This window comes from Barbatula barbatula, assembly GCF_947034865.1.
Source record: "Barbatula barbatula genome assembly, chromosome: 8".
NCBI classification, from domain to species: Eukaryota; Metazoa; Chordata; class Actinopteri; order Cypriniformes; family Nemacheilidae; genus Barbatula; species Barbatula barbatula.
In genome coordinates this window covers 15,386,497-15,511,174 of record NC_136771.1, presented here as the reverse complement: position 1 = coordinate 15,511,174, position 124,678 = coordinate 15,386,497, and the positions used below count along the sequence as shown (strand labels likewise).

General features: G+C 40.7%; 2 protein-coding genes across 2 annotated transcripts; one reads left to right on the top strand and one right to left on the bottom strand.

Moving 5' to 3' along the window:
* Positions 1–15,866: 15,866 nt before the first annotated feature.
* Positions 15,867–94,307, bottom strand: pcca (propionyl-CoA carboxylase subunit alpha). Its single transcript, XM_079461503.1, has 23 exons — positions 94,226–94,307; positions 86,197–86,265; positions 85,706–85,753; positions 84,268–84,336; positions 78,154–78,267; positions 77,731–77,784; positions 69,946–70,077; positions 68,651–68,687; positions 68,495–68,573; positions 58,330–58,432; positions 51,678–51,772; positions 48,671–48,821; positions 47,073–47,216; positions 39,217–39,291; positions 37,609–37,677; positions 37,447–37,522; positions 37,161–37,374; positions 27,996–28,098; positions 25,132–25,230; positions 23,839–23,892; positions 23,306–23,446; positions 18,442–18,519; positions 15,867–18,096 (listed from the first exon to the last, which is right to left on the bottom strand). The coding sequence occupies exons 1-23, from the start codon at positions 94,277–94,279 to the stop codon at positions 18,028–18,030; spliced, it is 2,127 nt and encodes a 708-aa protein (XP_079317629.1). The 5' UTR covers positions 94,280–94,307; the 3' UTR covers positions 15,867–18,027.
* A 16,829-nt stretch (positions 94,308–111,136) lies between these two features.
* ednrba (endothelin receptor Ba) lies at positions 111,137–117,070 on the top strand. Its single transcript, XM_079462244.1, has 7 exons — positions 111,137–111,910; positions 112,714–112,826; positions 113,250–113,454; positions 113,607–113,756; positions 113,892–114,025; positions 114,201–114,309; positions 114,713–117,070. The coding sequence occupies exons 1-7, from the start codon at positions 111,461–111,463 to the stop codon at positions 114,809–114,811; spliced, it is 1,260 nt and encodes a 419-aa protein (XP_079318370.1). The 5' UTR covers positions 111,137–111,460; the 3' UTR covers positions 114,812–117,070.
* The last annotated feature ends 7,608 nt before the right edge of the window (positions 117,071–124,678 follow it).

Below are 124,678 nucleotides of genomic sequence, written 5' to 3'. Positions count from 1 at the left end.
GAGATGTGAGGAGGCAAACATATCGCCAACGGTTTTACAATAAAAATGATAAATGGTACAATTTCAGAGATACAAACTAATTATATGTTTCATATTCTGCTGTTTTAATTAAAAGCTTAAGTGATTTGTCACATAATTTAAGTCTTAACGTGTATTCGACTTAAGGGGTGGGTGGGATCTTAATGATGCTGGTGGCCTTGCTAGATCAACATGAAAGGAAAATGTCCTGGATGGAGGGGACAGGGACACCAATGATCTTTCAAGACGTGTTTAGTGTATGTTGTAGGGTCATGCGGTCTACCGCGCTTCAGTTCCTGTCCCAGACGGTGATGCAGCTGGTCAGCACACTCTCAGTGGAGCCCCTGTAGAATGTGGTGAGAATTGGTGGAGGAAGTGAAGTCACTGTCAGGGCTTCTTTGAGAGTGACATGGTGGTGGTTGTCCAGGTTGTCCGTGATGTGCACTCCCAGGTATTTAGTGCTACCGACTCCCTCCAAAGTCCATAACTTATTTTGATGACAGCAAATGAGACTATGATTCATATTTAGAATTGTAATACTGTTAGTTTCATGTGGTAATCTATTAAAAATTATTTGGAAACTGATGAGCAACACCTACTGTTCGTGACTGCACTTAACCAGGCAAAGCTTATTTCATGTCTGGCGGTTCGGATGGAACGAAGCAAAGGTCCGGACCGCGGTCCGCCTATATCATCTTAGGAAATGCTTCGAGTTTAGTTAATTGCATTGTAAACACAAAACTCTGCAGGTTCACTTTAGTTTGAAATGGTCTATTATTCTAAATAAGTTGTGTAGGCTACATTGACATTGGGACTTACCTCCCAGCAAACAATTGGACATTTTATGACCGTTGAAAAGACGTCAGTCCGACACGTCAGGGTTTAAAACTAGATCCAAAATAAATGAAAATTGAATGGACGTCATTGACATCAACTCGCCTCGATTTCCCTGTCTTTTCTGCTCCTCCCTGGACGTCCAAATTTGTCATCTTCTGGACGTTTATTATAAGATATGTTGCTGCCTCATTGAAGCATATATATAAGCCTGCGTTAATATAATCGCATACCCATTGTATAACATTGTGTAAAGGCAAGCAATTATGTCTAAAATTGACGTTATAAAAAGGTCCAAAATCTGTCCAGTCTGACCTGAACGTCTAGAAAATGTTTTAGTCACGTGTAAATCACAATAACACATTATTTGTGGACATAGGCAAAAAGAAGTGTTCTAATTTAGCACAGCATATTTTATAGTGAACATTACATCGTTGATTTTCCATTTGTTAAACAGCTACTATTCAAACAAGAAAATAAAAATAGTAGAATGTTAAGCAGCCATTGATTAGGTATGATGACAAAATTTCTAAACAGCCCTAAACTCATAATGGATCACATTTCTAGACAGAGCTGAAAATTCCCTTTACGACGACACCTGAATTGTGAAAATCAGTTGAGGATTGCGAAAGTTATGATATTTATAATAACTGGGAATATTTTAAAATAGTAAACATTAACTACAATAGAAGTCATGTGATCGAAAATGCTAATAATTAAATATAGAGGATGTTTTTTTTAGAACGACGCCTGCAGTACACTCGCTAATCACCTGCCACAAATGTGACTACCCAATTTCCCCGATTTAGTAAAATACTTTCTCCTCTATGGATTTCGATGAAATTTCGTCAGTACCAAGATAAAAGATATGTATTTATGTCCACATAATATTTTTCAGCAGTGTCCAAAGCTTAGATGAAGCCCGGCGATCCGTTGAAAGCCACGCAAATCTTCCGAAAGATGCAGTGATCTGAAATCACCTTAGAAATGAATTGCTGAAGTTTCCAACGCTGCAGGGGTTTGCACTCGATGTAGTTACCATCGTTTTCAGGAAAAACATACTTCCACCAGGCGACCAGAAGTAAATATTAAAAGACACGCACATTTCAGTACTACGCAGTTTGGAACACATTTTTGAGACAGAATGTTCGCCGGGATTGGTTGCCATGTCGTCATGCCTACATTGATCAAAAAAGAAAACAACAAAAGTTAAAAAGGATGTAATTACATTAGTTTACTCTCATTTTCTTGGTATCCGACCACCAGCTCTTCCAGGAGTTTGATCAATGTGTTCCACCATTGATGCATGGAAGTCAGAGCACTACCAATAGGCCCTTTTCACATGACGTCACGCATCTTGAGTTCTGCAGCGAAGCAGTGTATCGTAACTTCTACTAGCCTCGGAATGGAGTTTACAAAGTACCTAGCAAAGCTGCCACAAATATGGCTAGACGATGCACAACGTTTTGCAGACAAATGTTTGCTAAAGACAAGATTAAAGTTAGATAAATGATACAAATTATTCGTTGAACAGTACGTGCTTGTTTATGAAGGTAAATGTTTTGTTTTGTTCTTGCGTTAGCGGAGATGCTAGGATAAGTACTTGAGTAAGTGTTCTGTCAGTCAGTAACGTTACAAAATATGAACTTGCCTGATACTAAGACAAAAATAATCTTACTGATGTCTTGACCGCTCGTATTTTCAGCCACTGTGGTTAAATTCGAGAGCGACGGCAAAATTGAAGTAGTTCTTCTTCTTTGTTGCAAAACGGAAGTTATGAAACACTACTTTGCGAAAAGACTGAAGTTGAATGGCGTCATTGTTATAAGGGAATATTATAATGTCATTTATGTTTTTTGATAAGTTATAGCCTCGAAAAGCAAGAAAACTGGTTAAATGAAAAGTATCTTCAGAAAAAAACACTCTATGACTATTCAGTCAGATGCTGATTTGCTTGAGCTTTACCCAGCGAACACAATTTTTTTTTCAACTTTTAACAACGTTGCATTTTGGGTACAATTAGCTTATGTTACAGTACAACGTTTTTAAAATAAGACCCTGTATTAAAAAAAATGCAACCAAAATATAAAAAATGTAAACATACAAAAATACCAAAGTATATGTGTTTTGTAGTATAAAAACTTAAATATCACGTGTGTGTAAAACAAAAAAAAACAGACCAAACTGTAACGTTTGTAACACGTGTTATTTAGGTGTTATAATAACATTATCACCACTTTGCAATAAGACGTTCAAAAATCGTTGTGATAGTACCAAAATATAAATATAACTTGATTCCTTTAATTATAATTATTTATTATGATTACTGTATTATTATTGTTCAATGTTGAATATTGTGTTGAATATCCTTTGCAATACTTCTGTTATAGACGGTTTCATCTTAACAACATAAAAAAACTTTACTGCGCATGAGAACCGAGAAAACTTGGCTAAACTTTAGACCGACACCAAACTCAACCGCTAGATGTCATTGTACCATACGGTGTGTTTAAATGCATCAAAACTACAGGACCCATTCAACAAATTGTTAAAACTATATATATTTTAATATTTTTATACAATAAAACAATAATATAAAATTAATATTTACATAAATCAAATTAAATATAAATAGTTAAACATACAGTATATAGTTATTAGACACAGACCAAACATATGTATTTTTTAAGTAGTTTAACTTAAATATAAATAAAACAATAGTAGTAAAAAAGATAGTACAAAAATATCACCAGGCTAAATTCCAACGTTTGAGTTAATTCATTTAACGTTTAGTTTTAAATTAATGCATTCATCTATTTAAAAGAAACGCATAAGAATAATAACACATCAGCATAAGGCTTAGTTGAGTTAACCTGCACACACTGATAATATCAATAAAACCAAATCAATCACTCCTGTTTTTTATAAGGAGATATAGTTAACATTTAAATTAATATGATATAATATATATATATATATATTATATCAAAGATAGACCTAGTTAACATTACTATGTAAAGATTTTTTGTTAAATGTCTGTTGGACAGCTATGTTGCTGTTCGACCAGACATTGTCATTTTGGAAAAGCCTTTTTTGTCAATATTATAGACGTGGATAGTTCTCAAAGGAATCATGATGAGAATAAGCTGGTAGGTTTATGTCAAAACATAAAACTTTGCCTTATTGAATATACTGTACATGGATTGTGTGCCCAGTCAAACCTCAAAGGTGTCGATCTCTGCAGGGCTTGTATATGTTATGTTATGACTCAAAAAGTATCATGTGATCAGAAGGTTGCTGGTTCGAATCTCAGCAGGTCATGACTGAAGGGCCCTTGAGCAAGGGACCTTACCCCTGATTACTCTGCAGTAATGTGCCACTGCAAAAAACTACGTGTAAGTCGCTTTGGATAAAAGTGTCTGCCAAATGAATAAATGTAGACACAAATGTGCACGCAAACATACTAAATAATAATAGAATAATTTAATAAAAACTATTTTTTATTTCGGGTAAACTGAAAATACAGTGAAATTAAAATGCTAAAATATTAAATTTATTAATATTAAAAAATCAATATATAATGACAAAAAACAACCAATCAGCGCCACGTTTTTGTATCCATTAAAACATATATACTTTTTATTTACTTACTTTTCTAGGCTATAACTTATCAAAAAACATCAATGACATTATAGAAAGCAACCTCATTATGTTACTAGTTTGTTTTCTCCTTTGGAGAGATTGGTAAGTACACAAGTGAGGAAATGGCTTGGAGAGATGGCAAGATGCCTTAGCTCGATTCCCCTACAGCCCTATGTTGCTATCTCTCTTCCCATTTCAAGTCTATTGGAGGAATATAAATTCATCATACCAAGGTAAGAGATGACGCTCAAAGAATCCTGTAATCCCATGAGCACAACGCCCCACCCAATCTCCTCCCCTAATGAAATAAATGTAAATATGGTAATGAGTCCACTTTGGCAAAAGATAGCAGTAAAAAATGGCTAAAGCAAGCGGAAAGAAACAAAACTTTATGGAAAGTGAATTGGAGGTGCTACGGTGCTATCGGAGGTAGAAACTAGAAAAATGATTTCATTTGGAACTTTGTGCTCCGTAATTAATGTGGGAGAGTTTGGCTGGAGCCGTCAATGCAGTGGGATCTGAAAGTCTGTAAATGCACTGTAAATGACCTTAAAAAGGTCATTTACAGTGGTAAAGGGGTCGATGAACTTACACCCTTTGAGCAGAGAGTTGCCTCAATTATGGGTGACACTTTACTCTCTGGAGTAGTATCTGCTGCTGTGGGAGACTCTGATTTACTACAGGACTGCCACGAAGGTAACCAATTTCTCATTTGTTTTTACTTTGGTACATATAGCGTACCTATTTCATTGTCAAATGCATGCAATGTATTTGACCAAAAGTACACCAGAGATTTTACGTATCCATTGCATTTATGGCAAAGCGTGTGCCCCTTAAAAATGGAACAGACTCAAATAACAGTTAAAATGTGCCTGTGTTTATGGTGCAACAGGAGTTTATTACTCCTATGGTGCAACAGCCGAAACATCCACCAGTGCTGACGCCGTCCGTCTGGCCGCGTCTTGACGCATGCTGTTTTGGAGTCACAACAGCAAATCGTTATGGCCATCGGAGAAATTAATAGTCACCTGAAAAATATCACTGACGCATTCATTAAAGGAATTGGTCAAAAAATTATCTTTGTCTCTGATTACCATTTATATTGTTGCAATCACATGTTGACGGGCCTGAATTACTTGTTGGTTGGGCTACACATACATTGGTCCTGGGTCAGGGTTAGGTTAGGGTTAACCAAGTGGTATGCCATGCCTGTGCGCGACATTGTACAGCACACCACAGGCCAGCACAATGCGGCACACCTTGTCAGGGCGGTAGAACAGCATCCCCCCAGTCCTGTCAAGGCAGCGCCATCGACATTTCAGGTGCCTAATCGCCCACACTACAACTGACCAAGTGCAAGAATGGGCATCATTGTATCTGCGCTCTCGTCAGTTTGTGGGTTGGTGAGGGGGGTTAAAAGCCACGTCTTTAGTGGATAACCGCGGTCTCCTGAAGGGTTATTCAATAATTAAATGCAAAATATATATATATATAATACAATTAGATAAAGCATAACTTTAAATACATCACTTACCAAGAATCCACCCATCACGCACCCTGTCACCTTGGATTCTCATCCCAACCATGCTGTTTGTAAGGATGTATGAATCATGAGTTGAACCAGGCCACCTTGCTACAATATTTGTTAGGCGCATTTGTGAATCACGTATTATATGCACATTTATTGAATGAAAATGTTTACGATTCACATATGCAAATTCTTCTTCAGATGGCGCCTTTATAGCAATGTGTGTGCAGTCGATCGCTCCGATTACATTGCATGGCTCCTCGATGTCTCTCTCTCTAAGAGTAAGAGTCGCCAACGGACAAAAACAATGAGAACTGTACGTACGCCAGACATGAAATTGGCTTGGAGGAACGCACATTCTCGCGTTCATTTCACCGTTAGTACATCGGTGAGCGTGAAAGCTGGCGTACGCAAAGTTTTGTGCGTACGCAATGTTGATACATGAGGCCCCATGACTTTACCATTGAAAATTTTAACGGCACCTTCTCAAAAACGCTAGACACAGTTGCTCCTCTGTGCTTAAAGAAGATCAAAAATGACAGCCCAACACCATCGTATAATGAACAAAGTCAGGCTCTAAAGAAAGCGGCATGGAAAATTACTTTATGAAATACCTCTAATTTAGTTTTCTTAAAGTTTATTAAAGCATGGAAGGATAGTATTAGAAAATACTGGAAAGCCCTAAAAACGTCTAGATCCGCATAACTTTCATCACTAACAGCAGAAAACCAGCACAACCCAACACAGTGGCTAAATTAACCAAAAATAAATCCTGTGCCTAAAGCATATAAGGTGGCTGTTCTTCTTTGTCAAAAAACCAACCCGACCCTAGAGAACTAGTTAATTACAGACCTATATCGAATCTACCTCTTATATCTAAAGTTCTGGAAAAAGTCTCAACTCAATTATGTTCCTTCCTCCAAAGGAATGACATCAATGAATATTTCCAGTCTGGATTTAGAGCACATCACAGTGCAGAGTTACAAATGATCTACTTTTGGCGTCTGACCAAGGTTGTATCTCCTTATTGGTGCTGCTAGACCTTAGGGCTGCATTCGACACCATTGACCACAGCACACTCCAACATCGATTCAAAAATAACATCAGCATTAAGGGAATAGCTTTGAAATGGATTACAGAAAGTTTTCAATATGCAGCAATAAACAATGAGGTGTCACGCAAATCACAAGTCCAGTACACTGTACCACAGGGCTCAGCCTTAGGGCCTTATGCTTTACATTTATTCATTTGGCAGACGCTTTTATCCAAAGCTTTATGCATTATACATGCTACCTCTAGGTCCAGGAGATATAATAAAGCGAATAGGGATTAAATAACATTTATCATAATGAACATTTTCAAATTATAACCTGCAAGTTGAAGGATGTACTGTTACTCCAACAAACACAGTAAAAGATCTAGGAGTTATATTAGACAGCAACCTGCCATTTCGAAATCACATCTCAAATGTCACAAAAACCTTTTTCCACCTTAAAAATGTTGCCAATTTACAAAATATTCTATGTGTTGCTGATGCAGAGAAGCTTATAAAGTGAAAGTGACCTGTTTGTCAGTTATGGTGAACCATACCTGAAATGTGACCTCTGCATTTAACCCATCCAGAGAGTAGTGAACACACGCACAGCAAGTCGTGAACACACGTACACCCAGAGCAGTGGGCAGCTATCACTGCAGCGCCCGGGGAGCAAGTAGGGGTAAGGTGCCTTGCTCAAGGGCACCTCAGTCGTTACCTGCCAGCCCTGAGAATCGAACTGGCAACTTTCTGGTCACGAGTCCGACTCTCTAACCAGTAGGCCACGACTGCCTAATGTGCACATGCATTTGTGACCTCAAGACTTGACTATTGTAATGTACTTCGTAGTGGTTGTCCTGCATCATCAGTAAACTACTGTTAGTTCAGAATCCAGCTGCCAGAGTTCTAACCAGGTCCAGAAAATACGATCACATAACCCCAATGTTATCAACCCTTCACTTGCCCCGTATGATATGATGATACCTGTATCGTATTGACTTTAAAGTTATTTTAATCACTTATAAACCCTTAAAGTGTTTAGCCCTTACCTACCTAACAGAGCTTCTATCACACTACAACCCATCACGCTCTCTAAGATCTCAAAACTCAGGACTTTTGATAATACCTAGAATAACAAAATCCACCAAAGTGGGTCGAGCTTTCTCATATGTAGCACCTAAACTCTGGAATAGCCTTCACAATACTATTCGAGGATCAGACACACTCGCCCAATTTAAATCTAGATTAAAGACACATCTTTTCAGCCAACCATTCACTTAATGCAAAATATGCAAAATAAACCACCGGGAGACTGCATTTATTCGATATTATTTACTAGAATAATTTAACTTGTTATATAAACACCATGTACTGTGCTGTGTTTGACCTTTTTTGTGTTTTTCGTTTCTTTTCCTTATTTTCCCCGTAAAGCTGCTTTGGAACAATGCACATTGTGAAAAGCGCTATATAAATAAAATGTAATTGAATGCTAGAGATTTGAGACAATTCAGGCAGATTATAAAGAAACACACCTTTTGTAGTTGAAGTTATTGTTCTACCATATTTGCAACATTAATTTGCAGCCATAGGCCAGTGAAGCAAACATAATACCAAATAATGATCCGAAATATCTTCACTCTGAAGGATTTTGAAGAGGATTTTGAGAGATTATTTTATGTTTGCTAATCTGGGGGACAGACACGGCCTCTATTTTAAGATGTTTGGGAGAAGGGATTATCGCATGTTGTGCATTCTGTGTATTCTGCGACGTGAGATGGCAAGCAGACCGTTGGTTATGCCATTCTGTCTGCTCCCTGACCTGGGCCCCAGTGAGTCAAGTTTTACAATTAAGACTATGTGCCATATTTCTAGACAGTAGAAAAGCACCAGCCCAGGAGGGGTGGAGACCATTACTTTCAACAGGTCAGGTCTGCCCTCAAAACTCTTCCAGTTATTTATAAAAACTATATCATTCTGCAGGCACCACTCAGACAACCAGCCATTTAGATATGATAATCTGCTATGTATCTCATCCATCCTGCCTTGTAAACAGGGAGGGGGCAAGAGAATATTACAGTGTCTGACATTGTGCTTACGAGCTCACACACATCTTTACTATTATCTTTTGTCATCTCCGATCGACGGAGTCGAACATCATTTGTGCCGACGTGAATAACAATCTAATTGAATTTACGATTAGCCTTAGCCAGCACATTTAAATTTAACTCTATGTCACTCCGGCTCCCGGTAAACATTTGACTATGGTGGCTGCTGCCTCTGTTAACGTTCCGAACAATAGAATTGTTGGTGCTAGAGGTCAGAGGAGAATGGGCCGACTGATTCAAGCTGATAGAAGAGCAACTTTGACTGAAATATCCACTCGTTACAACCGAGGTATGCAGCAAAGCATTTGTGAAGCCACAACACGCACAACCTTGAGGCGGATGGGCTACAACAGCAGAAGACCCCACCGGGTACCACTCATCTCCACTACAAATAGGAAAAAGAGGCTACAATTTGCACGAGCTCACCAAATATGGACAGTTGAAGACTGGAAAAATGTTGCCTGGTCTGATGAGTCTCGATGTCTGTTGAGACATTCAGATGGTAGAGTCAGAATTTGGCGTATACAGAATGAGAACATGGATCCATCCTGCCTTGTTACCACTGTGCAGGCTGGTTGTGGTGTAATGGTGTGGGGGATGTTTTGTTGGCACACTTAAGGCCCCTTAGTGCCAATTGGGCATTGTTTAAATGCCACGGCCTACCTGAGCATTGTTTCTGACCATGTCCATCCCTTTATGACCACCATGTACTCATCCTCTGATGGCTACTTCCAGCAGGATAATGCACCATATCACAAAGCTCGAATCATTTCAAATTGGTTTCATGAACATGACAATGAGTTCACTGTACTAAATTGGCCCCCACAGTCACCAGATCTCAACCCAATAGAGCATCTTTGGGACGTGGTGGAATGGGAGCTTTGTGCCCTGGATGTGCATCCCACAAATCTCCATCAACTGCAAGATGCTTTCCTATCAATATGGGCCAACATTTGTAAAGAATGCTTTCAGCACCTTGTTGAATTAATGCCACATAGAAATAAGGCAGTTCTGAAGGTGAAAGGGGATCAAACACAGTATTAGTATGGTGTTCCCAATAATCCTTTAGGTGAGTGTATAGCAGTGTCGTTTCTTAAATGGATGTGACCAAATTACCCGAAAAGCTGATTGTCCTTATATGTACTCAAGTCAAGTCAAGTCAGCTTTATTTATATAGCGCGTTTTACAATTTTCATTGTTTCAAAGCAGCTGTACAAGTAAACATTGACTATAAGTAAAACATAAAAGGTTATGGAAGTCAAAACACAGGTCAAATATCAGACACACAATAAATTCCTATATGCAGTGTTAATTAAATAAGACTATCAAATTCTAGCAGCCCCCCAGCCAGGCAAACAGTGCCAAACAGGATGCAAACGGTGGCGAGGAACCCAAAACTCCATTGGAAGAGAATAAAAAACCTCAGAGGGAAACCAGGCCTAGCCAGGGGATTCCAGTTCCCCTCTGGCAAAAGCTGCAGCCTCTGCACAACCTCGACAATGCTTGCACAACAAGGCAAAATGAAAAAATAATTAGATTTAAGATTATCATTAATAATTTTGTAGAGTCGCCACGTCCTTTGTCCAGCTCTATCATCACAGCATTTGTCAGGTCTGGGTATGAACTGCATCCTGCCCGCTCTAGTAACCTTGGAACAATGAGTCAAGACTGGCTGAGAGTAGAGTACTGTTCTACACTCTTTGATGCAACAAATGCATCAGTTGTTATTGGAAGTGTTCCTGGTTCCGGTTGATCTAAATAGTGCAGCCTAAACCTTCGGAACTGACAGAGGTAGAGTGTGTCTACCTCCCGGACAGTGCGTGTTAGACTGTTCCAAAGTTTAGGCGCTAGATAGGAAAAGGATCTGCCGCCTGCACTTGATTTTGAAATTCTAGGTATTACCAACTGACTTGACGCCTGAGAGTGTAGTGCACGTGATGGACTGTAATACGTGAGAAGTTCTCTCAAGAAGTGAGGAGCTAAACCATCAGAGCTTTATAGGTAATAAGCAAGATTTTAAAGTTAATGCGATGCTGTATAGGTAACCAGTGCAAGGTTGACAGAACCTTTATCTTTTGTGATCTCCGATTGACAGAGTCGAACATCATTTGTGCCGACGTGAATAACAATCTTATATGTACTATATGTGCAAATGTGTCTAAGCATGCATAGTATGTATGAATGGTTACTGACCATATCTGTCATTTTCTGGGCATGGGGAGTATCGTCCATCGTCGTGTTAGGGTGCGAGTTCTAAGCCTACTTGACGAAGGCAAAGGTGCCTTATAGCAGTGATTTTCAACCAGTGGGCCGCGGCCCTTTGGTGGGCCTCGGAGCGCCACCTATGTGGACCGTATAGGCAGTGGTAGAGTACCGCCAAATTAATTTGCATTTCTTTTTAAATTGACACATTTTGTTGTTTTGTAATGATTTAATAAGTCTTATGAATTTATGAACTTATGAAGTCGAGTCAAGATGGATTAACTAAATGTCAATTTATATTTGAATTTCGCAACACCAAACACGTCACAACGTCAAATGTCACGTTACAACGTCAGATTGAACTAACACATTACGACGATGTTACTGTAATATGTCACGTTTTCTGAAAAGAAAATCAGATGTCAGAGACAGTCCCGTGCAAGCAAAAGCGTCGAAGTGTGCGATGAGAATTAAGGCTGTGACGGTGCCCATGACAACCATACCACCGAAGAGGTAAAGTCCCATGACGGTGGTGAGCTGCCACCAGGGGCGTTTCGTGCGTTGAAGGACATCCGGGGCTTAGCAATGATGTATACGTGCGTCTGATGTATGCGACATCGATGGGTGGTCGGCTATCAGTGCCAAATTCGCTTATAAAAACAAACCGGGATTCTGATTAGCACGAGCGATCGCATCAGACCTAATCAAGGCAACTTCGCGCCCTCCTTAAGCATCCACTTCATCAGAGAAAACACCCTCTCCACGAAGAGGAGTTTTTTTGTTTGTTTTCCCACTCGATCTAGCCTACAACCAATTATAACGGCTGCGCTGCGCATGTTCAGTGTTTTCTTATTAAATTTTAAAGGATGATTAAATAAATTGATGCAGACAAAATAAAAATGTGGCACACTGCTTATGACTTGCATGAAAACAAAGCTTCACATTTCAAATCAAAAGCTTCAAATTTGAAAGCTTCCCGCAAAATGTGAGAAGTGGTCCCCTTTAGTATTAAGCGGGTTTTTGATTTACACACTGTTTAATGTTTGATGATGATCACGTTATTTTATATTTGAGTGAGCAATCTTCTATCACTTGTTTCAGCTTCTTCTGTGTTTTTATCCGGAGAAGATTTGGTACTAGAAGATGCCAGTACAAGTGCTAACGTATAACGTTAGCCTTGGTAGTAATAACTAGCTAGTTAAACAAATAGGACTACAGTGAAAGCCAGCCAGATGATGATCTTCAGACTTTAAGGATAAAAAACTGAATTCTTACCCACTGACTTTCCGAAAAATCCCCAAAGTATTGTTTGCTTCATTTTTCTTCATTTTTTTCTTTCCTGCTCGCTGACTGTCTCAGTTGTTAACTCGCACTCTTGCGGTTGACTGTGCTTTCTGCTGTATATTCAACAGAGAGGAAGAAACAGAGTAGCCCATAGGCTACCGACAGCAAATAAATGTATTCTATAGGCTAGATTATTTTCTAGGTCTATTTTTACAGGCTGTAGGCAGTATATGCAAAGCCAAAGCGCAATGGAATAAAGCAATTTATGACATGTTTATATAACAAGTTAAATTATTCTAGTAAATAAAATCGAATAAATGCAGTCTCCCGGTGGTTTATTTTGCATATTTTGCATTAAGTGAATGCTTGGCTGAAAAGATGTGTCTTTAATCTAGATTTAAATTGGGCGAGTGTGTCTGATCCTCGAATAGTATTGTGAAGGCTATTCCAGAGTTTAGGTGCTACATATGAGAAAGCTCGACCCACTTTGGTGGATTTTGTTATTCTAGGTATTATCAAAAGTCCTGAGTTTTGAGATCTAAGAGAGTGTAGTGGGTTGTTGTGTGATAGAAGCTCTGTTAGGTAGGTAAGGCCTAAACCTATTAAGACTTTATAAGTGATTAAAATAACTTTAAAGTCAATACGATACAGGTATCATCGTATCATACGGGGAAGCAAGTGAAGGGTTGATAACATTGGGGTTATGTGATCGTATTTTCTGGACCTGGTTAGAACTCTGGCAGCTGCGTTCTGAACTAACTGTAGTTTGTTTATTGATGATGCAGGACAACAAACTAAGTAGCGCATTACAGTAGTCAAGTCTTGAGGTCACAAATGCATGAATAAGCTTCTCCGCGTCAGCAACACACAGAATATTTTGTAAATTGGCAACATTTCTTAGGTGGAAAAAGGTTTTTGTGACATTTGAGATGTGATTTCGAAATGACAGGTTGCTGTCTAATATAACTCCTAGATCTTTTACTGTATTTGTTGGAGTAACAGTACATCCTTCAACCTGCAGGTTATAATTCGAAAATGTTCATTATGATAAATGTTATTTAATCCCTATTCGCTTAATTATATCTTTCTTTCATCATTTAAGTTCTCATTATTTACTGATGTTTATGCTGTTGTGTGCCGTTTCACAGATAGATTTGCGCATTGTATGGACGGATGTTTCATCCTCATTTATATCAGATATCATATTTCAAGTATTTAACTATTTCAAGTATTTAAATAGTGTCCATATTTCTTGTCCACTCGTCATGTGGATGCTACATGCAAATATAATAATATTATACTAGGCACTGAGACTAAGCCGAAGACACATGTGTTTTATGTGTAGAAATTTTGTCGATCGATGCGCTAAAACCATAAAATGTACAGAGACATTTGAACACAAAACACCTGGGCTGGTCTGTTATTGTTCCAGGAATAAATGGTTACTGAGTAGACCTGCCAAGTCTTTTCTATGATTATACAACAGTTTTCATCTATATAGCTTACTTGACTCTGCTGTTTATCTTTTATGTCACAGTAGCAGACGAGTATATGTACTCTTTGAATATTCTGTGTTCATAGTATCATATTTGGAAAGGTGGTCCTCAGAAATCTTTTAAACAGTCCTTGGTGGGCCATAAGTTGCAAAAGGTCTTTGAATCTGTATGTTTGTAATATTTTTCTATATATATAAATTATCAGACTTTCTTGGAATTTTACTTATGACAATTTCGGTTCACCTGAGATAATTGAATCCAGCTGATTGTCTTTAATTGCTGACCTACTTAAAAAAGGTAAAATTTGTTTGCTATGTGAACACTGAAGATAGCCACTGAAACGTTTGCTTGCCTGCTTGTTCACGTTCACATTCACAGGTTATCAGCTAACTAACACTTAAACTCACCCGTGTATCCAAATAACCAGCTTTCTGGCCCTGGCTTGGGCCCTAATAATAATTATAATAATAAACAAACAAACGAAAAAGAACAGGACTCTGAACTAGCGATGCGAGGCCTACGGCCTAATAACCCTTGAGGGAACGAGAGGGCCCTGCGCCGTTCTGGCTTGGGACTGAATTAGACATTGGTAAAAGCTCATAAATGGGTGTGGAGCATTTTTCTTAGTCACCAAATTTGGTACAGATATTCTTTTCATCACATCGGACAACTTTCTAATTTACAGTCTTTAGCTACTACCAACAGGAAGTCAGCTATTTTGCTGCGAAGGTGGATTAAAAAAAAACAAGCCCTGGATGAAGGCATAGTTCTCCGAGGGGAATGATGCTATTCACAACAAGCTTTGTCAACGTGATGCAAAAATACTGAAAATATTACTCAAAAGGATTTGAGATATCTTTAATTTTGTTGCCATGGTGAAGTTACATTAAAAAATACTAAGGTTTCTGTTTATCTCGTTTTCCCAGTGTATTGAACCCCTTGTGTTTCATTTGTTGAGTGACAGTCGTTATTTCATGCTGCTTTTTGTCTATGGATTATCTAGTTTCATTTTTGTTTTGTTTTGAATCTGCATGTGGATCCGCTTCCTGCCTGGTTACTTTGCCCCATTGTAACAGCTGTGGACCTCTGTATTAAGTATTTTGATATGATTTTAATGATCTATAAGCATTTGTGAAATAAGAACATGCATCTATACTACCAGTACAGTACAAGTTAACTCATTCTATGTATTTGTTTGTCAATCTAACTATTTCAAACAGCAGAAATAGGATTAGGAAATTATGAAATGTAGTATGGATAACACATGGGGCAACGATCAACACAGAACCAATGAACAAAAAGAACTACAAAATCAAACAGGAACAAATAAGGTCCATAAACTGGGGAAAAACAGAACGGATCATGACAACAGCCCTTTGTGCTTCATATAATGGGTGTACACAGGGTCCAGATCTCTATGAGTTCTAAATGCACATATATCCAACACAACCGTGATACTGCACCTTGTGATGGTATATCGCAGTCTTGTGAAGCAAATTTATCAATAAACTAAACCTCATTTATAAATATGGAGCGGTAATCTACAGCTTCTGCCATTAAAAATACAAAATTGGCCTAATTCAAGTAGGATCATGGTGAATTGACTGCTTTTGTTTACTTCTGTTAACTTGTTAAAAAATGTGACTTGTGAAGGTTTCATTTTATAGGTTTTTCTCTTATAAAGAAAGAGAGAGAGATAAAGAATTAATATTCTGACACAAATTGTATTAAATAAAATTAAGGTTTTAATACCATTATTTTTCACAGAAACTAATACAGACAGAAGATCTAAGATCTTTTCTGAAATGGGAAACGGCAACTGAGGTTCTTCTGCTTGATCTTCTGACACACGGCCATCTTTAATTTGCAATATATTTATCAGACATTACTAATATTTAAAAAAATACATTCTAAGTTTTACTAAGAAAGAATTCTGAACAATATTAAACAGATTTTTAAGTACGCAAACAGAAAACAAACTCTGCGCCAGAACTGGGATCAATTACGTGACATCTGCTTGTGTATTTCATAAAGAATCGTAATACATTTGCAGAAAGAAAAACATGATTAGTTCGATAAAGAATAACTGCATTTTGAGACTAGATGTTTGTTTACAGATAGAAAATGTATATTTTAATAAATACAGATAAATCATTTTATACTAAACAAATTATTATTAAACAAAAATACACTTTAAAACCCCAAATAAACGTTGGAAGAGCAAAAATATCTCAGTTGAACTAATATTCTTGGTTGGACTTAGTTGAGAAAACGTGGATATTAAAGAATTGTTCACTTTCAACACACATTTTCATGATCATTTACTCACCCCTGTTGTCATCCAAGATGATTATGCATTTTATTCTTTAGTAAAAAAGAAATTAAGTTTTTTGATGAAAACATTCCAGGATTATTCCCCATATAGTTGACTTCAATGGACTCCAAACAGTTGAAGGTCAAAATTACAGTTTCAGTGCGGCTTTAAAGGGCTTTAAACGATACCAGACAATGAATAAGGGTCTTATCTTGCGAAACGATCGATCATTTTCTAAAAAAAAAAATCGCTCTGTTCTGCGAAGCGCATTTCACAACTTAATCCACTATATGGAGATAATCCTGGAATGTTTTCATCAAAAACAAAAATTTAGTTTCGACTAATAAACCCATATCCAGCCAATATATGATAATACAGCATTATGGAAGCAAAAGGGAAGTGGTTCCCACAACAAATACATTTCAATTAACAATTATTTCGAAAATAAATAATAAAATATAAACTTAACCTGAATGCAGGATGTCCTAATTTTAGGAAATAAAATAAGAGCATAAGAGAATCTCACATTTTTCAAACAGTTTGTTCATTTTAAATACCATGATTCCATACGTGGAAGGATCTGGATTACCGACCATTTATTGGATGCAATGCGATGTGCCTGCACAAGTGACTTCGTTGGGTTGCGGGAGGCAGCAGAATTGTGTTCATGAATTTTATAACCAAAAAACTGTACAATGTATTTAATGTTTTGTGGTGTTAAGAAGTGATAAGTAGCAAGCATCTCGAGGGAAGGAGCTCAAACAAATCAAAGGTACCTTGACTATTTCACCTTGTTTAATTCATAAAACATGTTATTTTATTACAGTGTGTTTTAGGTTCAATTTTGGTGTCATTCTCACTTCATGCTATATGTGCTAATTCTGAGACTTAATTTTAAAACCACTTGAAATCTATCAAGCATGATTTTTTTTAAACACAGTAAATGCATTGTTGGAACAAGCGCCTTGAATGCGTGATGTGTGTACAAATGTAATAACGCATGATTTTATCATAGATGGGTGTTTTGAAATGGGATAGTTTCAAATGGCACTTTTTCGGGAATGGTTGAGTATTTCACTCCTGTGTTTGTTACAATGTGGAGTAAAACAATTGATTGCAACAATTAACAAACATTTTAAATTATTTTAAAAGCCTTTCGAGCTAAATTGCTAAACAGTTTAAGCTATCTAAATATGTACTCTAAAAGAGCTAAAAAGTGGAATGAGAGGAATAGAGGAGAGATTTGATTAGAAATGATGGAGAGACGAGTTAAAAATCACCAGCTCATCAATGCATTTAAAGTTGACTCATTTTATGATTCATAAAACAAGAGCAGCTGTTATGACTTTATTGTTATTATCAAATTATGTTTTGTTCCAAGTTTTGTTAAAAAATCCAATAATCAGGGCAAAGGCGCTTGTTTTAAAGATAGTGTTATTATATATTTCTTATGAAATCCTGCAACATCTCAAGACAATTTTACTAATATGTGTAGAAAACAATCAAAAATAATGACACAAACAAAGAGGATCTTCATAAAATTCACAAGCAGGATGTTTTGACATGTATGTTTACTCCAGTTCCACGAGTATATCTCCCTCTCCTACGGTATCTCCTGGTTTACAATGCACACTTTTCACCTAAACAACAAACAAAATCAGACAACAGTTCAAAAACAAGGTGTGTTCACTAATTCAGGGAAACCCTATTAAACACACATCTGACAGAAGAAACTTTACAGGAACTGTGGATTTACAGAGCAATTAATGATTTCCTTATCAAGCAAAATGGATAATTTAAACAAAAAAATCTAAAGCCTTCCTCATATCAAGTGTCAAAAATAAGAAGTTTCACATGCCGTATAAGAGGCAACAAAGCAGGTTCTTACACTACCTTGTACGATTAATATACTATTATTTACACCAAATTTCAATGCCTCCAAAACCCTATCCATATCAACTCCCCCTATGTGACATGGAACTCACCTTGGCAGTTTTAGCCACAGTCATGCTATTCTGCATCTTCATGGCTTCAATCACACAGATCTCCTGCCCCTCTGCAACCTAAGAAAAAGAAAAGCCCAAACTTTTTGTCAGGATTGTTTAGATGTGACAAATCAGATTATGTGATCGGACAAATGCTCTAGAGGCATTCAAAAAAATATTATTTTAGAAAGTTTTTATAACAGAAAACATTGTCATAGGATGCATTCAAATCGATTCGAGCCACAGACATTGTGGGACAAGTCCTATATGGCAGAGGGGTCCTTGGTTTGAGATAAACAACTCCCACATGGCTGAAAGCTACACCAAAGATAAAAGTATCACTTGATGGTGGAGGAGGTCCGATGTTAAAAGGAAATAGATACAAGTAGATAGCTCAGTGAAGCCCAGCAAGGCTGCTGAATGGGGTGGGAACGGATTGAACAGTGCAAAATCATTTGGAGCAGGCTGTCAGGACCTCATTTCAAATAAAAGGGTAAGACATCTTCCAACATGGCTGCTCATGCGAGTATAATTTAAGCATTTATTTTAAGGATTTAATAAGGATCTAACAACTATTTATAAGATAGAATTGGGATAAGGCCTAAAAGAGTGACAGCAATGCCATCCGCCAAAATGACCAGACTAACTTACTAAAAAGGCAGTCCTTTATTCGGGGGGGGCAGAAAAAGCAGACCAAGTCCTTATACACAGACTTAGGCATGCTAAATATAGTCAGGGATTGGGAAATGCAAATTGATTTAAACCACAGACTTACTTTCCCAATGGAAATTGTAGCGATCAATCTGCAGCTGGACATGGTTCTTTGGTCCAATAGTTGATTGTACATTGGGAAGACGCCATTAAAAAAGCAGCATCTCACCAAAGGGCATCTTTAACCCAGGATAATGGGTGTGATGAAGGTGGGATTGGACACACAATTCACCAGGGGCCTCATTTATAAAGCTTGCGTACGCACAAAACGGGGCTGAAAACATGCGTACGCCAGTTCCTGCGCAAAAGGTGGGATTTATAAAGAAAAACTTGACGTGAAAATATACGCACATCCACGCAAACTGTGACCCATGCGTACGCACATTTTGAAGACTAAGCAGTTTGGCGACACTGATGGTGAGCTGAGGGATTGACGGTAGATTAATGAAATTAAACACATTGAACTTGAAAAGTTGCGCATATAGACCTATCCATATAACCATAAACATACTAATCACTTTCAACCCTCATTATGCGTCCTAATCATAAAACATGCATGTCCACAATTCCAATTTATATAAATAAATGGTAATAATCTATCAAATAAAAGTGCATCAATTTAATTTATTTTACTTTCATTTGCTAATGATCTAAGGGTGGGCGTATGGGTTTACCACTCATTGTCTGATTGCTATGACAGGTGTAAAGGCTTGAATGTGATCGCTGTAAACATAAATACTACGGTGAAACCCCATCTACGACATGATGGATGCGCTGGCATTGCTGGAGGACTATGCCAATGGCAGATTTAGGAGGGAAAGGGTGTTTAGAGACCGCGAAGATTTTCCAGCCCACGATGATGACTGACTAATAAGCCGATTTAGATTCCCTAGAGCCATGTTTTTGGATCTGTGTGCTGAATTGGGGCCAACATTACAAAGGCAAACTACACGAAACCGCGCCATCCCGGTACCATCACAAGTCCTGTCAGTTTTAGGATTTTTGGCAACCGGGATTTTTTTCATGCGCAAAGCTTGATTTGGAAACTTATAATTCTGTTAATTTGACATAAGTCTGGGATTTCACAGCCATCACTGAGCTCCTTATGCCTGTTGTTTTGAAAGGGATTATTAAAATGACAAATCGATACATAAAGTTTCCTTACACTATTCGGGAACAGGCCAATATCAAAAGGCCATTTGCAGCAATGTCCGGATTCCCAGATGTAATCGGTGCAATTGACTGCACTCATATTGCTATAAGATCTCCACATGAGAACGAGTACATTTATGTGAATCGAAACGTGCATTACATAAATGTGCAAGTTGTTCGTGACGCCAATACTATGGCTACCAAACAAAATAAATTTCCTTTCCTCCACCTCAGTCACAAGAACCTCTCTGTTTCTGTGTCTGTGAAATTTCTCTTTTTCCCCTTAGTTTCCATTGCTGCTATTATCACGCATACAGAACCTCTTGCTCATTAAGATGCACGGCCATTCATGAGGTGATTTGCATGTGCTATATATGGTTGAAAAGGGGCGGGTTGAGGGTGGGATGTCGATTTTTTTCACGTGCGCAAATTATCAGGTAGACTGTGATTTATAAAGTGAAAATTGCGTGCAGTTGTGCGTACGCACAGTTTTATAAATCTGTTTTTTTTTTTGCGTACGCTATTTTTGGCTTTTGTGCGTACGTACACTTTTAGTAAGGTTCCTACGCACAGTTTTATAAATGAGGCCCCAGGTGTCTCAAACTTATTTGAACCAATAGCAAACTATTAGGGCCCCCTAGTGATGACCTAAACATCGTGAAAAATGATATTTAAAAAACTACTATTTTAAATACTATGAAAAATAATACTATTTTCAAAAAAACTCAGCATATTTTCCCTATTATATATGTATTTTTGACTTCCTGGATCAATGCGGATAATCCACGTGAGATTTCCAAGTCTCACAAGAGTAATTCAAGATCACAGAGCAGTCGCAGTATCTGAAACCTTTATATTAAAACAACCCGCAATATACTGCATAATTAACTGTAATAACAATGCACTTTTACAGTAGCATACATATCAGTAGGTAAAGGGGAACAATATGCAAAGTTTGGGGAATAAAGGGGTATACATAAAAAAATTATAGCTACAATACACACAGTCAATGATACCATAGTAATTGTCATGTCAAATATTTTGTCTGATGTCAAATAAAATAGTAGTTTTTGGATGTTCTGCAATATACAGAAAACAAATAGAGTTATGAGTTATCAGCATAAAAAACCTCAGCGGAAAAGAACAGCAAAATTAAAAAGCCAAGCAATAAAAAACAAGGAAAATACAAACGTGCTTTTTTGTTGTCAACAATGTTATTCAAAATTATATAACGATTAGTTCCAGTCCTTTACTCATAAAACACAGCTGCACCCAAGGATATGGGGATATATGCTGATAATGCAACGATATTATAGAGCACATTCGGTTTAAAGCTAAAGGAAATAAAGCTAAACCATGTTGGGTTTTGCCATTTTCTATGAATGACACACATCTCAATACACACGAGCAAACATGCAGAGAGTTTTGCACAGGCACTCTGATCTCACTCGCTGTATTTCTCAATTTGCACAAAACACAGAGTGAATATAAACATTAAAGCTCTCTGTATGTAACCCAGCAATAAACAAAACACTTATTATATATTGAAAAAGATTCAAACCGAATAAAGCATTGATTGAATGCATAGAGCTCATTTTTACCCTTGTTAAATGAAATGATGTATTTATGACTAGTATTTAATATAATTATTAGTGTCTGTGGATTTAAGTTCTTGTTACTTTTATATTGTAGACAGTGTTTGTCTTTTACGCCTAAACCTCTTAACTCTTGCCCGTCTGCTGAGTGAGGCAATGAGCTTGACCAGTCAACTCGCGCTGAGTAAAGATCTGTGAATAGACTGTCACTCAGTGGTTAACAATAGTTGACACACATTGAAGTACCACCGCTTCGCCTGCGGAAGGATCATTCTGATGTGTGTATAGAGCCAAGCCTTATTACTGTTGATGGTGTAGCGTGGATAAGTCACTCTTACTGAACTCCTTAAATCCTGATTTAACTGCAACATTGTATTACAAAATCACCATACATGAAAGAGTGGCTGTAATTTTGGCATTTTTACAGATGGACAGTGTTCATGTTTGTGTTCCGAATCAGTTAGTAACAGATATTTGAAAACACAGTTCAGTGTTTCAGTCACTGCACAGAATAGATGCAAGACCACACATGTTGGCAGTACAGATGACTTTTTCCTTATACTTGACAGCCCACTTAACTTAAACTACTGATGTCCTTTCTTCCCTTACACTGAACAATGTGTGTAGCATAGGTGAGATAAATAGGGAAAGCAACAGTGGACCAAACCATTGAGGTAGGGGAGGAGGAACTCTATTGCCTGGTTTCACAGACAAGGCTTAAGGCTAGTCCCATACTAAAAGGAATGTTTGATCTGTCTTACCTGAAAATAAGTTGCCCTGTCATATCATAAAGAGTAAATATTTTTGTGGTTTTTAAGGTCCTACTTTGGTTTATGTTGTGTCCAACAACAAGTGTATGTACATACACGGTGTAAAAACGCTTTCATTTACTAATAATAAGCAGTTATTATTACCTTACTGACTGACTCTCAAATTTTTTTGCATTACACGATGGGACGGAAATCTGACCTGGAACTTAAATTAGAACGATAGACGAATCGTTCGTGTGATTCAGAGTCGACTCCTTTTTCCCCAGTCGATAACTTTGTTATGCGCTTTTGGCTTTACAACTTGGCAAACTGCTTACATTCACACACAGCAACATTAAAGTGAATTAAATATCCTAATTTAAAATATAGTCCTGGCCGCGTCATCATTCTGAGGTTTTAATTATCATTATTTTAATATAGTCAGTCATAAACTAAAGTGGGCCGGTCTAAGGCATGAAACTCCAGGGCTGAAAATGAGTCCCAATCCGGCCCTGAGTCCATTTGCGTTTGTCTTTCTACCCCTGCAATTATTTTATGCATATTTTATATACATCCTAACATACTTATGTACATAAAACAAAAGAGAGCAACAGGCACCATGTCAGCTGTAATAAGCAGTTAGTTTTCATTACTTACCCTATCCCCTGGTTTAACAGACACAGCCACCACAGATCCTGGCATGGGAGAGCGAAGGATGCTACTGGTGTCTTCTGGAATTTTCTCTGGCATGTGCTTACTGAGTGATGCTGCCAGATTACTCAGCACACGCAACTTAAACTAAACAAAAAAACAGAGTCAGGAAGAGTGCATAGTTAGTGCACAGATACCACAAACTAAATACTGAAATCTGTATGGGACAATACAAACAAGTATGGAAAGACTGATTCTTCAGAAGACAGGCTAACAAACTAAAACTTCTATTCCCTAACCCATCAATGTTAAATCGATTTGATATATAATCATGAGCACAGTTTGGCTGTAAATATGCACACAGTTACTAAGACAGACGCACAAATGACACATAATACGTAATATAGCGTAACACCAAACAATATGCTAATAATGAACACATCGTTTTTGAGAGTGTACTGAATTAACACTCAACAAAAGGAAGAAATCTATTAAGAAAACTAGACCCATTGTCTTAATTGTATTACTTAAAGACTTACTGAAGTGCCCAGATACTGCAGGGTAATCTCCCCAGATGCTGACCGCTGAAGACACTGCATTTAAACACAGAAAAAATAATGTGTCAACATACATTCGTAATGATGCATTGACTTACATTTTTAGAACTAGAGTTTTTAGGAAGCTCCAGATATGTTGGCTGAATTAAAGTTTAAAAGACGCATTAGAATCTATACAATTTTACATTTTCTCCACACTTGACGCATCAAAGGCGTGGCGCCGGTTGTGTCTGGTGTAAACACGGTGTTAGAGCTATATATGGGTTTGGTAAGAGTAGTCATAGGCATACATAAATGTTAGTACGTGTCAATTGTGGTAAAGAATACTATACAGTTAACCATTTTAAAATGCAGATAAACACACAGCATAGAACATTTTATATAATTAGCTCTTTTCGCGCACATTATTTACTGGTTATTTATCAGAGGGAAATTCTTAAATATAATTGTAAATATAGCTGCAAGCATCTATGACTGGCCCGAGCACCACTGTGCAATAGGGGTGTTGGGAAAAATCGATTCAACGAACTATCACAATTCTTTTTAAGACGATTTAAAAATTGATTGGTTTATCTCAGAATAGATTTATTTATTATTATTCCTATTATGCAAGCAATAAGGTATCATTAACCTTCATTTATCATTTATCAATACCCTTCGGTCCTGATTTATTCACAAAAACCACTAGCCTCGATTACCTTAAAGGGACAGTTCAACAAACATAAAAATTCTGAAATCATTAACTCACCTTTTACCTTTTCAAACATGTAGGACTTTCTTCCGCAAAACACAAAAGAAGATATGAAAAATATTGTTAACTGGACCCTAAACACTTGCATTGAGTTTGTGTCTATACAATATAAGTGAATGGGGTCCAGTGCTGTTAAATTTGTAACTTTCTTCAAAATATCTAATTCTGTGCTCTGCGGAAGAAAGAAAGTCATAAAGGTTTGAAACGATGAAATTATGACAGAATTTCATTTTCACTTTTAGGCTTTTAAAAAACGGACCGTGGTTTAATGCAATATTAAAGCCAAAAAATGTGTATCAAAGCAAATTTCGTAAAATCACTTAAAACCTTCATTACATTACATAGCTATGCCTAATCATTAATAAACCACAGCTACTTACCAATCAGAATCAATAACTGGAACTAACCATATTATATTACAATGATGCACACGAAAAGTGCATTACCACCTTTGGTGTGCATTACTTTTTAACATTCATTCTAACGGTCAATGTTTTCCTACGTGTGTGGATGTGTGTAAGAACCTGGAAAGTCCTGAATTTTCCATTGATGGTGATGGGCAGCAGTGGCGAAGCCAAATCCAAATCTCCGGACACGACAACATTCTCTCCATCTACATTTACCTGAACCAACAAACACACACATTTTAGAAGGACAACAAAGAGTTAAAAAGGACAACAAAGGTCTATGTTACAAAACATTAAGACATTTCAGAAATCAGTTTCTGCAATTAAAAACATTGACAAAAACAATTCTTAACATTCTTAAAATGTAAAAAATAAATTGAATTAAAATAAAAGAACAATTTATAATATATTGACATTTTTAATAAGTTTTAACTTAATTTAATGACTAAATCATACACTGCTCATCACCTACACAATACCATCTCAAAAAAATATTTTGGTGTTAACAGCATCATGCTTTATGCGTATGTGTTTATCAGCAGCAGGAACTCAGGGACTGAGGGACTTGTCAGGGTAGAAGTACGGCTCAACGGCACAAAATACAGAGATAACCTTAATTAAAACCCAGTCCAGCACATTCAGAATCTCGGCCAGATGATGATCCTAAGCATAATGCAAGTATAATGCATAATGAGTGACTTATGAACTTAACCAGTGCTTGAACCTCCCTCAACATCACTGTAGAAACCTGAAAATATCTGTCAACTGATGGCCCACATCCAACCTGGCAGAGTTGGAAAAGCTGAGGAGAATAATGGCAGAAAACTGCCAAAGCAGATGTGTGACGTTTGTCACATCATACCCAAAAATACTTAAGTCACCATGAAACGGAAGTTGCGACTGACTTCTTTTTTTCATATCGTGACGTGTATCAGAGTGAAACGACTTCTGAAATAAGAAAAAATTTAGGGCGGGGACTTATTTTGCCATTCCCTTTTTGGATCGGTTGGTTGCAAGTTGGGCCTGAAGGAGAGAATAAAAATTGCCTGGCCTTTTTACAGTCAGTATAGTCCTTCCTCTTTTTTGTTGCTGACATCATGTGGTAAAGAGTTGTTGTTGAGAGGGGGAGAGGAGCTTAAGCTTTTTTATTAAAGATTACAAGTGTAAATGAATAAAACAAATTATTATGTATGGATGGATAAATCATTTATAATAATCACTGCAACACTGTGTAAAACACAGAGTTTTCTTGCTTGATTGCATGGTGACTTTAAGGCTGCAAAGGTGCTTTAACCAAGTACTGAGTAAAGAGTATGAATACTTGATGTAAATGTTATCATCTCAGTTTTGGAAAATGTACTAAAAATAAAAAACTGAAATAATTTAATATATATTTAATTAATATATATATTGAATAATAATTTTTATTATACAGTAAAAAAAGCAAGCTGGGGTACTAAAACTTCCAGGACTCATGGAGCAGGTGGTCAGGTTTGATGTGCAATTCTGCAACATAAACAGACAACCTCCCCAGATGTAAAAAAGGAGAGCAAAGTCCACAGAGATCAGGTCAGCTGTTTAAATTACGCACACGATTGGAATTTAAAAATGGCTGGAAGACCGGTAGGGGTGATTAGGCGTGTAAATGTCACATGCATCCTTTTTTATCTAGCTCGCACTGCGCATCCTTTCTTTATCTAGCTCGAGCGGAGCATCCTTTTTTATCTAGCTCGCGCTGCGCATCGTTTTTTATCTAGCTAGCGCTGCGCATCGTTTTTTATCTAGCTCGCGCTGCGCATCGTTTTTTTATCTAGCTCGCGCTGCGCATCGTTTTTTATCTAGCTAGCGCTGCGCATCGTTTTTTATCTAGCTCGCGCTGCGCATCGTTTTTTATCTAGCTAGCGCTGCGCATCGTTTTTTTATCTAGCTCGCGCTGCGCATCGTTTTTTATCTAGCTAGCGCTGCGCATTGTTTTTTATCTAGCTCGCGCTGCGCATCGTTTTTTTATCTAGCTAGCGCTGCGCATCGTTTTTTTATCTAGCTCGCGCTGCGCATCGTTTTTTTATCTAGCTCGCGCTGCGCATCGTTTTTTTAACTAGCTCGCGCTGCGCATCGTTTTTTTAACTAGCTCGCGCTGCGCATCGTTTTTTTAACTAGCTCGGGCTGCGCATCGTTTTTTTATCTAGCTCGAGCTGCGCATCGTTTTTTTATCTAGCTCGCGCTGCGCATCGTTTTTTTATCTAGCTCGCGCTGCGCATCGTTTTTTTATCTAGCTCGCGCTGCGCATCGTTTTTTTATCTAGCTCGCGCTGCGCATCGTTTTTTTATCTAGCTCGCACTGCGCATCGTTTTTTTATCTAGCTCGCGCTGCGCATCGTTTTTTTAACTAGCTCGCGCTGCGCATCGTTTTTTTAACTAGCTCGCGCTGCGCATCGTTTTTTTTAACTAGCTCGCGCTGCGCACTTACAAAGTCACCCAGGTCGTGGGTATGCTCTGTAAAGTGCAAGAAGAGCCGAATGTGATAAATACTACACATACGCAGCTAGAATAGTGTACAGTTTGATGGCTGTAATTTAAAGCTGTAGAACAGATCCACTTTACTGCAAAGTTTAGCTTCAACATAAAATCAAACACACCTGAACAACAAATCAAGGTCTTCAATATTACAAAGTGGCAGGTAGGTGTGTTTAATCCCGGTTGGAGCTAATCTTGGCAGAAAAGTGTATCTCAAGTTCCAAAGTGGAGGAACCCTGCTCTGGTTAGAGTCTGAAAATATAATCTCAGAATAACAGTATGCTGGCTTTCTCAAGTCAACATACTGTAAATCTTAGCCTATTTGCTAAAATATTTTTTGAATGCGAAAAGGTCATCATCGCATGTGCTAACTCTTGAACCACAGCGCTGACAAAAAGACCATACATTAAACTTTTCCCTTCATCATCATAATTTCTTATGATAAATGTGATAAATCTTATCACTTACTGTGTAGTTGTGTCCAGAGTGAGACACACCAAGCATGTAAACACCTTTTTCAAGCTCCACGCACAACTCCCAACACCTGGTCTCTGGAGGAACACTGGACACCCTGTAGCACAGTATTTACAAAGTCACAGAATGTTCAACATGTTAGACTGGGTGTAACACATACTGATTCAGTTTTTATCAGTAGACGGATTCATAGTTTTTGCTGTTTAATCGGCACTGATAATGATAATTTGAACTATCAGCAATACTCCCCACCGATAGTTTTTCCTGGTTGCGTCTACTGTTATATAAAGGTAGAGAGTATAGAGTAAAACAGCAGCCTCTAGAGGCGTAAAATAAACAGTACTGACAGCCAGTTTGGTTTGGAGACGTGAGAACACGGTTTAAAAGTTTCACAGTGACAAGGTAGAGCCAGTTGCAGTAAACATGATGTTATAGTAATTAATTTATTGACAATATGGTGCATTAATGGTTGTTTAGGGAGACTGACTGGGGTTTGATCTTGAGAACCTATCATCTCGGAGATAAATTTAAAAGCCAATGGGTTTGGCGAATAGCACGCGCATGCCAGTCTCCGACTCGCACATACGGGTATAAAAGGAAGATGGCGGCGATCACTCATTCACCCTTTGGGCTGAGGAACCTGAGAGGTAACTCCCGGTCACTGCAGCGGTTCTGTGAAGCGTTCCACTTCAGTCGTTCTCTTGATGTTGTGTAGCGAGACTGACATAGTTATAATTTTTTCTCTAATATCTTGGATTTTATTTGTGAAATAGTTCATAAATTCATCACTGCTATGTTGATATACAGAATCAGAAGAAATCGCTGACGATTTATTTTGGTTAATTTAGTCACTGTGTTAAATAAAAACCTAGGGTTGTGCTGGTTTTCTTCTATTAGTGGTGAAAGGCAGATCTAGACGTTTTAAGGGCTTTCCTGTATTTTCTTACACTATCCTTCCATGCTGTAAGAAATACCTCTAGTTTAGTTTTCTTAAAGTTGCGCTCCATTTTCCCAGCCGCTTTCTTTAGAGCCTGAGTTTGTTCATTATACGACGGTGTCGGGGTGTCATTATTAATCTTCATCATGTGCAGAGGAGCAACTATGTCTAGCGTTTCCGAGAAGGTGGCGTAAAAACTTTCAATGGTAAAGTCAAGATCTTCAACGTTATTACTCATATTACTCACGTTATTACGCCATGACAATTCAGGCAAATTATCAAGAAACGCACCTTTTGTAGTCGAAGTTATTGTTATACAATATTTGTAACTTGGAGTTTGATTTGCCACCATTGGGTAGTGAAGCAAGCATGATACCAGATAATGATCCGAAATGTCCTCGGTCTGCTGAAGGATTTTTACATCGTCCACATTTATACCGTAAGACAATATTAAATCTAAAGTATGATTACGAAGGTGAGTGGGTCCTGACACATGTTGTCTAACGCCCATGGAGTTAAGAGTGTCTTTAAAAGCCATTCCTAAAGCATCTCTATCATTATCTACATGAATGTTAAAGTCACCAACAACAAGGACTCTGTCTGCAGCCAGTACTAGTTCTGATAAGAACCCACCAAATTCTTTAATAAAATCTGTGTGGTGCCCTGGAGGCCTATATACAATAGCCAGAATACATTTATCCTTAGTTTTAGGTGTTGTTACATGAACTTCTGGGAAAAGCTAAAAGAGTTACGGTAAAGTGCAGCAACACCTCCCCCTCTGCATTTTAGGCAAGGCTCATATTTATAATAATAATCTTGGGGGACAGACTCATTTAAAGCAATATAATCATCTGGCTTTAGCCATGTTTCTGTCAGACAGAGCATGTCTATTTTATGATCTGTTATCATATTGTTAACAAAAAGTGCTGTATTAGAGAGAAATCTAATATTTAGCAATCCGAGTCGTAACAGTTGATTATCTGTATTATGTTAATTCTTAGTCTAACGTTTATTAAAATACCTTTGAGAGGTTTACGCATTATTTTATGTTTGTTAATCCGGGGTACAGACACAGTGTCTATTTTATGATGTTTGGGAGAAAGGATTCGCGAACCACGACAGCAGAACCAGAGGGACGATCTGCTTCACTGTGCCTGGGGAGGCTGGTTCGGTGGCTGAAACTGCGGTCACCTAGCACAGGGGGCCAAGCATGTGACGCAGGTCTCATGACCGTCTGACTCAGGTCACACCCAAAGGAAACAGCTGCAAGACGTGAGAAATTAGCTCTTTTAGATCTGCAGCTCGCTGCCGAAACGCCCATGAGAAGTCCGCTGCTCCGCATTGTAAATCCAGCAGAATTAAGTGAGTCTCAGAGACGATTTGGCTTGACAACATATGTTCTTTGGAACCATGAATGAATGACCGCCGCCATCTTCCTTTTATATCGTGCCATTCGCCAAGCCCATTGGTGTTTTAAATTTATCTTGGAGATGATAGGTTCTCAAGATCAAAACCCAGTCAGTCTCTCTACACAACGTCAAGAGACCGACTTAAGGGGAACAGCAGTATTTTTTGCTTTTTTCATCTATCAATAATGCATTGTTATTGGTAGGTACTGACCACCTTAGTTATCGTTAACGGCAATATAAAAAAAAATCGTTCGACCTCTAACAAAAACTCTTTCTATCTGCAGTCAATAACAACATGACCGGACTAAAAAACTTCTATGGATGTTTAAACATTTGTTTACAAAATAAATAAAAATAAACATCTGGGCACTCCCAAAAACGTGTGTGTCCTGAAGTGATATAAGCATCTGGAATACAGAGGCAGTTCTGTACAAGCTGAGCTTGACAGCTTCAGACATTTGGACAATAACCTACATCTGTTGTGACTGTGCATGTACATTTTAGAGACGTGTTGTAAATTGTGTGGCAAGAGGTTTGTGGCCCGCGCAGAGGAGGGCGAGTAGAACTGGTTACATGATCTTATGCTTCCGGTAACAACAAAACTGGAAAAAGGTTGGGTCTACATGGGCTGTGTGTAAATTGGGGTCACATAGTATGTACAAGAAGCACTGTGTCATGTCTTAAAACTAAACATTGTTTTATAGGAATGAATGGACACAACACAAAGGTGTTGCAGCTTTAGCAACCGATTCTCCAACCCATATGACCAGATTGGTAATTTGTCCCTTTCCCCCAACGCAACCCAGCAGAAGCAGCAGAAGAAGCAGGAAATATAGTCGACAGGTGTTTATTCGATGGAAACAAAATGACAACTTCGGAACAATTCAATTTACCAGTGATGCACCGAAAAGAGAGAAATCTGGACACTCTGGACTGAATACTTAAAATGTACATTCTAAATACGCTTTTGTTCGGAATTCCAAATTAAATATTAAAATAGTCATCAATGTTAAAAACATGATTACATGTTAAATACTAGATACAAAGTTTAAAAATTGCAACCAGGCGCCAACCTTTAAAATATTTTTTATTCACAACAACTGTATAGGAGAAAGTAGAGAAAGTACCCAAAGAAGCGTCTTAGGACATGCAGCTTTATCTGATGTGTCAACGTAATTTCAACCAAAATAGAGAGAAAGCACGATACATTGAGTGCCCCCTCCCCTTTAAAAATAACCAATAGCGCTTCATGAACGCTGATTCCTCAAGTTGTGCTCTGACCTGTTACACAAGAAAAGCAAAAAAAAAAAGTTTTTTATAATCAAATATCCCCAAAACACAGAGGATGCCTACTTGATGAACCAAGTAAAGCACGGACCTCCTTTCCTCCATCCATATTCTTGTCTGCTCCGGTCACACATAAAGCATGGGAAATGTCCAACTGGGCAATTAAACTGTGCTGAAATATTGGGATAACAACACCTAGTCCTACTAAGCAAATCTGAGCAATTTGGTTAAAACCAGGTTAAAAGACAAGGACCGGTGACAGCCAGGAGAGACTGCTGGCAGGAGGGAACAGACCACACCAGGGAAGACATGGGCTGGCTAACCTTGTCGCCAGGATAAGTTAATGTGTGTATCTATGGCTTTGAAAAACACGAGAATTAAGCATACCCCTGGAGTCTGCGAGAGCGGGGCGCAATCAGACGGATCACATGGCAACAGAGCTAGGAATTGAAGTGACAAAGAGCCAAAAGTTGGAACAACAGGACAAAAACAACAGATATGAATTTGCGGCTAGACAAAGGTAACATCAGAGAAAGGTCTAAAAACCCATAAGGGCAGGAAGAAGTGCCTGACAGAGCTAAGTGAGGGGCCTTGCCTTGACCAAAACTTACCAACACTCAGTAACCCAAAGACCAATCAGACGCGAAAAGCAGTGGAAAATGGATGGACCTCAAATGCGTTAGCCTAAATCCTACAACAAAGAGTACTCCTATGGGGTGGAAGGATTTGCAGGGAAAAGCAAGAAACCAAGGTTACAGGAGGAGACGGCAGACAGGCTGAAGTCGAGGAGACAGCAAGATATAAACAGATTTGTGAGAGATAGGAGGAGCTTGAGAAAACAGTGGAAGAAGGCCAGAGAAAAGGAAAGGCCAAGAGGCACTACATGGCTACATAAAAAAATGGCCTTGCTGCAGAGAGCTTGGAAAACAACATAAGAAAATGTAGCGAACCAGGACCACCTACTACAAAGTTCCGTCCAAGTTCATCTGTGTGCATTAAAACAGGCAATATAAGCATCAGCTCCTGGACCCAACGGTAATCCATACATGCTCTTCATGAATGCCCCTGGAGTGTTGAAGTACCTTTGGAGATTAATGGCTGCGTCATGGAAAAATGGAAGGATGCATAATGATCCCTAAGGAGAAAAACTCCTCAACTATTGATCAGTTTTTACAAATTAGCCTTTTGAATGTGAAAAGTAAGATTTTCTTAAGTGTTGTGGCCCATAGACTCCCAGCATTCCTGAAGAGTCCCTAATTAGTCGACACTTCAATACAGAAGGGTGCCATAGGGAGTTTCTCAGAATGTTTGGAACATGCTAACATCATGGCACCGTTTACAAACAGGTTAAGACCTGCATGTGTTTTTTCTACATCTTGCCAATGCCTTTTGATCAGTGCCACATAAGATGCAATGGACAGCCTCCACGTTCCAGAGCAGATAACAGCTGAATAAAGCATACTATCAGGATCTCCAATTCTGTATTACCACACACAATAGTACCACCCATTGCCAACTGCTGGAGGTTGGCATAATGGCAGGTTGCACCATTCAACGCTGCCTTTAACTGGCTGTCACTATGTCAGTGGATATAATAATCAGAGCACCAAATTGGGAGGTTGGCAATGGGTTGCACCTACCTTCAATCAGGGCATACATGGATGACCTGACAACCAATTCCTGTTATCTCTTATTTTTAATAACAAATTGTTTTTAATCTGCCCCCAATAGTTTCTGGGCAACAAGTTACATATATAATAGTGGTACGTTAGCCTTTACCTATTTCTTTAAATAAAATTGCACACAATGGTTACCATATGAGACCACCAAACTTAGCTTGGACCATGTCTGTAATCATAGTTACTATCTAACAGAGGAAAGTTCCCAGGTTTCCGAGAGAGCCCAACATGTCTCAAACTTTAGACCTCAAAAACATCACTGGATTATAGATGGTTCAAATGTGCTCCAAGCATGCTTAAAATGCTATAAAGTGAATGTGAACAATCAAATATATGAATGGTAACATTAAATCATTGAATCATTCCAATAAATCCATGTGTATACAATCATCTTTGGTTAAGCGCGATTTCGGATCATCCTACTGAAACATCCATGTCAACTAATGTTCTTATGAATACTTCTTAATACGGTTTAGTATAATAGCTGTGACTCTGACACTAAGGTGCTTGGTTGCAGCACTAGAGACCAAGAGAGTGGCAGCAAATGCCATCCCCCAAAACGCCCAGGCTAACTTACTAAAGGCAGTCCTTTAATCGGGAGGAACAGAAAAATGTCCAAGCTCTTTTCCTCAGACTTAGGCCTGCTGAATATAGCCAGGGATTGGGAAATGCGAGTTTACTTAAACCACAGACTAATTTGGAGACAGTTATTAGGTCCAACTTTAGTAGTACTGTCATCATAGTTGAGTTTACGATCATATTCTTCATATATACATTTATAACCTTTCTATGAATTGATGTTCTTGTTATGTACATCTTAAACATTAATCCAAAGTAGTTAAATAAATGTGTGTATAACTAGATTTGTAGTAACACTTTAATCATTAAACTTAACGAATGAAAACATCTGACCTGCCCACAAACACTTCTAATAGTTGGTGTGTTTACATTATCTAGCGGAGCCAGAGACGATGGCATGTAGTCGTTTTTACTTCCAAATCCAAAGGATGATGATGCTAAGCAGAGGATACAAATATTTGTGGAATTGTGCAAATACAGCGTTTTTTTAACGCTTATTTGCATATTTGACACACTGCCTTTGTCTCTAGCCAGTATTCCTTTGGGTTACCAGTAGAAGAACCCATACTTGGCTAAACTTATGAAGAGTTTGGTTGCAAAATGAGAAAAACTGTTTAATTTTTCTTTTAAATCATGCTTTATTATGCTGTCATGTTTTTGTTGTGTTAGTTATCTGTATTTTTTTAGTTATCATGTCTTAAATTAAATCAGCAGCATTCTGACTTCTCTATAGTGTTAAACAGGCTTTCTGCTAGATCCATTAATTTTTCACAGATAATTGTCAGCAATCAGAGAAACCTGTGAAACCACAGAAACTGTTTCACTCAATCAACAAGCTAGTGTCACTCTAGTGTTCCTGCTTTGACTCACCTTTGTAAAACGTTTTTGGAGTTTTTTATATTTCGGCATTTTCTGGTATTTCTCTCTCCAACTTTTTCATTCATGACTCCCAGTCTCTCTGTAATATGGTTTTGAAAATAAAAGCTACGACTTCTAGAGTTGATCCGGTTCCTTCTTGTTGCTTTAAATCATGTTTTTATTGTTGTTTTGAGTACTATCAATGATTCTTTGTGCCCTGCTGTCACCCCTGTACCAAAAACTAATAACATGGAATTTGATAAACTGAACAATTTTCGTCCCATCTCTAATCTATCATTCCTTGCCAAAATTTTTGAACAAATAGTGGCTTCTCAACTGCTTTCACATTTTTCTTCGAACAATCTTTTTGAGCGACTTCAATCTGGATTCCGTTAACTACACAGTACGGAAACAGCATTAGTTAAGGTCACCAATTACTTGTTAATGGCTTCTGATTCAGGCCGCCTCTCTATATTGATTCTTATTGATCTTAGTGCCGCTTTTGACAATTCTGCATTGAAGTGGTTTCAATCCTATCTCTCTGATCGCAAGCAGTTTGTTGTGATGGGTGGTTGCAGGTCTGAGGTCGGTGAGGCGCAATCTGGTGTTCCCCAGGGATCAGTTTTGGGCCCTTTTTAAAAGTTATATTTTTCTTCTTGGCCAACTTCTAAGAACACTTGCTGTTAACTTCCACTTTTATGCTGATGACTCTCAGATCTACATACATTCAAAACCAGATGTCAATATGCCTGTGGCTTTTCTTTCTCAATGTTTTACTGAGATAAAAAAATGGATGTCTGAAAATTTGCTCGGTCTAAACAGGGATAAGACCGAAGTAATGCTTATTGGGTGAGTTGGGCAAAGCGGAGTCTGCAACTTTAGGTCTGGATGGCTCTGCTTTACAGTTTCAAACTAAACAAAAAATCTGGTGGTGATATTTGATGTCAACTTAACAATTGAATTGTCTATCAGCATGTCAAAGTATCTATTTTTTCATCTCAGAAACATTGCCAAATTACGTCCCATGTTGAATTTTTCTGTGGCTGTAAAGTTAATCAACACTTTTGTGTATTGATTATTGTAATGCATTGCTGGCTGGAGTTTCAAAAGCTACCCTAAGTAAATTAGAGTTGGTACAAAATTCAGCTGCCAGAATACTGACTAGGACCAGTGCAAGGGAGCACATCACACCTGTCTCAGAAAAATTGCACTGAATTCCTGTTAGTTTTCATATTAATTAAAAAATTATCATGCTTATTTATAAGGACTTGAATAATTTGGCTCCTTAATCTTGGCAGTGCTTTTAACCCCCTACACACCTACACGTGTTCTACGCTCTTCTGAATCAGGACTTTTATCTGTCCAAACAACTGCTTAAAACTATGGCCAATCGGGCTTTCTCTTCACTGGCTCCTAAATTGTGGAATTCAAAACTTAAATTTTTAGGCTAGCGTTTAGGTGATTATGTGTTATTATATTGGCCTTGTTTTCTTTGATTTGTTCTTTACTGCGTGTATCTTTTTATTTCAAATTTATTCAAAAATTCTAAGTATGTAAATCGCTTTAAGATGCTACTTTTAAAGGCGCTATATAAAAAAAGTTTATTATTATTATTAAACCGGATTCTTTTTCTTTACCAAGTATAGATGATTGCGTAGACAGAGTTGGTTCAGCCAAATCTGTTCCAAAAATTGGTCTTAAAGGATACTATCAGGTTTCATTTACTCCCGTGCACGAGACACTTTTTTATTTATGTCGTATGCATGCTCGTCTTTTGCGTTTGGTGGAGGCCAATCTTACAATAAATCTGGCTAAATGTGTATTTGCTAGAAAAAATAATGTTTTTTGGGGACGGTGGTCATAATCTTTGTTCTAATTTCTCAACCATGGTGGCGCCCCTAACCGATCTTCTAAAGGCTAAGGTAAAGTTTGACTGGTCTGCTATTTGTCAGAGTGCATTTGAAAATGTAAAGTTACTGCTAAATACCTGTGTTAGCTGCCCATCTGTAGGATCGACCATTTCAGTTGTATGTCCTATTTCACCATACTACCTGTGCGCCACGTTGAATCTTATTGAAAACATACTTTTTCCAAACTCCTCCAACGAATTTTGCCGGATTTGTACAAAATGTTGTATATGGCTTCAAGAGGCATCACAAACAAAAGGTTATTAAAAGCTTTTTGATTGATCAAATGCGATGATTTTGTATATTGTCACAAAACTTTGTATGTATCATCACTGGCACAGTTAGTTTGTCTGCCATAGAAGAACCTTTTTTGTCTAAATGGTTTCATAATCCTTTATCATCCAAAGAAAGGTTCTTTGTGGCGAATTTCTTTTTTTTATTAAAAGAGAAGAAAGACTAACTGGTGTGAGCTTGTGTCTCCTAAATGCCCATGAAAAACTCACCGTAGATTGCCTAAGAACTTTTGTGAGCGGAGTTGTGCTGCTACATAAAGTGCAGCAGCAGTAGCCAGCAGGTCATATCTTCCTTCTGCTGTTAATACATGACCTTTAAACCCATCCGGATATACCTCCTGGAGAAACTTTGTATTGATGTCACCCGACACAAACCGAGGGTGAACGATGATCGCTCTCAGAAGAGGAATGTTATGAGCTACACCTGAGAGAATGATAATATAAGAAATTATTAAGTGTTTAAATATGTGTTTGTATTTCTTCATGCAATGTATACCTCTAATGACGTAATTATCAAGTGCATTCTCCATTTTCTTCAGAGCTTCTGCTCGTGTGCTACCATATGTGACCAGCTAATAAACGACAACAACAAAGCATTAGACTAGTCTGTTTTTAATCGCTAATAAGACTTTTTAATCACACATAACACTTTTATTACCTTAGAAATCATGGGATCATAATAAATGCTGACGTCACTTCCTTCCTGAATTCCACTGTCCACACGAACCTTCAAGAGAAAAGCAAAACAACAATAATTGTGAAAAATTACAACATTTCAGCCTGATTTTTAAAGTCCTACTTTGATTTATGGAGTGTCCAACAACAAGTTCATACACTGTGTAAAAACACTAATATTTCTAAATTAATAGGCAGTTATTATTACCTCACTTCTTGACCGACCCTCAAATGATTCGTTGAGCGATTTATCTGTCTAACCCCTCCTTTCTGTCAGCCTAATTTGATAAGACTGGTCAGATAGTCTAGCCTGCTGTGATTGTTCTACCACGTGCAGTGGAGCGGATGCGGGCACTACACAGAGTGGCGCAAATGTGACCCGTAACTGAAATTAGAACTATAGACGACCCGTTTGCGTGATTTAGAGTCCACTCTTTTTTCTTGTATTTAACATTTTATTTAAAATTCTAATTGTTACGTATGAGTGGTCATAACTGTTAAGAGTGTGGTGATTTATATCACACCATGAACTCCATATATAGTGAACACACATGCAGTTTTCAGTTTTATTAGAAAAGGTGAGTGACAATAAATTCAAGAATATTTCAATGTCTAAATGCATACACCGGACAAGTTTATATACACAACTCGAATTCTGGAAATGTTGGGACGTTTTTATTCACAATGGAACAAGTTAACACTGAGAATTTTTTACAATTTTAAGCACAAAATTAGCTCATTTAAAATTTGATGGCTGCAACAGGAAAACTCAAAAAAGTTGGTACGGGGTAAGGCTGCACAATGAGGAAAATGTCACATTGCGATTTTTGAGGTAAAAATGTTGGAGCGGAGGAACACCTTCCAGCATGTTATCACAGCATTCAGTTCAAAAGCCAGCATCTCTGATGGTATGGGGGTGCAGATGGTATGAGCAGCTTGCATGTTTTGGAAGGAACTATGAATGATGAAAGGCATATAAAAGTTTTAGATGACGTGTACTTTTAGGCAAGGCCTTGTGTATTTCAGCAGGACGATGCAAATAAAAATCCAGATCTTTCACCTATAGAGAACATTTGACGCACCATTAAACAAAAAATACGTCAAAGATGACCATGAACTCTTCAGCCGCTGGAAACCTGTATCAGGCAAGAATGGGCTCAAATTCCAACACCAAAACTCCAGAAACTCATAACCTCAATCCCCAGACATATTTTAAAAAGTAGAGGAGATGCTACACCATGGTAAACATGCCCCTGTCCCAACAATTTTGAGACCTGTAGCAGGCATTAAACTTGAAATGAACTAATTTCTCAGTTTAAACATTTGTTATGTTCTCGGTGTTGTATTGTGAATAAAAAATTGGCTCATGTGATTTAAATCTTGAAAGTTTTCATTTTATTCTACTTAAAAAAACGTCCCAACATTCGGAATGCTGGTTGTATATATATATATATATACAGTTTATACTATATATAATTTCTAGATTATAATTTCTTGTGGGGCACCAGATTTTTTTATAGGTTTAAAGGGAGGAGTGACCAAAAAGTTTGAGAAACACTGGGTTAAAATAAAATAAGCTGTAAGTACTCACATCAGCTAAGCTCAGTGGCTCCTGATACTGAGAAAGTCGGCCGATGGAGGGAAGACCAAATGACTTGTATGGATCCTGAGAAAGAAAGAGAGAGAGAGTGAGAGAGAGGAGGATTTCTCTTAAAATATACCTTTTTGAAGATACTGCGATAATCCTTTCTCCCAAACATCATAAAATAGAGACTGTGTCTGTCCCCCGGATTAGCAAACATAAAATAATGCGTAAACCTCTCAAAGGTAATTGAATTAACGTTAAACTAACTAAACATGAACATAATACAGATAATCAATTGTTTCGACTCGGATTGCTAAATATTAGATCTCTCTCTAATAAAGCACTTTTTATTAACGATATGATAACAGATCATAAAATAGACATGCTCTGTCTGACAGAAACATGGCTAAAAGCCAGATGATTATATTGCTTTAAATGAGTCTGTCCCACAAGATTATTATTATACACATGAGCCTCGTCTTAAAAATGCAGAGGGGGAGGTGTTGCTGCACTTTATTGTAACTCTTTTAGCATTTCCCAGAAGTCTAATCCTAAATATAATTCTTTTGAAGTCATGGTACTTGATGCATCAATACCTAATACTAAGGATAAAACATCTTTAAAAAATATTCTGGCTATTGTATATAGGTCTCCAGGGCACCACACAGATTTTCTTAAAGAATTTGGTGGGTTCTTATCAGAACTAGTACTGGCTGCAGACAGAGTCCTTGTTGTTGGTGACTTTAACATTCATGTAGATAACGATACAGATGATTTAGGAATGGCTTTTAAATAATAATAATAATAAATTGAATTTATATAGCGCTTTTCAAGAACTCAAAGTCGCTTTACAAAAAAATAAATAATAATAATAAATAAATAAAAATAAATAAAAAATAAATAAATAAATAAAAATTAATAAATAAAAATAAAAAATGGGACATGGAGCTATGGGTAGGCAGAGGTAAAGAGATGGGTCTTGAGGCGGGACTGGAAGATGGCAAGTGTCTCAGAAGTGCGTATGTCAGGGGGTAGGGAGTTCCAGAGCCTGGGAGCTGCCCTAGAGAATGCTCTGTCCCCAAAACTGCAGAATTTGGACTTTTGAATGGAAAGGAAAGGAGACCAGCTGAGGTGGATCTGAGGGACCGTGAGGGTTGGTACAAGGAGAGGAGGTCAGTGAGATATGTGGGGGCCAGATGGTGAAGGACTTTGTAGGTGAGGATCAGGATTTTGTAGGTGATCCTGTGGGAGATGGGAAGCCAATGCATTTGTTTAAGGACTGGAGTGATGTGATGCCAAGATTTGGAGCGGGTGATGAGTCGGGCGGCTGAATTCTGGAACAGTTGGAGTCGGTTGATGTGGGTGGAGCTGATGCCGAGGAGAAGTGAGTTGCAGTAGTCCAGTCGGGAGGAGATAAAGGCATGAATGAGTCTTTCGGCAGCTGGGAGTGTGAGAGAGGGTCTGATTTTGGCGTTGTTGCTGAGGTGAAAGAAGGAGGTTTTAACGACTTGGCGGATGTGAGGCTGAAGGGAGATGGTGGAGTCAAAAAGCCGTAAGACACTCAAAGACACTCTTAACTCCATGGGCGTTAGACAACATGTGTCAGGACCCACTCACCTTCGTAATCATACTTTAGATTTAATATTGTCTTATGGTATAAATGTGGACGACGTAAAAATCCTTCAGCAGAGCGAAGACATTTCGGATCATTATCTGGTATCATGCTTGCTTCACTACCCAATGGTGGCAAATCAAACTCCTAGTTACAAATATTGTATAACAAGTACGTTTCTTGATAATTTGCCTGAATTGTCTCAAATCTCTAGCATGAATAATAACGTTGAAGATCTTGACTTTACAATTGAAAATTTTAATGCCACCTTCTCGGAGACCCTAGACATAGTTGCTCCTCTGCGCTTAAAGAAGATTAAAAATGACAGACCGACACCGTGGAATAATGAACACACTCAACCTCTAAAGAAAGCGGCACGAAAAATGGAGCGCAACTTTAAGAAAACTCAATTAGAGGTATGTCATACTGCCTGGAAAATGACAAGTTACTGGAAAATACAGGAAAGCCCTAAAAACGTCTACATCCGCCTTCCTTTCATCACTAATAGAAGAAAACCAGCATAACCCTAGGTTTTTAATTGGTACAGTGGCTAAATTAACCAAAAATAAATCATCAGCGACTTCTGATTCTGTATACCAGCATAGCAGTGATGATTTTATGAACTATTTCACAAATAAAATCCAAGATATTCGAGAAAAAATTATAACTATGCAACCAGAAGCGAAACCCGCTGAACAAACGACTAACTACAGCGCCCCTAAGGAGAATAATTATTTTCTACTATAGATCACAATGAACTATCTAAATCAACTGCATGCATGCTAGACCCTATAACTACAAATCTACTGAAAGAGATGCTCCCAGAAATTATAGATCCTCTACTTAGCATTATTAACTCATCTCTGACATTAGGACATGTGCCTAAAGCATATAAGGTGGCTGTTATAAGGCCCATTGTCAAAAAAACCCATCTGGACCCTGGAGAACTAGTTAACTACAGACCTATTTCGAATCTAACTTTCTTATCTAAAGTTCTGGAAAAAGTAGTCTCAACTCAAATATGTTCCTTCCTCCAAAGGAATGAGATTAATGAAGATTTCCAGTCTGGATTTAGAGCACATCACAGTACAGAGACTGCTCTGATTAGAGTTACAAATTATCTGCTTATGGCGTCCGACCGAGGTTGTATCTCCTTATTGGTGCTGCTAGATCTTAGTGCTGCATTCGACACCATTGACCACAGCATGCTCCTACATAGACTTGAAAATTATGTCAGTATTAAGGAAATAGCTTTGAAATGGCTTAGATCTTATTTATGCGACCGTTTTCAATATGTAGCAATAAACAATGAGGTATCACGCAAATCGCAAGTCCAGTACGGTGTACCACAGGACTCAGTCTTAGGGCCTATGCTCTTCGGATTATACATGCTACCTCTAGGAGATATAATAAAGCGACACGGAGTAAGCTTTCACTGTTATGCTGATGATACGCAACTTTATATTTCCTCGAAGCCTCATGAAACGCAGCAATTCCATCGAATAGTGGAATGCATAGTCGATATAAAAAAAGTGGATGAGTAGCAATTTTTTTTTTACTGAATTCGGACAAAACTGAAGTGTTACTTATTAGACCGAAAACCGCCCTAGGTAACAACCAACAATACTGCTTAACTTTTGATGGATGTTCCATAAAACCCTCATCTTCAGTAAGGAATCTTGGCGTTTTATTCTATAGTACTTTGTCATTTGAGAACCAGGTCACCAACACCTGTAAAATTGCGTTTTTCCATCTTAAAAATATATCTAAACTACGTCATATGCTGTCACCATCAGATGCAGAGAAGCTTATACATGCCTTTATGACATCTGCCTTTATAGATTACTGTTATGCACAATTAGGTGGTTGCCCAGCTCGAGTTCTTACACGTACAAAAAAGTATGAGCATATTAGCCCGGTTCTGTCAACCTTGCAATGGTTACCTATAAAGCATTGCATTAACTTTAAAATCTTGCTCATTGCCTATAAAGCCCTGCATGGTTTAGCTCCTCACTACTTGAGAGAACTTCTCACATATTACAGTCCATCACGTGCTCTACGCTCTCAGGTGTCAGGTCAGTTGGTAATACCTAGAATTTCAAAATCAAGTGCAGGCGGCAGATAATTTTCCAATCTAGCGCCTAAACTTTGGAACAGTCTTCCCTGCACTGTCCGGGAGGCAGACACACTCTGTCAGTTTAAATCTAGACTAAAGACGCATCTTTTTACTCTTGCATACACTAGACTATCATTATATATATAAAATCCAAAGATCTAGGCTGCACTAGTTAGATCAACCAGAACCAGGAACACTTAAAATAACAACTGATGCATTTGTTGCATCAAAGAGTGCAGAACAGTACTCTACTCTCAGCCAGTCTTGTCTCATTGTTCCTAGGTTACTAGAGTGGGCAGGACGCAGTCCAAGGTTACCGGAGCGGTCCATACCTAGACCTGACAAATGCTTTGATGATAAAGCTGGACGAAAGACGTGGCGACTATACAAAACTTCAGTCGCTATTAGATTATTAATGATAATTTTAAAGCTAACTTTTTTTATTTTGCCTTGATGTGCAAGCACTGTCGAGCTTGTGCAGAGGCTGCAGTTTTTGCCAGAAGGGAACTGGAATCCCCTGGTTAGGCCTGGTTTCCCTCTGAGGTTTTTTTCACCTCCAATGGAGTTTTGGGTTCCTCGCTACCGTTTGCATCCTGTTTTGCACTGTTTGCCTGGCCGGGGGGGCTGCAAGAATTTGATAGTCTTGTTTAATTAACACTGCATATAGGAATTTATTGTGTGTCTGATATTTGACCTGTGTTTTGACTTCCATAACCTTTTATGTTTTACTTATAGTCAATGTTTTCTTGTACAGCTGCTTTGTAACAATGAAAATTGTAAAAAGCGCTATATAAATAAAGCTGACTTGAGACTCATTTATATATATTTATATATACACACTCACCTAAAGGATTATTAGGAACACCATACTAATACTGTGTTTGAAGCCCTTTTGCCATCAGAACTGCCTTAATTCTTCATGGCATTGATTCAACAAGGTGCTGAAAGCATTCATTAGAAATGTTGGCCCATATTGATAGGATAGCATCTTGCAGTTGATGGAGATTTGTGGGATGCACATCCAGGGTACGAAGCTCCTGTTCCACCACATCCCAAATATGCTCTATTGGGTTGAGATCTGGTGACTGTGGGGCCATTTTAGTACAGTGAACTCATTGTCATGTTCAAGAAACCAAATTGAAATGATTCGAGCTTTGTGACATGGTGCATTATCCTGCGGGAAGTAGCCATCAGAGGATGAGTACATGGTGGTCATAAAGGGATGGACATGGTCAGAAACAATGCTCAGGTAGGCCGTGGCATTTAAACGATGCCCAATTGGCAGTAAGGGGCCTTAAGTGTGCCAAGAAAACATCCCCCACACCATTACACCACAACCAGCCTGCACAGTGGTAACAAGGCATGGAGGATCCATGTTCTCATTCTGTTTACGACAAATTCTGACTCTACCATCCGAATGTCTCCAATGAAATCGAGACTCATCAGACCAGGCAACATTTTTCCAGTCTTCTACTGTCCAATTTTGGAGAGCTCATGCAAACTGTAGCCTCTTTTTCCTATTTGGAGTGGAGATTAGTGGTACCCGGTGGGGTCTTCTGCTGTTGTAGCCCATCCGCCTCAAGGTTGTGCGTGTTGTGGCTTCACAAATGCTTTGCTGCATACCTCGGTTGTAACGAGTGGATATTTCAGTCAAAGTTGCTCTTCTATCAGCTTGAATCAGTCGGCCCATTCTACTCTGACCTCTAGCACCAACAAGGCATTTTCGCCCACAGGACTGCCGCATACTGGATGTTTTTCCCTTTTCACAACATTCTTTGTGAACCCTAGAAATGGTTGTGTGTGAAAATCCCAGTAACTAAGCAGATTGTGAAATACTGAGACCGGCCCGTCTGGCACCAACAAGTATAGTGTGTGAAGTCTTGCACGTGCAACATCGATGCACTCCAAGGCAGTGCAAGCTGTGTATTAATGTTTAAAAAGTATTAAAATATATATTTTCTTGGAAAATGACTCATCATTTTGCAAGACAACAGCCTTATTTATCGGCTGGTGTCGTGTAGAACCTTTTGAAGCTGCGATGATCCTTAAACAACAGCCCCCTGTTTTAGTCCATTACATGGATAAGAACCCTGGAAATCTTTCCTCATAAGCCTCAATTAGTTTTTGACAGAAGAAATAAACACGACATGACATATGAGCGAGTGAAATATCATGACATTATAAAATTAACTATTCCTTGAATGTGATACGCTGATAAGATTTACGCTGCACTGCAATTATTTAATAAGTCTATTCCTGAAGATGTTACTTGTTATTTACAATATTATTGCTTGTTCAATTGTGCTTTATCAGAGTCAGGGCTTTCCTCGGCAGGAAAAAATGGATCTTCTGAGCCAGAGTTGAGAACCACTGCTGTAGAGTCTTTCAGGTTTTGAGAACTCACATGTGTCAAGCTCCGTGGTTCTGAAACCAGGAATTACATATATATATTATATGTTTGATTATAGGTATGAAGAAAATTATGCTATGTAGAGCTTAAGCATGGCCAAATGTTGAATCGCATCAAAGGGTCATGAAAATACCCCCGCTACTTATGTTGTTTGAAAAAAGCTTTCATTTTTACGTTTGAAGATTTGACGTCACCGCACACCAAAGTCAAGCAAGTCTGCATTTATTGCTATCTTTGCTTTGTTTAGAACAGAAAAAAGTTGTTGTGTGATGGATTTTAATGGGCGAAATCTCAGATTTCTTTTAAAAGACTGATGAAAGATAGAAAAGAAGCAAATGGATCTCTGCAATTTGCATTAACAAATGGAATATTAAAGCGTACATGCTTGCCATTTCAGCCAGGTACGTTTTTGTATTTTACCATACCATTAAGTTATCTACTTACTTTATAACGTTATGAAGAGTTCATTTGAAAAACGGATACATTTTTACATTTACATTGGATAAAAGCGTCTGCTAAATGACTAAAAGTGACTTACAAAGAGTTAGGCATTTGAATGATTTGCAGGTGAAGAAGAGCTGTGCTGAAGTGCACCACGCTCAAAATGTTTATCATTAACAACCGCGTACAGATACGATGTCAGAAAGAGATTCAGTAGAGTAGTCAAACTCCTTATGGTATAACTTGAAGCCATTGAGTGTTTTAGTGATGTTGGATGTTCTCTGTTTGTTTTCTATACATTTCCCATTTGAATAACAGATTTTCATGTTCCTTTAAGAATCAAAACAGCAATAAAACAATTCATAAATGCTTCTCAGCGTGTAAATGTATTCTAATATCTAAAATTAATAATCAAGATTACAACATCAAAAGCAATAATCAGCATCAATGATTTTGTTTTAATCTTGTAGTCCTATGGAATGAGTATATGTTTTATTAGACATGCTGCTCTGATCCACATCAGTTTAAAGACACATCTGGCGCTGCTTTGTTTCAGTTTAAATTAACCAAAATATCAGGGCTTAAAATATGTTTTTAACATTTCATTATATATATTTTATAATTTATTTCATCTACATATGTCTAGAATTACTTTAATCTCATGACGTTGTGCAATTGTTTTGTATACATTGTGACGAACTTGGGTAAGTAAATTATCACTTGTACCTCTGAATACTTAGGACCATGTGATATTTCAGTTTTTCTTTTTTAATAAATCTGCAAAAATGTCAACAATTCTGTGTTTTTCTGTCAATATGGGGCTGTGTGTACATTAATGAGAAAAAATGAACTGAAATGATTTTAGCAAATGACTACGTACGTGAAATGAACAGTGGAGGAACCAAAAGGTTTATTCTGAGAATTGCTGCATTCCTGATATTTACAAATGTTTAAAAAATGAGGCCCATTGTCTTAAAGTAGTATTGCAATAACTATTAATGTTGCCTCTTGCTCATCACTAGTGTTTATTTAAATCTAAGTGCAAAAAATGGCTGCTGCTGTTTGTATGTGAAAGTGGAGCCAGTAGAGGACAAGACTAAAATAAGAATACCATAACAGAGACTGAGCTCTGGCAAAAAATTATACAAATGTGGAGTAACAGGTATTTCTCTTAATTTGCAAGCTTATCAGTTATTTTAGACAATTAGCATTAGACAATTAACCCACCTGACAAAAACAGTCTTTCTCTACGTACCAGGAACACATCATTGCATTGTATTTACCTCTGCATAGACTCTGCTCTCAATGGCCCAACCATTTATGCCTATATCAGATTGTTTTTGCTGGAGTTTGTAACCCTTTGCGATGCGAATCATCTGGTGCACCAGATCCAGCCCGGTAATACACTCTGTGATGGGGTGTTCTACCTAAGAGAGAAATACATATACCAATAAGTACATGTACAATATGTGTGCCTATGAAAATATATGGAAGTGAGGTGGCATGTGAAGTTATCCAAATAATATTTTTCCTATGTAGTTTTTTGTCTCGTATATCAGTAGCTCTAAAACAAGTTATATTTACTCCCAATGAAATGTTCAACCGATATGAGTTTTTTTTTTATGGCTAACGCCGATACTGATATTAAAAAAAGCTATTTGGTCAAACTGGAAGTTATAGCACAACTGTGATTAGAGGAAATGAGAACCATGCAGAAAATGTATAAAAACTAAATAAACATTTACTGTGTGAGGTGTTTAGTTAGCAGCATCCAGCTTCACAGTTCACACGCGACGTACCAGTTATATAATTAATAATTTTTTAACCATCTGGAAATTTAATGTCAGAACACATGACGTACCAACATTTTTGACCGGATTGGCCATTTTAATCAGATTAAGGTGTTTATAAGTACGTAATTAATTCAATAGGAAACACAATATAAATTGCTATTTCGCTATTTTAGTCTCTCTATATAATGTTGCTTAAAATTACATCATATAGACGACTTAAATCGCAGACCCAGAATTTTCTGTATATGTTACAAAACGCTGTTCAGTTCCCCTCTTATTCAAAAATGACCATTAATAAAAAAAAATGTTTTGAATGTAGAGAGTGTAGAAAGGATCCAGTTGCCAACTTGGATGATGACGTCATGCACATTCCCAAAACCCCATCCCTCAACCCCCCAATCACAAATACAAATATGTAAATTTATGCAATTAACGCAGGTAATCCCAGCAAGGTCAAAAATACGGAATCTGAATTTATACATGCTGTTCACAACGTCATGTGATAATCAGATCTTGGTCACAGATGATCAAAAATAATTTGATTTTAAAGGTAATGTTTACACTTTCTTTCACAAATTCATCCAAAATACATCAATCTGTGATCCATCATGATTGAATTGTCACCCGTCTCATAAATGCGTACCGCCATCATTTGTTTATAACGTTTGTGCATTATGTGTCCGTTTCAGTGACACAACATCATGTGTGATTGCCACATTTCGGGTTATCAGAGTTGATCGTTTTGAGACGCCAACAGCTCTCTCAAGTCTTATGATAGTTAAACACACTGTTTACCAGTTTAAAAAATGCATTGTTACTTTTAAAAATGTGTACGGCACATCTGGTATACTCACCAATGCAGATCTTTACTTGCATTCGGTGCTTGGCCAGTGTTTTTAGGCTTTGCTGTGCAAATGCTGGAATCATGATTAGGTGGTTCAAGTTCAGCTCATGTTTTTACTATCCCCTCCCTCGATTTCTATATTTTCTGATATTTCATCTAAATGTTATGGACCAAAAAATCAACAGCTGTTCGCTCTGATACCACCATTCACTTCACTGTATTGTTTAACAAGGAAAATGCAAACCTGCAAACGGGTGTTCATTTCTAAAAAGTAAAAATTCTTCTTGGAGTCAATAAGAAACTCCACAGTGCCAGCTGAGGAGTACTTCACTGCTTTAGCCAGCGACACAGCCTGCTCTCCCATCTCTCTCCGAGTATCTGGGTCCAGAAAGGTGCTAAACACACAAACACACACACTTGAAATTGGCTGTTTAAAAAGTGGTACAAGCAAGTAGCTTAGCATGTGTGACAATTAGTCCTGTTCATTATTTTGACCATCCCCACATTTAGGTTATCATCTAAAAAAAGAACAAGAAGTCTTTCCATGACAGACCCTCTCCTTTACCTCTCTCTTCTCCCCTAGCTGTTATGTCTCTAACAATTGTTGAAAGTTTTACTTTTCATATGATTGCCTTACGGAATATCGCTTCATTATAGGACAAATATCCTTGTTGTCCTTCTCCCTTTTCCAGATCCCTTTGGATAAAAGCATCTGGTAATGTCTAACTATCATTGCGTAATCTATTCACACAAAAAACAGATTAGATAATAAAGTTGTGATGAATAATATGATTTAATAATTTGCTTGAACATTCAGGTTGAGGCTACCTGATGCATAAATTTGTTCCACTGTTGCTTTGCACTGTATCTGTTAGTTTCTGGATATTCAAATTACTGACATATTAAAAACAAGCACACTTGTCTGCTGTCACCTATGTTCTGACTTTGTTTATTTTTGAAGCAGAATGTCTAATAAAAATAAAGGATTGTTAAGTACAAAAAGCACATAGCATTCTAAACCCCTGTTCTGACTTTCTTCTGCAGAACACAAAAGATATTTAGAAGAATGTTGGAAACTGCCCTCATTTACTTGCATTGGTTTTGTGTCCATACAATAGAAGTAAACGAGGGCCAGTGCTGTTCTGTTACCAGCTATCTTCTAAATATCTTTGTGGTCAAGCGAGGACGGGCAGCGAAAGGGTGAGGTAAGCGGTGTGTAAGTAGGTCAATTGCACATTGTGAACACCTGTTTTTCGTTACAGTAATTGGGGGGAGACTGTTTAAATGCCAGCTATGTAGGACGAGATGGAGAAAGAGAATGGCTGGGAAGTCAGAGTGAGACTGTGTGTCTTCCGGCGGATAAGACAACGTCAAATTAAGACAACGTCCCGCAGTGTTTTCACGACGTTGCATCGATTCTTTGTTATTCTGAGTTATTGTAGAGTGAGAGCGCAGTGGCGCCAAATTGCAAATCTGTAATAAAAATTATGCAAAGTGGACAGTTAAAGTGGACCTTAACCTTTGCTTCTGTCCATAGCAAATCTCGTCCATATAGTCCCTATAAATTATTATAAATATAGTATTTATCCATATAGTACCTATATTATAAAACATTCCATTTCAACACAGCAAGGTAGACAAGTAATGTTGTACATTAAACAACAACAATAACATTTTAAATTATTATATGTATTAAAATTATTAAATAATTAATTAATTATTAACTAATTGGGACAATAAAGACCTCTCTACTACCCTTAACCTCTCTTTTTTTATTAAACACCTGTTAGCCATTTTCAAATATTTTCTTCATTTTGTTGAAAAAAAATGCCTGTATGATTTGTTATGTGATGTTAATTCCAAAAGGTGGGTTAGATCTTGCACTAATATGTAGTGTCAGTACTAGTGAAGTACTAGCTGCTGGGAAAGTGGTGTTGTTGAGAAGGACACACACACATTTGCCCATGGGTAGACGTGCAAAAGAAGCTAAATGAAAAGGGCCCTGAAGTGTCTGTGAGCAGGTTTGAAGTTAAAGGGATAGTTTACCCACACATGAAAATTCTGTCATTATTTAGTCAACCTGAGGATGTTCCAAGCCTGTATATAGTTGTCTTTGTTCTGCTGAACACAAATGAAGATATTTGTAAGAAAATCAGTAACCAAACAGATCTCATCCCCCATTGACCCCCAAAGTAGGTTAATAAATACAATCAGTCAATGGGGATATGATCTGTTTGGTTACTGACATTCTAACAAATATCTTCATTTGTTTGAAATGTATACAGATTTGGGTGTTTACATTTCTTTACATTTTTGGGTGAACTATCCCTTTAACTTCAAACCTGCTCACAGAGAAATTGAGACCACCTCAGAATAATTAAACAGGTTTAATATTTATGATTTTAAATTGGGATAATTGTGTCAGTACTATTACAATAGCTAATGAGAGACAATTCTACATGGAGACACAAGTAAAAGTTTTAAAGTGGCAATCTGTGAAGATTCCCTTTGTCTGATGCTAACAGATTCTAGGATTTAAAACTCCAGTGCCCAGGTTCACAGACATAGTTTAGCTTAAGCCAGGACCATGCCTTAGTTCAATTTAGATATTTATGTCACTTTTATAAAATGCCTTAGAAGAATACATTACTGGTGTGCATCTTGAGACAAAACAATGGCACTGATATATTTTAAGATATTTCTGGCCATTTTATATCGAGTTAAGACAAGTCACACATTTATTGTCGTCTGGGACTAGCTTTAAGCCTTGTCTGTAGCTTTTTAAGGTGGCTTTCACACTTGAAGTTTCGTTCGGAACAGGGCACGCTTCCCATGAAAATTCGCTAATGTGAAAGCTGACAAGCGAACCCGGGTGCACACCTGGCGGTCAATGGTAAACCACTGTTTCCTCAAAATAGTTGGTTTGCAAGCAGCAGAAATCCGTCTGCATGTAACGCGTATACAGTAAACCCAAATGTAATATACTCTGCTGCGCATAACGGTACCAAATAATAAAAATACAATATATTGAACTGTGTTGTTTTCTGTCATGTGCCATGCACATTTTTGATGATGTAAGACGAGCGCAAACGCACCAGGGTTTGATAGAGTCAAGTTGAGAGTGATATTAAACCAATGTTGCGGGGGGCACACTCAAGTTCGGAACGCAGCATACGAGTCCAATCTGAAAATGACCTTCTCTTTATACCTGCATTTAATGCTCACTTTTCAGTAAAATTACTCAAACAAACCTGGGTGCCTCCTCCACCACTTTCTGGTTTCTTCTCTGGATGGAGCACTCTCTCTCGTTCAGCCACAAAGCATTGCCATGTTTGTCTGCCAACACCTGCAAACATCATAAACAATTGCAAATAGTAGTACAAACATCCATAGAGCAGCACCTCCTAATCTCTTTTATACTATTTTTATAGTTATTACTATATGTAAATCACTTCATACTCTTAAGGTGTTAAGCAAAATCTCAAAATAGTAGTACAGTTTTTGCCCAAATGAAATTGGTGAAAAGCTTCCCGTGGTGTGGATTAATTGGAATACAATTAAGTATTTGGGAATATAATTGATTTTTAATATATTCATATTAGGGCTGGGTATCAATTCTGATGTTCCGACTCACTTCAATTATCATTCAAGTCCATGATTATAGATTTAATACAAATCCTATAGATGTTGCTAAAAAAGATCAGTAAATATCACATTACAATTGTGAATTAAAAAATGAAGTGAAGAGCCACAAACCTGTATATTAAACTTTAAACACACTTGGGTATATTGAAACAGAACAGGTTAAATTGAAGATGCAGTATAACAAACAACATTTCTCAAAATGATCTGCAAAGAGAAGCTGCAATCATGTGAACCGCTGCCTTTTGGTAAGGTGATATTAAATTCGGTGACACACCCGAGGGTGAGTAAACAGAAGTTGTGTGTGAACTATCCCTTTAAGGTTGACATTTGCATGGAATTGCTCAAAAGGTATTATAACAATAACGCAATGTGATCAGATCAAAAAAGAGAAAGAGTAAGAGTAAGAGAAAACAAGTTGGCGGCAATAAACTGAGAAAAACAACAATATATTATCGCTGTTTGGCTGGCTAGGGATTCCATGTATAGGATAATGCAATGTAAGTCGCTTTGGATAAAAGCATCTGCCAAATGCGTAAATGTAAATTGCCCGTAGCGCAGCTGACTATCATGACAAAAATCTGTCACTGTTACTGACTGTTTAGACGGGAGTATTTCTTTGTAAGTCGATTTGGATAAAAGCATCTGCTAAATGACCAAATGTAAATGTAGTATACTAAAAAGAACATAAATATGCTTTGTCTATGTGCTTGCTACACAGACAGACGCTGTGCTATGTATGAGACAAATTAAAGGAGTCATTTAGTGCAAATACGTGTTTTTCTGTGTCTTCGTTGTGTTGTAAGTCTCCATGCATGTATTAGACAAGTAAAATTGCAAAAATGTAAGTGTCGGAACAAAACATACCTGCCTGAAACGCCTTGTGTAACCACACCCCCATAAATGTACGTTATTTCGTGGTATGACTTGACTAAGACCACCAATATATACGCAAGTAAAGTTGGCGTACTTTTAAATCTCATTGTATGGTCGGCATCGCAGAGACGCTGTTTGTTTCATTGCGAAAAGAAAACCTCTTTGTTTGCCCTTCCAGAAGATCAGACAACTAAAGGCAAATGGTTACATTTTATTTACAATACTGTTCCAGAAGAGTACAATCCGAAAATTAAAGTGTGTGCAGCATATTTCACGGATGATTCCTTCATGAACCTGGAAGAGATCAAGGCCGGCTGTGCACGAAAGCTTTTTACACGAAAGTTTAAAACTATTACAACTACAATAAAAGACTTTGTTACGGACTAACATGAGTTGAGTTTGTTGTCTTTGTAGTGCATGTTGTTTATTGGTGTGATCTGCAAATGCAGACAGGCGTGCCTGGAAAAAAGACAACATAAGTCCTAATAAGTCCAACTAGAGGCAACAAATGTCGTGTTTATAATGGGGTTTATTGTCTTCGTCGAATTGTGACGAGACATGGCGTAACACTGGTTGATCAAGAAGGGCCTCACGCTGTATTTTTTATGTTACCATTCCCTTCTGTAATGCGAGCTTGTTTCTCTCTCACACAAACTCTGTATGATGTATATGGTTGTTTGTTTTTATAGTCTTTATAAAGTTGTATATAAAAGGTAATACAGTTAGCTATATTTTTCAACAACTTAACAATGTTTTTTTAATAAAACTTTACCCATCCTTAACATCCTGCTCAAGTCGCGCTGGCAAAGTTGATGTATCGGCTTGATCATCTTCATTTTCCTGATCAGATTCGGGCTCAAATTGATACAAGGAAGTAACGATGGCATTTGATCACCTGTCAGTACAATTGCTTTGGAACCTGATGTTCCAAATATGGTAAGAGGCGTTGCATTTCCATCACATGCTTGCAGTATTCGACCAATCACTACGTACTGGTTAACTGGCCAATCATAGCACACCTCGCTTTTCAGTGCGATGAGCTTTGTAAAAAATCTGCGTGTTTCAGAGAGGCTTCATTTTTTCAATAAAGAGAGGTGTGATAGTTCTCTCCACTGAAAAGAGATCACATTTTGCCGCTGCATTCTGGATCATCCGTTCACTAGAGGTTTGGTTTTTGTAGGCTTGGAAAGGAAAGGTCTAACTTTTCTAATGTTGTAGTGGATGAATCTACAAGACCGTTGCTGGCAACATTATCCGTGAAGTTTAGCTGATCACTGATTACCACTCCCAGGTTTCTGGCTGTTCTGGAAGGTGTAATGGTAGATGAGCCAAGCAGAATGGAGAGATTGTGACAAATCTTTGGGTTGACCTGGATTACAAGCAGTTCTGTTTCTGCAAGCTTTAGCTGCAGGTGGTGGTCCTTCATCCAGAGCAAAACGTCACTCAAGCATACAGAGATGCGTGAAGAAACAGTTGGATCATCAGGCTGAAAAGACAGGTGGAATTGTGTATCATCTGCAAAGCAGTGATAGGAAAAGCCATGTATCCGAATGACAGAAACCTAGGGATGTCATGAACACGGAAAAGCACAACAGTCCAAGCACTTGCCGGGGCACCCCTGTATTGAGATGTTGGGACTCCGAGACCTCTACTCTCCAGGATACTCTAAATAACCTACCGGAGAGGTAAGACTTGAACCATTGCAGCACCATTTCAGAGACACCCATAGCCTTGAGGGTCGACAGGAGCATGTGGAGTTAATGGTGTCAAAAGCAGCAGACAGATCCAGTAGGATGAGTACAGACGAGTAAGAGGCTGCTCAGCGCAGTCCATGTGGAATGACTTCTCTTGAAATCAGACTGGTTGCTTTCCAGGAGATTGATCTGCGTGAGAAAGGAGGAGAGCTGGTTATATACAACATGTTCAAGGGCCTTGGCAATGAAGGCGAGTAGCGATACTGGTCTGTAGTTTTCTAACAGTGCAGGATTTAAGTGCAAGTAGAGCTTCCTCCCCCTCTGTCTGACCCGTCCTCCCTTTGCCTTCACTGAGGTCACGGAGCCTGCCCTCACTCCCCCCGGGAGCAGGGAGTGTGTCTGCTAATTATCTTGACGACTGACCAATCTTGGCACTCGTGGGATCTGTGGCCTACGCACAGGGGCCATGTGCCTGGCACCTAAACCGATTGGGCCTACAGGTCAACCAGGACAAGAGCATGCTCTCCCCTGTCGGAGCAACTCTTTTCCTGGTATCGGACTAGACTCAGTTACCATACAGCATGCCTCACGAGAGCGTGCCCAGTCGATGCTGTGCTACCTGGACCTCGTCAGGCAGCAGTCAGTGGTCACCCTGAAACACTCAGAGGCTCCTGGGGCATTTAGCGTCCTTCTCGGCAGTCATGACGCTCAGGTTGATGCATATGAGACCTCTTCAGCATTGGCTTCAAAGTCGGGTTCCTTGGAGAGCGTGGCACACCAGCACAGGGCGTGTTCCCATCACGTCTATCTGCCGGCGCACCTTTACCCCTCGGACAGACATGTCCCACTCCGGGCTGGAGTCCCATTAGAGCAGTTTGGATGGCAGACGCCTCCCTGCTCTTGTAGGGTGTGGTGTGCAACGGGCAGGCAGTGTCGGGTGGCTGGACGGGCCCCCGCCTGCAGTAGCAATCCAATTGCCTGGAGTCGCTGTCAGCTTTCCTTGCGATGCAGAGGCCCCTGCCTCCCATTTGGCACAAGCACATGCTGCAGACAGCATAGCTGCCCTAGCGTACATCAACCATCAGGTGGCGTTCGTTCATGGCAGATGTCACAACTCGCCGGACGCCTCCTCTGAAATCAGCAGTGGGTGGTGTCCCTGCGGTCATTTATATCTGGTCACCTCGATCAGACAGTCGACATGCTCTCTTGGCAGGACGCTCCGCAGAAGCTGCCGACTCCATCCCCGCGGTCCAACTCATTGGGAGCAGTGCAGGCAGGCACAGGGGGTCCTGTCTGCCCCCCTGCACACCTCCCATTGTCCGCTTGTGTACTCCATAACCGAGACCTCCTCGGCACGGATGCCTTTGCGCACAGCTGACTGCGGGAAAAGCGGGAGTACAGCGGATGCCTAGAGTTGGGGTACCCCACATGGGCTAGACCCCAACCTGGCCACATGCCCAGAGTCCCTACCACCCCCGCCGCGGACTAGGAGTTAGGGAAGGAGGGAGGAAGTCCCAACCCTTTTCCTGTCGTGTTCAGTACGCGCCCTACACGGAGCTCTCGCTCTGAGCAGCTCTTTGTCTGTTTCAGGGTACAGCAGGGAGGCTGTCTCCAAACAGAGACTGGCGCACTGGATCGTAGACGTCATCCCTTGGCTTGCCGATCTCAGGCCCCTGACCACTGTAGTGACACTCACTCTGCCGGTGTGCAGCCTCCTCGTGGGCACGGGCTCAATGCGCCTCTCTGGCAGACATCTGCAGAGTTGAGGGATGGGCTGTGTCCCGCCTTTTTTCGCACGGGCGTCGAACCGGGTCTTGAGTGAGACTGACAGTGGCTGGGCGTTGGCCTGCGAAGCTCCCTCTCAGGGGCCATTACAGCCTCCCTATTTCCTCCATTGTACGAAGTATAGGCATTCCATCCATAACTAAGCACTTGGGGGGTACGAGCCTGGCAGAGCAGCTCCGACAGGAAGGGAACGTCTAGGTTACGCATGTTACCTCGATTCCCTGATGGAGGGAACAAGACGTTGTGTCCATCATGCCACGAGCGATGGGCCGGCCCGCTGCAGCGAACGAGAGCGCCTCTCAAGATCCGAAGCCCAGAAAGTTGAACGAATGGGCATGCCATCTTCCCTTTTATACCCGTATGTACGGGCGGAGTCTGGCGTGCCGTCCCATTCACAAAGTTCATTGGCCTTTTCAAAGTAGATCGGAGACGATAGGTTCTCAAGTCAAACCCCATTCTGTCAGTCTCGACACAACGTCTCGTTCCCTCCATCAGGGAACCGAGGTTACATACGTAACTTCTTTAATGTGTGTAACTTCTTTAATGTGTGTAACTTCTTTAATGTGTGTAACTTCTTTAATGTGTGTAACTTCTTTAATGTGTGTAACTTCTTTAATGTGTGTAACTTCTTTAATGTGTGTAGACTCTTGCTAACCACTGAGTGGCAGTCTATTCACAGATCTTCACAGTTGACTGGTCAAGCTCATTGCCTCACTCAGCAGACAAGCAAGAGTTAAGAGGTTTAGGCGTAAAAGACAAACGCTGTCTACAATATAAAAGTAACAAGAACTTAAATCCACAGACACTAATAATTATATTTAATTATACATAAATACATAGAATAATTTTCAATATATCAGGAATGTTTTATTTATTGCTGGGTTGCATAGAGAGAGCTTTAATTTTGTATTCGCTCTGTGTTTTGTGCAAATTGAGAAATACAGCGAGTGAGATCAGAGTGCCTGTGAAAAACTCTCAGCGTGTGAATTGCGATGTGCGTTATTCATAAAAATGGCAAAACCGAATTCTAACATGATTAAGCTTTATTTCCTTTAAAACCGAATGTGCTCTATAATATCGTTGCATTATCAGCATATATCCCCATATGGAATAAATACCACTGCAAACACAGCTGGGTTTCCCATGTTAAACCAGGATTAGGTTATAAACATTCAGTTATACATATTTGTAGGCAACATTCACATACATTGGGGATAGGTTGTCATAAATCAAGAAATGTCTCTACAGTAGGCTTTTTCATAATTTCAGGCTTTTTAAAGTTATTTTAAATGTGGCAGCCGCAGCAAGTGCTTGTTCAGAGACAAGCCCAGTTCATGAATTGTTTTGACAGACCACGCTTTCAGGATAATACATGTCAAAACTATTGATAAATAAAAGCATGTTGTGAAATATGTGCATGAAACAGGACGAGATGAGATCTTTGGATAGCCATCGGAACCGCGGGTTACATAAACATTGCAAAAACATTGTTTGTTTCTTTCTTTGTTTGACGCCTCATGATTCTTATCATTAGTTTCAGAAACTACCTTTTTACCATTAGAAAGTTCAAACTGAACAAAATATTAAATAGCCCAAGATCTTTGGAAGAATGCTTATAACAAGACAGATTCTGCCCCCCATTGACTACCAAAGTAAGAAAAATACAAAGGCAGTCAAAACTAGTAACTAAATATGTCACCACTGCAGCAAACATATAGTATCAATTATGTCTATGTATATACAAATGACTTCATTGGATACTTGTTTGTATTAAAATTTAGTACGTGACAGTTCAGAGACTAGAAGTGAAAGTGCATCTGAACACAAATGTGACGCATCTTATTTCAAAATGTGTACATGCCTAGTAAAAAGAAAAACGAGTGAGGTGAGTTTATCCAGAAAATACCTGTATCTCAATATGTCGTGGGTTATCTATGTACTTTTCAATCAGAAGACGGTCATCTCCAAAACTGGATGCGGCTTCTTGAGAGGAAAAACGAAAGCCTTCCCTGAAACAAAAAGATAAAACATTCAAAACGTATTTACATGTATTTACATTAGATTCTAAACATTAAAATGTTTAAATGATACATTATTTAAATGTACAGAGCTCCGCAAGGGGCTTAACAACATTATATACATTACCAGATATCCTCACGCAAACAAACAAATAAAACAAAAATTATCTTACGTTTCCAAGATTCGTGGTCACAAATGAACAAAGGACAAACTGTCCTAAATATCAGGGTCCGTATTACATAACGTACTCGGTTACTTACGTAACCTCGGTTCCCTGAGATACGGGAACGAGTACTGCGTAGCAGGACGCTATGGGGAAAACTCCTTTTTCTCCGATGACTGAAGCAATTCAAAAGCGCAGTGAAAACTGCACGGTGATTGGTTGGAAAAAAGCAGAGCTTTAAACCAATCGTAGCGGAGCTGCCGGACCAATGGCGATGGCACCCGCCAAAATGGGCGGGGCTTATGGCTATATAAGCGGACACATCGCCGTAGGGTCTTCAGGTTACTTCGACTGAAGCGACGACACAGCAGCTCGTAGCACGGCAAGGAACGCAGTACTCGTTCCCGTATCTCAGGGAACCGAGGTTACGTAAGTAACCGAGTACGTTCCCTATCGATACTTCACTCGTACTGCGTAGCAGGACGCTATGGGGAACAAGTATAATCACGCCGTGCTACAGATGGAACGAAAAACATAAATGGTCTCGGAGCCTGGGCTCGGAGACGGAGTAAAGCAGGGAAACCCTGAAAGCGGTAGAGGCCAAGCTAGAAGGTGGCCTAGACCGGTTATCGTCCCAAAGTAATTAAGTGCTGGCGTGGCCATAGCCATGGCTCAGCGACCTAATTCAAGCAGAAAGGACCCGGGCCTGAAGGGCCGGAACGTCCAGGTTATAAAACCTTGTAAAAGTGGACGGCGAAGCCCAGCAGGCCGCCGCACAGATATCTTTTATAGAGACACCGCTATACCATGCCCAGGAAGAGGCAACGCCTCTAGTGGAATGGGCTCTAATTCCCGTGGGGCATTGAAGGCCCAAGGAAGAGTAAGCCAGCGATATAACCTCAACTATCCACTTCGATAGTCTATGTTTCGAGACCGAGGACCCTTTGGTGCGGTCACCGAAGCACACAAAGAGCTGTTCCGACCGTCTGAATGGGGCGGAGCGCTCAAAGTATATTCTTAACGCTCTGACTGGGCAGAGCAGACTAAGCTCTGGATCCCGCTCTGAGGAGGGGAGAGCAGAGAGCGAAATAACCTGTGCTCTGAACGGAGTAGAGAGCACCTTAGGTACATAGCCATGTCTTGGTTTGAGAACGACTCTGGCGTCGCCAGGCCCAAATTCCAGACAGGATGAGCTCACAGAGAGAGCCTGTAAGTCACTCACACGCTTCACCGATGCTAAAGCGAGAAGCAGAGCGGTCTTGAGCGTCAAAGGACGGAGGTCCGCAGATAGCAGCGGCTCAAAGGGAGGACCCTTTAGAGCCCTCAGGACCGTGGGCAGATCCCAAGAGGGAACTGTAAGAGGGCGAGGGGGGTGTAGCCGCCTGGAGCCCTTCAGGAAACGAACGACAAGATCGTTCTTGCCCACTCCTTGTCCTCCGATGTGGGTATGTGAGGCTGTTGCCGCCACATAGACCTTGAGTGTGGAAGGGGCACGGCCGTTATCCAACAACTCTTGTAAAAATGACAGTATCAGTGATACGTCACAGGACACTGGGTCAGCGCCGCGTGTTGTACACCAGGAGGCGAAGACAGACCATTTGAGGGCGTAGAGGCGTCTAGTAGACGGAGCTCTAGCTTGTGATATGGTGTTCAGTACGCTCTCTGGGAGGTCCGTAGGCTCCCGTCGAGAGGCCAAAGGTGCAGAGCCCACAGCTCTGGCTGGGGGTGCCATATCGTGTTCCCTGCCTGAGAGAGGAGGTCCCGCCTCAGGGGAATGGGCCACGGGGCTGCTATTAGCAGCTGGGAGAGATCTGCGACCCAAGGCTGGTTCGTCCACAGAGGGGCTACCAAAAGCACTCGGTGAGCTTGATCCCTGATTCTCCTGATCGTCTGCTGCAAGAGCGCGATCGGGGGAAAAGCATAGAGGAGCCGGTTGGGCCAAGCGTGGGCCAAGGCGTCCTTGCCCTTCGAGAAGTACGTCGGGCAGTGAGTATTGTCTTCTGAGGCGAAAAGGTCGACTTCTGCCTTGCCGAAGAGTTTCCAGATTTGTTGAACCGACATGGGGTGGAGCGTCCATTCGTCTGAAGGAACATTGCTCCGAGATAGCATATCTGCTCCCCGGTTCAGTTTGCCTGGAAGGTGAGTTGCCCTCAGTGAGCGCAGATTGGACTGGGCCCATTCCAAGAGGTGAGAAACTAGGGAAAAAAGGCGTCTTGAGGAGAGGCCTCCCTGGTGATTTATGTAAGATACTACCGTCATGCTGTCTGATCGGACTAAGACGTGACAATCTTTTAGCACCGGTAGGAAGTAGCGGAGGGCCAACCATACTGCCTGCATTTCCAGGTAGTTGATATGGAGGCTTCCTTCCTGGTTCGACCAGAGGCCGAAGGCCGGGTCGCCATCGCACAGAGCCCCCCAACCCGTGTTGGAGGCGTCTGTCGTGACCACTTTCCGACTGGATGTGGAGCCCATGGGCACACCCTGCTCTAGCCAAAGGGGATCTTTCCACGAGGCTAGGGCGGTTACGCAGGCTTGATTCACCACAACACGCAGTCGACCAAGACGCCAAGCGTGTGGAGGAACTCTGGGCTTCAGCCAGTACTGGAGGGGGCGCATCCGGAGGATGCCCAGACTCAGTACCTGAGATGCAGAGGCCATCAGACCTAGCATTTTCTGAAAAACCCTGAGGGGGCGTGAAACCCCGGGTGTGAATGAGGCCGCGAGCCGTCGAATGACCAGAGCTCGGTCTGGAGAAATTCTGGCGGTCATGCGTTTTGAGTCGAAGACTGTTCCCAGGAACAAAATGTTTTGGCTGGGTGACAGTGCGCTCTTGGCAAGATTGATCCTGAGTCCCAGGCACTCCAGGTGGCTGAGGAGGAGGGATCTGTGAGACTTTAGCTCGTCCTCCGACTGGGCTAGAACAAGCCAGTCGTCGAGGTAATTCAGAATGCGGATTCCCTTCTGTCTGAGAGGGGAAAGAGCCGCGTCCATGCACTTCGTGAAAGTGCGGGGAGCTAGAGAAAGTCCGAATGGAAGGACCGTGTATTGATAAGCAATTCCCTCGTAGGCGAATCTCAAGAATCGTCTGTGACGAGGGGCTATCTGAATGTGGAAGTAAGCATCTTCCAGGTCCAGGGAGAAGAACCAGTCCTCTGGGCGTATTTGCGAGAGGATCTGCTTCATCGTGAGCATCCTGAAGCGCCGTTTCATAAGGGCGTGATTCAGATGCCTGAGATCGAGGATGGGGCGGAAGCCGCCGTCCTTCTTTGGTACTAGAAAGTACCGGCTGTAGAAGCCTGACTCGATTTGGTCTGGGGGAACCATTTCTATGGCTCTTTTTCCCAGTAAATTCCTCAACTCCGTGCGCAGAACGTGAGAATTTGAGTCCTGCACTCGGGTGGGGACGACCCCGCGAAAGCGCGGGGGTCGACGAGCAAACTGGAGTGAATATCCTTGGGATATTATTTCCAGAACCCAGTCTGATACCCCGGGGATGGCTCTCCAGGCCTTGGCCCGGGTGGCAAGGGTTTGGGTGTAAAGAGGAGATACGCCGCCTTTTGGGGGCTTGACTCCCAGGAACAATGGAAGAGGAAGTTTGCTCTTTTTTTGACAAAGTTTGTGTTTTACTAAACATTTTGCAGAATGTGGTGTGGGCGTTAGAAAAGGCCCCGCACTTACAACATTGCATTTTAATAAAACATTTTTGCCGGCACCCGGAACTGAACGGGGTGACCTGGCAGACATGAGAGCAGTCTTTGAAGGAGGGCCGGCTGGAGCGGGCCCTGTAGCCTTCCTCTTCCTCGCATCGGGCTCAGGATGGGGCCTGAGGCGCGGGGTCCAGCGTGATCTTTGGCCGGGGACCTTGTCGCTGAGGATGCGGGAAGCGCCGTCCAGATCGGGAGCGCTGACGGCTGTCAGCTCCCGAAGCCTTCTGAGCAGCAGGGGTTCTTACCGGCTGTTGCGTCGAGGCTGGCTTAGGATGGCTCGCCACCGGCCGAGATCCGGGTCTTTTAGGCAGAAAGTGCCTCATGGCTTGCGAAGACTTCTGCGCTGCCGTGAAGCGTTCTGCGAAACCCTCCACCGCCGGTCCGAAGAGGCCGGTCGTGGAAATAGGAGCATCCAGGAAGGGGACCTTATCCGCATCCTTGATCTCCGTGAGCGTCAGCCATAGATGACGCTCAAGCACCACCAAGCTGGCCATGGATCTGCCTATCGCCTGGGCCGTGGCCTTGGTGGCGCGTAGAGCAAGATCCGTCGCGCTCCGTAGCTCTCTGAAGAGCGCAGGGTCAGGGTCGGACTCATCCATGCCTTGGAGGAGCTTGGCCTGATAGACCTGGAGCACAGCCATGGAGTGAAGCGCTGAAGCCGCCTGGCCTGAGGACGAGTATGCGCGTCCAGCGAGGGCCGAGGTGGTCCTGCACGGCTTGGAAGGATGAGACGCTTTAGCCCTCCATCCGATGGCTGCGGGCGGACACAGATGTGCGGCCACAGACTCATCGAGGGGGGGTAGCTTCTCGTATCCTTTTTCCTCTGCGCCGTCCACGGAGGTGAGCGCAGAGGAGGAAGAAGGTCGAAGACGGGCCGAGTAGGGGGCGCGCCATGACTTCGTGAGTTCGCCGTGAACTTCTGGAAAGAACGGTGAGTTACGTTGACGAGGAGCCTGACGGCGCCCCGGCAAAAACCACTCGTCCAAGCGGCTGCGAGAGGGTTCCTCTGGGGGAGACCACTCCAAACCCAGCTCGTTAACCGCCTTCGTGAGGACCCGGAAGAGCTCGGAGTCCGCACTGGGGGCGTGTCCGCCGGGTTCTGGAGACGGCGAGGGGGCGGGGTCATCCAGCGAGCCCGCTAACTCCTCCCCGTCTGAAGCCGCTAACGACATGGCGTCGTCATCCTCCGGTTCGTTTCCACCGAACGAGATCATGTCACAGGCGGCCGCCAGTGGACGCTGATCTGTTCGGGTGAAACAAACCGGGGAAACATCTCTCTGCGGGGAAAACGAGGCACGGCGTGCCGGCGTGAGCTCGCGTTTCCCCGAGCGCTTAGCTCCTCTACCCCGCTGCTTCTGTCGCACAGAGTCCTGTGCGAGCAGCGGCGGCGGGGATCGAGGGGCGGAGTCACTCTCTGAAAAGAAAGCTATCCGCGAGCGCAGAGAGGAGAGACTCATACTCTCGCAGTGAGAGCATTCCGTCTCTTTTAGCGCGTTCTCTGCGTGGGAGAGACCCAGACATGAAACGCACTCGTCGTGACCGTCGACAGCGTGCAGGAAAACCCCACACGAGCGACAGGGACGACGCGGCATTGTAGCGCAGTGAAAACTGCACGTAAATGCCGCAGGAAATTTGCTCTAAACGCTCTCTGAAAAGAAAGCGTGAAAATTGCTCTTTAGATTCGCCGGATAGCGGCAGGGAAAAGACCGGCTGGATCGCTAAGCCGCTCACACGCGAAGACGCCAACAGAAGCCGCCGGAGCGAAGCCGCTGATGAATCCGCTGGAGCGAAGGCGCTGAGCCGAAGGTCGAATCCGCTGCAGGTGCTCTCTCGACGGCGAAGCAGTCAGTCTCGGGAAGCGAAGACGAGTCGTCGCTGAAGGAGAAGAGATCTGAAGACCCTACGGCGATGTGTCCGCTTATATAGCCATAAGCCCCGCCCATTTTGGCGGGTGCCATCGCCATTGGTCCGGCAGCTCCGCTACGATTGGTTTAAAGCTCTGCTTTTTTCCAACCAATCACCGTGCAGTTTTCACTGCGCTTTTGAATTGCTTCAGTCATCGGAGAAAAAGGAGTTTTCCCCATAGCGTCCTGCTACGCAGTACGAGTGAATTATCGATAGGGAACATTTGTTTCTTAAGCTTAAATTGGGCAAAAAAAAAAATTTGTTCGAAGTCGCTTCAGCAACTGCGCATGTGGACAGTTTGTGAAGAGGCTTGCCCCAGAGAAGTGTCAGTCTTTATTGATTGACAATTGGCTCATTTTACTGTAAGGCGGGACTTCATTCACTATAGCGGCCATATTGCACATTGCATTCCTTCCTTGTAACAGCTGTGGTGCCCAATTGGCACTAAGGGGCCTTAAGTGTGCCAAGAAAACATCCCCCACACCATTACACCTCCAAAGCCAGCCTACACAGTGGTAACAAGGCATGATGGATCCATGTTCTCATTCTGTTTACTTATTCTGACTCTCCCATCTGAATGTCTCAACAGAAATCGAGACTCATCAGACAACATTTTTCCAGTCTTCAACTGTCCAATTTTGGTGAGCTCATGCAAATTGTAGCCTCTTTTTCCGATTTGTAGTGGAGATGAGTGGTACCGGGTGGGGTCTTCTGCTGTTGTAGCCCATCCGCCTCCTGGTTGTGCGTGTTGTGGCTTCACAAATGCTTTGCTGCATACCTCGGTTGTAACGAGTGGATATTTCAGTCAAGGTTGCTCTTCTAACATGTTGAATCAGTCGACCCATTCTCCTCTGACCTCTAGCACCAACAAGGCATTTTCGCGCACAGGACTGCAGCATACTGGATGTTTTTCCCTTTTCACAACATTCTTTGTAAACCCTTGAAATGGTTGTGCGTGAAAATCCCAGTAACTGAGCAGATTGTGAAATACTCAGACTGGCCCGTCTGGCACCAACAACCATGCCACGCTCAAAATTGCTTAAATCACCTTTCTTTCCCATTCTGACATTCAGTTTGGAGTTCAGGAGATTGTCTTGACCAGGACCACACCCCTAAATGCATTGAAGCAACTGCCATGTGATTGGTTGATTAGATAATTGCATTAATGAGAAATTGAACAGGTGTTCCTAATAATCCTTTAGGTGAGTGTATTTTATCTAATATTCCATTCTATGCATTTCTAAATCTATATTAAATGATTCAATATAATGATAACTAAATTAATTTAATGGAAAATATATTTGCTTTAAGAGTACTAGTCTTTGCACCCTGAAATAAAAGTGTTGATACTGTAACAAAAGTAACTCTCTTTAAACGATGCCACATCAACTGCCAAGAGGTGTTTCTGTACGGACTAAACCAAAGTATCACAAGAGCAATTTGAAAGCATTAGGAGCAGTCTGCTCTCACAGTAGTTGGTGACATACACGGATCGGTCTGGGCAGCACCGCTTCAAGTCAAAAACACTGTTCAGTGGTCTAGTTCTCGCAGGGTCTAAATGAATGTGGGTGACAAATGCTTTCCCTAAACGACAGTGCATACTAGCATAGAAAGAGTCTGAAAGTCTTGGTTTGGGCATATGGGTGTTTCCGTTACATCATTAGCCAGCGCTGGTACATCTGTGGTCTAATTGATAAATGTCAAGCTCATGTACGTGATAAAAACTGTGAAAATCTCAAATAGATGACGAAGGTGCAGCACATAACTGATATTGTTTCTTCCTAAAAAACCATGCAACTGATTAAAAGATACATACCTTGTCATATGGAGGTTGCATGCAAAACTGACTGTTCAAAAATTTTGTGCCCCTCTGTTTAAATAGGCATGGTGCCTCTGACCACCACATCCCTTGCACCCTTGCTCTCTCTCTCTGAATCCTGAATCTCTGTTCCTGCCCTTGGAACCAAGGTGCTTTTCTGGGTCACCCAGAAGGAATGGGGATATTATAAGATGGTGTTGCTTCCCTGTGTGACTATGTTTGTGTTCTCTGGTGTATGTATATTTTGTCTTCTGCTCTCTGTCAGGGCCCTATTTTTCAGGGCCCTTGTTTATTGGCTGATTGCTGATAACGAGTGGGTGGAGCCTGAAGCAATCTCTTCCAATCATCGCATTGCTACGGACTCTCGTCCCCATTTAACGAAGACGCCATCGGAGAGAAGGGGGAAAGGAGAGAGAGAGAGAGCGCAGTTGGTTCGAGTTTGTTAGGCTTTGGTGTGCTAGCGGAACGATTCAAGTGTGTTTTTCGTTTCCTGATTATGTATCCGTAGACTCTCCCTTACTTCCGGCCAGTAGAACCATGGATGTTATTACACGGGTCGGGGGAAAAAGGGGTAGGTAGAATATCACATGATGTACATGGTGCACACTTAGGTTTGTTGTTTCTGTTTATACACACAAGGTTTAGGGGTTTGTGCGGTGCAGAAAACACCAGAAAAACTTAAACGATGCTCTAAACTTGTCCGAGAGACAACAATCAACTCAGCTAGGAAGAAACAATTATAGGCTTTTAATTGCCCCATCTCTTTGGAAATACACACTTACTACAGATACTTTAGCTGGACCATGAAGGGAAAGACATCAAACTAGCGGGTATTTGCACCAAATAAAAAACTAAATTTATACCACAATTATGCTATTAATAGTAGTTAAAACAATGATAGATGCTACTTACACTAGCAATAAATTGTATTTACACTAAGAGAAACTAGCATAGTTTCTTTGTGATATGCATTCTACACTAAATGAAAATTTATGTATTTTGCTACTGATCCTTATAAGTGGCAGATGCTATTTGCACCTCAGTATTGTACAATAAACATTATACAATAATAACAGTATGAGAAAGAATTCAATGAATTTATATTAATATTATTAAATATCTGACACCTTACTGGCACAGTAAAGCTATACCCTTAACCTAACCTACACTTTATTATTATTTTATAGAAAATGAATGCCTTTATGATCTGATATGTGATGGGAAAAGTTTGATGTGCGAGAATTGCAGATTCAAACTCTGCTACACATTTTACTCTCTATACCAATTTTAAAAAGCATTGTTCTTACATTTTCTCTTTTCAAATCAGACACTTGTGGGCTGAGTTAAATAGCTTCTGCCAACAAGGCAGGCTATATGCCATCGGCTTGTTACACAGCTTACCACGTGAGCAAATTATTTAAATTATTTGTAATGCAAACAAACCTTTCACACTAAAAATCTGTTTCCCAATCAGCTTTACGACTGTCAGCCAAGACAAAACATTTAAATACTACAGTTTCTTCTTGGGTTCAGGGCATGGCTCCAAGATACTTTTTTGCTGGTGTTGGGATAACAAATGCAGGGGTGTCAAACATACAGACCATGGGCCAAAGAAGGCCCATAAAGGTGTATAATCTTAGCATCAAAACTGCATAAACACTATATTTGAACTTGCACGCGCACACACACACTAATAAAGCAGAGCAGACGTAGCATGGCTAACAAAAGTTTTATTGTACCTTGCAACCTAAACCAGCCGCAACTTTCTTTGAAATAAATTTGTAAGGAGAACAGTCATTTAGCATAGAAAAGTGGATGATTTAATAATGATTTTGGCCTTTGTTGCCAATAAAGAGAGGGTAAGGTATAAGCATAAGGTGTAATTCTGTTAATGTTCCACGTAGAGGACTTATTTAAAAAAAGAAGTCAAGGCTTTTCAACTGACCAGTGTGCAAATTTGTGTGTTTGTTTTGTACAGTATAAAAATATTAAAGGCGCAGTTTTTGATTCACTAGAGTTGTATTATACAGTAGATTTGCAACAAATCTCTCAGTCCCAACACAACGGTGGCCACCACAGTACAAAAAGATGTCGTCGGTGATGACAGCATGTCTTCTCATGGTGACGCAGGGAAGAGATCATGTGGGCATTAGAAAGACTGTAGAAAGAGCCATGTCTTATTTATTACATGACATTAAAGGTTTGTGGATTTTAAGTATAAAAAGAAGGATAAAAGTCAGGCAGGAGCAAGGACCTGCAATAATATTATGAAGACTTTCCAGCAGAGACGCGTTAGGACCCGCGGTACAAAGGCTTTTAGCAGAGATACCCATAGATATCTATGGAGATACTTTCCACTAGAGAGACGTTGGAAAGGAAGATTGTCTAAAAAGGGGGTGATTGTCTTTAAACCTACAGTATTGAATGGACCCCTCAATCTGCATTTATCACATCTTACCTGGTTTCCTCTTCATTCCAAGCAATCCTCATTCCTTTGCCACCTCCACCAGCAGACGCTTTAATCATAACAGGGTAGCCTAAAAACAGACACAAACTTGGGTTTTATAACTGACACAAAATGGTAGTTAAAATTTTAACTTTTAGTTATTCATACCTATCTCTGCTGCAATTTTCACAGCCTCCTCTGCATCCTGCAATAAAAGCAAAAATAAGTCACAACTACTCTCCTAGTAAACTTGTGCTGCTGGAAGAGGACAGTTTTGATGACATAAGGGAGAGCAGGTAAAATAACGTTTCTTTTAAGTTTTGGCCAAAAGATGGTCAAGCTGTGCGGTGATGACACATGACCACGTTTTGTGTCAGTACCCAAATATTTTGCGAAGAAAACAAAAGAACATTTTAAAATATATTTTTTAGCACAAGGGGGTGGCATAATATAATTTAGCATACAGAGCATTTGACATTTCTGATGATAGTAGTCTCACCTGACATTTTGTGTTTAAATAGAATGGTCGTTTGTATAGGTACATAGAGCATAGCAAGTGTTTTATTAATCAATTCCTATGGAAGTTTAAGTGATACTTCACCCAAAAATAAAAATTCTGTCAACATTTACCAACCTTCGAGTTGTTCTAAATCTGTATGAAATAAATAAGGACATCTGGAAGGGCACTTTTGACTACATTTGTAATTTTTCCTCCTATGGTAGTCAATGGGGGGCAAAATCTCTCTGTTAAAGGCATTCTTCAGAATAACTTTCTCTGTGTTCATCAGAACAATTTTTTTTTTACAGATTTGGAACAACTCAAAGGTGAGTAAATAACGACATAATTTCATTTTTGGGTGAACTATCCCTTTAAGCGTGAAGCTCGACTTCCATTGGAGTGGACTGAAAACACTCACTTTACTCCACGAGCGGTGCAAATAAAAGACAAGAACCCATTATAAACAAAAATTCTGTCCACATTGTATGTGGTGCGACTAGACAAAAAAAACGCCCTTATTCATAATGGTTTATATTTTCTTATGCCATATTGCATTAAGCCGCTCATGTGTGATGTAGACTAGGGGTTGAACGACCTCATATTTTTGAAGTCGACTATTATGTGAAAAGTCACATTGATGTTGACGAATCGATGACGTCATTAACAAATAAAATAAGAGCGTACGCAAAACTGAGTGTACAAAATAAGAGTGTACGACTGTGTTGACACATGAACGTTTGGCCAATATACAGCATCAAATTGTCCAATAAACACAAATTCTGTAACTTTGTTAATAATATATTGACCTTTTTGGAACTGTCAAAATAAAAGGCTTGCTAAAAACACCACTAAAACAGAAAGATTTCATTATACTTTAGGATACTTATTAGATACACCCAATTATCTAAACACAGATAGATTGAAAACATGTGATAGATTAAAAACTCCAAAGTGATTATCTGACCTTGACCACACCATCAAATCCTGGGATGGTGTTGACTTTTGCAGTTTTGGCAATAAGTTTGCTTTCAATTTTATCCCCCATGGCTTGGATGGCATATGTGTCAGGACCAATGAAGGTTACTCCTCCCGCCGCCTGCAGAAAGAAATCATGAATCAATCACACCCCACATCCACAACGTAATATTAATGTAATTTACCTCCAAAATCATATTAAGCACCTATTAAATAAGGAATTTAACCCTATGACTAATGTAAAATACAGCCGCAAGCGAAAGTCATAAGGGTCCAAGCAAGAAAATCTGGAAGATATTTTATTGATTTATATTTGTTTCAAGGATTGGGAATTGTAAGACAAAATACACAAAGCACAGTAAATTAAATATATATTATATAGGCAGATAAATTAAATAATTAACAAGGGGAGATCGATTGGTAAATGCCCTGGTGTAATACGAGGAATCCTATTCCTCATCAGTAGGGATGTGCACGAATGTTTGAACATTCAAAAATGTAACAAAATGTCAACTCAACGCGGACCCAAGCACTGTGATAGGTCTGTTTGAACACCTCCGTCAGGTAAAAAAAAAACTCTGCGATAGCATCATGTTATTACCTGAAGGCTTTAGGAATTACAGCTCTTTACTATGAAGCTCCCCCCTTTTTCAAGGGACCAAAAGTAATTGGACAGTCGAATCAAAAGCGGTTTTATTCACAGGTATGGGCTTTTCCTTATGTTAAAGGTCTGGAGTTGACTCTATGTGTTTTGTCTGTTTGCATTTAGAAGCTGTTGCTGTGAACTCGCATGGAGATCTCCCTGAACCCCATAATGTAAGTTTAACAGACCATAGTTAGATTTAAAAACACAATTAATCCATCAGAAAGATGCCAGAACCATTAAGAGCGGCCAAATCAAAACTTGTGTACATTCTGAGAAAAACAACAACGCTGAGCTCAGCAACAAAAGATCCTGGAAAAGGGCATATGAGATACAAGTGATAAAGAACAACACCTATACAACATCCAGACAAGCGAAGAACACTCTCCAAAAGGTAAATTTGTCAATGTTTGTCAATCGTGTTCAGAATCAGAAAGAGGTTTATTTTTGATATATATTTGCACATACAAGGAATTTGTTTTGGCGACAGGAGCATCCAGTACACCGATGATTTAAATGAGGACCTATGGGTATAAAATGTTTATTGTAATGGGATGATGGTGTTGAAAGCGGAGCTGAAGTCCACAAACAGGATCCTCAAATAGGTCCATGATGTTGCAGGACAAAATGCAGCCCCATGTTAATTACATCCTCAACAGACCTGTTTGCTCTGTAGGCAAACTGCAAGGGGTCCAGTAAGGGTTTTGTGATTTCCTTCAGATAGGTCAGTAACAGTCTCTCGAATGACTTCATGACCAAAGATGTGATAGCAACGAATCTGTAGTAATTCAGTCCTGTGGTTTTGAGCTTTGACTCGCAATTGTGAGTTTATAACTCATTCTGACTTCTTTTTCTAGAATTGTGGACTATAATGTCTAATGAGGAAAAACTGTAAAAATGATATTCCATCCATCCATCCATCCATCCATCCATTTTCTACCGCTTATCCGGGGCCGGGTCGCTGGGGGCAGCAGTCTAAGCAGAGATGCCCAGACATCCCTCACCCTAGACACTTCCTCTAGCTCTTCCGGGGGGACACCGAGGCGTTCCCAGGCCAGCCGGGAGACATAGTCCCACCAGCGTGTCCTAGGTCTTCCCCGGGGTCTCCTCCCGGTCGGACGGGCCCTGAACACCTTCCGGGGAAGGCGTCCAGTAGGCATCCGTAACAGATGCCCAAGCCACCTCAGCTGACCCCTCTCGATGTGGAGGAGCAGCGGCTCTACTCCGAGCTCCTCCCGGGTGACCGAGCTTCTCACCCTATCTCTAAGGGATCGCCCAGCCACCCTGCGGAGGAAGCTCATTTCAGCCGCCTGTATCCGGGATCTTGTCCTTTCGGTCATGACCCAAAGCTCATGACCATAGGTGAGAGTAGGAACGTAGATTGACCGGTAAATTGAGAGCTTCGCCTTGCGGCTCAGCTCTTTCTTCACCACGACGGACCGGTACATCGACCGCATTACTGCAGAAGCTGCACCGATCCGTCTGTCAATCTCCCGTTCCATCCTTCCCTCACTCGTGAACAAGACCCCGAGATACTTAAACTCCTCCACTTGAGGAAGGAACTCTCCACCAATGTAAATTGTAATGTAAAATGTAAAAATGATATTGTTTAAAATAATAAACAGAGGTAAGCCAAGTCCTCTGTTTGATGACCCCTTTGTTTTTGTACCTAATTAGTATCCCAAAGTATTCTAAAGTGTTTAGATTAAGTTTGACAAAACGTTTGTAATCTAACGAAATACATTACAGATCACTTTTACATTTACAATACATTTATATTTTGTCATTTAGCAGAAGCTTTTATCCAAAGCGACTTCGAAATGAGACACAGCTACAGTTGACAAGGGTCTGCAACACGTTAAATACAAACCTTTTTTTACAGATTTATTTTAACATGCAAACAGCAGCATAACGAATAGATCATCAATAAAACCTGCATTCACATATGACATTTTCACGAACTTGCAGCGTTTTGTACAATGGAGAAAAACTTAGATGGAAAACAAAGCCGGTGGAAAACAGAGAATGTCACAGCGCTTTGTTTTAAATGTAGACACAGGACCAAAGCACTTACAAAGAACTCGCTATGATTTAAGTGTTATTTAAAAACGTATTAATTATTTAAATTATTTTAAAATAATACCAATATTGATGTTGGTATACTAGTTTTTTATGGTATTCTGTAATGATCAATACATTTATGTAATACAATACAATTTTTTTAATGTTAACCATCCATCCCTCCCTCCCTCCCCATCTTTGATGCACTGTGATGAGATATGAACACTTTTCGTTCATTTTCACATTTCATTCTAATCGTGACAGATACTGTAGTAATACATTTAGTTTAGTTTGGAAGGGAAAAGGAGGCTGTAGTTTGATATTTACCTCTGCCTATGATTACGTGAAGACCACTGTAAAACTTGTGGCTTCTCTCTATTGTTTTACGTGTTTAGATCTGTTTTTTGACCTCCTCCACTTGAAAACGTGAGCGTGATTCAAGAGTAGATGGTTCTGTTAGCTTTCAAATAGCTCTTGCAGTGCTGTGATAAGCCGATTGGTGTGCGCTGCTAGAAGTAGCTGAAGCAAGCTGGAGGGCCACGATCGTTTCGGTACAAAGTCTATTTGTTGTAATTCGCATGCAATTAAAGCAACAGTGCATTTTTAATGGCCGAAATGTACAGGAAATGACACGAAGAAGAAACCCTTTGACCTTTAAATCATGTAAATGGTGTCTAATGTGTTTTAAACATTCACCATGACTTTCCAAAAACATGGATTTCCGTAGTTAGTAGGCCAAACCACTGGAGAACATTTAAAGTTTTTAATCTTAAATCAAAGATTATTTTTATTATTAGACCACAAATACAAATCATGTTACATGCGTGTATAACGTATGTGTGAGGAAAAGCAACACATCACGCTGTCAATCACTCTCTCCTTCACTGAGTGAACCTTCTATTTTTTAAATGCTTTAAATAAATCCATTCAAATTAGTCTTTCTTTTTGAGTCGTTCTGATCACAGTGTGTGTTCATACCAACGAACTCGATGTGAACAGTATAGTGCTTATTCAATGTGCCAGCTGAACAGTTTAACACACTACCGTGATGCACAGGACATTTATTTCGAGAAACGTTTGAAGAAATTAAAAGTAGGCCTACTTGGATGCAACAGGAACAAGATTCACCTGAACAGCCAAATAAATAGAGCAAATACAGAAGCACAGGTCCTAATATACAGTGTACCTATAATGAATGCCTCTCTCATCTTTTTAAGTGGAAGAACTTGCACAATTGGTGGCTGACTAAATTCTTTTTTGCCCCACTGTAGCTCTTTAGGAGCAGGGTCGGATTTTTTAACTAGGGGGACCAATCTGTCAGCAGATAATTTCATCTCACTTCGACCATGATTATCCCCTTGCGGTTCTTCAAAAACGAAAGGAATACACGGAGGTAAAAAAGCGCTGAAAGAAAAGATTTGATTTCAGACCCCTTATCCAGCACCTTATATATGTATTCTATGACGATGGGACCCACATCTACAACACAGCTGACGAAGCGTATCTGGATCTGAAGAAAAGAGGGTTCAACGTTCAAACATCGCTGACTGAATCACACGATGAGCAACTGGAGCGCACGTCTTTGGAAACTGCTTCACAACGAAGAGGTTAAAAGGCTCCGATATCGACAGACATCAGGGAACGTCTGCAAGTATATAGAAGATAATGCAAAGCTGACGATATAAAAAAGAGAGAAATAAGGCTGTTTTTGGACCTTGAATCGTTAGATGGATTTTTATTTAATTTCTCTCCTTGTATTATTGAATGACAGCACACTTCTACGCCGTACCATCGGACACGTGAGTTATGTTCTCTTATATCTCATGTAAAGATGGTGAACCGGAGGGCCCCGATCACTACTGTGGAAGAGAAGGTTCCCCCTCCCTGCCAGACGCCACAACAAACTTGTTACAGGGTCGTTTGTTCCAGACCCCTATCTTGGAAGAACGTTATGTTTGTTGTTTATTGTTTCTCCAGGGACTGTGCCAAGCCTTCTATCATCCTTTAGATTTCAATGCAATAATTGAACAGACATGGCAAATAACGAAGTAAAAGTAATTTCTTTCAATGTGAATGGTTTGCTTAACCCAATTAAAAGGAAAAAAATCTCAAGCAAAATGAAAAAGGAAAATGCTCATATTGTATATTTTACAAGAGACACATCTGAGTAACATTGAGCATGACAAATTTAAAAGAATGGGATTTACCCAGATCTATTATTTTTCATATCATACAGGGCATAGGAGAGGAGCTATCATTCTGATATCTCACAAGGTTATTTTTGAAAAGAAATATGATTATATGCTGATAAAGATGGCAGATTTATACATATGTTACTTTATTTAACATCTATGCCCCACCAAGTAGTAATGTCACCTTTTTTCAAAAGATTTTTCAGACGATGTCCTCTGAAACACAAGGTATATTGATCTGTGGAGGTGATTGTACAATGTTCATTTACAACCAAGGCTTGATTCTTCAAACAAAAAAGTTACTTTTTCTAAACCCATCCATAGGAAAATTAACACATTGATAAATGATATTGGCATAATTGATGTATGGAGAGATCTATACCCGAATACTAAGGATTATACACATTTAACTCCCCCACATAATGTCTACACCAGAATAGACTATTACCTCATGTTTAATAGAGATAGAACCAGGGTAACAAGCTGTGATATTGGGACGATAGATATTAGTGATCAGGCCCCAATCTACTTAACAGTAAAACTAGATAATAAATCTAAGGATACTTTGTGGAAATTTAACTTGAATCTTTTTAATGACCCCTCTTTTAAAATATGTATTAAAACGAGATTCATTCTTATCTGTTATTTGTTTTATTATTTACTTTAATTTCTTTTTCTCTTTTACAAAAAAATATCATTTTGAAACAAATCTGAAATCTCTCCCTAGAGCACAGAGAGTATCTTGCCCTAACAGAGTGTCTAAAGCACAAGCCAATGGCGTTTAAATGGGAGCTTTGACAGAGCACATGATTGGTTGAATGTACTGAACAAATACGGCTCTTCACTGAACTAGTCAGTCATCTGACGTACAAATCAGTCATCTCATCCATGAACGAGGAGCTGCTGGCCGAATAAATTTGAGAAAGCATGTCCATCGTCAAACAACATAATAAGACATTTTGTAGCGCTATTATACATTACAATTATACAAACACATTATTAAGATTCCTTGTATTACATAGAAGATATGAATTCTCGCCACCTACTGGTGTATGTATGTAATACGTATATGACAAAATGGTCACTGAACGAATCAGTGAACGAGTCTGAACAAATCATTTTGGTTAACAAACTGAAAAATAAGAACAAACACTTAAAGTAATCAAAATTCCCATCACAAGCGTGTGTGTTCTTTAGTTGTAACAGTGTATTCTCTCATATTTCTGAATTTGCGTTAAATTGTCTGGGTTGTACGCTATCTACAATAAAGCTATCATTCGCATTTAAAATAAAGCGCTCAGAACTCAGCTAATAATTCAGGATCTTAGCTAATAATTCAGGATCTTAGCAGCAGTTAAAGTGACAGTTGATAGGATTAAACAAGATGTTATCTATGTTTAGTCACTATTTTATACTCGTTTTATGCCTGACAACAGCACATATAACAAGTGAAAATAGCAGTTGTGTTAATATACAATATAATGTATTCAGAGAGTAGAAGTGGAACAGATTTAAAGTGCCAAAACTAGAATATGATAATTAGTGTTTCACATCATCACCACCATTGTCTCTCAAAATTCTGTGGGAAACACTGAAATCTTAACATGAACTGTCAGAAATTATAGCAATTTATGCCAAAAATGTATGGAAAGCTTGCAGCCTCCACATTTCTTACCTTAACCATATAGGTATCGGTCGATAAATGGTCATTTTTAATGTTATCGGTCGATATAAAATTTTGATATATTATAGCCGATAAATCGAAATTAATTTCCTCACAGTTAAAGTAAAGTAGAGTACTATCTTTCTGTCGTGATCACTCACTTACTGCTATTAGCAAAATAAAATTACGTAGGTACAGTATATCGATAAAGTATTTATAAATGTGGAATTCATAGGAACAAAAGCATATTGCTTTAATCAAACAGTCTGAATGCTGTTTATTTGAGACCTGCTAGACATGTGACAATAAATATTTTTTTTCTGAGTTAATAAATTTGAAGGTTAAAGAATCGTTAACTAGTGTAAAGTAGTCTTGGTACATGATTTTCAGGGAAAAAAGTATAATACATGCATAATAATGGTTACCTTGTTTTCTGCAGTCAATGTTTTTAAATAAAAGCAGTTGTCCACTTTTTGCCTTTTGTTTTAGTCTTAGGGAATTTTATATTCATATTAAGATACTGAGTAGGCCGCATTTTATAATGTCATCATCATAGACATGTAGAAAGTGTTTGTATTTTTAAAATTCTGTGAAAACCTAAGTATTTTGATACAAAATATGAAGCAATTTTCATCAACCCTGTCAATATAAAATACCATTTTTTATTTAAAATAAGTATTTAAAATACATGTATCATAAATACTGCCCATCCCTGACAACAAGTATAATGCCATGGTCCGAAACAGAATGCTGGACGTTATCAAAACTCAGGACCTGGATTGAGCTGAATATCACCAGCGTGGAGAAGCATTGTTATCAGGTAAAACAAGATATTTCTCTGTGGTCAAGCGTGTGCAGGTCTTTTACGTGTTCAATCTCTTTGCTCAGGTGTCGTAAGAGCTTTTCCGTTCTTTAGAACAGTGGAATATGAAGCAAATTTGCCCAGCCCAACGAGATAACCGGAAACTGCGCGTTAGTAATCCAACAACACCGAACTGATGCATAGAGAAGAGCAATACTTTCTGTGTCATATTAACAAGTAACAGTCAATGTTTCATTTTATGTAGAATTTCAAGAAAGCCATAAAACGGCAAATTCCATTAAAATCACTGCAACAATTCAATAAGATCGCCTTAATTTACACCTGCCTCACTGCTACTCAGGGACACCATAAAAAAACTTTTAATCTTTCAATCATGAGGAACATAAACTCACCAGTCTCCGGGCAAACTCTTTGTTTTCAGATAGAAATCCATAGCCTGGGTGAACCTTTGAGACAGACATATAACATTAGAAAATAATGTTACTCAAAGGAATCTAAACTACTCATGTCATTCAATGTCATGTTCTTTACCCTGCGAAATTAAAGATGTAATTTCTTATTTTTTTAGGAAATATTGCATTGGTTATTGGAAGTAGATAATGAGACATTGTCTTTCTGAAAATCAAGTTGCTATTTGATTGCCCTGACTATTGATTTCTTGCCCCAACATAATAGCCAAATAACATTCTGTCCATCACAGGCTGTGACCTTGACAACTTATGTGGATTTTATATTCCAGTGGCCAATTGACCAGGTTAAACTCTTTTCATTGACTAATATTCAGTTGACGCTTTAAGACATGCGCACACACTCACAGCTTGAGCTCCAGTCTGGTGGATGGCCATCATGATAGCATCCATGTTCAGGTAACTTTTACTGGTAGGAGCAGGTCCAACACACACAGCTTCGTCTGCCATTTTCACGTGAACCTTAAAGACAAAAACACAGGTTAAATTTACTGTATTAGTACGTATATCATAGACTTGGTGGTTAAGTATTTTCATACCTGGACAATGATATTTATTACCCCCTAAACTTGATGTCCCGAACCCCTAGGTCCGACAAATGTTGTGTGAAAAATGCCTATAATAGCTTTGCCACTGTCTTATCTATTGTGTGTACTGTTATTAAAAGGCACCATAAAAATGTATGGAGGTGTGATTGGAGAAAATGGTTTAAATTTGTTACGAGGCATTCGTTCTCTGCTTGTCTCTGATTACACTGTGATTTGCTGTCAGTCAGGTTGGAGTGTTACCTCCCAAATACAAGTAACCCAGGAATGCAAAAGAGCTTTTGACTCATCATGGTCCATTAATTACCAATATTGTATAAAGATCAACTTAACAACTCCTAGACGGTTTGCCTGTTTTAGACGAAATCTGGTATGCAGCATCTAGACTGACAAACAGTTATTAAAAGATTTTCGATTGTCTCGTGTCTCATTTTATTCTACAATAGAAAGAAAATCTGAGAAAACTACTCGGGCAGGTGCAGACAGAAGAGATGTGTTTTCAGCCGATTCTAAAAGGGCTCATCAGATGAAATCAGACTTTTTCCCCATGTTTAGTTGCTATAATCGGGTCCCCGGTGAATCTACTAACTCCGTAAACATGAGTCTGTTTTAGTGTGCCTTTCCTGCAAGCATGTGACAAATCAAACCGTTCAGATTTGGCTCCTGTTGTGACATAGAGGGAGGCTCTTATTATAATGTTACCGCCCCTTAATCTTTACAATTTCACCCATAGCGCTGCCACCATTGTTGTTTTCCCAAGCGACAGCGGTATACGTGAGGTCATGGCTAAAGTTCGTGGACAACATGAAAAATGTGATGTAATGTAGTTCGCTGCACAGATGAACATAAGTCTGTGTTTAGAGTCCCAACCTCAGAAGAGACGAGACAGGTGTGGATTTATAATTTTTTTTGTGGAAATCGCTCAGAAACAATAAGTAAAACCTTCTTGTTTGCGCGAATCACTTCAAGCTGGAGTGCTTTATCAACCTGTGACAGTACAAGCAGGATTAGCTTCAAAGTTGTTCCTCAAGAGGGATCGAGACCAATTGAACGAGACAAAGATGCCGATGTAAGTAAATATTTATTAACAGTCTGGATTGACGTAAATGTACCGTATATACAGGAGGATAACATAAGCATTTGATGTTGAAGGCAGCAAAGTCAGTCACAGCTAAATAGAACATTTAAAGCCTGTGTAAACTTACCCTATATTTATATGTTATTTGGCAAAAGGGCGCATGGATTTTAGCTGTATTTATATTAATACATTATGTGTGTTTATATGTTTTCCTGCGGCAAGCAGTCACTATTGTTTTGCTAATGGCCAGGGGCGAACAACGTGTTTAGTTTAGTTTTACACGTCTCAAACCATCCGTCTCAAACCAAGGAAAGCATACACATTACTAGTATGTGCTGTTTGCTGTGACAGATTTTTAGTCTCAAGACGAATGATTTCGGAAAAGAGTTCAGCAAATTGAATTTAGCTAAACGATTGCAGTACTGTTGTCCTGACACGCCGGACGGAAGGGGCGGTAGGGCGAGTAGTAGGGATGTGTGAGACTAATCGACTAGTCGTTTAAACGCAAGTTGCCTACTAGTTGACAAAGAAAACTACAATTGATTACATGAAAAAATTACACAAAATATCAATTTAAATGACTTTCATTTTAATGTTTTGTTTCAAACCCTTTGATGTTTGATAAAATAATTATAAATGGTCTTTAAAAGTGTATCAGGAACTTATGATGTTTCAATTTTAGGTCAGATCTAGCATGGGCTTCCTTTGTGCCAATTGCAGAAAGCTCAGAATTGACCACTTGAAAGACGAGTTGTGAAGGAGGAAATCGTCTCTGTTATGAATGTAACCTTGGTTCCCTGATGGAGGGAACGAGAAGTTGTGTCGAGACTGACAGAATGGGGTTTGACCATCATCTCTGATTCTACATCGAAAAGGCCAATGAACTTGGCAAATGGGACGGCACGCCAGACTCCGCCCCGTACATACGAGTAAAAAGGGAAGATTCATTCACCCATTCTTTTACCTTTTTGGGCTAAGGAACTTGAGAGGCACTCTCATTTGCTGCAGCGGGCCGCACAGCGCCTGTGGCATGATGGACACAACGTCTTATTCCCTCCATCAGGGAACCGAGGTTGCATACATAACCAAAACGTTCCCTTTCTGTAGGTCTCTCTACGTTGTGTCGAGACTGACAGAATGGTGTCCCTGTCGAAAACGTCACGATGCTGCGCCGCGTCACATTTCCAGCGGAACGACACTGACCAGCCTAGGTCGAGTCACAAATGAGCGTCCTCGCGTGTTGTAACCATCCAGAGGTGTAGTAAGACATCAATTCGTGTGACCACGACGCAAGGTTCTTACTACCAGCCTGTACGGCAGTGGTCTTGCTACTCTAGAAGCAAGTAGGCTGCCTGACACCGTAAGGGGGAGGGGTGCTATGAAGACCACATCTGACGAAGGGAGATCAATGTGGAATACCTACACGGTCTCACCAGTGGGGAGAACTCATGGGAGTGGTAGTGCAGGGCCCAACCCAGGAGTGCACAGAAGCGGTGGAGACCACCGAGGGGAGGTCACAGGTTCGCCGACAGGGAAACCAAGAGTGAGACAGCGGCAGACGGGACTACCCAAGGAGGGGAGTCACTACGTCTGGAGCACTAGCCCAGGTACAAGAGTTCACCTCGTGAGGGTAACTTACATATACTGGGTGTGAATATGAGCAGTTCCGGCAGGCTTGTACCCCCAAGTGCTAAGTGATTAATGGAATGCCTATATTTCGTCCAGTGGAGGAAATAGGGAGGCTGGAATAGCACGATTACATGCCTGAAGGGGGGGAAAGGACACCGAGCAACCATCGGTCTCACTCGAGACACAGGTGTTCGGTCCAAGTAGAGGTGCAGGGCACGTACAGGACATGACAGGGAAAGGGTTGGGACTTCCTCCCAGAGCACCTGCAGGTTCACCACCACCTAGTCCGTGGCAGGGGTAGTGGGGACTCTGGGCATGTGGCCAGGTTGGGGTCCAGCGTGGGTCCAGCGCCACGACACTAGGTTGGGGTCCCCGACACTGCCTGCCTGTTGCACACCACACCCCAACCGAGCAGGGAGGCCTCTGCCGTTCTATCGGGACTCCAGCCCGGAGTGGGACATGTCTGTCCGAGTGGCTAGGGTGCGCCGGCAGATAGATGTGATGGGAACATGCCCTGTGCCGGTGTGCCACGCTCTCCAAGGAACCACACTCTGAAGCCAATGCTGAAGCGGTCTCATATGCATCAACCTAAGCGGCATGACTGCAGAGAAGGACGCTATATGCCCCAGTGCGACCGCTGACTGCTGTCTGAGGAGGGCCAGGCAGCACAGCATCGACTGGGCACACTCTCGTGAAGCATGCTGTATGGTAACTAGTGGAGTCTAGTCCTATACCGGGAAAAGAGGTGCTCCGACAGGGGAGAGCATGCTCTTGTCCTTGTTGACCCGTAGGCCCAATCGGTTGAGGTGCCATGCACATGGTCCCTGTGAGTAGGCCACAGATCCCACGTGTGCCAACACAGGTCAGTCGTCAAGATAGTTAGCATACGAATGTCATGCTCCCGGGGGGAGTGAGGGCAGCCTCAGTGAAGGCACCTCCACGTTGCAGGATAATTTTCTCTTTTAGAAATATGCTATTTTAAGACACCTCCGACCAGCTACTGAAACGCCCAGGGGAATCAGAAATGCCAGGACGAGTTCCATCGCGCTGCATCATAGATCCAGTAGGAATAATCGAAGATCGCTCAGCAAAGCCTTGCAGGTTTCCGAAGAACGAAAAGGTGAATGAATGGGCACGCCAGACTCCACCCTTACATATGGGTATAAAAGGGAATATTGGTGTGCCCATTCGCCAAGTGCATTGGCCTTTTTAGTAGAATCGGAGATGATAGGTTCTCAAGTCAAACTCCATTCTGTCAAGTCTCGACACAACGTCGAGAGACCGACAGAAAGGGAACGGGTAGGTTTGACACAAACTATGATATATCAACAATTGATACAAAAACAATTTCACTGGAGCCATGCGTAACCATACTGTAATCACAGGTGTTTTGGGAGATGGTGGACGGAGTTTCACCTCACTGCAGCGGAATCGGTTCATTGTATCACTGCACTTGTACTTTCTTTCATATTAGTGTATTTTATTCATAGCATACGTTGTTACTTATCATTGTCGTTGCTAACTTATCCTGATATCTCAATAACCCTCTCCTGGTTATTTACTTGAAGATCTTAAACCAAAACACTCAGCTCCGTTAGTATAGCACAAGCGTGCTAGCGGGCTTTCTGTTTACACTGCTAAATATCATCTCGCCTTCTAGTTTTCTTGTGTGCTAACGGTTTCTCTCTTAAGCGTATATACTAAAAATCACAGAGCAGCCTTGGTAAATTGGAATTACTCTTCAAACCCGGTGAGTTATGGCTTCTTCTCTTATTATTGTCACTTGCACCTAATGTCAAATGTTTAGCTTAGCCTTCTCTGTCAGCGGCGAGGGCTTTACATGCGATAAATGCAGGGAAATAGCTAGAAGATCTCAGAATTAGAGTCTTGCATCCAATCTTTATCTGATGATAGTAAGAATGTAAGGAGCTTAGAAAACACTTTGGATGCGAGCAATATTAGCGTGCACAGTTCGGTTTCGGTTGAACAACCCCCGCGTTGAACAACCCCCGCAGCTGGGAAACTTTGTGACTGTGAGACGGCGTAGTCGCAGGTCAAAACACCACTCAACCGTTCTGACTACAGTCTCGAACAGGTTTGCCCCGCTCAGTGATGCACCGACTGAGACACCTGCTGAAAGTGCCTTAGTTATCGGTGATTCTATTGTTCGGAACGTTAACGTAGAGGCACCAGCCACCATAGTCAAATGTTTACCGGGAGCCAGATTATCATATCTAAATGGCTGGTTGTCTGAGTGGTGCCTGCAGAATGATATAGTTTTTATAAATAACTGGAAGAGTTTTGAGGGCAGACCTGACCTGCTGAAAAGTGATGGTCTCCACCCCTCCTGGGCTGGAGTTTTTCTACTGTCTAGAAATATGGCACATAGTCTTAATGCTAAAGCTTGACTCACTGGGGTCCAGGTCAGGGAGCAGACAGAATGGCTTAACCAACGGTCTGCTTGCCGTCTCACACTGGTTACCTATAAAGCGTCGCATTATCTTAAAAATCTTGCTTATTACCTATAAAGCCTTGCATGGTTTAGCTCCTCAGTACTTGAGAGAACTTCTAACGTATTATAGTCCATCACGTGCACTAGGCCCTCAGGTGTCAGGTCAGTTGGTAATACCTAGAATTTCAAAATCAAGTGCAGGCGGCAGATCCTTTTCCTATCTAGTGCCTAAACTTTGGAACGGTCTTCCCTGCACTTTGTACGAAAGATAAGACATTTCCGGCGGCAATCGTACAGTACGTGCGTACTATTCTGATGACAAAATTTGCGTCACTCGCACAGTCCCCCCCCCCCCCCCCCGTGTAAATAGGTAACTATACTTCAGCCTTTATAATGTAAAGTGTTCTAACCCAATTTAAATTCTTTGTTGTTTGTTGCACAAAACTACAACACCAGTATTTTTATTAGGACTAAACAACGTAAATTTTTTTTATTATTTTTTAAGCCAGGTATTTTAAATTAATCGAGTAATCGTGACAGCCCTTAAATTGTTTCTATTGTGTTAGAACTTGTTTTATATTGCCCACCCCTTAAACAATACTACAAATTCACTTGTTTAGTTAAGATATTTTCTTCTTTGTTTACTTTTCAATTCATGTTTAATATTTCAAAATCCCCAAACTTCATACAGACTCAAAACAAGGTCTCAGATATCTGGACAGTGGACACCAGACTACATGAGAAGTTGTTATACTCACCGCATTAGAGTCCACATCACTGTGAATAGCAACTGTCTTGATGCCCATTTTTTTGCAAGTTTTCATCACCTGTGAAAAGAAATGAAAATGTTTAGATAAAATCCATATTTCAACTTTAAAAAATACTTTTATTGTTCTACAGAATTAAAGTTTTTTTTTGTTGTATTTCTGTTTAAAGTTTATTGTGTCCTCTTAACTGGCGCAGTACGTATACGCTGATTAACTTAGACCTTTCCAACGATAAGTACTCACATGCCAAATCTAAGTCTCTAGAAAACATATTTCATCAGAGTTTTATAGAATAATGTATGTAGGAAGAGTAATTGTTTCTTTTTTTTAAATGAGCGTGCTTAATGTCCTTTCAATTGTCACAGTCCCGTATATGGGTCTGCCCCATTTGCTTCCATATTTTTGTGGGAATTCTGATCTAATAAAGACAAACTGTATATAGTTTTATAAAATAAAGTATGTAGGTAGAGTAATTGTTTCATACGTGATAATTGAGTCATAAATCAATTCATAAAGTGTGCATCAAATATAGTTGAAAACAAATTTTTTGTTTTGTTTACATGATCCTGTGCGTTGGTATTTTTTCATTGTGTCTGTTAATAGGAAAAGTAAATCTGAAATTTGACCAAAGATGCTTTTTCATTTTTTTTAAATGTTAACGCAAATGGAAGCCTATGGGGCCCACTAGTGAATTTTCTAAAGTACTCAGATAGGTCCAATTTTGGTGTATCAAGACCAAACTTAATACAACACTTGGTTACCCTTGGGACTTTAACTTAAAGAAATTACAGATCAGCCACAAAATTTCATACGTATTTTTTATAGAAAAACAAAACATAAATAACATATACAGTATATATATTTTGTCATATTTATTGTTATAAAAAACTATTTGTGACACTAGTGTGGGTACAACGCTGGACCCATGGGCAATGTATAAGATCCTGCATTGGGTCAATATCAGCTCTGAGCAAGGAAACCAGAATCCAGGCATTACAACAGATGTTAACACTATCTGTAATTATTATTTCCCATTGGATATGATTTCTTAAGCTCAGGACACATTCAGTCAATGGTCAGCCCAATGTTGGGGGGGGGTTTGAACGTCTATCAGCTTTTTGTACGTGTGTTCTGCACCGTTGGCTCCACTTAGATGCAGTGTTTCAGTCGATTCATCAGGAATGTTGGAAAAAAATTGCAACTTAGATCATGGCTCGTAATTCTTTGTTATAAAGATCGCTATATGCTTTTTTGGGGAAGATCAGTACTGGACCTTTCTCTTGCTGACTCACTCCTCCTGTTTATAGCAAAAACACTTAAAATCGCTGATTTCTATCATGTATCTTTCAAAATCACTCTTCCACTTATTCTCTCTCACGCTTTCTTGCTAGTAGAATGACTTTAACATTCAGTTGAAGAAGAGACTTACCCTACAGGCGATCTCGCCTCTGTTAGCAATGAGGATTTTATCAAAGGTCTGTGGAAGGGAAAAGGGAACATTGAGATTAAGAAATCTATTTTATACACAATTTGTCCTGTGTATGTATCATGTACAACACCACAAATACTACATAAGTGTGATCTATTCCAGTAAGTACATTAAAAAGTCTAACGAGGTAGAACATTTTCGGATCTAAATCTTTTTAACTTTAATGTAAATTTTACCCTTAAATATCACTTACAATAAAGAAAAACTAAGGGAAGGTACTTCTCTAAGAAGGAAGCATATCTATCCACACAAAAAAATCATAAATTCAAATAATACATTATATCCCAAATTTTATTCATTTTGCTTGCTACCCCCACAACAAGAAAACAAACACATTCATACAGCCACCAAACTCAGTAGCTTGTGGACAGAGGATGGGATTAAGTGTATAAAGTAGCATTAATTCAAAACACTCTTATAACCATACTTACTTTCTCGTGTGTGTCATAAACTGTAGAGTACCGACAGATAACACCACACCTTGGCCTAAGACAGACATGCTTAAAGACAAAAAAAGACAATGCTGTAATAAAAAGGGTTTGCATATACTCATAATTATGCTTAGAAAAAGGCCACTATTTCCCGTAACATTCTAAGACTTTTGTCATATCTTTCAGAGTACTTTGATACTGTTGATACTGTTAACAGCATCACTATCGCCTTTCCTGTGCCAATAAGCAAACCTGCAATGGGTCAATATCAGCTCTGAGCAAGGAAAGCTGAATTTTTGTGATGCTATTTGAAATACAGTCCAATATAAAAACACATATTTTGTATTGTTTTCGGTTGTCTGTAACGGATTAAAATAAAAATGGAAATTACCTTGAAGAAAAGATCTTAGATATCTTTCTGTGTTGTTAAGAGCCCTTTGCAGCTAAATAAAACTTTTCATGTTGTCAGAGTGTAGGGGATCATTACACTATTTTCCAAAAACACAACACAGCTAGTCTGTGCCTGTATTTGATCTTAAAACTGATTTCATAGGCCCTATACATATTATTTTCTCTCAAACTCAACTCCCATTTTCTTTCTTAAATCAGGGCCTGAATTTTGTTTTTTCATACTGGGGGAATCCCCCTTTATATAGTAACATGGGGGATTGAACGATTCTGGGAGGGAATACATTTTGACATTAGACTTAATTTAAGCAACACATTTATATACTGTAATTAATAATACTGAACTTTTAACACACAAAAAAATGCAAAAATTGGACAAAGCATTTTAAAACTATACTAAATTATTAAAGCAATAATCCCCAAGAAACAGTGCAGTGCATTTTATAAAAGCTAAGGGGCGTTATTAAGCACAGTGCAAAGGGAATTCTGGTCAATACACTGAGATTTGATTGGTTGCATTAGGAGATGCTGCAGTCCAGAGTCAAAACCCGTCCAAAGGGGAAATATGGCTTTGAAAGCATGCAGTGATGTCTGGCTTCACTGATAAACATAAAGAATCAAATTTGTTGTAGATTTGAATGATTGATGCTGCTTGGCGCTGTACATCTTGCACTTGACTGTATTTTCATTCCATTTAGTTTAACAAAGGTTTCCTGAAGCAAATCGATGCGTTTATTTAAGAGAAATATCCAAATTGACAGTGCTATTAATGTTAATGTCTTACTTCCGTTGTCCCTCGGCTGTGCGTGAACCAGAGGGTTGTATTTTTGGCAAATGACAGGTGATATAAACTCAAACAAAGGAGACAGGAAAATAAATTTGCCGGAAAAATCAAGCCTCTTATCAGGTTAACGCGCATCTGACAGATAATGCTTGTTAGACATTAACATGCTCTCAATATAGATATTTATCTTAAACAAATGCATAGATTCGCATCAGAAGACCTTTGTTAGGACCACAGAGTTCTGTCGAGCAGTTCTTTGATCGCTGGATGCACTTTTTGAAGCTTCAAAAAATGTCCCCCATTCACAACCAACTAAATGATTCTTCAAGAAGAAAGCCATATTCAGTCAGGGTACCTTGAGGGGGAGTAATTATAGGGAAATTGGGTTTTGCCTCTGAAACATCTCATTAACAAAAAGCCACTATACTTAACGATAGGGGTTTGTAACGAGGTAGGCGGGACGAGAGCCGGGATGCGAGGCCGGTGCGTGAGTGTTAACGAGTCTACTATCTCTAAAATGTGTTATTTTTAAATAAAACTTTTTTGTCCACTGAATACAATGAGTTTTATTTTTAAGAAACATATAGAACATTTTGGAACAGTAAACATGTCAGGTTAAATAATTTTTTATTGCACAGTTGCACAGTGTGATATATTACATGCAGTTGTGTACTTACGTTATCCCAAATGTTCCCAAAAATGTGCAAATCCAGACAAAATCCTATTAAAAATAATGTCCCGTCCCTTGTCTCCCTTGTATTTGTCACATATCAGTTACTTAACTGTGGGTAATGTGGAAGACCGGATATTAAGCAAATGCGGAAGGGGTTTCACAGCATCTGGGACGCATCATCTGTTGTTCTGTTATTATGGATCACGATTACTCTTTGGCGAGTAAAGGAAAATCAATAAAGCGTAAACGTAGTTTACTTTTTAAATGACGACTGCATTACCGTTTTAAACACATAAAATTGTGTATCATTACTCTATCAAATCAATTTAACAAGTCCAATATAATATATAACTTAACATTACATTCCACATTTCTTGCAAGCTAATACATTACAATGACTTAAAATAGGGCTGCTAGATTATGACAAAAATTATAAATAGCGATTATTTTGGCCAATATTGAGATAAATAAAACTTGGCTTTTACACTGTGAATTTAACTGATAAATAAATGTGATGAAATAGCACAGCTGAACCACTGTAAAGGAAAGGGTGCGCTGTGGCTTTATAATACAAGAAAAAATAGGATCCTTGCCAAATGGAATGCAGCACAATAATCATTTTACCTCGATCATTTAGTTTTTGTAACTGATGGAGGCCAAAATTGACAATTACGATTCATTTTCGATTAATTCCACAGCCCTAACATAAAATTGATGCATAGTAATTCATTCATTGCCACGACCGTGAACATGATGGCCGATCTCCATACGCCTCTGGATGGTGAAAACGACATGTCCCATAATTCCACTGTCCTACATAACATCGTTTAGCTTAGCATTTAGTTGTATTTTTTAAAGTGGTCATCTAGCTGTCCAAATTTACATATTGTAGCTTTAAGTTAGCCTTAACCTGCAGCTCAACAATTAAAATATTTCTGTAAAAAAGCAGTCATAAATCCTCAAGATATGCTGACTTTCTACACATTTATTTAAGTTATAAGTTATGATGCAGGAATGTAAGCATGTTCACCTAGTTCAAGCTAGTTCATGTTGGGCTAGTTGATTATCCTTGTTATTTGCCTCGGTAGAAAGCCAAATAGTATTTATTTCAACAGTGCTAAACATGCTAACTCTCTTGGATGGTTGCAAATGTTAATTTAAAGGCAGTGTTCTTTTTTGACTTTTTTTGCTGCTAACGTCTGTTTTACATTATAATCCTATGGAGTAAACCGCACATTCATTAAACGCCAGCAACGGCGTCTTGGAGCAAAGTTTTCTATAGATGTAATTTTAATTTTCACTTTCAACAACGTTTGATTCTATCTCTAGCGAGAAATTTGTATTGAAGTTTTTAAATATGTGATCATTTATTGCAAAGGCGCTATCTTTTTATAATTAAAATAGACTTCCGTTACGCTGCCTATCTGTTTCTCTGGGCTGCCTTCGTGCACAGGACGCTGCCTGCGAAGTCATGGGTGCGTTCCAAACAGAATATCTCTCTCTCCAAAGGGTCATTTGGGAAGGGGACACCATACAAAACGTCACGAAGTCCAAATAAAGAGTAAATCACGTTGTGTTTATTCTTACTTTTGTCAAGTGAATTTTAAACGGACAATTGTGTTTTTCCCTTCACAGCTTACACATCAAGAGCTTTACACTTTGAGAATGGAACAGGGATGATCACTTCGGAATGGAACGAAGTAGGGGTGTAACGATACGATGCATAACGTGATATTTGACAAAGCAAGCAAAAAGAAACCAGCACTGTTCCGATTAGAGAAGTGACGAAGTGAGTACATTAAAAGAATGAATGACATGCCAAAAATCTATCCAAGTATGTGATAAACTGAATTACTTTTCTTCAATCATGCATATGTAATATGTCTTTCTGAAAGATATTTCTCATTCATTACTGTCTCAAGCAAAGACAAGAGACACGAGCCAATGGCGTTTGAGTGTGAGCTCTATCAGAGTGTTACAGTGGTTGAATGTAGGGCTGTAGCTATAGATTATTTTAGGAATTGAGTACCAAATTATTCCGATTAATCGAGGATTCAGATAACAAGTACTTTTTTTAAATAAAGAGCAAAACTAAATATACAAGAGAAAACAAGAAAGGTCTCTTAAAATGAACAACTCATTTGTTTACTTTTTAGAAAAATGTACATATTTATTGCTTAAATAACATTCTTCCCGTGGGCTCACCACGTGCGGGAGGGACCATAGGGGGTCGGTGCGTAGTGGATCGGGCGGCAGTCGGAGGAGAGTGCCTCGACAGCCCGATCCCTGGACACGGAAGCTAGCTCTAGGGATGTGGAACGTCACCTCGCTGGCGGGGAAGGAGCCTGAGATGGTGCGTGAGGTTGAGAGGTTCCGACTAGAGATAGTCGGGATCACCTCTACGCATGGCTTGGGCTCTGGAACCACACTCCTCGAGAGAGGATGGACACTTCATCACTCTGGAGTTGCCCATGGGGAGAGGCGGCGGGCTGGCGTGGGTCTGCTTATAGCCCCCCAGCTCTCCCGCCATGTGTTGGAGTTTACCCCGGTGAACGAGAGGGTCGTTTCCCTGCGCCTACGGGTCGGGGTTAGGTCTCTCACTGTTGTTTGTGCCTACGGGCCGAACGGCAGTGCAGAGTACCCGACCTTCTTGGAGTCTCTGGGAGGGGTGCTGGAAAGTACTCCGACTGGGGACTCCGTCGTCTTACTGGGGGACTTCAACGCCCATGTCGGCAACGACAGTGACACCTGGAGGGGCGTGATTGGGAGGAACGGCCCCCCTGATCTGAACCCGTGCGGTGTTCAGTTATTGGACTTCTGTGCTAGTCACAGTTTGTCTATAACGAACACCATGTTCAAGCATAAGGGTATCCATCAGTGCACGTGGCACCAGGACACCCTAGGCCGCAGGTCGATGATCGACTTTGTGGTTGTTTCATCTGACCTGCGACCATATGTTTTGGACACTCGGGTTAAGAGAGGGGCGGAGCTGTCAACTGATCACCACCTGGTGGTGAGTTGGATCCGATGGCAGGAGAGGAAGCTGGACAGACTCTGCAGGCCCAAACGTACTGTAAGGGTCTGCTGGGAACGCCTGGCCGAGTCTCCTGTCAGAGAGATCTTTAACTCCCACCTCCGGCAGAGCTTCAACCAGATCCCGAGGGAGGCTGGAGACATTGAGTCCGAGTGGACCATGTTCTCCGCCTCCATTGTCGAAGCGGCCACTCGGAGCTGTGGCCGTAAAGTCTCCGGTGCCTGTCGAGGCGGGAATCCCCGAACCCGGTGGTGGACACCGGAAGTAAGGGAAACCGTCAAGCTGAAGAAGGAGTCTTATCGGGCCTGTTTGGCTTGTGGGACTCCTGAGGCAGCTGACAGGTACCGGCAGGCCAAGCGGACTGCTGCCCGGGTGGTTGTGGAGGCAAAAACTCGGGCCTGGGAGGAGTTTGGTGAGGCCATGGAGAAGGACTATCGACTGGCCTCGAAGAGATTCTGGCAAACCGTCCGGCGCCTCAGGAGAGGGAAACAGTGCCCTACCAACGCTGTTTACAGTGGAGGTGGGAGGCTGTTGACCTCAACTGGGGATGTCGTCGGACGGTGGAAGGAGTACTTCGAGGATCTCCTCAATCCCACCGTCACGTCCTCCATTGAGGAAGCAGAAGCTAAGGGCTCAGAGGTGGACTCGTCCATCACCCAAGCCGAAGTCACTGAGGTAGTCAAGAAACTCCTCAGTGGCAAGGCACCGGGGGTGGATGAGATTCGCCCTGAGTACCTCAAGTCTCTGGATGTTGTGGGGCAGTCTTGGCTGACACGCCTCTGCAGCATCGCGTGGCGGTCGGGGACAGTGCCTCTGGGATGGCAGACCGGGGTGGTGGTCCCTCTTTTTAAGAAGGGGGACCGGAGGGTGTGTTCCAACAACAGGGGGATCACACTTCTCAGCCTTCCCGGGAAAGTCTATGCCAGGGTACTGGAGAGGAGAATACGGCCGATAGTAGAACCTCGGATTCAGGAGGAACAGTGTGGTTTTCGTCCAGGCCGTGGAACGCTGGACCAGCTCTACACCCTCTACAGGGTGCTGGAGGGTTCATGGGAGTTTGCTCAACCAATCCACATGTGTTTTGTGGATTTGGAGAAGGCATTCGACTGTGTCCCTCGTGGCATCCTGTGGAGGGTGCTTCGGGAGTATGGGGTCTGTGGTCCTTTGCTAAGGGCTGTCAGGTCCCTGTACGGCCGGAGCAGGAGCTTGGTTCGCATTGCCGGCAGTAAGTCGGACTTGTTCCCAGTGCATGTCGGACTCCGGCAGGGCTGCCCTTTGTCACCGGTTCTGTTCGTAATTTTTATGGACAGAATTTCTAGGCGCAGCCAGGGGCCGGAGGGTGTCAGGTTTGGGGACGACACGATCTCGTCTCTGCTATTTGCGGATAAATGAAGACAAAGCAGAGTTGTAAAAATACAAATTCCTATGATTATATATAAAACTTTCTTTTCATGTGAAATACCCTATATGCGGTACATATATGGGGGAAGGGCTTTTCCACAGAAAGTGATAAATACATGACAGTTGTTGAATTGTTGCGCGCACAGAAACAGGCACTGATGGTCATTTGCATCTCTCGTGGCCCATAGCCAGGGATGCGATCACAAACAAATGGTTGGGACCATTTGACAAATGCTAGAGGCTGTGGCCTTAAGTCGCCTAGTTAGGCCGCCCGTCTCCCATGCCGGAACGATCGCCAGTTTGAAGCCTTCTCGTCGCGGATGTGAGTAAGGAACAGTAACTCAGGAAACTCGTTTTACTCTGGGAAAGCTTTTGGAAATGAAGACTGAGTGGACTTTTGGACTCGGTTGTGTCATAGGGATGTGTTCAAAATATTGATACGGCAATACATCGCCAGGAGCTCCTGAGGATGCACGCATCGATACACCTGCATCCGTATCGATTCTGCAGCACTTTAGAAATAAGCCAAATATTATGCAAAAATATTGTGTAACAATTATTAGTGGTATAAAGGATTTGATCAGAGTAAACCCATTTACCCTAACGGTTTTACATGCATGTGACCTGCGGATTAAATGCAAAGTTTCACCATCCTAATGTGAAAGTTTAAGAGTGCGCTCTCTTACATTAGTCCATTAGCGCAGTATAAATGAAAGTGTAAAGTTAGTATCGTGTAATCATTAATTCAACACACACATGAAGCAGCACTGCTTCTGCGTGATCCACTAGAAAACTATTGGACAAGATTCAAATCATTGAAAATCCCACCACTGGAGGGATGTAAAGAAAAATGTACCCGTATCGTGATACGTATGGTATCATGGCCTTGTATGCGTCTCGTATCGTGAAGTTGTTGGCGATACACAGTCCTAGGTCGTGAAGGCAGTCCGTGTCAGGAACATGTACTGTGACATGCAGACTTTTCCATCTCTTCAAATGTGGTCAAAAACTGTCATATTTTAACTAGAACAGTTATACTCATTATACGTGCCCTGACACCCATTTAAATAGCATTTTTCTAAATGACAGTGAGGTAAACTGTAGCTGAAAAAGGGGGGTGTCATGACGCTTCAATGAGTAAACTTTTTATAGATTTAAAAAAAATGCAAGTTCATTAGAATTGCGTTTCTTTTTTGCTCTTTGTGCAATTTATAAATAAATATTAGTCATTTACATGTTTGGCATTTGTTTTCCTATATTTTTATAGTCTTCGTTATATAAATAATACATATTATTAATAAGAATAATATTAATAGATGAGCATACCTTTCATATAATCATATCAATATTGAATCTGGCCGGCTCCGGCGTCTAACACAACCTGCCTGCAAGTTTCTAAACAGCATTTGACATTGACAGAAAAAGTCACTGTTTATCAAGTAGTGTTTAAGTTGTCTTTTATCCGATAACAATAACGAAAAACACAACAAATACAATAGGGAACTGGTGTTGCTAAAATAATACGTTTGACATGTATCAACGAATAAATGAAAGAAGAAAGAATCTATCAAAAACATCAAACATCCACTCTATGATTGCTTGCTCGAGACATGCTATTTTATTTTACTAGCGTAACGTTATATGCTTTGTATGTAATTCAGTCAAAGCGTTATATTATGTTACATAAATATTTATACAAATTGCTACTACTCCACGAATCAAATCTCACCTTAAACGCACTTAAAACACCTTGAAAAGCTGCAGTACTTCTGTAAGCCATCATGATAGTCAACGCTGCCGAGAGCTTCTTCTTGTTCATTTAATAGCGGTTGGTATACAACTTTTATGTGCATTACTGCCATCTACTGATTGGGAGTGTTGGGCAGACTTCACTTCTCTTCACGTCTTCTATATGATTCAGTCTCTTTTATTGCATGGAGAATTTAAAACTTTTATATCCTGACTTTCTTCGAATCAAATTAAAATGATCTTCATTCTCTTTAACGTTAGAAAGCAATATGTAGCTTTCATTATTGTATTTCGGGCATTTCTTTATATATGTTCTGGTTTCTTCCTGATTGCAGTTTTCACAATTTCCTGTTTCATGTCTCCCTATTCTAACAGGGATATATCTTACAGAAATATTATCTTGTAGGTTTTTATTTGGTAGCTATGTAAAGGCAGCTGGGCAAGATTATCAACACTGGGTTTGTTGGTGGACTCAACAAAACATTTGGTGGTTGTTTCCTCGAGAGGTTTCCTACTTCTCCCCAATTTTCTGATACCCAGAGTGTGATGTCTCCTCTTTCTAATTTCCCCCTTTACTCTCCCTCCTCCCTGCCTTCATTTTCAGCTCAATGAAAGTCTACCAAACCTGTGTATCACATGTTGTCATGTTTGGTATCATTTTAATATCCCTGTTCTTGTGTTATTGAGTATTGGAAACAGACTTTGATGGTTATTGATGACGTAGAGCGAGAACACGAGGACACAAAACCGCAGAAGAACACAAAACCTGTTTGGAGACATTTATGACTCTTTGTCTCATCTGTGTACTGTATATAAGATGCCCTGACAAAAGGCTCCCACACAATTACTCTGTGTGTATTCTGTGGTATTGTAAAGATGATTTAAGAATAATCCAGGCCACACGAGAGTAGTGAATCCGTAACTTTCTTTACTCAACTTTCTTCTTCTTTCGTACGTCATTACTATTTACAAACAATATACACAAATAGTAACATTGCACATTACTTATGAACACAACATTTTCCCTTTTTTAAGAATACAAAGTGGATGGAGTAACTAGGCAGCAAAAGTAACCACTACACCTATACACTTATTAAACCAGTATAAATACAGGCATTTTGATAATGTCAGCAATCGTTAACCCAGTGCAACATGTAACAACAGTAGACAGACTGCAATAATACTGTTAATAGAACTTATTGGTTCAAGAAGAACAACATGGTATCATAACAAACAAAGTGCATGCAATCAGATATGTAGCAGTTTATTGAATCTAAGTGACATAGTCATTTAGCCAACTGGGTTTCTGAACATTACGTGTAGGCCTAGGACTATTTGCACAGTTACCAGTGCTCTCAACAGGGGCTGTTGTTGTACATGGGAATGCAGTGAGTTTGGAAGCATTCCACGTTTTCCCATCACTAAGAACATATGTACCCACCCCCAGTTGTTTGTGAACTGTGAGAGGATCTGTGAATTTCCTGTGCCCCTTAGGAACATGGAGATGGTAAAGCAAGGAGTGCGCGCACCCCGCTTCGCATCCGTATACAGTTTCATTTTGTGCTGCAACCGCATAACCCTCTTGCGAACAGTCACATCAGTGGAAACGGGAACAGGAGGAGATGGCAGAAAAGACAGCATAGTATGCATTTTCCATCCATAGAGGAGCTGAAAAGGTGAAGAACCAGTTGCAGCATGCGGAGTGGCACGGTACACTTGCAAAAAGTCAGTTACGAAAGGTTTCCAAGGTTGATGTTGTTGGATGGCCAGTTGGACAGTATTTCTGAGTACACAGTTAAACCGCTCCACAGCACCATTAGCCGCTGGGTAGTAGGGAGAGGAACGATGGTGATGAATGTACAGTTTTTTTAGAAAGTCAGAAAAGGCAGCAGATGTAAACTGAACCCCATTATCAGTCACTATGCTCAAGGGGTTGCCATGGCGACTGAATACCGAAGACAGAAATGAAATCACAGAGTCAGCAGTGACGGTATGGGTAATCAGTCAAGGTTATAGTAAACCTGCAATCAGAAGCTGCAGTGTCAAATGGTCCGACTATGTCAACAGCAACTTTCTGCCATGGTCCGTCCGGCAGCGGCACTGGCTGAAGAGGGGCAGGATGTGACTTCACAGTTTTATCATTAAGTTGACAGACATTGCAGGAACGGACAGTATTGTGAACCTGAGCGTCCATCCCAGGCCACCAATAGACCTCGCGAAGGCGTTGTTTAGTTCTCACCTCCCCTTGGTGTCCTTCATGCGCAATGGCTACCATGCGTATGGCGAAGAGCGGCAGGTACAATCAGCCGTGTGCCTCGAAAGACGAAGTTGTCCTTAACAGATAGTTCCAGTCGCACACGATAGTACGGCAACGACTCAGCCTTCAGTCCTTTGGAAGAAGGAGGCCAACCAATGGAAATCTGTGAACGAAGCTGGGTTAGTGCAGGGCAAGTAGAACAAGCAGCATCCACATCAGCAACAGACAGAGGATTGCAGGTGGCAGACAGGTAAGCAACAAACTCCTCTTCCACATCATCATCATGAGATAAAGCAACAGCATTGTCTGGTGAAGCAGGCAAGGGCACACGTGACAGATAATCAGCAGGAGCATTTTGGGAACCTGGACGACATATTACATCATAATTAAATGACAGTAATCGTGCAGACCATCTAGCTACACGAAGTCCAGCACGACCAACGCCTTTTGTGTTGAGAAGGGTTGTCAGGGCCTGGTGATCTGTCTGCAGAGTGAACCGGCGGCCCCACAGGTAAGTGCGCCACTTCTCAACAGCCCACACGCACACCAGCGCTTCTTTTTCCACCGTGGCGTATTTACGTTCTGCAGCGGAGAGTGTGCGTGACGCAAAAGCAACAGTACGTTCGATGCCATCCGGACCGGCCTGGGAGAGCACGCCGCCCAGACCATAATCAGAAGCATCTGTGGAGACAATCGTATGCATCGTGGGGTCAAATAACGCCAGAGAAGGGCTGTTTGCAAGTAGTTGTTTCACTTTGTTCAAGCTTTGGTCAGCCACCTCTGACCAACTGAATCCGTCTGGAGCTTGTAGGCAAGCACGTACCGGAGCTACCACAGTGGCAAAAGCAGGAATGAACTTACTGTACCACGACATAAGTCCAAGTAAGGAACGTAACGTAGATTCGTCCGAAGGTGCAGGGGCATTGAGCATGGCCTTTACACGCAACTCATTCGGCCTAAGGCCATCTGCTGACACTGTATGGCCTAAGAACAGCAGACTGGATTGACTAAAACGACACTTGTCTTTATTGAGTTGAAGCCGGCCGCTTTTAGACGCTGTAAGACCACTTTAAGTGTTTTGTCATGTGAAGACATGTCGCGTCCATGGATGATGATGTCGTCCAAGTAATTTTCAACTCCTGACAAGCTAGCAAGGACAATGGACATCATTTTCTGAAAAGCTGCAGGTGCTGAGACTAATCCATAAGGAACACGGCAGAATCGGTACAGTCCATCATGAGTAATAAAAGCTGTTAGGTCGCGACTGTCCTCATGCAGCGGTACCTGGTAGTAGGCATTAGACAGATCAATGGTACTGAAAACACTAGACCCGTTTAGAGCAGCGAGTAATTCATCCATGTGCGGTAATGGAAAAGAGTCCACGATTACAGCTTTGTTTGGCTCTCTGAGGTCAACACACATCCTGATTTTTCCCGACCTTTTCTGTGTGACAACAATCGGTAAAACCCAGGCAGAAGCATCAATGTGTTCTATTACTCCAGCTGCTTGTAAGCAATGTAATTCCGCCGACACAGCGATTCGTACTGAAAGTGGCAGGCGGCAAAGTTTTTGGCATACCGGTGTGACAGTTTCATCCAGCTTCACGCAGTGTACGAAATTTGTAACATGTCCAAACTCAGTTAGATCAGCAGTAGTGCACTGTAACACTGGCATAGGAGCCAACTCAGAAAGGCCACGAGGAGGCAGTACTTGGTTGTTCTCAATCCTTACATGTAATGCAGACATAAGGTCCCTCCCCATTAGTGGTGTGCCTTTGTCAACAATGAAAAAGGTAGCAGGAACTTTGTGATCATGCAATGACACGTTGGCTGACAAAAACCCAAGGACCGGAATTTGAGCTTTTGAGTACGTCACAAGCCTGGCCGATGGTTGTGACAACGCAACATCACTAAAATGGCATGTATAAGTGCTGTGGGGTAAGATAGAAACAGAAGACCCAGTGCCGACCACTAAATTCACCAAACAAGCCTGATCTGCAGAGGTAGATATTGTCACTGAACTTGTGATGCTGGGAGAACGAGCTGGGCATTCCGTATACAGAACACATAACTTCAGGTAATTCAATTTCATGAACTTTGCGCGTAGTTGGTTGTGTTGATCGGCAAACTTTAGCGAAATTTTCTTACACCGCCTTCTTACACTGTCTGCAAGTTCCAGTTGCTGCAGGTCAGTTCACAGCATTAGCTAAGTGAGCCTCCGAGCCACAGCAAAAGCAAGACTTCGTTTTCCCTGTGGTAACAGAAGTAGGAGGTGCGCGGAATGTTTTTGCTCTCCTGCACTTCACATGCTGTACCACTTGTACGGGGTGACTTGACGGCCATTTGAAATAAGTTTAGCCTGATCAGCAGCAGATTCAATCTGACTCGCAATCGTAACAGCTCTGTCCAGTGTAAGGTCAAGTTCGAGTAAAAGTCTCTCGCGAATTCGTGGGCTAAGTACATTTTCCACTAACTGATCACGAATCATATCGTCAGCCTGGGTGAAGTTGCTGAGAGGACACACGGCTGGGAGAGCCTCCACCCGCCGGCCAGTGTCCAATGAGAGAGGCAGATCACCAGGTGGAGAAGAGTCTGCAGCGTGCAATGCACGAGGGTCCAGAACGCCAGCGCGGACTAATGGGCAAAACCAAAAACAAAACTTGAAAGCAAAGAGCAAACTCAGGGTACGAAGACTAAGACAGGGAGATTCACAAAACTTGACCAGGTACTAGACTTAGAGGAGCCAGGGACGTGAGCTAACACCACACAACGATCTGACAAACGTGAGGACAAGAGGACAAGGGGACTAAATAGAGGGGAACCAAACAGCGAGAACAAGCTACAGGTGAGAATGATTCGATTATTACTAAGGGGAACGAGTAAAGGGGCATGAGAGATTAAATGACGAAGTGGTTAAGTGATAAGGTGATGGAAACCCGGTACGGGAAAGCCTGGCGGAGACACGGGGGCGGGGCAAATGACGTAGACACCAAACACGTGCGGAGATGTCAAACTGACTCTGCACGAGTTTGACACAACAACACAGTACAGACAGCCAAGACAAATACTAGGATCACGACAACAATTACTGTTAGATGAATCATAAAGCGTTTGATCACTTTTTGCCAGGAGTGTCTTTAGATGCTGTATATGAAAGTTTGTGCAAATCTGACAAATTTTGTTGGAGTACGAAAAAGTTACCGCCTCTTCCCCAGCGCTCGCCCGGTGCCATTTTCCCCGGAAGTGCATGATGAGCTCAGTCGGACCTGGAACGCCCCTTCTCGGTGCGTGCACGTCAGACTAGCTTGGTCGCCCTGACCTCCCTCGATGACGGGGCAGCTAAGGGCTATGTCGATATTCCCCAGGTGGAACGTGCAGTCGCGGTACACTTGTGCCCGCAGACAGCTGCCACCTGGAGAGATCGACCAGGGCACCCTTCCAAGGCGTGTAAGTTTTCGGCATCGATGGTGTTGAAGGCTTACAACGCTGCGGGTCAAGCTGCCTCGGCCCTTCACGCTATGGCCATCCTGCAGGTCCATCAGGCCAAGGCATTGAAGGAGTTGCATGAGGGAAGGACCGACCCAGGACTTATGCAGGAACTCCGCACTGCCACTGACCTCGCTCTCCGGGCGACGAAGGTGACGGCGCGGGCCATGGGTCGGACGATGTCCACACTAGTGGTCCAGGAGAGACACCTTTGGTTGAACCTTGCGCAGATTTGGGACGCTGAGAAGGTTCGCTTTCTCGACGCTCCCATCGCGCAGGGTGGGCTGTTCGGTGACACGGTCGAGGACTTCTCCCAGCAGTTCTCGACTGTAAAGAAGCAGACGGAGGCAAATAAACACATAAAGCCCTTTTCAGGCCTCCTCGTGGGCACTGGCTCAGGGCGCCTCTCTGGCAGATGTATGTAGAGCTGCGGGTTGGGCTACGCCCAGTACCTTCGCGAGGTTCTACAGCCTCCGCGTGGAACGGGTATCAGCCAGGGTCTTACAGGACACCGACAGGTAAGACCGGCAGCCGGTGGGAGTACGCCTGTGATAGCGCCCCTCCCCTGGTGGGACATGGCGCTATCTAGCCTTTCCTCTTCCCCCCACTTGGGCGAAGAGTAGGCATTCCATCACTAAGCACTCCTCGGGGGCGGGCCGGGCGGAGCTGAACTGTTTTAGAGTATTGGATCATTGAAAGAACAGCCATAAAAAATCACTGCACCGCTTCCGAAGTTTACCCATTAGCTTAGCTAACTAATGCGTGCTTTTTTGTTTTCTCTTTAAGTAAACGAAGCCATGAGGATACAGCTTTCACTGGTTTTTATATATGGTAAAACTTGTAGATGATGATTGTTAAATCTTGATCAAGTTTACGGTCGATGAAGTATTCCGACCAAGTACACAAATAACTTTCATGAAGGCGAAGAAATCCTGTTAGTCTGTATTGTGTAGTGTTGTGTGTTATTGTTTGTGTATGTTGAAAAGCCATGTACCCATGTTCAGTAAAACGTCTCGGTTACGTATGTAACCTCCGTTCCCTGATGGAGGGAACGAGACGTTGTGCGAACCGACAGATGGGGTTTGACTTGAGAACCTATCATCTTCTGACTATTTTGAAAAGGCCAATGAAATTGGCGAATGAAATGTGCATGCCGGACTCTGCCCCCGGATATCCGGGTATAAAAGGGAGATGGCGTGCTGCATTCATTCACCTTTTGTGCTAAGGAGCCTGAGAGCATCTCTTGACTGCTGCAGCGGGCGACAAGTGTTGTGGCATGAGGGACACAACGTCTCGTTCCCTCCAAGAAATCCGAGACGTTCCCTTTCTGTCGGTGTCTCGACGTTGTGTCGAACCGACAGATGGGGTTCCTATGGAAAACACCACAGCACTATGCCGCGTCACAATCTCTAGCGAGGCGACGGTGACTGGCCTAGGCGTGTCAGACGCGAGCGCTAGCGTGAAATTGTAACCATCCAGTGGGTTTGGCAGGGCGTCCCAGAGCTTTGGCAAAGATGAGAGGCACCTGCCCTCGGCCACCACAGACGGAGGCACACCGCACCCCAACCCTGCGAGGAGGCGTCTGTTGACACCATGACTCGCCTCGTGACCTGCCCGAGAGGGACTTCGGCCCGTAAAAAAAAGGTCATTGAAGACCAGGGGGTTACGATGCGACTTCAGAGAGGCGTGATGACGATACGCCGGCTGCCTGTGTACCACGCTCTCCAGGGAACTCGTCTCTGTAGCCAGTGCTGGAGCGGTCTCATGTGCATCAACTCGAGGGGGACCACCCCTGCCGAGGATGCCATGTGCCCCAGGAGCCTCTGAGATAATTTCAGGGGGACCGCTGGTTGCTGTCTGAGAAGGCTCAAACAGTTCAGCACTGACTGTGTGCGCTCTAGGGTGAGTCGTGCCGTCACGTCGAGTTCCATACCGAGAAAAAAGGGAGCTCTGCACCCGGGAGAGCTGGCTCTTCTCTCGGTTGACCCGTAATCCTAATCGGTCGAGGTGCCGGAGCACCAAGTCCCTGTGTGTACACAACAGGACCGTATTCTGTAGCCGGGGGAGACCCCACGGGAAGGGAACAGCTCCGCTGTGTTTCCTGCCTGGCGATGGCACAGCTCAACGCACCGTCGAGGTGAGAGTGCTGAGGGCTGGCTATGTTTATACTCTGCACTGCGCGTCACCGTGACGCAATGTCAAGTCGCGAACACCGTCCGCAGAGGGTGAGAGCGGCTGTGATAAAGACCCAGGGGGAACGAAAGCTCCTGTGAACATGTGGGAACCAGGCCCCCGAAGGGGCCCAGCAGATGTTGGGATGGGGCAGGAACCATCCCAGTCTGGCCCGGCAGCGATGGAATGGCTGGGGTCAGGCCCAATCTTGTTCTCCTTGGGTTCACCTCATCATTCAAAGGTGGCCGGGGGCTGTTTAGGAGCAGACCCCGAACGGGACCTCGACAGCTGGAAGGCGGCCGGCACGCGGCGGGGCTCACCAAACAGCCCACCCTGCGAGATGGGAGCATCGAGAAAGCGGACCCTCTCGGCGTCCCTCATCTGGGCAAGGTTGAGCCAGAGGTGCCTCTCCTGGACCACCATCGTGGACATCGTCCGACCCAGGGCCCGCGCCACCACCTTAGTCGAGAGTTCCTGCATTACCTTTGGGTCGGTCTCCCCTCGTGTAACTCTTTCACTGATGGACCTGCAGGACGCCCATGGTGTGAAGAGCGGGGACAGCCTGGTCTGCGGTGCCGAGAACCCACAAGCCGCGGACAGGAGTCTAGATCGACCCCCCCAGGTGGCCGGCGTCTGCAGCACAAGTGCACCGCGATGGCACGCGCCACCCGGGGTACGTCGATGTAGCCCCTAGCTGCCCCCCCATCGAGGGAAGAGAAAGTGACAGAGTTAGTTTGACGGGAAATGCGCCGAAAAGGGGGCGTTCCCAGTCTTACCGAGCTCCTCATGCACCTCGGGGACAAAAAGGCACCGGTGCTGTGCATCGCCTCCGAATGCTCGTGGCATCCCGAGAGGGCACGGCCGACTTTTCGACGTCCGTTTCATCCCAAGCTCAACCTCCCGGGGGCTCCAAGGAATCATCTGGGTCGGAAGCCAGTACGTCACCCTCCGATACTGCAAGGGACATGTCATTTTCGTCACGCATCGTGTCCGAGTACGTGGGAAAGGAGCAAGACGGCGAAGCGCCGTCTTTAGGGGAGTGGCCAGACGACCAAAACGGGGCATGAACGGTGCGCGAGCAGGTGGCTGACGGATTAACGCTCACGGAAATCCCCATGTCACCCACGCTGCTCGCTGTCGCTGACTGCGCGGCCGGAGCCACCACGGTCACAGGACGGGAAGCAAACGAGGTGGTGGCAGGCTCTTAAAAGAACACAGCCACCCGTGACTGCAACGTCTGAATAGCCATCCGCCCGCAGAGCGGGCAGGATTTATCCACAACGGCTGCGTCAGCGTGTTGGACCCCCAAGCACGCGAGGCAGACATCGTGTCCCTCCCCCTCCTCAATGAGTGTGTTGCACCCGTGAGATCAGCGAGACATGCTGCGCTGTAGAAATTTGCTCTTTTAGAAGGATTGTCATCAGATGTGAAGGCTCCGAAGAACAAAAGGTGAATGAATGCAGCACGCCGTCTCCCTTTTATACCCAGATATCCGGGGGCGGAGTCCGGCATGCAAATTTCATTCGCCAATTTCATTTGCCTTTTCAAAATAGTCAGAAGATGATAGGTTCTCAAGTCAAACCCCATCTGTCCGTTCGACACAACGTCGAGAGACCGACAGAAAGGGAACTGACACAAGCCATTAGACCCGTGATCAAATTGTATTATTTGCCATAGCAATCAGGCATTAATGCCAGTGTAATTCCACATGGAACGTGGAAACCGGAAAGTCCGGCATAAGACGCATTACCTTCTACTAAAACTAGAGGTCAGTTTGTCTTAAAGTGTCTAACACATCTCATGTCATCTCTGCCTGATTTTCCCTTTCATTGGGCAAAAATGCTATCTTGTGTACAGCTTAAAGTCTCTTTTGTCTGATTTCATTTTATCTTATGATTTCATTATCCTGCTATTTCACTGTGTACTTTATTTTTAGCATATTTATTATGATTATATATGAATTATAATGATAGTAAACACTACTTCGATATTGTTTTGATGATTTGGTTTTTATCATTTCACCATTTGAAGTACTCTTTCTCCTCAGGACTTTTACATTGTCTCCCTTGCTGTTTGAATTGTATTCGATAATGCTTAAATTTGAATTAAACCAACTTAATGGAATTTGAACTTTGATCAAAACAATCAGATTGCACTCTTTTAGGTGTTAAGATTAAAGACTCCAACATGCAGAAGCTCTCTTCATAATGGCCCAGGCAGACACAAGACAATGCCACAGCCAAGGCCTGTAAAGGCCATCTGCAAGCAGCCCATGTTGAAGTCCAAGCCATGACTCAGCAATAGAACCCAAACGAACGGACCCATATGCCTCATACCGCTGAACTGAAATGCTTGCAGATTACAATGTGAGCAGACAGGAGAAAGCCACAGAATCTCTCCTGACAAACAGGCAAGCCCCTAGCTAATAGCCCAAAGCTGCTAAAAGGGGGACGAAAGCCCACTGTTCACACCTCACTAGCCAGCCAACACAGAGAGGGGGTCAGGAACCATCCAGATTTAACCAAGGGTGGCAACGCAAGGTTTCTGTGGGGAAAAGAAGCTGAGATGGCCTTCCAAGGACTCAAGCAGCGCATCCTCTCTGTCCCCATCCTGACAATACCGACTGCGGATGAACCTTTTGTGGTGGAGGTAGATGCATCAGAGGTTGGTGTTGGAGCTGTCCTGTCTCAAAGGGGTGAAGAAAAGAAGCTCCACCCTTGCGCCTTCTCACACCGGCTTACCCCGACTGAGAGGAACTACGATGTGGGGGATCGTGAACTCTTAGCGGTTAAGATGGCATTGGAGGAATGGAGACACTGGCTCACTTCTCAACCGTTTCAAGTGCTTACGGACCACAAAAATCTGGAGTATATCCAGCAGGCGAAGCGGTTGAACTCCAGACAAGCTCGATGGTCTCTTTTCTTCAATCGATTCCAGTTCATCCTCACCTATCGGCCCGGGTCAAAGAATCTTAAACCGGACGCCTTGTCCCGAGTCTACGCACCCGCCATTCGAGAAGAGACTCACATGCCTGTCCTTCCTGTCGCTAAGATCGGGGCCCCGATCTCGTGGCAAGTTGAGGATACCGTGAGACGAGCTCAAGCTACCGAGCCGGGCCCAAATGGAGGTCCTGCCAATTGGTTGTTTGTTCCCAAGACAGCGAGGACCCAGGTCCTTCTGTGGGGTCACTCCTCTCGCCTCACCTGTCACCCGGGCATAGGCCGCACCTTGGAGTTCATCCAGCGAAAGTTCTGGTGGCCCACCATAAAAGAAGACATTGACACTTTCGGCCTGTTCCGTATGCTGCCAGGGCAAATCTTCTCACCTCCGCCCTCAAGGACTCCTTCACCCTTTATCTATTCCCCACCGACCCTGGTCCCATATCTCGTTGGACTTTATTACTGACCTCCCTCCATCCCATGGTAATACTACTATCCTAGTCATCATCGACCGGTTTTCTAAGGCGGCCAGGTTCGTTCCCTTGACTAAGTTACCTTCTGCCAAGGAAACGGCTGAGCTGGTAATTAACCATGTGTTCCGAGTCTTTGGCATTCCTCAGGATATGGTTTCCGACAGAGGTCCTCAGTTCGCCTCAAGGTTTTGGAAGTCCTTCTGCCAACTCATAGGGGCCACTGCCAGTCTATCTTCAGGGTACCGTCCGGAGTCCAACGGCCAAACCGAGAGGATGAATCAAGAGCTGGAAACCGCCCTCAGATGTGTGGCCTCCAACAACCCATCCACGTGGTCGTCCTTCATTGTTTGGGCAGAGTACGCACACAACACCTTGTGCTCCTCCTCCACTGGTATGTCCCCGTACGAGTGTCAGTTTGGCTATGCTCCTCCATTGTTCCCTGACCAGGAGGCAGAAGTCGGAGTGCCTTCAGCCTTGAAGTTCATCAGACGCTGTCGGCTTACGTGGAGGAAGACCCATCTTAATCTTCTGCGTTCCTCACAGCAGTACCAACGACAAGCCAACAGACATCGCCGTCCCGGCCCTAACCTACGCCCTGGCCAGAGAGTCTGGCTCTCTACAAAAATATGGGTGGAGTCTCGCAAACTGTCCCAGAAATACATCGGTCCCTTTAAGGTTGCCAGGAGAGTAAACCCCGTCACATATCGCCTGCACTTACCCAGATCCCATAAGATTAATCCTACGTTTCACATTTCCTTATTAAAACCTGTTGTTTTTTCTCCCCTTGCCCCGGCAGGCAGACCTCCCCCTCCTCCCCGTGTCATCGGTGGCCAGCCGGCTTATACAGTCCACAGTTCAGGGCCCTCCATTCCGAGGAAGCCGGTAGGAACATCAGGAGCCATTCCTAAAGGGGGGATTCTGTCAGGATTTGGCCAGGGTTGTTCCGGTTTTTGGCCACTAGAGACCCCCATTGTGCCTTTTGACCCTTTTGTTTCCAGTTATTAGTTGCACCTGTGCCTCGTTTCCCTTGAATGTATTTAAACCCTTAGTTTTCCTCCGTTATTTGCTCTGTGTTAGAATGTTGGCACCCAGCCTCAGTGAAGCTGTGAACGTTTGTTGCTCCAGTTGGACTCTCTTGCGGTACTCTGTTTTTGTTCTCGTTAATTTTATTTGGTTATCTTTTGAGGCTTTTTCTGCTGTACCTACTACCTTGGGGATTTACTTTTTGACTAGGAGGATTACCTTTTTTCTCTTGGATTTACTATGGACGTTGTGGATTTATATTTAAGCCTGAAGAACTTTACTTTTTATTTTATTAAAACTCTGTCTCGAATATTGCTCTGTTTGCCTCATCTTTTGGGTTCTGACGACTATCAGTGGCTCAGTTTGTTAAGTGACTCACACTGGAGACCCAAGTTCGAAACCGGGTTTTGACAGCACCACTCACAGAACCACATTGGATTGGATTCAATTTATTGTCATTACACACATACAAGTACAGTGTAACGAAATGGAGTAAGAAGAAAAATACAATACACAATAGACAAGACATTTACATTTAGAAGACGCTTTTATCCAAAGCGACTTACAGATTAGGATACATTGGAAGCAATTATAACAACATAGGCAACAAAATACATAAGTGCATCAAAAACTAGTCCATTAAAGCCTAGCACAGTATACAAAGCTAAGAATAGTGAGGTTAGTAAGGTTTTTTTTATACATATTTTTCGGAATAAGAAGGAAAGGGAAAATAATTATGAAAGATCAATCAGCGAAGTGTTGACGGAAGAGACGCGTTTTTTAAAGATGTAAACAGAGTCTGCTGATCTTGTAGCGGCAGGTAGATCATTCCACCAATGTGGAACAGATCCAGAGAAGGTATGGGAGAGTGACTTTTTTCCTTTTTGGCATGGTACCACTAGTCATTGTTCCTTTGCAGACCGCAGTGATCTGGAAGGAACATAGGTCTGGATCAGCGATGGAGATACGATGGTGCTGACCCGTTGGTGGTCTTGTAGGCCAGGAGCATGGCTTTGAACTGCCCACTCCTGTAAATGAGCACTCAAGACGGTGCCATGTACACACCCAATGGCACCTGCACTTCACCACATGCCTGATGGATCCTTGCTGAATGGAGTTCCATCTGAAAGCTAAACTTGCCAACCACTGCCTTAACATCGGACTATACCGACAGTGTGATCGAAACGGAAAGGGGGTGACCAAGCAACAGCAGAACACTGCTCTTACCACAGCCTGAGCACCCAGATGACAGGAGCTGCTCTGTGCTTCAAAAGCCATCCAGCGATGTTCTATTCACATCAGAACATAGAAGGTAATCATAGAGACCTGCCACCAACCTGATATTTTTTCGCATACCGCAGATCCCACGCAAAACAAAGCCACGTGGTCGATGACACAACGGTGAGAAACGGCTTGCCCAGAGAAGGTGTTTTGTGGAAAACAACAAGCCTGTCCCACTGCAACACTTCAAGCCAGGCCCCCAAACATCACAACACAAGTGACAGCTATCCTGATTATCCTTTAAATCGCAGTGGCTCACAGAACTCCATAAGACAATTTCTTACCTGAATAGACTTAAAGTAGGCCAAGCCAAGTTTCACACGCCATCACTTGAAGAGAAACATAGCGAATAATAAGCCAGTCGAGCAGCAACACCTGTTCCAGCCATTTAGTGTCATCACAAAGGAACACAACATTTTCCTCTGTGGGAAAAGGTGAGAGGACATACATTGTCGACCAGCGAAAACTGAGGCTTTTTGTGGCAACCAGTGGTTACCAAAACCCACCCACCCATCGCTTCTATGAAGCCCGCATTACACACACCCACACTGGCTCCGCCTACAATTTAGCTTAATTTAAGCAGCAACCATCACTCACAAGTGATGCTAAACCACCTGTCAACCCCACCACCTCTCTTCAACTGTGTCCGACCTAGCTGCGTCTTACAAGCAACATCCTCTAGTTTGGGGTAAAAACAAAGGGGGGTAATGCTAAAGTGATGCCTGCACGCACCGTTCAAGACTCTTCTCCTGGCCTACAAGACCACCACTGGTTCGGCACCCCCTTATCTTCACTCGCTAATAAAGACTTATGTACCCACCAGATCCCTACGGTCTGCAAATGAATGACGTCTTGTGGTGCCATCCCAAAAAGGTAAAAAATCTCTCTCACATACCTTCTCTGGATCGGTTACACATCTGTGGAAAGATCTGCCCGCTGCTACAAGATCAGCAGATTCTGTAGCTATCGTTAAGAATCGTCTGAAAACACTATTCTATGTTTTATGTGTTTTCTACTCTTTCCCAAAAAATTTATTCCAATTTATACTGTGTATACTGTGTTAGGCTGTAAGAGACCAGTTTTGATTGCACTTATGCTTTTTGTTGTCCCAATTCCTACCATTGTTTACCTCATCTGTAAATTGCTTTGATTAAAAGCGTCTACTAACAGGCACGGAGCTGAGGGCGGGCCTGGATGGGCCGTGGCCCGCCCAATCAGAAATAAAAATTAAAATACTACTCTGTGTAGTGTGATATTACTAGTCTCCCCTAGTGCAATCAGACGAATCTGGGACTGAAAGCCGTGGCCTGGAACAACCTGTTTCCCCGTTGTCTTCCTCTGTTCACCACGGAGACTTTAAATAAAAGTACCCTCCGGGGTTGTGTTTCGCATCTCCGTGTACGTGTCGTTACTTTGCTCGCTACAGTAGTTAAACATGGATACTACTTTATGTGGTGTATTTTATCTATAACATGTTATGTTAAAAACAGTTTATAAGTAAGCCTGATAACTATTTAAAATGCAGTTGTCTTGGTGATGTGTTTTCATTGGTCAATGCAACATCAATGTAGCACGCACTATTGCATTCTGGCGCGAACAACCAATGTCTAAAGTTCGCTAGAAGTGTACATGGTATATAGATTTTTCTTTAGTATGGCCAAACAAGTTACTCTCACTCATTTAAAAAAAACTTGTATTATTAATAATTATTTGTATGGTTCTAATGAGAAAAACATTCCCGATCAGCTTTCAGCTATGATCACTTTGAGAACTTTTCCTGCAAGCACCCTGAACTAGTGGAAAACGTATTTTGAATAAAACCACGTTATAACCTAAATATGTTTCGAGCATTTTCCTCTCAATAACATAAAAACACAACAATAATGACAAAATTCACCTTTTAGAAAGTCTTTCTACTAAACAAACCTATGAAGTGGTCATAATCATGTCTGGCATGTCATATTGTGCCTCTTATAATGCTGTTCACTTTTCATAACCAAAATAGATTAAATAAATCAAAAAACAATATTATAATATTGAACATATATATGAACCTAAATACATTTTCCCTGAAATGGTATACCTTTAGCCCAAGACGATGCTGCTCTAGTATAATTTCAGTGCTGCGTTTCTCGAAAACGTTGTCTCTTAGCGTGCTACAAAGACTTATAATTTAACTAAAGGTATACCATTTCTAGGCGTGTTCCCCGAACAATACCTTAAGAAGCTGTTTAAGATATACCTTGTGTGTTCTTTATAAAATATTAACTTCAGAAATAGTAGAAATTGCAATTGTTTTTATAGACTTGTTTTCGTTTCTTATTCAAAAGTGATGTACACGTGACGTACACATATATGATAAGATACAATGTAACATAAGACCGACGTTGCGTTAAGAAGGTTTCGGGAAACCCAGCCCTGCTGAATTCAGGTCAACTGCTTTGATTTCGGAACACCCATTCAGGCCCACCTAGACTTAATCCACGCCCACTGTCACGTTCTGCATCCGCCACTGTCCACTAAATGACTAAATGTTAATGTATCTAAAGTTTGTCAACGGTGTGTACCATTATTAAATAGCCAACTGAGAAAGCCAGCATTGTGATTTCTACTGTTACAAAATTATTGTTCTTAACTACACCAATCTTTTTTGCATTCTATTCTGACATTCAACAGCACAACAATGTATTTTTGGAGGGATTATCTCACTTCACTCATTGATGTTTTGTAGCTGTTTTTCTGCCACCAGAATGTGCGCACATATAATATGTAACCATATTATGATTCAAAGGATAAATATATTTACTGTAGAATTTGTCCATGGTGCTTTGCTAGATGCAGGTTCTACAGTAAGGATTTGTTCATTTTACAGTAATAATTACGGTGACCGCTAGGTTTCACTAAGATGCAACTGAAGAAAACACATGCAAACACAAAAAACACAAGCAAATTCAGAAAGCATCTTCATTAGTTTGGCTATACATTCCATCCAAATACTCGCAACACAAACAAACACTAGTTCAAACAAGAACTAAAAACATTTTTATTAAAATAAACAAAATGGAAAAGAATATATGATACTAGATTTGTTGTTTATAGATTGCAAAAACTATCATTACATTTAAAAGAACATGAAAAACATTTTACAAAATACAATCAAACATGGTTAGTGTTAAATCAAATCTGCTCTCTTTTGGCAATGTCCCTCCTCCTTCATAAAATATAACTTCTGTTAAAGTCTCTAGTCACCATGTTCTTGGTTCTCTCGAATTTCAAAGACTGTAGTGGGAGGGGTAAAAGGGAGAGGAATAATCTGAGGGAAGAATTCTTAGAGACAAACAGTTAACATTATGTTCGAAGGAATTCAATTGATCTAGTGTTCAGACTTGTTAATAACAAATCCAGTTTGAGTTTTACTGGACTTTTCAGGAGATGCGAAGAATGTACCCGGATCCTAATAGCCAAGGATAACACATACATTTTTCTACATCGTCGGTTTTGTGTTCTTTTTTTATCTGCAACCAATATCACTTTATAGAGACATCCGCAGGTACGGCTTTGGGCATTGGTGTAGCAACCATTTTAATGAACATTACAATGTTAAATAACCATTTCGTTCAAATGAAAACTACAAGACGCATCATTTATGTTTTCATTCTCACGACTGGATGCTTGATATGCGCTCAGGGAAAGGATTTTCATAACAGGCAAATTTTCCAGAGACCAGTGTCTCCAACCAACAAATATGCAGTTGGAAATACCATTTTAATGAAACAGAATGTCTCCATACCCCGGCTACCACGAGTTCTGCCCCCTATGTGCACAGGTCCCACAGAAATCAGGGACACTTTCAAGTATATTAACACTCTAGTGTCATGCCTTGTATTTGTGGTTGGAATAATTGGAAACTCTACACTGCTCAGAATCATTTATAAAAACAAATGCATGCGGAACGGTCCTAATATCCTGATTTCAAGTCTGGCACTTGGGGACCTGTTGCATATACTGATAGACATTCCCATCAACGTGTATAAAGTAAGTAAACAATATTATATATTTGCTGATTTTATCAAAGTTTTGTCGTCTTTGCACCACAGCTGCTTTTAATTGTTAGAAGTTTTCCCTTTTTTACACTTCAATAAAATTAAATATTTAAATATGAATAAAACTTCAATCTATTGATAAGCGATACAAGTTTGTAGTTGTGCTTCACCTTTTGACAAAAGCAGCCAATAAAATATTTTCTTCGCTGGGTTAGCCCTCCAGCCCATGTTTTCATATTATGATATAAATTAAATGTCCAAGTTTATATTAAACCATCATCTTACAATAGTTTAGAGGGCATGGGTGAGCCTGATCTGTTTTGTACACAGTGCTTTTTGACATTTATAACAGTAGTCAGAAAAGGATTTGGGTGGCTTCTACAGCATACATATTAATGTGCAGCCCATTGGACTACTAGTGGAAGATACCGTAGTGCTTTAAATCCACAAAGAATCTTTTCTCAGATTTTAAGGACAATAATTCAAGGTCTGACTAATCTTATTCATACTGGCTACATGTTTATTTCATTACCAGAATACCTACCAAATAAATTATACTTTCAAATTGACTTTACCCCAGACTACATTACACTACAATAATGTAATATGAAAAGATTTGAAACAAATATTTGCTAAACATTGTTAAAACTAAAATAGCAGAATCCTTTTATGATCCAAAGAGAAACAAACTTTATTATAAAAATAATAGTTAAAATGTAAAATGCAAGGCTGTTTAATTTTGTTGAATAATCTGTTATCTGATCATACATTAAGTGTACAGTACCTGTCTTTCAGCTTTTTGCTAAAGATTGGCCATTTGGTGTTGGACTTTGTAAACTGGTTCCTTTTATACAAAAGGCATCAGTTGGCATCACAGTGCTAAGTTTGTGTGCACTGAGCATAGATAGGTATGTGTGCATGTATGTTTTAATCTTTATGAATTATTTGCAATATAAGTATTATTCATATCATTATTAGGGGTCAAGCCTCGAATATAGAAAGAACCTTCCAAAATCCAAAAAAATTGTTCTGCCATCGTGTCTGTGTGCCATTGCGTCTATGTATCACTGGCACATATTATTCGCCTCATGCAAATGTGGTGACAGCAACTCATACTGGTCAAAAGTTCCAAGCAATTTTAAGTGCTTTTTTTAAATCTGATTTTCAGAAACTCAGCCTCACATATGACCATATATTTTTTCCCTTTAGAGCGTTGATGGCTTGACCCCATAATTGCTTGCAGCTAGATTTATTATTACTAATAAATAGCTTTTAAAATATAAATCCTTGTAAAACCAATCTTACATCTAGCTCTGATTGTGGTCCCTTAGGTATCGAGCAGTGACGTCATGGAACCGCATTAAAGGCATTGGCGTACCCAAATGGACAGCCATTGAAATTATTTTTATTTGGGTGCTTTCAGTTGTACTTGCAGTTCCAGAGACTATTGCCTTTGACATTATCACAATGGATTACAAAGGAGAAAACCTTAGGATTTGCTTGCTCCATCCCATGCAGAAAACCAAGTTTATGTGGGTCAGTTTCCAGATTCATAGTAAAAAGCCACATGACATTAAATAGCATCAAGTTCATTTTAAGAATGATATTTAAAAAATGTAAATACCATTTCTAGTTAAAATAATACAACAGTCTCTGTTGCCTATCAGTGTTTTATTTCTTCCTTTCAGTTTTATAAGTCCGCTAAAGACTGGTGGCTTTTCAGTTTCTACTTCTGCATGCCCCTGTTCTGTACTGCCATCTTCTACACTCTAATGACCTGTGAAATGCTCAGAAAGAAGAAGGGGGTCCAGATTGCACTTAATGATCACCTAAAGCAGGTCAAAGTCATGTATCCTTTATTTTTTTGAAGCTATATTGTTTTAAGATATACCGGAATATGCAGTATATGATGTGCATGACCAAAATTTATACTGACTGCTATTCACTTGTACATTCACTTGTCTCATACTCAGAGACGCGAGGTGGCTAAAACCGTGTTCTGTCTGGTTCTGGTCTTTGCACTGTGCTGGCTTCCACTGCACCTTAGTCGTATTCTTAAGCTGACCATTTATGATGAAAAGGACCCCAATCGCTGTGAGCTTTTAAGGTTTGATAGAAACTAACAAACACTTTAACTATTTTAGAGCATGCTGTATTATGGACCTGGACTTTGTTAAACCCCTGCAAATGTTTTTCTAAGCTGTACAATTTTAATATTGGAGGACATGATTTCAGGCATGTCACCTAGATGCAAACTTAAATATATATTCTTTTACTTATAGTGTCTTCCTAGTTCTTGATTATATCGGAATCAACATGGCATCAGTGAATTCTTGCATCAACCCCATTGCTTTGTACATGGTTAGCAAGCGCTTTAAGAGCTGTTTTAAGGTATGGTCAGATTTAAAAATGTTAACAATTTTATTATGTTATATTAAAGGATATATTAAATTATATTCAAGGAAAATAATTTGCAAATATTGTAAAGCTCAAAGAAATTAGAAGTCAACTTACAAGTCTGCTGTAACTACTGTTCATTTTGGCTGTAGTTTGAGCTTTAATAAATAAAAGCAACAATTGTTTTTATTGCTTCTAAGTGGTAATATTTTACAATACAAATAAAATAAGAGTTTTGCTTAATATGTTCAGCTTTATACTTGTTAATGTTCGTTTTATAAATTATAAATATGCTATATTATTTTTAAGTTCTATGTGTTGCAGTAAGTATGAACTGTACGTTATTTTCCTAAAGTTTTTCATAAAGTATTTTTTTTATATCTATGTTTCCTTCCAGTCCTGTCTGTGTTGCTGGTGCCTGCCTCCAGAAATGTTAGCCATGGATGAAAAGCAGTCCTGTGTAAAGCTGAAGGTGACAGAGCGAGGATCTGAATAAAGCAACACATGTGCATCCCTGTGCATCTCATATACGAATATGGGTTTATATATAAGCAACTGTTAACTGCATTTTCCATTTAGCGAATTCTTTGAAACATAACTGAGTATTCTTAACGGATATGCATTGCATGCATTCTCTCATGCATACATGTACCTTAATCTCTTCTTGACTTCATGCAATGAAAAGGCACTGCTTCAATAATAATTTAAGAAGTTTAAAGCCTGTTTACAGTGCAGTTCGCTGTAAAATGTAATAAAGCAAAATCTAAATGAAATAAACAAGTTTATTGTCAGAAATATCAAAATACTTTAAAAAGCAAATTTACACTGATCCACCAACAGCTAACAAACTCAGTAACCTAGAATAATGGTGTTTGTTGATATTTATTGGACACTGTAAATTAGCCTTTAGAAAACACCCATTATGAACATCATGTAACTATGCTTGGCTTTTTCCAGCAACCTATGTTATGGCTTTAAGGTATTGTGGTATGAAAATAACTATTTACTATTCATAAAAGTTAACACAAAAAATATTTAGAGTTGCTTCAATGCCCTTAAAAATCATGTGTTATTGCTATATAATATCAGTTTGTCTTCCCAACTAACTTAATCTACATATTGTCTGAATGTCTGTTCAAGTTACTCAACAACAATAGTCCCAACCAAAATACAAATTTTAGTGATATGTAATTACATTTTTTGCATGTTTCAGATAAGGTAAATTGTAATGTAGATGCCAGAGACATTGTCAAACTGCTGTGGCCAGTCTAAAACAATAACATATTGATACTGGAAACGACGTAATGCAACTAAATTACACTAATAGCATGTGTATGTCCCTGTCTGCGACAGAGTCATGCGATTCACAGCAGCATGACTAAATCAAGTCATGTGAGATGTTTTTAGAAAACTGCTTTCTTTCATGATCTGCAAATGCTCCCCCTTTTTAAGTGATCATCACGCGCCGCAAATAATGTCATGAAAGAGTCTCTTTGTGTCATGTCAACTGAAATTCCTGCTTTTGTATCCTTTCGTAATGCAAAATCAACAGCCAGAACACATATGGGGCCATAGAAAGTTATTTCATGTGACCACTCGTTATAAAATAAGGATGTCCACAAACAATGATGTTTTTTGTGTAGAATAGTTATATTAGAGATATATTTATTAAGAGATGTACGTTTAGAAACATTGTGATACATGTTTCATAGGAAAGCAAGAATATGGCTTTTTAGGTTTGTTAATAGATTGTGTGCTATTTATTTCAAATAACACTTGTAAACAACTGTTACAAAACACAAAAGAATATCTAAACATCTGTTGTGAAATATCTTCTTCAGGACAGTATCAAACAAAAACCTTATATTTTTAGAATTCCTTATATTTTCCTTAAAATCTCAACATTTACTAGATGTTGCATTGTGTATGTTATCTTATCACAACAACTGTGTGTTATGAATTGCTATATTGTCTTTGATGTCAGTTTTATCACAATCAGAATTGTCAGCTAGCAAGCATGCAATTATTTTAGAGTCTAAAACTGTATTCTTTATTTTTTGTGTCTTCAGGATTATTTAGATTTGTAGAAAAGTGTGGAATTATGAGAATAACTCAGCAATATCAAACCTATGGTTTAAATGACTAGCCTACTGGGTTAAAATGTGACAACTTGATCGAGTCCTTTTTAGAGTCCCTTTACACAAATAACACAATGTAATCTTTTTAAACATTGTATTTCACTCTAATTTAACCGTTTCTTTAATACGAAAATAACATAAATTTGTTTTACAGACGATGGTACTAGAAATATATATAGTTTCACACATTTATGAATTTTGGTATTATTACTCGAATGCAGAAATGACAAGGTACTGGCGTAAAACTGAGCTCAAAACAACAGTTTAACAAGAGTGAGGAATGAGCCTTCCAAAACTTTAGAGGTGTACATTTGATAGTTTTTGTCTTTTATGACTAATACTGTCCTCACAAACCAGGTTCCAATGCAATGTACAGATTAGAATGTAAACACAAATGCGCCACTCTTGGTAGCACAAGAGACTGAGCTATAACGTCTCCGCATGCATTCTATTAACATAATTCAGTAGGACAATTGTGCAGAAAAAAATTCTGTGTCGAGAACAGTTTGTTATTTTGCTGTGTCGAACCAGGCTTACGTAAAAACCTAAGTAACCATTCCAGACCCTGGGAACAGGAAGGTAATTTCAAAAGATTGAATAAAATTTGAATAAGCAGCATAACATATGATTTCATCGTGTTCTTAAATTGCCTTCAAAGTTGAAAGGGGGCTTAATGGGTTACCCTAAAACTTCTGCCCTGCAATATGAGAAAAATGTATTATGCATTCACAGACTGCCACACACTGTTCATACCTAGAAATCTTGTAAGCTCCAAAACCACACAAATCCAGGAATTTTAACTGCGTTTCAGTTATTAAGTAGCTGGACCTTCCAAAATCACTTGTCTGGACCAGTGGGGCTTGATACCCTGAGGTACATAATGTTGAGAAATAAGGACATTCATATTTATCGCTGCATGATGTCAGGCACACAGATTCAATAGTCCGTGGGGGACAGCAGGCTTTGTGAACTTGAACTGAGGAGAGATGTACTGAGTCTGACTACCGGAGTACCAGGCCCACGCGAATGGGGGACTTGACACTGGGGGAGGTAGTCCCCCGAGCGAGAGAGACAGTTCACAGGAGAGGGACAAATGCCCGTACCAGCAGCCGTAATACCTGGAGAGTGAACTCCCACAGGCAAGGGAAACATTCAGTACAGGCGCTCGTGCCTGAGGGCGGGCTTAAGAGTCGGCATTGGAGGGCCGAGAGGTCAGTCAAGTCAAGTCAAGTCAGCTTTATTTATATAGCGCTTTTTACAAATTTCATTGTTACAAAGCAGCTGTACAAGAAAACATTGACTATAAGTAAAACATAAAAGGTTATGGAAGTCAAAACACAGGTCAAATATCAGACACACAATAAATTCCTATATGCAGTTTTAATTAAATAAGACTATCAAATTCTGGCAGCCCCCCCCCGGCCAGGCAAACAGTGCAAAACAGTATGCAAACGGTGGTGAGGAACCCAAAACTCCATTGGAGGAGAAAAAAACCTCAGAGGGAAACCAGGCCTAACCAGGGGATTCCAGTTCCCCTCTGGCAAAAACTGCTGCCTCTGCACAAGCTCGACAGTGCTTGCACATCAAGGCAAAAAAATACAAAAAGTTAGATTTAAAATTAAAAACTTCAGTCGCTATTAGATTATTAGAGTCGCCACGTCCTTCGTCCAGCATTTGTCAGGTCTGGGAATGGATTGCGCCCTGTCCGCTCCGGTAACCTTGGACTGCGTCCTGCCCACTCTAGTAACCTTGGAACAATGAGACAAGACTGGCTGAGAGTAGAGTACTGTTCTGCACTCTTTGATGCAACAAATGCATCAGTTGTTATTGGAAGTGTTCCTGGTTCCGGTTGATCTAACTAGTACAGCCTAGATCTTTGAAATATATATATTATGATAGTGTAGTGTATGCAAGATTAAAAAGATGCGTCTTGAGTCTAGATTTAAACTGACAGAGTGTGTCTGCCTCCCGGACAGTGCAGGGAAGACTGTTCCAAAGTTTAGGCGCTAGATAGGAAAAGGATCTGCCGCCTGCACTTGATTTTGAAATTCTAGGTATTACCAACTGACCTGACACCTGAGAGCGTAGTGCACGTGATGGACTGTAATACCTGAGAAGTTCTCTCAAGTAGTGAGGAGCTAAACCATCAGAGCTTTATAGGTAATAAGCAAGATTTTAAAGTTTATGCAATGCTTTATTGGTAAACAGTGCAAGGTTGACAGAACCGGGCTAATATGCCCATACTTTTTTGTACGCGTAAGAACTCGAGCTGCCGCATTTTGGACCAGTTGGAGTTTTTGTAATAGGCCTGCAGGGCAACCACCTAATAGTGCATTACAGTAATCTAGTCGTGATGTCATAAAGGCATGTATAAGCTTCTCTGCATCTGATGGTGACAGCATATGACGTAGTTTAGATATATTTTTAAGATGGAAAAAACGCAATTTTACAGGTGTTGGTGACCTGGTTCTCAAATGACAGAGTACTATATAATAAAACGCCAAGATTCCTTACTGAAGATGAGGGTTTTATGGAACATCCATCAATAGTTAAGCAGTATTCTTGGTTGTTACGTAGGGCGGTTTTCGGTCCGATAAGTAACACTTCAGTTTTGTCCGAGTTCAGTAATAAAAAATTGCTACTCATCCACTTTTTTATATCGACTATGCATTCCACTATTCTATGGAATTGCTGCGTTTCATGAGGCTTCAAGGAAATATAAAGTTGCGTATCATCAGCATAACAGTGAAAGCTTACTCCGTGTCGCTTTATTATATCTCCTAGAGGTAGCATGTATAATGCGAAGAGCATAGGCCCTAAGACTGAGCCCTGTGGTACACCGTACTGGACTTGCGATTTGCGTGATACCTCATTGTTTATTGCTACATATTGATAACGGTCGCATAAATAAGATCTAAGCCATTTCAAAGCTATTTCCTTAATACTGACATAATTTTCGAGTCTATGTAGGAGCATGCTGTGGTCAATGGTGTCGAATGCAGCACTAAGATCTAGCAGCACCAATAAGGAGATACAACCTCGGTCGGACACCATAAGCAGATCATTTGTAACTCTAATCAGAGCAGTCTCTGTACTGTGATGTGCTCCAAATCCAGACTGGAAATCTTCATTAATCTCATTCCTTTGGAGGAAGGAACATATTGGAGTTGACACTACTTTTTCCAGAACTTTAGATAAGAAAGGTAGATTTGAAATAGATCTGTAGTTAACTAGTTCCCCAGGGTCCAGATGGGGTTTTTTGACAAGGGGCCTTATAACAGCCACCTTATATGCTTTAGGCACATGTCCTAATGTCAGAGATGAGTTAATAATGCTAAGTAGAGGATCTATAATTTCTGGGAGCATCTCTTACAGTAGATTTATAGGTATAGGGTCTAACATGCATGCAGTTGATTTAGATGATCTAATGATTTTAGATAGTTCATCGTGATCTATAGTAGAAAATAAACGTAATTTCTCCTTAGAGGTGCTGTAGTTAGTCGTTTGTTCAGCGGGTTTCACTTCTGGTTGCATAGTTATAATTTTTTCTATAATATCTTGGATTTTATTTGTGAAATAGTTCATAAACTCATCACTGCTATGCTGGTATGCAGAATCAGAAGTCTCTGACGATTTATTTTTTGTTAATTTAGCCACTGTATCAAATAAAAACCTAGGGTTATGCTGGTCAGTGGCAGCTGGTTGCTGGAAGCTCGGGTGGGTCGCCAGGAATCAGGAGGAAAAAACTGGAGGAAAAACAAGGGGGGCAAAAAGCACCAAATATCCGGAACCTGGGCAGACACAAAACAACACAGAGTTAATAAATACAAGAGCAGGCAGACAGACAGACAGACAGACAGACAGAGATAAACCACTAGACTAGAGGGCAATAATGCCGGTAACTGTGTTTGAGCATGAAATGACGATTTGAAAAAAGAAACTCAGAGGCATAAATTGGGCAAAATTAATAATAACAACAAGTGAGAATAACAGGTGAGAGTGAGTGCTGAGAGGACAACGAGTGCATGGCAGACATCAAAACAAAGCCACACGCTCAACAATGAGAGTGTCCTATCCACCACAACCTATATTTTAATTTCATCAAATTTTTATTTTTGATTGGTTCTTTTCTTAAACACTACTTTCACATTAATATTTTAAATGCTTTTTAGTCAAATAGAAGAGCAAATCCTTAATAAATATTACAAAACCTTTCTTACCTTCCCCAGTTGACAATGCTGTTTTGACAATTTCAATAAGACCAGTCACAAATGGAAGATCATCAGTGGCATCATCCAATTGAGGAATCCTCCCTCTTGCCCACCTGATGCTCCTCTCAAGGGTCTCCAGCCTAGACTATTTTGAAAACAACAATACCTGCTAAATTACTTGAAGCGCTGCTTCTCACCTGCTAAAAAAGAGCAGCATGAAGAGCTTATTTTAACACCAGTACTGCAGACTGGTAAATGGACACACAACAGTAAACAAAAAGCAACAAATATAAAAGTATTTGTATCTGTCTGTCTGTTTACCGCCGTTTGCTATATGACTCCATCCTTTCAACCAGATTTGTGATATTTTATGAACCATAACTTCTTTATCTACATTTAGCAATAGCATTATTGATCAGCATGTAAATATTTGTGACCCTGTGAAAACCCAGGCTGAAATCTCATAATCAAATTAATTATTAGATAACAAGCATCAAAGATTAATTTCAAGTATTAATTTCACTAAGATTTCAATCTTTAAAATGGCATTATTCAGTCAATATTGAAGATTATATATTTTCACTGAATATTCTGCAGAATGATTTGCTATAGAAAACGGTTAAAATACTTTTGCTGGGTTTTGACAAGCAGGGTCACATTTTATGATGAACGTTCTAATTGGGAAATTATTTAAAGAGAACTTCTGGTATAAATGGCATGGAAAGGCTTATTTAGTAAGTACATTTGTTTTCTGTTTTCGGTGGCAAATCAAATTCCAAGTTACAAATATTGTAGAACAATAACTTTGACTACAAAAGGTGCGTTTCTTGATAATTTGCCTGAATTGTCTCAAATCTCTAGCATGAGTAGTAACGTTGAAGATCTTGACTTTACCATTGAAAATATTAATGCCACCTTCTCGGAAACGCTAGATATAGTTGCTCCTCTGCGCTTAAAGTAGATTAAAAATGACAGACCGACAACGTGGAATAATGAACACACTCAGGCTCTAAAGAAAGCCCTAAAAATGTCTAGATCCGCCTACCTTTCATCACTAATAGAAGAAAGCCAGCATAACCCTAGGTTTTTATTTGATACAGTGGCTAATTTAACCAAAAATAAATCGTCAGCAACTTCTGATTCTGTATACCAGCATAGCAGTGATGATTTTATGAACTATTTCACAAATAAAATCCAAGATATTCGAGAAAAAATTATGACTATGCAACCAGAAGTGAAACCCGCTGAACAAACGACTAACTACAGCGCCTCTAAGGAGAAATTACGTTTATTTTCTACTATAGTAGAAAAGTAGATCACGGTGAACTATCTAAAATCGTTAGATCATCTAAATCGACTGCATGCATGCTAGACCCTATACCTACAAATCTACTGAAAGAGATGCTCCCAGAAATTATAGATCCTCTACTTAGCATTATTAACTCATCTCTGACATTAGGACATGTGCCTAAAGCATATAAGGTGGCTGTTATAAGGCCCCTTGTCAAAAAACCCCATCAGGACCCTGGAGAACTAGTTAACTACAGACCTATTTCGAATCTACCTTTCTTATCTAAAGTTCTGGAAAAAGTAGTGTCAACTCAAATATGTACTTTATATTTCCTCGAAGCCTCATGAAACACAGCAAATTCCATCGAATAGTGGAATGCATAGTCGATATAAAAAAGTGGATGAGTAGCAATTTTTTATTACTGAACTCGGACAAAACTGAAGTGTTACTTATCGGACCGAAAACCACCCTACGTAACAACCAAGAATACTGCTTAACTATTGATGGATGTTCCATAAAACCCTCATCTTCAGCTGAGAATCTTGGCTTTATATTCGATAGTACTCTGTCATTTGAGAACCAGGTCGCCAACACCTGTAAAATTGTGTTTTTTCAACTTAAAAATATATCTAAACTACGTCATATGCTGTCACCATCAGATGCAGAGAAGCTTATACATGCCTTATGACATCAAGACTAGATTACTGTAATGCACTATTAGGTGGTTGCCCTGCAGGCCTATTACAGAAACTCCAACTGGTCCAAAATGCGGCAGCTCGAGTTCTTACGCGTACAAAAAAGTATGAGCATATTAGCCCGGTTCTGTCAACCTTGCACTGGTTACCAATAAAGCATCGCATAAAATTTTAAATCTTGCTTATTACCTATAAAGCCTTGCATGGTTTAGCTCCTCACTACTTGAGAGAACTTCTCACGTATTACAGTCCATCACGTGCACTACGCTCTCAGGTGTCAGGTCAGTTGGTAATACCTAGAATTTCAAAATCAAGTGCAGGCGGCAGATCCTTTTCCTATCTAGCGTCTAAACTTTGGAACAGTCTTCCCTGCACTGTCCGGGAGGCAGACACACTCTGTCAGTTTAAATCTAGACTCAAGACGCATCTTTTTAATCTTGCATACACTACACTATCATAATATATATATTTCAGAGTTCTAGGCTGTACTAGTTAGATCAACCGGAACCAGGAACACTTCCAATAACAACTGATGCATTTGTTGCATCAAAGAGTGCAGAACAGTACTCTACTCTCAGCCAGTCTTGTCTGACTGTTCCAAGGTTACTAGAGCGGGCAGGATGCAGTCCAAGGTTACCAGAGCGGGCAGGGCGCAATCCATTCCCAGACCTGACAAATGCTGGACGAAGGACATGGCGACTCTACAAAACTTCAGCCACTATTAGATTATTAATGATAATTTAAAATCTAACTTTGTTTATTTTGCCTTGTTGTGCAAGCACTGTCGAGCTTGTGCAGAGGCTGCAGTTTTTGCCAGAGGGGAACTGGAATCCCCTGGTTAGGCCTGGTTTCCCTCTGAGGTTTTTTTCTCCTCCAATGGAGTTTTGGGTTCCTCGCCACCGTTTGCATCCTGTTTTGCACTGTTTGCCTGGCCGGGGGGGCTGCTAGAATTTGATAGTCTTATTTAATTAACACTGCATGGAGGAATTTATTGTGTGTCTGATATTTGACCTGTGTTTTGACTTCCATAACCTTTTATGTTTTACTTATAGTCATTTTTTCTTGTACAGCTGCTTTGTAACAATGAAAATTGTAAAAAGCGCTATATAAATAAAGCTGACTTGACTTGACTTGTTTAAGATGAGAGCATTTTAATTGTTATATTAAATTTGCTGTTTGTAGGTTGTCAGTAGTTTCTTTTTATTTGCATACATACTGTGGATATCAAAATATCAAAGGGCCTGATAAAAGGTCATATCTTTTATACAGTATATAGAGTGTGTCCAACTAGGCTAAATTTATTAAATATTTATTTATTTAAAAAACATAAAAACATAATTGGTCTATTTTATTGGAGTTTGTAAATGTACTATTTAAACAGGTCGTTTTTTCTGTATTCCTTGTTATTCGTCAATATCCTATCTGTAATGAGAACTGACTTGTTTGCTTTGTAGGATCCACATGCAGAGTTTACTGTTATCCAATGCAAAGAAAAATGACAGTAATCGTGGTCATAGTTCAGGCAGGAGGTCGTAACACAATGCAGTCATCCAAACACAGTAACAAACAAACAAAGTCTGTAATCCCAAAACAGTGCTCAAGAACAGGTAGAGAAACATACAGATGGCGACCAATAGAATATAGTACAAAATAATGAGCGGTAATGGCAGGGTAAACTGGCAATACTTCGCAATGTAACACTCAAACAGCATTGCTTATAACAATGCTGAACATGAAGTGATGCAAACAGGCTCAGTGGTGATCAAAACTCAGGGGATGGCTACCTCTGGCGGTTGGGAGAGTAACTGGCAGACATAGCTGTTACAGAATCTTCGCCCTATGATCACCTCCAGGTATTCTCTGATGTCGACCTCTTTGTCTCGGTGCAGGTCGATCAGAATGTGCTTTTATTATAACCTTTATTTTACCAGAAAGAAGCACGTTGAGATTAAGAATCTCTTTTACAAGAGCGTCCTGGCCAAGACTGACAGACACAGCACGTTTGAGTTTAACAAATAACATCCAACA

Bases quoted from the DNA above. Each gene is read 5' to 3' on its own strand.
- pcca (XM_079461503.1), bottom strand. From the start codon at position 94,279: ATGATGGCTTACAGAAGTACTGCAGCTTTTCAAGGTGTTTTAAGTGCG. The intron at 85,754-86,196 runs GTAAGTATGGTT...TCCCTTCCACAG, and splicing joins TTTATGACACACACGAGAAA to ACCTTTGATAAAATCCTCAT. The intron at 37,523-37,608 runs GTAATAAAAGTG...GTCGTTTATTAG, and splicing joins ATGATCCCATGATTTCTAAG to CTGGTCACATATGGTAGCAC.
- ednrba (XM_079462244.1), top strand. From the start codon at position 111,461: ATGAACATTACAATGTTAAATAACCATTTCGTTCAAATGAAAACTACA. The intron at 111,911-112,713 runs GTAAGTAAACAA...CCTGTCTTTCAG, and splicing joins TTCCCATCAACGTGTATAAA to CTTTTTGCTAAAGATTGGCC. The intron at 113,455-113,606 runs GTCAGTTTCCAG...TCTTCCTTTCAG, and splicing joins AGAAAACCAAGTTTATGTGG to TTTTATAAGTCCGCTAAAGA.